The sequence below is a fragment of the Acinonyx jubatus genome, chromosome F2 (genome assembly GCF_027475565.1).
Source record: "Acinonyx jubatus isolate Ajub_Pintada_27869175 chromosome F2, VMU_Ajub_asm_v1.0, whole genome shotgun sequence".
Lineage (NCBI taxonomy): Eukaryota > Metazoa > Chordata > Mammalia > Carnivora > Felidae > Acinonyx > Acinonyx jubatus.
Genome location: NC_069394.1, coordinates 48,930,290 through 49,074,468, shown reverse-complemented (window position 1 = coordinate 49,074,468; position 144,179 = coordinate 48,930,290). Strand labels below are relative to the sequence as shown.

The 144,179-nt window shown below is 38.6% G+C and overlaps 2 protein-coding genes across 2 annotated transcripts; one reads left to right on the top strand and one right to left on the bottom strand.

The window, feature by feature from the left end:
* Positions 1-38,500: 38,500 nt before the first annotated feature.
* Positions 38,501-56,930, bottom strand: PSKH2 (protein serine kinase H2). Its single transcript, XM_015074729.2, has 3 exons — positions 56,746-56,930; positions 51,718-52,384; positions 38,501-38,944 (listed from the first exon to the last, which is right to left on the bottom strand). Exons 1-3 carry the CDS (start codon positions 56,928-56,930, stop codon positions 38,639-38,641), a joined length of 1,158 nt encoding a protein of 385 aa, XP_014930215.1. The 3' UTR covers positions 38,501-38,638.
* Positions 56,931-83,742: 26,812 nt separating this feature from the next.
* On the top strand, positions 83,743-133,406 carry ATP6V0D2 (ATPase H+ transporting V0 subunit d2). Its single transcript, XM_015074735.3, has 9 exons — positions 83,743-84,123; positions 96,609-96,780; positions 114,774-114,952; positions 116,372-116,451; positions 118,206-118,283; positions 124,336-124,512; positions 125,671-125,748; positions 127,437-127,635; positions 132,193-133,406. The coding sequence occupies exons 1-8, from the start codon at positions 83,994-83,996 to the stop codon at positions 127,596-127,598; spliced, it is 1,056 nt and encodes a 351-aa protein (XP_014930221.1). The 5' UTR covers positions 83,743-83,993; the 3' UTR covers positions 127,599-127,635; positions 132,193-133,406.
* The last annotated feature ends 10,773 nt before the right edge of the window (positions 133,407-144,179 follow it).

The following is a 144,179-nucleotide window of genomic DNA, read 5'->3' as shown; positions in this document are numbered from 1 at the left end:
TGCTCTTTTCATGTAGAAGCAACACCATCCATTTTCCACTGTGGTGCCCTTCCGAAAAGAAAAGTAAAACTTCAACTCACAGTGTTGGCATTGTATTGTATTGTATTGTGTATTACATTATCTTTTTTTTTCATTTTCCCAAAATTGGTCCTTTTGTAGTTCTGCTATATTCTGTAAATATTAACTGTCTCCCCAAGGGAAGAAAACTACTGTCTTCATTTGATGAGAAAAGAAAGAGGCTCCACTAAGTGATATTGGGACCCCAGCCGGGTCTCAGAAGGAGTCTTGCAGAGATTCACCAGCTCAACAAAGAAGATGAGGCCATCTTGCAAACAACACTGGAAGTCAGAATAAGTTACCATATTTTGTTCTCAGTTGAATAAGAATTACATGAGGAAAAAGAGATATTTCCTGGACTTGTATGCACTTTTGTTTCACAACCTTTGTAAGTCGATATACCCCAGTGGCCTTCTAGCAAAAAGACCAGTCTTCCTGTGAGCTCTTGGATCTGAGGCAGATGGCACCTGGTCCACTCTGACAAGACTGTGTAGGGATAGGAACAGAAAACAAAGATGAGAAACAAAAATCTCCTCAGAACGTCTTTCAGAGTTTTATCCTGTCAGCCACCTACAGGAGAGAGGGGAAAAAACAAACAAACAAATAAACAAAAGCCCTGCGATTTCTATGGACGGTATTTTTACCCAGAGAGTGTGACCAGCAATTTTATTGCTGATATTCCGACATTTACTATTTTTCAGGCTCAGCGGTCAGCACCCATGTCCTCTGTCCAACCCAGAGTCTCATATTTTGTTACTGATTCAAAGTGTACTCATAAGTTTTTGCCATATGTGCAAGCTATACACACAGACTCAAGTCTCCAAAATCATAATAGTGTTTTGATGGAGTCAAGTTGCCTCTGGACGGAATCTGGTTGGTGATTTGGCTTCAATACTTGTAATTACTCGAGTGATGTAAGACTTGAAATAGAGACACCACAATTGCCATAAATAATACTGTAAGGAATCACAGCTGCATTTTTCCTTTCTCTTCCCAGCAGTATTTATGACTCAGCATTGATATCTGTTTATTGCTTATTGGCTTATCTGACTGATTCTTTTAGAAGCCTATGAATTCCTTGAAGATAGGAACCACATCCTGTTTTTCTCTTTATCCCAAGCATAGAATAGTACCTGACACAAATTAAGTGTTTAAGAAATATTGGTCAAGTTATCTAATGAATGAGTAAACAGTGAATTGCATGAATGAAAGAACGAACAAGCACTGGATTTCTCAGTAGGTCTTTATCTGTCATAAATAAGGTCCCAGAGCCCACGTTTTGCTACTGTTAGATACCAGAGAATGCGACGAGGGAGGAGTCCCTGAAACATCAGAAAACTTTCTCAGGGACTGAAAGCCAAGCAGCTTCTGAACAATTTACTCAGAACTCTGAATAAAGACATCAGCTTTCTAGGCCGTGTTGACTATGCACTAGTTCACTGGAATGTTAAACTACTGAAGAAGATACGCTCACCATTCCGAACCTCAACGGGATCTAAGAGGAGCCAATATTGTTCAGGCACCAGGAGCTGTGTGTCTTTTACCTCCCAAAGGTTAAAAACTTGTACATTTGGTGGCAATGAGCTGGATGAACACCATGATTCCACTAAGCTCAAACATTCTGTCTCTACCAGGGCAAATGATAAGAGAACTCTAAAGATAACAATTCTAAAATACTCTTAACATCAGCATGTCCGTTCTATTCAGTTCAAAGCCTCTGCATGATAAGTGGTAAGCTGTTTGGTTTCCTAGTCTCAATGTTCTCATCTGAAAAATGGAGATTCACAAATAAGTGGACTCATAGCATTTGCCAGCGAAGTAGACAACACTAAACAAACATTGACTGATAGGGTTTAAAATACAGTCCCTGATGCTAAAGACTCAAAAAACTGTGACTATGATGTGCTAAGTACAATGAGAGCTGTAAGTTCACAATGTTACAGAAACACAAAGAAATACCCGACCTCAGCATGGTACAGAGCTGAGGTTCTCCTGAAGATGTCCCCTCATCTGAGACTTTGAGGATAATTAAGAGTTTAGGTATCATCAAGTGGGGAGATGGCATTTCAGGCATCAGGAATAGTATGAACAAAGACATAGAGATTAGAAACCCCGTGGTAGGGGCACCTGGTTGGCTCAGTCCTCAGTCAATAGAGCATGTGACTCGATCTCAAGGTCATGAGTTCAAGCTCCATGGTGGCATTAGAGCCTACTTAAATAAATAAATAAATAAATACATACATAAATACATAAATAAATAAATAAAACCATGTGGCATACTGGAAACCACTGCTGTCTGGTGTTCCTGGAGTCCAAAGCTGAAGATATGGCAGAAGAGGTATGCCAGGGCCATCAAGATGAGAGCCATTGAACTATGTTAAGCAAGAAGCCATTTGGCCATATCTGTCATTCAGAAAGTAAATCCATGTAGCTGAGGAGAAAATGGTGACAATGTGGCCTGAGCCCCGCACTGCTGGAAAATGGTGAAGCTTTAGAAGTTCTTTTGTGTTCTGAAAATACTGACAAAGAAGTCCCCAAAGCCTTAGGTAAGATTCATGGAGGCTCCTCTTGCTTACCTATGACAAGGCCAGAAACAGACACTCCAAATTTCCATTCTTTGCTTTGTAAATGATTAGCTAAAGGATTTTGTCCCCACTGATGAATGAGAACAAAATGCTTGTCAATCAAGTTTTGAAAAGGTGAACTTTGGCCCTTAGCAACCTGAGCCAGGCTGCAGCCCCTCCTTGACAAGCCATCCTGAGAACGGAGGGGCCTCAGAGGGATTTCTTGTATCCTGTCCAATCATGCCTCTCCCTTTCGTCCCACTTGCCCATATCCAGTTCTCTCTTGCCTTATTTACTCCTCCCCTAAAAGAAAAACCTTTGTGATGTTTGCAGATCTCTTGATCAGAACATTCTCCCTATTGCAATAATCCACTTCATAACCCCTCACCTTGTAATAATTGTTTTAAATAAAGTCTCTCCTTACTGAGTCCAGATTTGTGTTTTATTTCTCAATGGACTGGACAGGAACAAGCCTGGAGACCACAAGGGACCATTGCAACAGTCCAGACCAGAGTTGGAGCATCTGAACTAGCACACTGAAGTGATTTGGAGCAGCAAGAAATGTTTACAAGGTGAACTTAGTGGAAACTGGTCGTGCTCTAGACAAGCTAAAGGCAAGATGCTTCTAGAGAGAAGGAAGAGTCTGCATCTTGCCTGGTCACCCTCACTATGTGTGTGACCTCTTCCTGGGAGGATGCTCAGAGCTCCCGGTGCCTTCTCTGTGCTCCCTCTGCACTTGCTGCGTCCTTGCACTGTTGCACAGGTACCATGCAATCACTTGTTCCTATAACTGCCTCCCGATGAGCTGTGAGCTTCCTGAGAACAGGGTTCATGATTCCAGTCACCTTTGTACTCCCAGCACCAAGTGGAGCACCTGGTGTTCTAGAAAAAGCCACCAATCAGTGCACCCATCAGTGCACTGATTCACATTAGAGACAAATTCACAAAGCCATTTTATGATTTCTCGATATATCCATATGTGTGCAAGTTCTCAGTAAATAATAAGTGACTGGGAAAATAATATTAGGTAACATTTATTCTAGATTTACTATGTGCCAGGCACTGTGCTAAGCCGTTTGAGTGCACGTTCTCCTTTAATAGCCACTAAACCACCTAAAAATTAAGTATAATAACTGTCATTCTTATTTTACTGATGAGTAAAGTAAGACTAGAAGAAGTAATTTTCCATAAGGAAACAGAAGTGAGATTCTGACCTTTTGTCTGACCCAAGTTCACACACTTAATTCCTACATACTGTTACTTTCCTTCAATCTCAGAAATGGCTGTGACCACCTCATCACGGGAGAACTGCTCATCTTTTCATACAATGGAAAATCTGAATAATCGTATGTCAAAGAGAAAGACAGATGATTAAAATGAGCAATGGAGCTTACTCTTTCAGGCAAATGCCAGAAAGACAAAAATCATTTGGGAATGTGTATGCCATATTTATAGTTCAATAGAAACACTGACTCGAGGAGGAGATGAGACCGTGAGAGCCTTGCTGTTCTGTGCTAACCGTCAGTCAGAATAAAGATTACCTTCCAAAGCATTGCAGCCAGGGACACACACACACACACACACACACACACACACACAAAACCTGAAAAGCATCATTTTTGCAACATGTGTGCTTTTCTAAAACACTTTGTGCATTTCCTTGGCACATTCCTGCATTAAGCAGCTAGAAGATGCAGAGATTTAGAACAGCCAGCATGGTGCATTCTAGAGCTGACTGGCTACAAATGTGACCCTCACTTACCAAGAAAGCTGATATTTCATTTGCTGTTCATTAATCTAAAGCCATGTGACTGCAGATAAGTTTGTATTAGGGTAAAAATACTATGAACCAGAGAGTTTGATTTCTAGTTTGTTATAACCTGCAAGGGAACATCCTTGCAGAACTATGGTATGGGACTCTGAAAGTGATCAGCCCTCTAATTGCACCTGAGATATGTTTTAAATTGTTTTATCTAAGACACACTCCAGAGTGACGGTCATGTGGTGGGCTTAAACATACAGAAAGCATAATCAGCATGAGCTTTCAGCCTAGCCAGCTGCCGGAAGAGAAGAGAGACATTTAAGAATGAGGATATCCTAAGACCACTTCAGACTGAATTGGTTCCCTCTGAGAGGCCGTAAGCAGGGCACCAACCTCGCTGACCCTGTTTTCTAACCTCTGGGAATGCTGAGGATCAAAGGGAAGGGGGAAGGGACTGAGGTCGGTGATGTATGACATCGCTCAACTGATGTCCTGTAGTTCTTCTTGTTGTTATGCAGGTTTTTAAACTGAATTTCAAATAGTCAAGCTCATGCTTAGAAAATATAAGCAATCAAAATTAGATAGATATCCTTTAATAAATAAGATGAAAACATATAACAAGGGTGATGTGATGGGGAAAATTGTTGATCAATGACGTTTTTTCTGAGGGGAGAGTGTTGAGAGGCCCAAGGACAAGCAGGTTCTACTTCATGTGGTTGGAGGTAGAGGCAGGGAGCCCAGCAAGAGGCTATTGGAGTAGTTGAGACCGGACCTGCACCAGACAATGAATTGGGCAAGGGGTCCGGAGCCCAGCTTTCAAGGTGTGCCCTGTCCCGTAACTTCAGAAATTACTTCATGCACTTCTGCCTCCTCCTTAATCCTTAGTAAGATGTTTGAACTGCTTTACTCATTTATGCTCAAACATTTATATTACTCTCCTATACACACGCTCCTTCAACTTTGGACAACATTGCAACTTGGTTCTAACTTCACTGAGATCCCAAAAAGTAAAAATAAAAGAGAGAGAGAGAGAGAGAGAAAGAGAGGGAGGGAGGAAGGGAGCAATGTGGGTGGGACTCATCCAATCAGTTGAAGGCCTTTTGAGCAAAATCTGAGATTTCCCAGAAAGGAAGAAATTCTCCCTCAAGACTGTAACAGAGAGATCCCACCTGATCTTCCAGCCTGCCAGCCAGCCCCACACACTTGTAATTCAAAACTGCATCAACTTTTGCCTCAGCTTCCAGCCATGGCCTGCCCTGAAGATTTAGGATTTGCCAGCCTCCACAATTGCATGAAACAACTTCTCAAAATAAATTTATATCTATAGTTTTTTAAATCCCAAAAAGTATTCTTCTTGTTGGATTCCCTCTGTAGTATTTTTCTTAGAAAACTATCTTTCCTTTTGATTGAACAAACAAATGAACCAAAAAAATCTCAAACAAAAGAGCAAAAGCCTTCAAGTTCATGTTCATCTCCCTCATCTGTACCAGGCTGTGTCCACAATACTATTTACCCTATTTCTAGATTGTTTGCTTTGTGATTGCATTCTGTAATGTTGCAACAGAACCAGGAATGAAAGCAGTCATCATTGGTTCAAGATTAAAATCATCACGGTATGTGTAAATACGTGTAAGTTATGCAATCACTTACAAAAAAAGCTGATATTCATTTGCTATTCATTAATCTAAAGCCATGTGACTGCAGATAAGTTTGTATTACAGTAAGAATACTATAAACCAGAAAGTTTGATTTCCAGTTTAGTCAATTTAAGCAAACTCCCCTTTCACACAGTTCATTTGATTGTGAACTAACTAATGATCTTATATAGTCATAGTTGTCATAAACATAAAATGAAGGAGTATGATGAGTTGAATTGTGTCCCCACAAAATATGTTCAAATCCTAACCCCTGAGAATGTGACCTTACTTTAAAATAGGATCACTGGATATATAATTAGTTGAGTCGACTTCATGCTGGTATAGGGTGGACCCTTAATGCAATAAGGCTGGTATCCTTGTCACAGGATGACAGACAGACACACAAGGAGAACACCAGGTGATGATGGAGGCAGAGATTGAGGGGCTGCAGCTACAGGCCAAAGACTGATGGAAAACCACCGGAAGCTAAGAAAAGGCAAGAGAGAATTCTGTTCTATGAGTTTCACAGGGATTGTGACCCTGCCAACACCTTGATGTTGGACTTCCAGCCTCTAGAACTGTGAGACAATAAATCTCGGTTTTAAGCCACCAATTAGTGGTGCTTTGTTGCACAAGCTTTAGAAGGAGAATGATAAATGGGTGCCTGCGTGGCTCAGTCTGTTGAGTGTCTAACTTCAGCTCAGGTCATGATCTCGAGATTCATGGGTTCGAGCCCCATGTCAGACTCTGCACTGACAGCCCAGAGCCTGGAGCCTGCTTTGGATTCTTTGTCTCCCTCTCTCTCTGCCCCACCCCAGCTTGCGTTTTCACTCTCTCTCTCTCTCTCTCTCTCAAATAAATGAATAAATAAATGAACAAACATTTAAAAAAATTTTAAGTAGAATGATAATTTGGAGAGATTTAGCACTCTGCATGAAGGGTTTAGTGGCACATTTAGAAACAGTGAGCAATATATTAGCAAATGTGGCACAAGTGTCGGACACTGTGATATACACTTTATTTGTATCATTTCATTATATTATCACAACAACCAAATGAGGTAGGAACTACTATTATCCATATTCCACAGCTAATGAAATCATGCGCGGGCAGCTTACAGCCAAGGTCACATTACCAGTAAATATAGGGTGTTATGAGGACACCAGGATATTTCTTGCCCTTATCAACTTTAAAATCTACTAGGTAAAAGCTAAAATATATGCATGCTAGCTTCGTCATTCATTGGCTTTGTTTTTCCCCTTGAAATATTAACTCAAATAATTCAACAGAGGATTGAGAGAGAGAAAAAGAGAGGGAGAACATGTAGAGGGGCAATGCAATCCTCAACAGACCTAAGAAATACAAATACAAGCCTATCAGATTCCTCATGTAATCGTCACATATGGGAAGAACTGGTTTTCAAAATCCCCAGAGTTCTGGCTTCAGGTGATTTTCTAAATTAGCATCCATCCTTTTTCTTGAAATTCCTCAATTCTTTGCAGACTCCGCACGTAATTGCCTCCCTCCCATTTTCTGTATTCACTCTGGCAGTGAATAGAGATGCGTTATGTGACAAAGATTCTTTCCTTCACGATATAATGTGAGGAAATGCTCTCACTCTTTTTGCCAAAAATCTTTTCTGCAGATTTTGTTTTGTTTTCTCTCCTTTGTTAAGCATTCAGAATGTCTAGGAACATTTTCCTAGAGTTATCATTGTCTTTGGCTCTGCTAAACCAGCCTCTTAACCAGTTTCTCCCCACTCTGTCTCACCCTCCGCAACTTGCAAGGGAGGAGGAGACAGATTAAAATCTGTTCTTATGAGCCATTTCTTTTAAAGCTCTTCTATTGTGGACTGTCTTCTCCATGGCCTTTTCCTTGCCTAACTATAACATTTCCTTGAATTTTCTAAGACACGTTGTAAAAGGATTTGCATATGATTCTCAACTTGTAGGTCTTAGCTCATTTTATTCTTTCAGATGACAAGACTAATGATGGCTCCAAAGTGACTCCAATTTTTCTGCTTCACAGTGACCAGAAATGTTATTTTCAAAGCTCTTAATTGTCCCCCAAAATAAGTAAGACAAAACTATGTGTATTCAGATTCATGGTCTTAATGAATTCGAGGTCTCAGGGTGACAGATGTGCAGAATCGCTGTTGTTCATCAGCCGTTTGGATTTCACGTAGACCCTGGGAAGGACTATTTAATAAGTCCTTCCCAGGACTTATTCCTAACTTTAGTAAATTTCTAATGAGGTAACTCTGGAGCTGAACAATGACTAATTCAGCCTCCATGGATAAGGGACTGGATTCTGATGTGTACTGAATATATTTTAAATAGCTGGATATTTTGTTAGGAAATATTTATTATTTCCCTGCTTTACAAGCATTATCTTAATCCTTATGCAGCTCCATGGGGTAGGTAATATTATTTTTATATCCATTTCACAGATGAAAAAACTGAGGTTTTTAAGAGTTAGCAGCTTACTCAAGGTGGAGCCAGGACTCAAACCCAGACAATTTTAAGCCAAACTTTTTGCTCTGAGCCACTATCTTCTACTGCTACCTGCCTCTTCCTAGAAGAACTCCACTGAGGGCCCTCTTTTAAGACACTTTTAATTGCCAAAGCAGCAAATGCACTCACATTTACACTGAATGGTTTTTTTACTGTATTTTCTAGTGTGAGAACCTCAGAAGGGAAAATTCCACCAGAGATATGCCAACCAAGAAATGTATCTTCCAGGAAGTCATTAATTGCCATGCTAGTTTTATTTTTGAGGGAGAGAGAGAGACAGAGCATCAGCGGCAAAAGGGCAGAGAGAGAAGAACACACAGATTCTGTAGCAGGCTCCAGGCTCTGAGGTGTTAGCACAGAGCCCATGGGGCTCGCACCCACTCCATGAGATCGTGACCTGAACTGAAGTCAGACACTTAACCAACTGAGCCACCCAGGTGCCCCTTGCCATGCTAAATGCACAAAGTAAACTTTTTTTTCCCCATTGCCATTCATTAAAGATAGCTCACACATTACTTACTATTGCATACAGAATTCTTCACAATTCAACCATAGCGTTACCTCCCCACTCACCTCTCATACCCACCAGCTGCCTCTACTCCATCCACATGCCTTGTCTCTTTAATGTTCAGGTAAGTTGCGATCCCTAACACCTTCATGCCATTATGTGTACCTTTCTCCTTCCTGGAATTCCCTTCCTTTTTTTGCAAGGGTGCAAGTGCCCTATTCATCATTCAGGACATGAAATTTTATCACCTCCTCTGTACAACCTTCCTTGACTCTCCAGTGCAGAATTAATCACTCTTTTTACTATCATACATTTCTATGAATATCACAATCATTGCTCTTCTTTGTTTTATTATAACTATCATTTCAGTTATCTATTGTCCCAAAATGAGAGTACTGTAAGCCCCACAACAGCAAACCATGTTTGCAATTATTAGGCACTGCATTTCAATTTCCCTCTTGCCAACATGTGCCTTTCTGTTTTTTTATACGTGTAAAACATTAGTCTTATATCCACAAGATAACAGATGCCTTTTTTTCCTATCCCAGTTTCAACCAGTTTATTACCTTATAAGATCAATTTATTTTTCACATTCAAGTTCCTCACCAATCTCCTATGTCTGGACACGTTCACTTACAGCTTAATAATTAGAACTCAGAAAGTCAAATTTTTAAATACACCTTGAGGGAGGAGCCAAGATGGCAGAACAGCATGGAAGCTTTCTGTGTGTCTCGCGTCCATGAAATACAGCCAGACCAACACTACACCATCCTACACACCTAGAAAACTGATTGGAGGATTAACACAACAATCTGCACAACCTGAACCACAGGATTCAGCATGTATGCAGCACAGAGAACCGAACGTGGGGAGCAAGAAGCCGCGAAAGGTAGAGAACCGCTTTTGAGGGCTGAGAGAGGACAGAGACTGGGGAGAGGGGGGAGATTACGGGAAAAGCACCCCTCCCAAAAGCAGCTGGAGAGAAAGTGGAAAATTGTAAACAGCCGCAGGGACTAAACTAAAAAGGGAGAAAGGAGAAAGGAGAAAGGAGAGGGTTTAAATTCCATTAAGACTGTAAACAAGGGGAGCGCAGTCTGCAACTCCACAGCTCGATACCTGGTGGTGCTCTGGTGGGAAGGGTGAATCCCCAGGAACAGAGTGGGGTCCGGGAGGTTATCAGGCCACACAGGGAAAAGCAGTTCCACTTCTGGAAGGATATTTGGTAGAGACTGTTGAAGCCACCTGGTCCCAGCAGACCCCAGAAAACGGCCACATTTGCTGGTACTGGGGCAAGGTCGTTAAGGGTGAAGCCTGGTGCCAGATGTGTGTTGTGATTTTCCATAATCCCTGAAATGCTGCTGCTACACTCTCTCGCGAAGTTTTTCTGGTGTGGGCTGGCACCAGGCCACAGTCTCGGGGGCACCGGCAACGACAGAGTCCAGCGGGCGTACCTGGGTACAGCCGATATTCGTCCATTCCTCGGTTAGACCCTCCTGCAGAGGCACGGAACCGGTCAAAGCTGCAGTCCTTCGGAAGTAAGGGGCCGGGGAAAACAGCCACATCCGAGACAAAACTTGGGAGAGAGGTACTGCCTGGGGTCTGGTCACGGAGAGTGAAGAAGCAGGGAGCGGATGAGAGCTGAAAACCGAGGATGGGTATACGATTGCTGATCCAGAAGAATAAACTGAGTAGTTGGCTGGCGCCATTTTCACCAATCCCGCGCATGTGCATACGCACCTATGAGCCCCACAACAATCCACCCCAGTAGGCTAGCAGCGCCATCTACTGGAGAGCAGAGCTATTACACTGAGCCCTGCCCAACTGGGCCAACTTCGCTCTTCAAGAACACAAGTCTCACTGTCCGCTTAATTTATGGACTATAAAGAGCTACATAGACTGACTTCTAGGGGAAAACGAAGTAATTTCAGTCTTCCGTCAATCTGTTAGCATGTTCATCTATTCAATTTTCTTTCTTTTTTTCTTTTTCCTTTTTCTCTTTTACAATTCTTTTCTTTTTCTTGAATACAGAAAAAGAAAAAATTCATTTTATTTTCAATATTCATTAAAAATATCTTTCTTTAATTTTTATTACTAAATTTTAAAATTTTGTGTAAATTTTTTCAAATTCTACTTTGCTTCCATCATTTTATTTTAGTCTACTTCAGTGTATTCACCTTTTCAAATTTTCAAACAATTTCCTTTTCTTTTCTTTCTTTTTCTTCTTTTTTCTTTTTCATTTCTTTTCTTTTTCTTGAATGAAGAAAGAGAAAAATTCATTTTTACTTTCAATTTCTATTAATAATATTTATATTTAATTTTTTTACTATATTTTTGTCTTTTATGTAAATTTTTTCAAATTCTATTTTACTTCCATCATTTTATTTTAGTCTACTACAGTGTATTTCATTTTTTCAAATTTTCAAATGATTTCTTTTTTTCTTTTCTTTTTTCATCTTTTTTTCTCTTTTTTTTTCTTTTCCTTTTTCTTAAATACAGAAAATAAAAAAATTCATACTTATTTCTAATTTCTATTAAAAATATTTTTCTTTAATTTTTCTCTACTATATTCTTTACTTTTGTGTATATTTTCTAAAATTCTGTTTTACCCTCATCATCTCATTTTAGTCTACTTCAGGGTATTCATTTTTTCAAATTCTCAAACGATTTTTTTTTCTCTCCCCCCACTTTTTTTTTCTCTAATCTGTCAAACCGCTTTTAACACCCAGACCAAAACACACCTAGGATCTAGCATCATCTATTTGATTTGTGTGTGTGTGTTTTTAATTTTAATTTTTTTAATTTCAATTTTTCTAGCTCATTAACTCCTTTCCTCCCTTCAAAATGACAAAATGAAGGAATTCACCCCAAAAGAAAGAGCACGAAGAAACGACAGCCAGGGATTTAACCAACACAGATACAAGCAAGATGTCTGAACCAGAATTTAGAATCACGATAATAAGAATACTAGCTGGAGTCCAAAATAGATTAGAGATAGGTTAGAGATTTATGCAGAGATAAAAGAAGTAAAAAATAGCCAGAATGAAATTAAAAATGCTATAACTGAGCTGCAATCACAGATGGATGCAGCCGCGGCAAGGATGGACGAGGCAGAACAGACAATCAGCCATTTAGAGGGCAAACTTATAGAGAATAATGAAGCAGAAAAAAAGAGAGAGATTAAGGCAAAAGAGCACAATTTAAGAATTAGAGAAATCAATGACTCATTAAAAAGGAACAGCATCAGAATCATAGGGGTCCCAGAAGAGGAAGAGAGAGAAATAGGGGTAGAAGGGTTATGTGAGCAAATCATAGCAGAAAACTTTCCTAACCTGGGGAAAGACACACACATCAAAATCCAGGAAACACAGAGGACCCCCATTAGATTCAATAAAAACCAACCATCAACAAGGCATATCATAGTTAAATGCACAAAATACTCAGGCAAGGAGAGAATCATGAAAGCAGCAAGGGAAAAAAAGTCCCTAACATACAAGGGAAGACAGACCAAGTTTGCAGCACACCTATCCACGGAAACTTGGCAGGCCAGAAGGGAGTGGTGGGATATATTCAGTGTGCTGAATCAGAAAAATATGCAGCCAAAAATTCTTTGTCCAGGAAGGCTGTCATTCAAAATAGAAGGAGAGATAAAAAATTTCCCAGACAAACAAAAATTAAAGGAGTTTGTGACCACTAAACCAGCCCTGCAAGAAATTTAAGGGGGACTTTCTGAGGGGAGACAAGATGAAAAATTATATATATATATATATATATACCAAAAGCAGCAAAAGATTAGAAAAGACCAGAGAACATCACCAGAAACTCCAACTCTACAAGCATCATAATGACAATAAATTCATACCTTTCACTACTCACTCTAAATGTCAATGGACTCAATGCTCCAATCAAATGACATAGGGTAACAGAATGGAAAAGGAAACAAGATCCATCTATACGCTGTTTACAAGAGACCCACTTTAGACCTAAAGACACTTAAAGATTGAAAATAATGGGATGGAGAACCATCAATCATGCTAATGGTCAACAAAAGAAAGCGGAGTAGCCATACTTATATCAGACAATCTACACTTTAAAATAAAGACTGCATCAAGGGATGCAGAAGGGCATTATATCATAATTAAGGGGTCTATAGACCAAGAACACCTAACAACTGTAAACATTTATGTGCCAAATGTGAGAGCACCCAAATATATAGATCAGTTAATCACAAACATAAAGAAACTCATCGATAGTAATACCATAATAGTAGGAGACTTCAACACCCCACTCATAGCAATGGACAGATCATCTAATCAAAAAATCAACAAGGAAATAATGGCTTTGATTGACACACTGGACCAGATGGACTTAACAGATATATTCAGAACATTCATCCTAAAGCAGCAGAGTATACATTCTTCTCCAGTGCACCTGGAACGTTCTCCAGAATAGACCATATACTGGGACACAAATCAGCCCTAAGTAAGTACAAAAAGATCAAGATCATGCCGTGCATATCTTCAGACCACAACACTATGAAACTCGAAATCAACCACAAGAAAAAATTTGGAAAGGTAACAAACACTTGGAGACTAAAGAATATCCTACTAAAGAATGAATGGGCTAACCAAGCAGTTAAAGAGGAAATTAAAAAGTATATGGAAGTCAATGAAAATGATAACACCACAACCCAAAACCTCTGGGATGCAGCAAAGGCAATCATAAGAGGAAAGTATACAGCAATCCAGGCCTTCCTAAAGAAGGAAGAAAGATCTCAGATACACAACCTAACCTTATGCCTTAAAGAGCTGGAAAAAGAACAGCAAATTAACCCCAAAACGAGCAAAAGACAGGAAATAATAAAGATTAGAGCAGAAATTAATGTTATTGAAACTGAAAAAACAGTAGAGCAGATCAAGGAAACCAGAAGCTGGTTCTTTGAAAGAATTAAAAAAATTGTTAAACCACTAGCCAGTTTGATCAAAAAGAAAAAGGAAAAGACCCAAATAAATAAAATCAAGAATGAAAGTGGAAAGATCACAACCAACACAACAGAAATAAAAACAATAATAAGAGAATTATATGAGCAATTATATGCCAATAAAATGGGTAATCTGAAAGAAATGGACAAATTCCTAGAAACATACACACTACCAAACTGAAACAGGAAGAAATAGAAAATTTGAACAGACCCATAACCAGTAAGAAAATCAAATTAGTAATCAAAAATCTCCCAAAAAACAAGAGTCCAGGGCCAGATGGCTTTCCAGAGGAATTCTACCAAACATTTAAGGAAGAGTTAACACCTATTCTCTTGAAGCTGTTCCAAAAAAGAGAAATGGAAGGAAAACTTCCAAACTCTTTCTATGAGGTCAGCATTACCTTGATTCCAAAACCAGACAGAGACCCCACTAAAAAGGAGAACTATAGACTAAATTCCCTGATGCACATGGATGCAAAAATCCTCAACAAGATATTAGCCAACCGGATCCAACAATACATTAAAAAAATTATTCACCACAACCAAGCGGGATTTATACCTGGGATGCAGGGCTGGTTCAATATCTGCAAAACAATTAACGTGATTCATCACATCAATAAAAGGACAAGAACCATATGATCCTCTCAATAGATGCAGAGAAAGCATTTGACAAAATACAACATCCTTTCGTGATAAAAAACCTTCAAGAAAGTAGGGATAGAAGGAGCATACCTCGAGATCATAAAAGCCATATATGAACGACCCAACACTAATATCATCCTCAATGGGGAAACACTGAAAGCTTTCCCCCTAAGGTCAGGAATGAGACAGGGATGTCCATTCTCGCCACTGTTATTCAACATAGTATTGGAAGTCTTAGCCTCTGCAATCAGAAAACACAAAGAAATAAAAGGAATCCAAATCGGCCAGGAGGAAGTCAAACTTTCACTCTTCACAGATGACATGATACTCTATATGGAAAACCCAAAAGATTCCACCAAAAAACTGCTAGAATTGATTCGTGAATTCAGCAAAGTTGCAGGATATAAAATCAATGCACAGAAATCGGTTGTACTCCTATACACCAACAATGAAGCGACAGAAAGAGAAATCAAGGAATCGATCCCATTTACAGTTGCACCAAAAACCATAAAATACCTAGGAATAAATCTAACCAAAGAGGTGGAAATTCTATATGCTGAAAACTATAGAAAGCTTATGAAAGAAATTGAAGAAGACACAAATAAATGGAAAAAGATTCCATGCTCCTGGATAGGAAGAACAAATATTGTTAAAATGTCGATACTACCCAAAGCAATCTACATATTCAATGCAATACCTATCAAAATAACCGCAACATTCTTCACAGAGCTAGAACAAATAATCCTAAAATTTGTATGGAACAAGAAAAGACCCCAAATAGCCAAAGCAATCTTGAAAAAGAAAACCAAAGCAGGGGGCATCACAATCCCAGACTTCAAGCTATACTATAAAGCTGTAATCATCAAGACAGTATGGTACTGGCACAAGAACAGACATTCAGATCAATGGAACAGAATAGAGAACCCAGAAATGGACCCACAAACGTATGGCCAACTAATCTTTGACAAAGCAGGAAAGAATATCCAATGGAATAAAGACAGTCTCTTCAGCAAGTGGTGCTGGGAAAAATGGACAGCAAAATGCAGAAGAATGAACCTGGACCACTTTCTTATACCATACACAAAAATAAACTCAAAATGGATGAAAGACCTCAATGTAAGACAGGAAGCCATCAAAATCCTTGAGGAGAAAGCAGGCAAAAACCTCTTTGATCTTGGCCACAGCAATTTCTTACTCAACCCGTCTCTGGAGGCAAGAGAAACAAAAGCAAAAATGAACTACTGGGACCTCATCAAAATAAAAAGCTTCTGCACAGTGAAGGAAACAATTAGCAAAACTAAAAGGCAACCGACAGAATGGGAGAAGCTATTTGCAAATGACATATCAGATAAAGGGTTAGTATCCAAAATCTATAAAGAACTTATCAAACTCAACACCCAAAAAACAAATAATCCTGTGAAGAAATGGGCAAAAGATATGAATAGACACTTCTCCAAGGAAGACATCCAGATGGCCAACCGACACATGAAAAAATGCTCAACATCACTCACCATCAGGGAAATACAAATCAAAACTACAATGAGATACCACCTTACACCTGTCAGAATGGCTAACATTACCAACTCAGGCAACAACAGATGTTGGCGAGGATGTGAAGAAAGAGGACCTCTTTTGCATTGTTGGTGGCAATGCAAGCTTTGCAGCCACTCTGGAAAATATGGAGGTTCCTCAAAATACTAAAAATAGAAGTACCCTACGACCCAGCAAGTGCACTACTAGGCATTTATCCACAGGATACAGGTGTGCTGTTTCGAAGGGATACATCACCCCCATGTTTATAGCAGCACTGTCAATAATAGCCAAAGTATGGAAAGAGCCCAAAGTATGGAAAGAGTCCATTGATGGATGAATGGATAAATAAGATGTGGTGTGTGTGTATATATATATATATACACACACACATACACAAACACACACACACACAATGGAGTATTACTGGGCAATCAAAAAGAATGAAATCTTGCCATTTGAAACTACATGGATGGAACTGAAGGGTCTTATGCTAAGTGAAATTAGTCAGTCAGAGAAAGACAAAAATCATATGACTTCACTCATATGACGACTTTAAGAGAGAAAACAGATGAACATAAGGGAAGGGAAACAAAAATAATATAAAAACAGGGAGGGGGCAAAACAGAAAAGACTCATAAATATGGAGAACAAACTGAGGGTTGCTGGAGGGGTTGTGGGATGGGGGATGGGCTAAATGGATAAGGGTCATTAAGGAATCTACTCTTGAAATCATTGCCTCACTATATGCTAACTAATTTGGATGTAAATTTTAAAAAATAAAAAATTAAATTAAAAAAATTTTTTCAATGGAAAAAAAAACAAAACTCAGAAAGTCATTGTCTTGGCCAATAAGGAAATTTTCCCTGAGCTATGTGGGTTTCAGTGGAGCCAAATAAATATTTTCAAATATTCCCCTCGTGCCAAATAACCATTTCTTTTTTAATATAACCACAGCTGTTAGCTAGCAGAACAATTTCTTTAAAGGAGTAAGATTCTGGGGCATCTGGCAGGCTCAGTTGGTAGAGCATGAAGCTCTTGATCCTGGGGTTGTGAATTCAAGCTTCATGCTGGTGTAGAGATTACTTAAAAAAAGTATTTTAAAAATTAAAAAAAAATAAAGGAGCAAGATTCATTAATGCCTTCACATAATAAATGTTTAGAGTACTTGCTATGTGCCAAGCACTGTGTGAGATCCTGGAAAACAATAGCTTCATAGTTTACAGTCTAGAGTAAAAGACATGTTTAATAAACAATCACTCAAATAAGTGTACATTTCCAATTGTGGAAGCACAATAATGAATAATATAGGTTCTCTGAAAAAGAACAGTAGAGATTCTCATCAAGTGTCTCTCAGAAAAGGACATTTAAATTGAGGCAGGAAAAGTGAGCAGCAGCTAACCAGTCAAAAGGTGGAAGAATGCCCCAGGATAAGGGGCCAGCAGTAGCTCAAAGATGCTAACTGTACACGGCTCACATACATATTTAGCTCTATGTATAGACACGGCCACTAAAATGCCAAGAAGTATTTCAAAGATACTGAACATAACTCATTTTTAAAAAATTTTTATTTAAAGAAAATGTTTGCTACATTTAATTACTCCTTGGTTAGGTGATTATTATTCAAGGTAAAAGATAGTTACACATAAAAGGAATGTGAGAAAGAAACGTGGGAAAAGTGACTGCAGAGGTGATAAAGTAAAGGAAATTTTCAACTTTTCATGTCTGTGGGCCCTATTCCTGGGCTCTCAGGGAAGTTATACTTTACCATTTACCAAGGTCAAAATGACTTGCCAAAACCTCAAAGCATGGGCTCTATTTCTGCCCTGAGCCTACACTGTACATTTGCTTCATTAAAAAAATAATAATAATAACCAAATAGGAGAATTCCAAACATAAAAAAAGAAAAAGAAGAAAACCTCCCTGGCTCCCATAAGATTTAAATGATACAGCCTTGCACATACTATAATAAACATAAGATAAAGTCTATAACTTTCTGGAATGTCCTTTGCTATGACAATGTGTAACCCTTTATATTAAAAAAAAAAAAAAAAGTATATAATCCTGCACCAAATCTTCCTTCCCTGGAGCAGTCTCTTCTTTGTGAAGGTTGTGTATCCTGGGCAGCTGTCCTAACTTGGACTCAAATAAAACTCTTTTTCATTTTCTTTGAAAATTTCTAAAAGCTTTATTCATTTTGTATCAACATTTCCCAACAGACTAAGACTAGTGATTCTAATCAGGTCTTGGCTGTATGAAATCTGGCAGAATCAAACAGAATCTCAGTTTCTCAGAATACCAGTGGCTAATAAATATACAGAAGACTGGTTAGTGAAGCCAAGGAGATAGGGAACCAAGAAGTTGAAGGAGAGACAGGAGCTCTCAGCAGAGAACAGCAAGAGCCAATGCACAGAGAGGAACAGCCACCAAAGCGGAAGGCATGTGAAAGGAAGTGGCTCCTCCGAGGTTTTTTTAAAAATCCCCCACAAAACAGAAATAAAAATAGAACTCCTAGCTTCCCACCTGAGGAACCATCAGACTCAATCCCCCACCACCCCAGCCTCTTTGCTTATCAGTTCTCATCTTTTCTGTTTCCTCTGGCTCTACATGTTGGCTGTTCTCCTTGTCTGTTTAAACTGAGGACCCAACTTTGGTCCATGTGGCTCTGACCCAGTCTGTTGGGGATGTTCTAACAATTGCCCCTCAGCTGCATGCTTTGCAGTTGAGATGAGAAACCTGAGCCCTGCCCATCTCCCTGGAACAACGCCTGGTCAGACCTACAGAACTGGCCATTAGGAAAGGGCACAGATGGGCTGCTATGGGACTAGAAGGGCCTTCTCACATGCAAAGCAGGTTAGCCTTGAGCCTTTAGGTTTGGTGCCACCATCACTTCAGAGGAAGACTGCTATCAGATCTGTGCTTTAGAAAGTTGTCTGGAACTAAGCGTGAAAAATGGATTTGGGGCACCTGGGTGGCTCAGTTGGTTGAGCGTCCGACTCTTGGTTTCAGTTCATGTCATGATCTCACAGTTTGTGAGTTCGAGCCCCGCTTGGACTCTTCTCCAACAGCACAGAGCCTGCTTGGGATTCTGTCTCCTCTCTCTGCCCTTCCCCTGCTTGCTCTCTCTCTTTCAAAATAAATACAAATAAGCTTAAAAAAAGAAAGAAAGGAAAATGGATTTGAGGGGGCAAAGCTGAAACCACGGAGACTAGTTAGGGGGTACTAAGTAACCCAAGTGAGACTGAGAAAGCCTGAGCCAAAGGAAAAGCAATACAACAGGAAGATACATTCGAGAAGCATTTTGGAGTTGGTGGCATGCCTTAGTGAGCCCTTAAAAATGTACAGGACAATAAGGAAAATACGGCAGATGACTCTGAGGTTCCTAGCTTGGAAAACTAGAGGACAGGGTGATATTCACAAAGCAAGAAGTACAAAGCATAATGTAAAGAGTTATCCAATTACTGTGTTGTACACCTGAAACTGCTACATTGTACATCAATTATACTTCAATTAAAAAAAAAGCAAGTTCAATACAAAAACAGATGCCATATATATGAGCAGAATGGTTCTACAACTAATTATCTCCAGTACATTCTCTCAGCAGCTTTAATGAAAGCTTTGTTTTGGTTAATCTGACACTGCTTATAGCATCCTGTGGAATTTCTACATGAATTGGGAGGGGGAAGAATATTTCTGAGGGATAGTTTTAAAATACAAATTTATGTCATTGAATTAAAGATACCTTCATTAAAATGATTCTCCTACTAGTAAATTCCCAAAGAATATACTCTTTTTTATTGAGGTTATCATTGACATGGGAAAGAAGCTGTCCACATTTAATGTATACATCTTGATGAGTTGAAGCATAAGTATACACCTGTGAAATCACCACCATAAACAATACCATAAACATAACCATCACCTCTAAAAGTTTCCTTTCCTCTATCTTTCTTTGTAAGACAATTTCTATCTTAGATTCATAACTTTTGGAGACCAGGAGGTCAGGCTATAGGGAATCAGAGCACTGTGAGGAGACTGGGGTTGGGGAGCAGACTGTTGAAAAGAAGATGTAGGTGGCCCCTTCTGCCAGGGGTCCCTGAGTGAGTGGCAATAATGGAGACCATGTTGACATTATCTGAAACAAACGCATTCTTTGTAAGCCTCTTGCAGGCTTGGCAGCCACAAAGAACACACTCTGGGGACTCACAAATAAGACTTTGCCTAAACTAAGTGGTCATATCACTAAGGATGGGAGGCAGAATCATAGGAGGAGAATGTTTGAGGGAGACAAATCCTGCATTTTCCACCAACGTGTATCCATAGATAGGGTGGGAATTTCAGGGTAATTGCTTCACGTGGAAGGAGAAAAAACTGCAAAGTAGCTGTCAGAGCCAACCCTCACACCTGACAACTCCGATTGTGATAGACCAGGCTGCAGAGGCCCTGGAAACCAAAGTTCACACCACCTCCTTCTCATTTATCTTTCTCAATGGAGAGTTTCATTTTCAAATGGTAAGAACGGACTTCCAGTCTCAATGGTAGACTAAGATAGTGGGGGAAAAAAATCACTCTTCTGAAAATATGAAAATTCTGGATATCGTATAAGAATGGAGTGTTTGGAACACATGCCTGAATGCAAAGGGTGTGCATCACTCCTCAGGCACATTTTGATCAAAGCCAGAAGAGGGTGCCAGAGCAGTGAGCAGAAGCAAAGCCAGAGAGGCCATTGAGTCTTTGAGCTAAAGCGCCAGGATGGATGGAAGCTTTGAGTTTCTGTGAGATGATGGTCTCCTCAGTACGGAGGGGATGGTGTGTTGGACCCGGTAAATCCAGGAGCCGTGCAAAGCCACCCAGTCCCAAGAGCTAAGACTAGAAACTGACCCACCCACCTTTTTTGGGCTCAGAGACATGTGTGAAAGGACTTTGGGTGGAAGGAGACTCACTCCTAAGGAATCAACCTCCACCCTGCATGAGTGTGGGATCAGAGGTAGCACAGACCTGCACAGCAAATGTGCACCCATCCCATAAGGATACTTTCCACAGCCCAGTGCCTTGGTGGGACACCTAAAATGCCTATCTAACATGTATATCTATAATCCATTTAGTTTTTGAAGAATATATTAAGTCTTTATGAAAGTAAAAAAAAAAGTTTGACTTTATAAACTGTGTCTTTTTCTTAATAAATGTTTGCAACCTCAAGCTGGAGTTGGAATTAGTTTCACTCCGGAGAGCCAAAATACTAACATATGAATATCTTATGGCGCCATCTAGTGTCCAAGGGTTGTATATCCACACTGCTTTACTATGAATAAGCATCTCTATCATAGGCGTCTAAAGATTTCATGAACCATTGTTTGGAAGGGCCATGAATGCCTGCAGTGTTAGGTTAGCAGTTCTTTATCTCTGTTAAAATAATGTTCTGTACATATCACTTGTGGAGTCCGTGTGTTTTTGCTCCACACATGCCCATTTCCACGGTCTGGACATGTAGGAATCCATTCCCATTCATGTCTGGGACTGCCATGCTGTACACAGGACCTGGAACAAGCGAGGTGCTGAGTAAATCTGGATGGATGAGAATAGAAATATCAACAATTTGGTAGAACTACACTGTCATTTAAAAGGAAAAATTTTGATGCCCAAAGTGATTGCCTTATAAGAAAAAGGTGTATCTTCACAAAAAATGGCAATAGTCTCTTGTAGTAAAACTATATACAACCATTTCTTCTGTAAATTGCTTTGAGACTCAGCATTTGGAGCTTAATGGCCTGCTTGTGTTGTCAAGGGTCCTCGCTCACAGAAAATGCTTCCCATTTGTGTGGCACTCTAAAGGGATGAACTGAGGTCCATGATAGCATTTGCCTAATCAGAAGTACATGCAGGGGTCAGCTCTCTCGATCTGCATCCTTAGGGATGGCACCCCCAGCTTCGGTGAAGAATAAACACATTCCGTTTGTTTGCCTGTGTTTTTGCTGGTTTGTTTTTCAGGGGTAGGAACTGGTTTCCTAACTGTAAATTCAACTGTCTCATATATTTCAACAAAATAGAGTAAAAAATTGGTATTTTCACCTCTTGCCAGCTACTGGTAATAAGGGTTTTTATATTTTCCACTTCTTTGATAAGCAAGTGCCTGTTAGAGATGGACAATTTCCCCAAACTGGGTAAAGCCCCTTGACTGGAGCTTGCCTGAAAGCATAAACAAAATGTCAGAGCCACAAAATTTAGTGAGAAGAGTTGCAAACACTCTAGAGTAACAATAAGGGCAAGTTCCTTCCAGCTCACAGAAATGAACAGTCTAATCCTGTCCTTACCTCAAACTGAAGGTCATAAACCATCACTGCTAATGTTCCTTCAGGCCTCACTTTAGACAGGCCTCAACCTTGACTAGAAAGTGCCTCCTGTGGCCCTCTCCAGGCTCTGATGTGGGCAGGACAAGGGGGTCACCAAGAATACTTCATGAAAATAAACTATGTTATGTTATTTGTCAGTAAATTATAGAATAAGTTGTTTCAGCTCTGGATTTGTCTTATTCCTGGTAGGTTAAAAGGGGTGGGGGTTGAATTTAAAAAGCTTGTCAAAGGGAGCCTGGGTGGCTCAGTTGGTTGAGCATCCAACTTCTGATTTTGGCTCAGATCATGATCCCAGGATCATGGGATTGAGTCCCATGTCAGGCTCCGTGCTGAGCATGGAGCCTGTTTAAGATTTTCTCTCTCTCTCTCTGTCCTTTTCTCCCACTTGCACTCTCTCTCTCTAAAAAATAAAGATAAAAAGCTTGTCAAAATAACATAACATACTATCCTTGCATACGTGTTTTAGTTCTGTTCTCTACCTTCTAATTCATCTTTGAGATCATTTGCAACTGGAAAGCAAAGGAATCCAAATTAAATCAAGATATTATTTTTCATCTATTTGAGTAGGATTCTTTTTAAACTACCAATGCCCAATATTTTGGCAAGGGTGTGGGAGGCACAAATTTATACACACTTTCTAGAGAGTAAAAAGTGCATGCCCTTTGACTCAGAAATTCCATTATGGGGTTTATCCCAAACACAAATGTAGAAAGAACACTGCAAGAATTTTTAATATACCACTTATTCACAACAGAAAAGCTTGGTAAATAATCTGAATCCTCAAAAGTAGGATAATGGTTAACTAAGTTATGATATTTCCACATGATTAAGCATCATGTAATCATTTAAAAAGTATATGGAAGATTATTTGAAGAGAGAAAAATTCACAATATAAAAATGGAAGGAAAAAAACCTACTACCAAGCAGTGTGTACATATTTATAAACTATGGTAATGTGAGAAATAGATATCTCTAGGTGTTGTTATGGGTAATTTGATTTTTCTCTTTGGGGTTTACAGATTTGCACAATGAGCATGATTACCTACACTAACCTCAAAAATAAACAATACATTATATACAAAAAATTCAAAAGAAGAAGAGTCATGTGTTGGATAGAGTCACAAGCCTGAATGAGGAAACAAAAATAGCCATTGTTCCTCCAAAATAATCATGACTCTGTAACTGCAACTCAGCAGTCATCACAGGGGCCAGCCAAGTGTCACTGCTTTTCATCATTGATGTGATGAGATTACATGAATCTACCTCAGATTTTATTTTCATAAATTATACTAGTATGGTCCTGTAGCAGGACTCTATTCTGCACATGTATAAGATATACGCTGAGACAATAAGGGGGCTCACACATTTGCGGCAAGACTTCACAACTGGAGTGGATGGAAGAAGATGGCAGCACACACAGGTGTCTCCATAACCAGGAAGTTTTAGCACGACCACGACACGTGGGAGGAAGTGCAAGCTGGGAAGAGGAAGGAGACTGGAAAGAGGTAGTTAAATGTCTTGGAAGACTAGAAAGATGCTGTGCAGGGACTTTAGAGTTTGGGTATGTTCAGTAGGTTAGTGGCAGAACTTTTTCCCAAGCATCTTAAGCACACTGATGTCCCAATTAAGACCTGTGTTTTAGAAGTGTGTGTGTGTGTGTGTGTGTGTGTGTGTGTGAGAGAGAGAGAGAGAGAGAGAGAGAGATGGAAGATGAATTGAAAGCAAAGAAGCCAGAGGCAAAGCTACCAGTACAAAAGCTGTTAGAGAGGCATTGTGGTGGTCTAGGGACCAGGGCTTGGTGATCAAATGGAAGGAGGAAGTGACTGAGGAGACATTTAGAAGGTGGCTGTGATGGTGTCATCAGTACAAACCGTGGATGTTTTGCGCAATACTGTCTATATTACTGTCTATATGAATAGACAGCTTTCTACAGACCCCTAGCCTGTTTCTCCTTTAACAAGTGATAATGTACCACTCCACTTCTAGTTTATTACAGCAATAAAGAGCCCCTCTGCACCTTAGATGACATGAAGTTTGTAACATTATGGTATGATATATGTTACCATATTTGTTACAGACACATGTGTTACTATATATATATATATATATATATATATATATATATATATATATATCATGTGGTCCAGCTACCTCTTCATTAAGCACAAGGTTAGAAGAGCAGTAGTATAGATAACTTAAAACTGGATCTTTTTAAAATACAATTTTAGAAAATAGGAAATAGGTATGTTCATTAAAAAAGCAAATTTTGACCTGGACAAAACAAAAAGTTTGTTACATTTATATTTATAGCTTTTGTTGTTGTTGCTACTGCTGGGGCTGTTTTACCGTTAAGTGATATATGTGTGAAGCAGACATTTTCAGCTCTTCCTTGAGCCTCACATCATCTCCCATTGAGGTGCAGACCCCGGATAGGCCAGACAGAAGGGAGCTGATAGACAGGGGTGCTGGGTAGTCATCACCCAGCAGATAAGCCAAGTGGCCAGAGGTCATATGTCTGCCTCACTGGCTCCTCATAGAAAGGACAATCAATCCTCTAAGCAAAGTGTGTATTTTCTGGCCATTAATTTTTATAGGCTGCATCTCACTTCTCATGTTCCTCTTGTATGTTTACAGTGGAAATGTTCATTGGCTGAAACAAATTTCAGAATTGGCGTATCTTTCAGAGCACAGATTTGTAGTTGCCAGAAGCAGGGGGTAGGGGATGTGTGAAAAGGATGTAGGTGGTCAAAAGGTACAAACTTTCAGTTTGTAGATGTTATCTTTATAACATCTACAAATTTGTCCCCCATGTCTGCAACGAGAGGTGGTCTTTCCCATTTTTAAGAAAGCAATCTGTTTCCTAAGCAGAGAACGATTAGCTTATTAGATGGTGCAAAGAAAATAGCCATTTTCCATGTTCTCTTCTTGATAAATGTTAACAAAGCTGTGTTCGTAGGTTTCTGCCTTCTTTGAGGGCTTAAATGGGTAGAAATTTTGAGGACTCAGGTCTCGACAAACTTTTGTCTATTTGTCTTTCTTTTTCCACACGGCAACCACAAAGTAGTTTTTAAAGACCTCAAAGAAAGCCCTTGTTTCAGAATCACCCATATTTGAACATAGAAGGCAGTTGCTTCTATCATACTGTCTCTCATGAAAAAAAAGCTCCCACTGGGGCAACCCACTTTCCACTAAGAAGACTGTTCTCTGCACGGTCTCTGGTGTTTGGGTGCACAGCACGTCACAGCCGGCACTTGTGCACAGTCACATTTCCAAACTGCCACCTTCCTCCCTGGCTTTCCTGTCGAAAAGCAGTGAACATGGCCCCCCACTGTTAGTGCCTCCTGCTTTGTCTGGGAACACCAATGAGATGGGCCATCCTCTGGAGAGATGCCAGTCCCGGGCCCTTTGTCTTGGCAGGAGCCTGGATTAGTGAAAACCTCCAACCCAAGCCGGAATTCACAAATCACTCTAGGACAGTTTCCCCACTTCGGAGGGAGGCTTTGCTTCAGCTTGACTCTGGCTGGGGAAGGAGAGTCCCTTGGTTTCCTTAACAACACTGGAGTGTATGCTAAGAAGGGACCCCATCCTTGCCTCCCTCCTCTTTTACTTTCTGTTTCCATTCTGAGCGTCAATCTCTCCTAAAAGGCCATGATACTCTCTCACACACACCATCCACACCCTTCTCACTGTTCTCCTTGTCCCCAACCCACACTGGCAGGTGTGGGTAGGTGGTATTTATTGTGGCAGGGAATGTTCTTAGCACCCCAGGGATGCTAATGCAGGGCGTCTAGCACTGAGCTTCACTAATCACTTTTAAACTGAGGCCAGCTCTGGCACAAGAGTGAAGCAGAGTTCTTCTGAAGTTACTCAAAACTGTGGCCAGAGCCGCCACTCAAAGCTCATACCATGAGAACTGCCTGGGGCATGAATCTAACTTTAGACGGTTTATGAGAACAAACAGAACTCAGCCTCTAGATCCAGAGGAGAAATACCCAACTGGACCCTCCATTGATCCCTGGACAGCTCTGCAACCATGGGACAGAATCTACACCCCCCAGACCCAGGCTCTCTGCCCCATTTTTTTCTAATGCTAGAGGTACTGGTTTTGAAGGGGGCAGAAGATGAGTGTGGTCGAGGACCCAACATAAAAGTCTACGATCCTTCCACCCATCCCAAACCTTTGGAGCATCATGGCAAGCAAACGGAATTGGCTTTTCTGTGCACCTGCTGTGACATAAAGCATCCCAAGAAAAAGGTTCTTGCTCTTTTGCTAAAACAAGGATTTTCACTTGTCAATGAGGCATTATTTTCTATCTATAGTTAAATTGCTTATTTTATCCAGAAAATGAGTTAATAAGTGGTAAGGCCTCCAATAGAGAATAAAATCAGGGGTACCTGGCTGGCTCAGTGGCTGGACCACACACCCTCTTGATATCAGGGCTGTGAGTTTGAGCCCCACGTTGAGTGTGGAGATCACTTAAAAATAAAATATTAAAAATAAAGAAATAAAGTCATAGGTAGTCACTTTTTAAAATGTAGCTTAAAAGGCTCTATTGTCACAAACTAGATATGATTTTAGTAGATAAATGACTGATATCTGCTGGGGGGAAAAAGCTAGTGATCTTTTAAAACCAAAGCCGTCCCTTTTGTCAGATGATCCTCAACTTTAGCATAATGATATTAATTCTATACAACATGCTAATTAATTCAGTTGCCTTACAAATAGTTCTTGATGCCATTTTATTTCAGAAGAGGGGACACTAAGAAGTGATTCTACTGTCCCTTCTCAGTAGAGAGACTAAGTAAAGGTTCTATGAAACATGCTTTTTTTTTTTTTACATCTGAGGTAAATATCTTTCCATAGACATTAAAAGATTTTTTTAAATAGAAAATTACCCACACCATTCGGGTGGAGTTTCGGGGACTTGTGGCCCTCTCCTCAGAGTAGTGTAGCAGGCTCCAGTCTCCGAAGAAACTCCCGGTGGCCTCCAAAGATGTGCCTTCACCCTGTCTCCGTGTAGGAGGCAGGTCCTCTCTGGCATGTGTGCAGCATAGCCTGTCTGCCCAGCCCCACAGGCTGTCAGCCGGAGCATATGACTGTGCCCAGAGCTGGCACCACAGGACAGTCACCCCCCAGGCTCTTGTCATCGGTACAGCCTGGAATCACTGCTGTGTGATACAAATCAAATCCGTGTTGGGTAACAATATTTTGGTATACCCATTCCTTTAGGTTTTCTAAAAATCCCTCCCTCTGGCAATTCAGACCAACAAGCTTTACATGGCTTTTGAGCTCCCTGGAGCTTTTTTCACAAATTACTCATTGGCCTCCATTGAGGGACATTATGAACAAGAAACTTGTTGAATCTCACAGTGTGTTTACCATAAAGAACTTGCTAATTGCATTGCACTTGCTAATTACATTGCACATCCTCTCCAGGAGATCCCACAAGAAATTTTACTTTGAGTCTCAGAGTCAGGAATGAATATGCTTCCTCTACATAACTAATTAAAATTAATTTGTTATAATTTTATTGTCACTTTGAAGCCTGTTACCTGCTTTCTTTGAATACATTGCTGAAAAGCTGAGAGTCCAATTTGAAGCTTATCCTTAGCAAACCATCATCTACAATATACGGTTTAAATTTTTTTAATATTTTCTGCACAGTGAAGAAAATATCAACAAAACTAAAAGCCTGAATGGGAGAAGATATTTGCAAATGGCATATCCGATAAAGGGTTAGAATAAAAAATATATTAAAGCGCTGATACAACTCAACACCCAAAAAGCAATTAACCCAATTAAAAAATGGGCAGAAGAGGGGCACCTAGGTGGCTCAGATGGTTAAGCATCCAACTTCAGCTCAGGTCATGATCTCATGGTCCGTGAGTTCAAGCCCCGCATTGGGCTCTGTGCTGACAACTCAGAGCTTGGAGCCTGCTTTGAATTCTGTGTCTCCCTCTCTCTCTGCCCTTCCTTACTCCCACTCTGTCTCTCTCTGTCTCTCAAAAATGAATAAATGTTAAAAAAAAATTTTAATGGGCAAAAGACACAAAGTCATTTCTCCAAAGAAGACATACAGATGGCCAATAGACACATGAAAACATGCTCAACATCACTCAACATCAGGGAAATATAAATCAAAACTACAATTAAAAAAAACTGAAATATCACCTCACATCTGTCAGAATGGCTAAACTCAAAAACACAAGAAACAAGTGTTGGCAAGGATGTGGAGAAAAGGAAACCCCTTTCTTGCACTGTTGGTGGGAATGCAAACTGGTGCAGCCATTCTGGAAAACAGTATGGAGTTTCCTCAAAAGATTAAAAATAGAACTACTCTATTCTCCAGTAATCACACTACTGGATATTTACCCAAAAATACAAAATACTCATTCAAAGGGATACATGCAGGTCTGTGTTTATTGCAACATTATTTACTATAGCCAAACTGTGGAAGCAGCCCAAGTGTCCATCGATATATGAATGGATCAAGAAGAGGTGTATATATATAATAAAATATTGCTTAGCCACAAAAAAGAATAAAATCTTGCCATTTGCAACAACACGAATAGAGCTATAGAGTATAATGCTAAGCAAAATAAGTCAGTCAGAGAAGGACAAATACCATATGATTTCTCTCATATGTGGAATTTAAGAAACAAAACACGTGAACAAAGGGAAAAAGAAAGAGAGAGAAACCAAGAAACAGACTCTTAACTACAGAGAACAAACAGAGGGGAGGTGGGTGGGGGTGATGGGTGAATTAAGTGATGGGGATTAGAGTGCACTTATTACAGTAAAACATAAAATAATAGAAATTTTAATATTTTTGCATTTTATTTATAATTTAATATAATAATCTTACCTTCTAGTTTTTTCCTATTCCTTCTACTTTCATTTTAATTTTTTCCTGCTTTTCTCTTGCAATCAATTCAAATTAATTTTTACCTCAGTTATATCTATTTGTATTAGATAACTAAAAACCTTTGAAACAGAGAAAAGAATAAATAAAGACTGGAATATCCAGGACTTTGATTTAGTTATTTCCTAGAGGCAAATAAAATATCTCTCTCCAGGAAATAGAATGCAGAAAATATCTCTCCAGGAAATAGAATGCAATTATAGAGAAGTGCCTGGGTGGCTCAATTGGTTAAGCATCCAACTCTTGATTTTGGTTCAAGTCATGATCTCATGGTGTGAGTTCGAGCCCAGTGTTGGCTTCTGGGCTTCATGCTAAACAGGCAGAGCCTGCTTGGAATCACCTCTCTCTCTCTTTCTCTCTCTCTCTCTCTCTATTGCTCTGTCCCTCTCCTGCACTCATTCACTCACTCTCTTTTGCTCTCTCAAAAGAAATAAACTTTAAAAAAACTTTAGAATTCAATATAGAAATGTAGAGTTAGAATAATAATTTATAGAATATTGTTGCAAACAAATCTACTAGTTAATACTCAAAGCACCACCTTAGAAAGGATTGAAAGTGGACCCAAAACTGGAACAAATGCAACAGAAAGAGGAAGACAATGGTTTGTGAAGCCAGATCTGAGGTAAGACACCCAATGTTACCTCCAGAGTCACAAACCATATGTGGGTTTTTTTTAAGATTTATTTATTTTGTTATATTTTAAGTAAGCTCTATGCCGAACACAAAGTTTGAACTCATGACCCCAAGATCGAGAGTCACGTGCTCTACCGATTAAGCCAGCCAGGGGCCCCAAACCAAACGTGTTCATTTCAATCTGTACTGGATTGAATAGTGACCCGTAAAAGATATGTCGAGGCAGAACCTCAGAATGTGACTTTATTTATGTTCAAATCAAATGCAGAGACCAGACCTGAAAATTCCCTGAGCAGATCAAACCAGTTGAGTCATACAAGCAAAGCTTAATTTCACTTATGTTGCAAAACCAGCGAGGCTAACTTGACCTGTGTCCCTTCTTGCCTGTGCCTGTGAAAATCATAAGTGAAACTTAAGTTGTTCCCCAAAATTGATCTGAAGTAACCACTAAGCAAATCCCTTCCATTTAAGAAAATTCTAATATTGTAACCAGTCACTGTGAAGAAAAACAGCGACTGCTTCTGCGTTGTGTCAACTGCTTTGTAACAATATACCTCTGAGCATCCTTCCATGTTTCGGTTTGGGTGCTTCTGGTGTGCAAACTGTCTTTTTGGTGTATTACACAATAAACTTGTACTAATTACTACTTCAATGATTTATTTGTTTTATTTCTGGGTTTTTTCCCCTGAATATTTGAAATAAGCATCTTTTAAAATGTAATGAAGGAAAGGATCTAGCAAAGAGATCATCCTAAATTAACATGGGGCCTAAATCCAGTAGAAATGGAAGGAGAAGACTCAGCGGGGAAAGCCATATGAAGACTAAAGCAGCGACTGGAGGGCAGCCAGCAGCTAAGGAAAGCCAAGGATTGCCAGCAACCACCAGAAGCTGGAAGAGAGGCACAAAGCACATTGTCACTCACATCCTCCAGAAGGAATCAAACCTGTCCTTACATCCACTTTGGATGTCTGGCCTCCAGAACCATGAGAGAATGAATTTCTGTTGTTTTTAAGCCACCCTGACTATGATAGTTTATTACAATAACGCTGGGAAACTAATACACCATCTTAAGTCTCCAGATTCAAATTCACACTAATTCATGTTCTAGGTTTTAGAACCTATTATCTGTGAATTAAAGTCTTGGTTAAAGTAATTTTTTCAAAGTGTAGAGGCTTAAATATTTGGAAAAAACATTCCAAATACAAATCAGTAATTATTTGTCATATTAAGTTGAAGATGTTTAAACTTTAGCCTAAGTATTTTAAGTTTCCAGGAGTTTATACACTTAAAGACCATTCACCGTCACATTTGTATACAACATATTTTAATAGACATAGTAAGATATGCAATAGAATGAAAAGAATACAACTCATATGTGCACATCTTGTCAATCGAACATAAATTCCTCAAAATATAGTTATCAGTCTTGTGCTTATGTCATGGAACGTAGATCTTCTTGACAAACATTTTTTAAATATGCAAGCAAAGAAAATAGTAAGCTGTTACATAACTACCAGGAGACAGAGAGAAAGGGTAAGAGAGAATTTATTAAGACAAGAAAACCCAGGACATATAATAATACAGGACAAAATCAAAATGGATATTAGACAGTGATGAAAGATATTATTGGGGCACCTGGATGGCTCAGTCAGTTAAGTATCTGAGTTCGGTTCAGGTCATGGTCTCATGGTTCACAAGTTCGAGCTCTTCGTCAGGCTCTCTGCCTAGACAGCTCAGAGCCTGGAACCTGCTTTGGATTCTGTCTTCCTCTCTCTCTGCCCCTCCCCCGCTTGCACTCTGTCTCTTTCTCTCTCTCAAAAATAAATAAAACATCAAAAAAATTTTTTAAGATATTATTATTGTTAAGTATAAATCTGTTTTTCCTATTTTAGAAAAAAATAAGGGTGCCTGGGTAGCTCAGTGGGTTAAACATCCGACTCTTGGTTTTGGCTCAGGTCTTGATCTCACGGTTTGTGACTCTGAGTGCCCTAGAGGGCTCTTGATGGCAGTGTGTAGTCTGCTTGGGATCCTCTCTCTCTCCCTCTCTCTGCTCCTCCGTGCTTGTGTTCTCTCTCTCTCAGAAATAAATAAACTTAAAAAGAAAAATAGAAATGATTTCATGAAAGTTGTAAGAAGGAAAAAGAAATTTGTGAGATTTATTGTACATTTTTACAAAAAAAAAATCTGGGTGTTCTATTTACTCAGTTCATATTGAACTTGGTGAAGTAAAGAATATCCAAATATTTAGAAATTAGTTTGCAGTACCTAATTTCACCAGAGGATGGTAGAATAGGGTCAAAACATATGAAAAAGTCTTTGCTACTTTATATTTTTCTCTCATGAATTCATACAACAAAGTCATCTGATATATCTAACTGGTAGAATTATCAAAACCTTTTTATTCAAAAACAAAAATTAGCAGGGCACCTGCCTGGCTCAGTCGGTAGAGCGTGCAACTCTTGATCTTGGGATTGTGAGTTCAAGCCCCAGATTGGATGTAGAGACTACTTTTAAAAAAATTAAATTTTTACAATTAAAAAAATTTTAAGAAGGTGATACATACTGTTGGTTGTTAGTAGGGAGAGAAAGTTGGGAAAAACTCCACCCTGGGACATCAAAATGTGACCTACAAGTTCTTTGTCACATCAAATCAGCATAACAAGAAATTAAGTCTGTGAAAGAACATCTTTCAGAGAGACAGTTAAAAACAAAATGAGTTGATTTGTAAGAACTTTACAAAAGTTGAAGAGAAGGGAACCTATTACCCAACCACAATCTTCCATTCAAAACCCATAAAGAGAGGCACCTGGGTGGCTCAGTCTGTTAAGCATCCAACTTCAGCTCAGGTCATGATCTCACAGTTTGTGAGTTTGAGCCCCATATCAGACTCTGTGCTGACAGCTTGGAGCCTGGACCTGCTTTGGATTCCATGTCTCCATCTCTCTCTGGTTCTACCCCACTCACACTCTGTCTCTCTCTCTCTCAAAAATAAAATAAACAGTAAAAAAAAATCATAAAGTGTTTAGGGACACATTGGGAGGGTCCAGCAGTAGCCAGCAAGAAAGAGAAGGCTGTTTTTTCCTACTCATGAAAATTCCTAGTGTGCACCTCGCTAACCATCTTACACTCTTCCCATCACATCCACCCAACTTCTACAAAAAGATCAAGATATTTTGATCTTCAACAGGAACTTGAGCTGCTCAGTGAGGGAAAACTTGGGGGCAAGTGTAGGCAGTGAATAGTCCACATTTTATTTTTAAACAGTAACTGAGTTCCTGCTAAGTACAAACTACCAGGTTCTGGGGATTTCCGAGATAAATACGATCTGGTTCCTGACCCTGACACCTTAAAAATGTTGAGAGTTAAGTGCTATTGCCTGTCATTGGTCCTTCCATCCTGCAAATTCTCTCACTCCTGGTTTACAGTTCCCATGGAAACAAGCACTCCGACCCTGAGAAACCATGGGCTCAGTGCCAAGCTCCTCTCTGGGGACTCTGAGTCCTTATTGTCACCTTCTATCTGGATTCCTGACCTTTCTTGTCTGGTCCCTGCTGCCCCAGACAGCCTCCCTGAATAACTCCCAGCCTTTACTCATCTCTGAGACTTAACGCATCTTCCTAGCCCAGCCCTACCTCTCCTATACCTGGTAGACAGTATCCTCTGTTGGCCTGCAATAACCTAGTCCTGACTCGACTACAGGATGCATGCAGGTGGGCTTTTAAAGTTTGGCATTGATAGAAAACACCTGAGGGTAACTTGCATAAGCATAGAACGTGAAAGTAAATTACTATGGAAATGACAAATATTTACATCATAACTTCAGACAATATTTTATCTCACTATTTCTTTGTGTCAATATGGACAGAATTGAAGGCATCAGAACCTGCTTTTTGAATTCTTATCCCCTGGAATTGTTCCAACATAGAGACTGAAGGAGGAGTTCTGAGTTTCTAATTCCAGATCTGCTATTTACCTGCTGTGTGACCATGCAAAAGTTACCACACATCTCTGAGCCTAAATTTCCTCAACTGTAAAATCAAACTAAGAATAATACTTACCTCACAGGTTGGTCATGAGGAGTAAATGAGATAATATATGTTAAAGGTATTAGGCATAGCACATGGAACAATGAGTATTCAATAAATGTAAGGAGAGAATAACATTGCTACATGTTAAAGCTATTTTCCAGCTATTTAAGAAATCTGAAAGCATTAGCATTAGAATTTTTATTGCTTGCATTTTTATTCTGAAAGTTTCAAGTGGAAAATACATAAAATATCCAATTATATAAAGAACCAATTTTCACATCTGATTAGTCAGTCCCCAATTTCCCTAGGGTACATATTCAGGCTTCTCCCTTTTTTATTCTTTCCCTCCTGCCACTTGCATTTTTAACTTGACTTTCTTTTTACTATAGATTTATTGTTTTTAAGGATTTCTTTTTTTTTAATGTTTATTTATTTATTTTGAGAGAGAGAGAGCAGGGGAGGGGCAGAGAGAGAGGGAGAGAGAGAGAATCCCAGGCAGGCTCTCCACTATCAGCAGAGCCCAACACGGGGTCCATTGTCACAAACACTGAGATGATGACCTGAGCCAAAATCAAGAGTTGGGTGCTCGGGGTGCCTGGGTGGCTCAGTCAGCTGAGCATCTGAGTTTGGTTCAGGTCATGATGTTGCAATTCATGAATTGGAGCCCCACGTCAGGCTGCATGCTGACAGAGCCTGGAGCCTGCTTTGGATTCTGTGTCTCCTTCTCTCTCTCTCTATGCCTCCCTCACTCACACTCTGTCTCCCTCTCTCTCTCTCAAAAATAAAGAAACATTCAAAAAAATTTTTTGTAAAGAGTCAGACGCTCAACCAACTGAGGCACCCAGGTGCCCATGTTTTTTTTTGTTTGTTTGTTTCTTTGTTTGTTTTTTTAAACTATAGATTCAAAGAAAATACATCAGTTTTAAAACTTTTAAGGTAGAAATAGATATAAAATGAAAAACCTTTCCCTCCCACCATGGACTTCCTATTCTTTTTTTTTCCCCTCAGATAATCACTATCTCTATCAAATTCTTACAAATCTTCAAGCTTCTGAATAGATTTTTCACACAAATAAGACCATACTAGAACACAATAGCATATCATATACAAAAGACACAGACCTGCCATGTCATTTTTTATATAAAGTAGCACCTTGCTTAAATGTAACATGTTTTATTTGAGTTCCCTCTTGATGGACATTTATTTGTGATTCCTGTTTATATAAATAACAATGTTTTCTATGCTTTTGCACACGTCTTTGCATACTTTGGTAAGAATATGGGTAGGACAAATTTCGAGAAATGCTGCTATTAGGCCAAAGGATCAATGAATTTTTAATTTGAATAGATGTCACTGCCACACTGTTCCCTTACCAGGTAGAACCAGATTGAACTCCTCAGTGGAGCATACAGTATCTGCTTTCCTGTCACCTTTCACCAAATGTATTATCCAGGTTTTAAGATGCATTAATCTGATAGATGAAAAATTATTATCTCTTTGTTGTTTTAATTTTCTTCTTTTTAATTAGTGAAATTGAGCATTTTCCACATACTTATTAGCCATTTGTAATTTTGTAAACTACCTGCCAAAATAATTGCCCATTTTCCTATTTTTTTAATGACTCTGTAAGTTCTTTCTATAGAAAAGGAACTAATCCATTGTTTGCCATATGTGATGCAACATTACAATTTATAGTGAAAATACTTCTGGCACTAATTGTATATTCATATTTATATCTCACATTCAATTGCTGCACTTATGAAACCTAAAAAAGAAAAATAAAACAAAAAACTAACACTGATTTTATAATTAAAGGAAATGTCACTTTAGCATTTTATTATTGTACTTCATTAAACAAATTAAATGATGTCAAACGACGAATCATTATTTACTATATCCATTCATACAAGTGTCCTACAGATATACTTAAAAGTAATATTTCAGTCTTTGTATAACTTTACAAAAATTTACTGTACTAAGGATCAGACCATATGTGCCTTTCTTAGAGAACTGAGTTTTAGAGCTCGATTCTTTTAATATGCTATTTATAAATATTCCATGGTAGTTAGGGCCATCAAGATATTTAATTAAATGATTCTAAAAAAGGGGCATCTGGGTGGCTCAGATGGTTAATAGTCCAATTTTTTTTTAACGTTTATTTATTTTTGAGACAGAGAGAGACAGAGCATGAACGGGGGAGGGTCAGAGAGAGAGAGGGAGACACAGAATCTGAAACAGGCTCCAGGTTCTGAGCCGTCAGCACAGAGCCCAACGCGGGGCTTGAAATCACGAACCGCAAGATCATGACCTGAGCTGAAGCCGGACTCTTAACCGACTGAGCCACCCAGGCGCCCCAATAGTCCAATTTTTTATCTCAGCTCAGGTCTTGATCTCAGGGTCGTGAGTTCAAGTCCTATGTTGGACTCCAACGTAGGCTGGACATGAAGCCTACTTAAAATTAAAAAGTGATTCTGGAAGAAACCTGTGCTAACCAGACGAGTTGACAGTAGAAGAATGAAGCAAGATGATCACACCCTGCTTTGTGAGCTCTGGTGGGTGATAAATGCTAACGCTAGAGGAAAATCACTACTGTCCGATTCTGCAAAACTCCCATATTCCAGTGAACAATGCCCAGATTAAACTGTGAGTCTCTTATGGGTAGAAAATGTATCTTTAGAGTCTTTTTAAAAATTTTTTTTATTGTCATGAAACCTACCTTCTAACAAAACTTAGGTGTGCAATACATCATCATTGACTCTGAGTACAAGGTTGTATGGCAGATCTTTAGAGCTTATTCAACGAGCTTGATGAAAACGTTATGCTTGTTAACTAGTAACTCCCCATTTCCTCTTCCCTCAGCCCCTGGCAACCACCATTCCACTCTTTGATTCTGAGTTTGACTATTTTAGATACCTCATGTTAAGTAGAATCACATGGTGTTTGTCTTTCTGTGACTGGCTTATTAACCTTAGCATAATACCCTCCAGTTGATCCATGCTGTCATATATGGAAAAATTTCCTTATGTTTTAAGGCTGAGTAGTATTCTGTCACATGTAGATGCCACATATTCTTGATTCATCTGTCAGTAGACAGTTATCATATTTGCACATATTGGCTTTTGTGAATAGTGCTGCCATAAACATAGCCTTGCTAATATCTCTTCCAAATCATGATTTAAATTCTTTTGGACAAATACTCAGAAGTGGGATTTCTAGATCATGTGGTATTCCTATTCTTAATTTTTTGGTTTTTTGAATATGCTACATATTGTCTTCCACAGTGGCTGCACCATTTTGTACTCCCACTCACAGTGGACAAGTGTTCCCTTTTACCCATCTTCTCGCCAACATTTGTTGTCTTGTTTTTTTTGATAATAGCCACCCTGATACGTGCAAAAAAAGATCTCATTATGGTTTTGATTTGCATTTCCCTGATGTTTAGTGATGTTGAGCATCTTTTCCTGTACCTGTTGGCCATTTGATCTCTTCTTTGGAAAAATTTTTGTTCAAGTCCTTAGTACATTTTTTAAATTGGGTTATTAGGGGTTTTTTTACTAATGAGTCTTAGGAGTTTTGTTTTATATTTTGAAGATTAACTTCTTATCAGATATGTGGTTTACAAATATTTTCTCCCATAGCATAGATTGCCTTTTCGTTCTGTTAATTGTTTTCTTTGCTGTGCAGAAGAATTCTAGTTTGAGATAAGTTTCACTGTTTTGTTTTTGGTTTTGTTGCCAACCAAGTTTCTTTATATACCCCCAAATTAACAATTTCCATTAATATTTGCAGATCAATATGAACTTACCAGATGTTTGTAATTGTTTTGAGTTTTACCTAATGGTTATTAACACCATACAATAGTCTTAAATATAAATCAGTAATTTCAGTATAAATATACTTGTCCCCCATTTCTAACTATGCCTGCTATGTCTCTGAGTCATCATTTCTTCACCTACATATCCCTTATTCCTATTATCTCACATTTTATTTAATCTATCGATGCTTGAGGGATTTTCTTCATCTATTTCTTTTTTTTTAAGTTGTTATTTATTTATTTTGAAAGACAGAGAGAGAGCAAGGGAGAGTCAGAGTGAGAGGGACAGAGAGAATCCCAAGTAGGCTCCATGCTGTCAGCACAGAGGCCTCAAACTTACAAACTGTGAGATCATGACTTGAGCCAAAATCAAGAGTCAGATGGTCAACCGATGAGCCACCTGGGCTTCCCTTCTTCATCTATTTCCAATTATATAAATATATTTAGTATTTATTATACTACTTATCTTTTACAGAAGTATATTTTGGGGAATAAATGTAGACAAAGAAACAAATTACAGACCAAAAAATGTTTAAAGCGAAGGTCAACATTACCCAACGATAACCATTTGCTCCCATTCCTGTGGAGCATTTTTAGGTGCTTTAATCATGATGAAATGGTCCCTATTAACCTAATGCATTTAGTGAAGTTAATAGATCTGCCTTAAAGTTGTTTAAAGTCGTTTTGAAAGTTATCTGCTTACAAAAATGCAGACAGTGATGATTCTTCGACCTTTAAGTTTCTCATGCTCCACATCTGCTTTGATTTGTGATAAGACTGTGACTTAGAAGACTGTGCAGACTCAGGACTCTGAGAGTGGGGAGATGCCTTCCGCATGAGGTTCCTGGATATGACCCTCTGAAGATTCTTCATGGAACACCCTGCAGCCCTGGTGATCACCCAGGGGTGATCCAGGGCCTGCCCGGCTGACATGCGCTGACTAGCCTCCAAAATAAGTAGTTTGTCTATAAAGTCCTTCGCCAAGTGGGAAATATTTGGCCAAGGCTAGAAAGGAAAAAGAAATAAGATAGAATTAAATAAATAAAATAAAAACACACAAACACACATAGAGAATAATCTTCTTAATGACATAAATCAATGCATATCAAATCCATAAGACTTTTTCAAATAAGCAAATTAAATACTATATTGTTAAATATATAGTGAACCTGAAAATCCACTTTTGAGAAAGGCAAAATAAAAAAAAATCTATTTGGCAAAAGGAAAAAACAAACACAAATTCTGTTCCAAACTTTCTGTTCAGTGAACGAGAATTCCTTTCTAGAAATCTGTCCAGCGTGCTGCGATTAGCAATGTGAGTTTCCACATCACATTTATGTAAGCTGGGCAAGGAAGACCAGCTGTTGTACATGAAGTACACCAGTATCGGATTAGTATTTACCACATTCTGGTCATCTCGTAGAGTCCCCATGACTCCAAGAATGAGCCAGAGTGGGAAGTGGGATGGATTGAGAAATCATCAACTTTTCTCTCCCTTTGAAAACTTATTCCAGACTTAGGATGCCTTCATCTCCACAGCCTCAAGAGAGAAGGAGAACAAAGAAGGCACTTCAGTGAAGACTCTGGCTTCACTGCATTTCCTCAACACACACAGGGCCCTCACTGTTCCAGTCAGGGCTCCAAGTGGGATCCAGCATGTAGCAGAGATATGGCAGGGCGCAGTATGTACAACCAGCTATTTGATGGTTCAGGGATTTATTCTGGCAAAATTACAGCTTTGGCACACACTTTAAATAGAATAGCAGCAACTCATAGTGACTTCTGTGAGGGTAAAGAGAGCTGTTGCTTTACATGTGTTTTCTGCATTACCTACCAATACATAGCATATATCTAGGAAAAAACTATAGTTTTGTATCCCTTGTCATCTACAAAGGAGAAACATTGAGAAAATTGCCAGTACATTTGCTGTATCTTTAGCAGCAATTTCTGATTGACATGTATTTTTTAAAAAATTGTATCTCCTGGGGCGCGTCAGTGGCTCACTGACTCTTAATCGCCTGACTCTTGACCTTGGCTCAGGTCATCATCTCACGGTTTGTGAAATCCAGCCCCGCACTGGGCTCTGCACTTACAGTGGGGAGCCTGCTTAGGATTCTCTCTCTTCCTCTCTCTCTCTGCTCCTCCCCAGCTTGCGCATGCACATGCGCACGAGCTCTCTCTCTCTCTCTCTCTCTCTCTCTCTCAAAATAAATTTTAAAAAATTATCTCCCAAGAAAGATAAGTAAATCCTTACAACCTATTGTCTTTGTCCTCATGTAAGGAAAAATCAGAATCTAATCAGATATCACAGTCTCCAATCTCTTAACACTCTATTAACCTAGAATTTGAATCAAAAGAAACCAGTAGGGGAGCCTGGGTGGCTCAGTTGGTTAAGCGTCTGACTTCAGCTCAGGTCATGTCAGTGAGTTCGGCCCCCGCGTCGGGCTCTGTGCTGACAGCTCAGAGCCTGAAGCCTGCTTCAGATTCTGTATCTCCCTCTCTGCCCCTCTCCCACTTGCACTCTGTCTCTCTGTCTCTGAAAAGTGAATAAACCTTAAAAAAAAAATTATAAAAAAAAAAGAAACCAGTAAAAAGGAATTGCTCTTTTTTTTCCTCCAGTTTACTTAGGTAAATGAGATGCAAGAGATATTTATGTCCAAAATAAAATGCATGAAATAAATGAATACATTTGCCAAATACTCAAACACAGGAAAAATAAAATGTAAACACTGCATGTCTAGACAAAGTACGTCAGGGGCTGACACTCATCCTCTGCTTTGGCTAGACATCTATTTGGCTCTGGATCCAGACACATTTATCTAGGCTCAAGGTTAAATTAGATGTCTCCAATGGAACATTATAAGACAAGCAACTGAATCTTTCTGGAAAATGTAAAATACGGGTAGTGAGATTTATGAGGTCATTAAGATGACCTCAAATGAATATACACTTAAAATGCAGTTGCAGAAAATAAGGTAACATGGAAAAAAAGTTCTTCAGCCAAAGTGCATTATTCAAACACGGGCTATAAACTACAGGACTCCTGAGCCATAAAGAACAACTGGAGAGTACCTAGGAGTGAATTACATATTACACATTAGAAAATGACAGGTATAGAAAAAATGTCAGAACTATTTTATTCTTATCTTTTTAATATAAAATTTATTGTTGTCTCTGTTGTATAAAGTATAAAATAAATACACACATATATATATTCTATAAATGAATAAGAACTGAGTGTGCATGCTCACATTTCTTTAACAAATAGTGTTATCTGACCAAAAATGATTTAGAGGGGCACCTGACTGGCTCAGTCAGTAGAGCAAGCAACTCTTGACCTTCGAGCCCCACACTGGACATAGAGATGACTTTTTAAAAATAAAGATTTGGAGACCACACATTGAACCACATTCATATCCTGGATGAACTCTCAATGCCATTATTGGGTCCCTTCACCAGGCTGGACAGCCACTTTGCCATTTCCACTCTTTGCCTTGAAAATTCTTCTGTTCGGCTTTTCTCAGCAGTCTCAAGGAGACACTGTCATCAGTCAGCCTGTTAACCTATCTCAATATGGAAAAAGCCTGGGATTGAGGTAAGTGAGTCTGGACTAGACAGGCTGTTCTGCCCTCTATAGCTCTAAACAAAGGATCTCAGTCTTCTCATCAAAAAAATGGGAATCATCATATCTCTTTCATAAGAGTGCCATTCGAACCAAATTAGATCAAATATGTGAAAAATGGTTTTCAAAATATAAAATGTCATATATATTTGTTGTTCTTGTTCTTGTTCTTGTTACTATTAAACCACAATGTAACTCCTTCCTCAGTTCTTTTGTGGACACATCCACTGACTATATTCAGAGAACTAGAAGATGAAAATTATCTAAAACTTCTCATACCGGTTCCACTTACTATCATCATGATGAATGTGTGTCCTCAAAACACTGCTCTATGTTAAGAGGTAACGAACCAAATACAAAGAAAGGTAGCAAGACATCCAGATGGTTAACAGACACATGAAAAGATGCTCAACATCACTCATCATCAGGGAAATGCAAATCAAAACTGTAATGAGATATCACTTCACACCTGTCAGAATGGCTAAAATGAACAACATAGGAAACAACAGATATTAGCAAGGATACAAAGAGGCACCCTCTTTCACTGTTGGTGGGAATGCAAACTGGTGCAGCCACTCTGGAAAAGAGCATGGAGGTTCCCCAAAATGTTTAAAGTAGAACTACCCTCTGATCCAGCAATTGCACTACTAGGTACTTACCAAAAGGTACAAAAATACGGATCCAAAGGGATACGTGCACCCTAATGTTTATAGCAGCATTATCAACAATAGCCAAATATGGAAACAGCCCAAATGTATATCGACTGATGAATGGATTAAGAAGTTGTGGTATATCTATACAATGGAATAAAGCTTAACCAAAAAAAATAATGAAATCTTCCCCTTTGCAATGACATGGATGGAGCTAGCGTGTATTATGCTAAGTGAAATAAGTCAAAGAAAGACAAATACCATATGATTTTACTCATATGTGGAATTTAAGAAATGAAACAGATGAACACAGGGGGGGAAAGAGAGAGGCAAACCATAAAACAGACTCTTAACTATAGAGAAACACTAAGGGTTGCTGGGGGTGGGAGGATGGGTTAAATAGGTGATGGGTATTAAGGAGGGCACTTGTTGGGATGAGCACTGGGTGTTATATGTAGGTGATGAATCACTACATTCTACTCCTGAAACCAATATTACCCTATGTGTTAACTAACTAGAATTTAAATAAAAACTTGAAACTACAAAAAAGAAAATGGTAGCACTTTGTTTTATCCCAAGGTCATTCAATTAATTTAGTTACAAATAAATTGTAAAATTTGTGAGCAATTCAGTCTTTTTTTTCCCCTTTGTTCTTTTTTCCTTTCCTTATCTGGTTCTTTGCCTATTTGTCCTCCTGAATAGAAATTGGCAGAACTGTGTAAATCAACACTAACAAAAAGAAGGTATAAAACCAAAATTTAATACTAACAATTGCACTACTTACTCATTTTGGAAGAATAAAGGGAATTTAGAGAGATGGTAGCTTATAATCTATTAATGTCTTGATTCTTTCACCTTTAAACAGAGAACTAAGGAATGATTTTAGTTTTGTGCTTTCCAATTTCTTGATGAATAATTACTCCTAATGTGGTTCCTTTGCAGAAATGCCCATAGAGAATCACTAGTAAAAGTCATCATTAAGAAGCTAGACCCTACAAACATACACACACACACAAACACACACATAATATATGCAGTTCCTAAAATTCTAGATTCAACATCTTAAATTTTAAGGATTGTAACTGATGCTAAAATTTGATAAATATAGAGCTTACTGAAACAGAGTAATAACTATTCACAGATTTAATTACAGAGTTTTTAGAAAACTATAAATATATATTTTTAAGTATATAGATAAGTTGCCATTCAAATCTTTGAGCTAAGAGCACTCAACAGCAGCAGGTTTTAGAGGCACCTGGCTGGCTCAGTCAGAAGAACATGCAACTTTTCATCTCAGGGTTGTAAGTTCAAGTCCTACACTGGGTACAGAGATTACTAAAAAAAAATAAAAACTTAAAAAAAAATTTTTAAATAGTTTTTATTGGAAACATCTACTTATGACAATTCTCTGACTAGCATTTCTCTTCCTTTGAACTTTAGTGTATGGCCTTGGTAGGATTTCATTTAAGCTCTGCAATTAAATTTTACGTAAAGGTGTCCGAAAGTAGCAATGAACTCTCCATGACCTTATTAGTTGTAGACCGGTAAAATCACTCTTCTTCAGCTCAGCAAGCAGGAGATTTTATATATCATCCTTATGCTATAAATATTTAAAATTGAAACATTTTTCCTCTCAATCTACAAAGCAGACTTTAAATTGTGTTTTATCTTTGCCAAGACTAAAACTGCTCAGAGACAAAGCTAATTATGTCAGAATGCTTTAGCTATTAGGGCATTTGTAAATCCTGGAAAAAGTCAAAAGATATACCCAAGTTTATTACAGGAAGCATCTAATAAAAAATAAAAGTGGAGAAAGAGCCAATCAATCTTACACCAGGCTCATAAAGTGAATATTTTTGTGAGTTAAGGGGTTCTTGACATGAGACAAGCGATGCTTCTGGTTCTTCTTATAAGGAAAACACTGAAATTTAAAGAGGATTGAATAGAGCCTAATTTGTTTGAGCACTTATCACATTTCAAAGCACTCAAGGACATAAGAGTGACAAAAAATTGAATTGGCCTTTGAACTCTGAGTCAATGGTTGACTTATTCTTCCACATATAATATATATTTAGAACTAGTTCCTATTGTAAACCTCATAAACCAGAACATAAACAATATAACTATAACATTAAAACCAAGTATTTCTAAGTTTCAGAAGCTTTATGTTAATAGTTATTTTCTCCTCAACTCAATGAATTCCGCTGATGATATCAAGGTCAAGAAGTGCAACATAATCAAAGAAACAGATAACTACTTTCCATTCTAATCACTATCCCTTATACCAAAGGTAACAACTACACAGTCAAAAAGGTAATGCACATGGTTTTGATTCCAAGAAACACTCACTGTGATTGAGTTTCTTTTTTTAATGTTTATTTATTTTTGAGAGAGAGAGAGAGAGAAGGAGAGGGGGATAACAAGTGGCGAGAGGGACAGAGAGAGAGGGAGACACAAAATCTGAAGCAGTCTCCAAGCTCAGCTGTTAGCACAGAGCCTGACATGGGGCTTGAATCCACGAGCCCTGAGATCATGACCTGAGCCAAAGTCAGACGCCCAACCAACTGAGCCACCTAGGTATCCCTCACTGTGATTGAGTTTAAGGGAAGAATATATATACCTGTCCAATTTAAGTCAAAGAAGAGATGAAGAAAGGGATAAGTAGAAAATGAAGTACATTATGACAGGTTTTACAACTATTGAAAGTATTTTCCATAAAACTACTTTTAAAGTAAAAATGTCATCTAAAAAGTTGAACACATTTTTGTGAACATAAGTTTTTAAGAACTAAACCACAGGAATGGGAACCAAATTACAGGAATTATGACCTAACTGAACTGTGGTTCATTTCATCATTGAAATTCTAGTCATAATGGAAAGAGAATGAAAAGGAATTAAAGAGCCAAATCTTTTGCTCTCCTTTCACTTTTTCCTACTTAATAACCTGCATGGAAAAGAAATATAGCAAAGAAAAAATAAGAGAAATAAATGGAGATGAGGATACAGAAAAAAAATTGGGGTCATGGCTGGTGACCAAAATCCATCAGATATGTTACCTCTCAGGGAGTGCATCAGTAAACTTTTTCCCTACCAGTATGGCAATCATAGGTGAATCTAAGTATACGGGGACCATTTTTTATCACTATCCATGTGGGATTTTTTTTAACATGTTTTTAATACCAATGTTTATCTTTGTCAGATGGCTAACTAACATGGTTGTAAGACTCATTTTATTATCAACTTATTTCACACCGAAAAAGACTGCTGTGATATAGTTATAATATAATTACACAATAATATATGATACCCAACTCATTGGCAAGAATGTGTAATTTACCATTAGCATTAAAATGTTAACACCACACTTTTCTCACTCTTCCATTTAAAAAATGAAATGGTGTACTTGGTAAGTACAGTGTGCACTGTAAGATATATACGTAACTAGTAGCTTATTTAAGCAAAATTCAAACTTGTAGTCCCTCTGTTTCCCATATTAATAGTAATAGTAACAGAAATAGCTAACACAAATATAGCACTATGTACTAATATGTTAAACTACTCCAAGCACTTGACATCTTTTAGCTCATCTGATCTTCACAACCACCTTCTTAGGTAAACACTATCATTATTACTGTTTTTACAAATTAAGAAACTGAGATACAGAGAAATGAAGAAATATGCCCTAAGTTACATGCTTAGTAAATGGCAGCGCTGGGAGTAGAACCAGGCAGGATTGTTCTGGATTGTGTCCTTAACCACTACACTACACTGCTTTACAAAATACCCACATAAATATACATTCACCTGCACACAAATGCTCTCAAATTCTTATTTTTTACTATACAACATACTCCTTTTTATGTACTTTTCTATATGTTGTTCTGTCTACTTGGAACATACCAATCTCCCTTTCAGAAACTCCTACCCTTCCTCTAAGACACAGCACACATGTCCTCTCCTTTGTGAAATCTGACCCAAATATCCTAAGTAGTAAGAGGCTGTCTTCCCTTCTTCCATGGACTCTGAGCCTTTGCTCCTACATGTATCAGAGCACTTAAATTTGAAGAGATATAAAAGAATACTTGGTCTCTCAGACAAGATCACCTGATTTCAAAGAGCAGGGTCACTGAGTATTTTCATATGGGTATTCCCGGAGCTGAGCATGATTCCCTGGCCTGAGGAAGGCCTGACAAGGAGGGTGGAGACCACACAAGGATGCTTTCCAACTATCTCTGGGAGAAATGGTGGGTGAGTCTTTTACTTACTATCTCCAGCATGAGCCCTGCCACCAAGCTGAAAGCCATCATGATGGTACTGGTAATAAAGTAGGTAAGTGAAGGCCTCCCTCACACAATAGATAAGAAGTTTTTTTGTTTTTTGTTTTTTTTCTTTTTGACCTGTGCTGTATTTTTCCAACCTGGTTGCTCTTTGAACATTGCAGGAAGTGACTGGAAAGGAGAACTACCCCTACTCTGCAAAGCCCAGTGAGTAGAGTAAATGTACCCTTCCAAACAACACTAATGTTCCAAAATGAATCTAATGAATTCAGCAACTGAAGGTACTAGTTATCTAAAGTCCACCTTGCTATAAATTAAAATTTGTATTTTATGTTCAATGCAGTTACAGTTAAGATGCATTTACTCATGTTGTTATAAATCAGAATCTCTTTATAATTTTTAAAAACGATTATTTTTTGTTAAATGTTTCTCTATACTTAACTCTTCATGATATTTTATTGGGTATAAAGTGGAAAATATGGTAGAATCCCAGCCTTCAAAGAGCCAACAATGTCTTGGAAAGATGACATATAGATTAAATGTCAAAACAAAAGACATTTCTCATAATCCTAAACACTACTCAGAGAAGGGAAAGAATAACACAGGTGGAATGGTCATCAAAGTTTCATGAAAAGGAATATATTTCACACCAAAATCAAGAAGAATTAAACATTAATATCGGAGCTAGTTTTTTGCTTATACATGGGTGGAGTCAGAGTATATATCTGCCAAATATCTAGCAAAATATTTGCTATATATATATATATATATATACACATATTTTTTAAGTTTTATTTTATTTATTTTGAGAGGGGGAAGACAGAGGGAGAGAGAGAATCTTAAGCACTATCAGTGCAGAGACTGATGCAAGGCTTGAACCCAAGAACCATGACATCATGACCTGAGCCAAAATCAAGAGTTGGACACTTAACTAACTGAGCCATGTAGGCAACCTTGCTATATATATATTAAACACATCACTCCTCTTCATTATAAGAGATACAGCACTTAAATCTTTGGAAGTTTTGTCCTATTTATTGCACTTCTCCACCGGACTTCTAGAGAAAAGAAATGATTCACACTATGTGTCATACATGGAATTTTAGTTATAGACAAAGGGACTTGAAAAAACAACACACATTTATTATCTTACAGTTCTGCAGGTTAACATGGGTTTTACAAGCTAAAATGGTCAGCAAAGCTGTGTTCCTTCTAGAGGTTTCAGGAGAGAATTCTTTCCTGGCCTTTTTCGGTTTCCAGAGACTGTCCATATTCCTTGGTTCATGACCCCTTCCTCAATTTCCAAAGCACATCACTCCAATCTATGTTCCTTTCATCAAATCTCGTCCATCTTTGACCATCCTGCCTTCCTACTGTAAGGACCCTGGTGATCACATTGGGTTCACCGAGATAATCCAGGATAATATCCCCATCTCAAGGTCTTTAATTTAGTCACATCTGCAAATTCTCTTTTGCCATGTAAGATAATACACCTACAGATTCTGGATATTAGAATAGGGACACCTTTGGAGGGCTAGAATTCTGTCTACCATACCTATTCTTCCAGAATCAATGGTCACCCTGGTATTTAAATAAAATCGGTGCATTTAGAAATTACTAGGCTTGTTGTAAGTGGTAGGTATACAATGATATGATGACAGAGAAAATGTGATGATATGCCTTTCTACGTCTATCAACATGTGTTTCCTAGATGTCATGGACTGAATGTTTGCGTTTCTCCAAAATTCACGTGTTGAAGCCCTAGCCTCTTGTATCACTGTATTTAGAGACGAGGTCTCCAAGGAAGTAATTAAATGAGGTCATAAGGGTGGGGCCCTGATCTGATAGGATTAGTGGCCTTTTAAGAAGAGACACCGCAGAGTTGCCCCCCCTCCCTCTCCCTATCCCCATCTCTCTCTCTCCACACACACAAAGAAGAGGTCATGTGAGTACACCATATGGCAGCTGCCTACAAGCCAAGAGAAGAGGCTTCATAATGAAACCTACCTTGTTTGAATCTTGCTCTTGAACTTCTCAGCTCCTAGAGCTGTGAGAAATAAGTTTCTATTGTTTAAGCCATCCAGTCTGTGGTATTTTGTTATAGCAGATTGAAATGACTAAGACACTTGGTAATATTGTAAGAAAATGTTAATATGATGGACACGGGTGCCTAACAAACACGGAAAAGAAAACCAAGGGAATATAAATCCACTAACATTTTGCAAGCAGCCACAATCTTACTCTGTGTTGTATGTTATCTGGGGCTACCAACAGGTATTTCCTCAAGAAATAGAGCATGCACCATGGAGATAATGTCAGTGCTCCAAACGGAGCTTGAGCCCCTCTTTTCTGTATGTACCCACACCCCCTTCCTTTGGAGTGCTTTGCTTCTTTTGTTTTTAATGTTTACTTATTTTTGAGAAAAAGAAAGAGTGTGAGTGGGGGAAGGGTAGAGAGAGAAGGAATCACAGAATCTGAAGCAGGCTCCAGGCTCTGAGCTGTCAGCACAGAGCCCAACGAGGGGCCTGAACTCACAAACGGTGAGATCAGGACCTGAGCCGAAGTCGGATGCTTAACTGACTGAGCCACCCAAGTACATCTGAAGTGCTTTACTTCTAAAACCCAATACCTTGCTTTTTTCAGTGACCACCCTGGGGCACTTGGAGCTACTTGCCTTTGATCCCCAGAGAATATAAAAATTTACCACCAGCTCCCCACCACCATCACCCCCATTGACTAGCAGAGAGGGGTAGATGTGAAAGCCCAGCTCTCCTACCTCAGGTTGAAAGAATGCTGAAGAATTCTTCCCTGCAAAATGAGGCTGACCTTTATGGCCTTGGCCTCTTCACCTTCCTCGTCCTGATTTCCAGACTCCCTTACCTATCTCCTGGGAGTCTACCCTTAATAAGTCACTTGAACCTGAATCTTCTTCTCGGGTTTCTTGGCCTTTAGGGGAACCCAACCCTAGAAACCCTCTGAATTAAACCTGATAAAAGGACTTCTTAAAAAATATTTGCTTATTATTCTCACACATTAAAAAAGCAACGGTGATATCTAGTCCGAACATGGCCTAATAAACCACACTCCCAATAGTCATACTGTGTGCAGTCTCCCTCCACATTGAATCTGGGTTAGCCTAAGGCCCACAGAACTCACAATAGGATGAGGCAGAAGTAATGTGGTGCCATTTCCAAGCTCAGCCTTCAAGAGGACTGGCAATTTCCACTGTCTCCCTCTTGAATACTCCTTTTTGGAAAGCCTAAACTAACCTGTAAAAAGTCTGACTATTCTGCTGGAGAGACTCCATGGAGAAGCCCCCAAGAAGAGAAGGCCCTATGAAGCATAGAGAGTGGAGGGGGGAATAAGGGTTCCGGTGACCTAGATGACCCCAAATTTCCAGCCATCCCCATCAAGATGTCAGACATTAGAAGAACCATCATAGATATAATGTCGCAGTCAGGCCACAATGATGGCAACTCCACCCAACAGTACATAGAACAGAAGAGTCACGGAGCCATAGCCAAAACAGAAAGACATATCCTTTATAAACAAAAGAACAACAGAAACACAAAGATATTCAAATTATAAAGAAAAAAACCAAAATGATCCATAATCCCCAAACCAGGAAATGAGCTCTGTTAACATTTTACTGTATTTCTTTTAAGCCTTTTTCCTATGCATACATTTTCCCACATGATTGTGATTATACTCTATACATAGTTTGTATTTTGCATTTTTATTTTCACTTGGTAGTATACTGTGCACATTTTTCCAATATCTGTACAATTTTTAAGCATACATAATTTAGAAACTATCATACTCTATCATATGGATGTCTCATAATATGCAAACATTTTTTTAGGGTTTTTTTTCCAATTATCCACTTTTGTAACTATAGCTCCGATGACCATCTTTATACTGAAACCTTTGCTGCATCCGGGATTATTTCCTTAGATTGTTAGAAGTGGAATTACCAGATCAAAATATATAAACTTTTAAAAGTTCCAGATGCATATTTTCAATCTACTTTCCAAGAAATCTGTAAAATTTTCCCTCCACCAGCAGCGAATGAGATGGTTGATCTCTTAATAATCTTAGCAATGAATCAAGTTGAAGGTTTTTTTTTAATCTTTATTGATTTAAAAAAATTTTTTTAAAGACTTTGTTTTCATTTGCATTTTTGGGATATTAGTGAGGGTGAACATTTTTCAAACTTTTAATAATCAATGGTACTGAACTGTGTGTGAATTCCCCCCATCCTTTCCTACCTTTCTATGTAAGTCTTAGTTCTCAATTACCAATTTCGATGAGTTTTTTACAATGCATACGTCTACAGTAAGATATTAAAGCTCTGTCAAAGTACAGAAAATATTATATTTAAATTTCTTCTTTAGCTTTTGATTTTGTGTAAGATGTTATACACACAGATACTATACCTTAAGTAGATATAATCAAACTACCAATATTTTTCTTTATGAGACAAAGAACCCTTTCATACTTAAAAAGATAATGTATTTGGTCACTTGCTGAACATGAAATGAATTTCCCTTTTTGTCAGGCATCCTACACACAAGCATTGACAACTTTCCTTCTCTACTCAAAACAATAAGAAGTGAACACTTTCACGAACACTGGGAGCTCCAAGTTTAAACAATGGATAAATACTTTACATAAGCTGTAAGGCTAAACGTTTCACTGAGGAAACATTATATTACAAAAAAGGCTTGGATTATCTAGATTCAAGGCAGAGAATCTCTCACCAAACACCCAAGCATCACGCTGAGCTTCTGGTACACATTAGTCTACTCAGCTGATGGAAGAAAACCTACACACAAACTAACTTGTCTACTTAATTATTAATGTCATGTACTGACCACAGACAACTCAGTAATCGAGGCCCTTGCCACTTTCAGATCAATGGCTCTCATCCAGAGGTGGTTTTGCCCCAGAGGGGACATTTAACAATGTCTGGAGACAATTTTTGTTGTCACAATTTGGGGAAAGTGTTGAATCTAGTGTATTTACTAGATATTAATATCTACCAGTAGTGTATAGAGGGTGGAGTGAAGGCCAAGGATGCTTCTAAATATTCTGCAATGCACAAGAAAGCCCCACTCCCATCCCCTACGCTACCCCCCTGTAAAGAATCATCCAGCTCTAAATGTTAATAGTGCTGAGGTTGAGAAATTGCACTAAGCTGAATTAATAAGAATTAAAATTATTTCTTACCTCTCCTGTATAATTATATTTGCCTTTCAGAATCTTCCTGTAAAGTCTTGTATGGTTTTCATCATCGAAAGGCAGGACTCCACTAAGTAAAACATAGGTGATTACACCAAGAGCCCACATGTCCACGGCACTAGTATAAGGTTTCCTTAGCAAAATCTCGGGGGCTAAGTACTCTGGGGTCCCACAGAGTGTCCTCATTGTCCAGTCTCCACTTTTGTTCCCAGAGTGTGCCAAACCAAAATCTGTGATTAAAATTTTCGACTCGGCACCTGGATGATAATATAAGAGATTTTCAGGCTTTAGGTCCCTGTGGGTTATTCGCAATGCATGCAGATACCGGATGCCATCTGCAACCATCTGGAGAATTCTGACAGCGTCCTGCTCTGTAAAGGATCCCTGAGTAATGAGTCGGTCAAAGAGCTCTCCTCCCGTAGCCAACTCCATCACCATGTAAACTCGATCCTGAGCCTCAAAGATCTCCACGAGCTGAACAATATAACGGTGGCTAACCCGCCTCAGGATGGTGAGCTCTGATTCACATGCTTCTCGGCCTTCTCTCACTCTGGTTTCCATCACTTTTATTGCAAAAGGTTTCTTGGTGGTCTTCTGCTCCACCCTGAGAACCTTGCTGAAATTGCCTGTCCCAATAAGAGCCTTGATGTCATATCTATTGGGAAGAAAAGCCAAATCTGTTATCCTCTGAATTGATGATTCTTAAAATTATTTAAGTTGGTGCTCTGTATCATCTTTTTATCTATCTTTATATCCCCTCATCCAATTCCCTTGCTCTTTACAGCTTAATTGTATTTATTACTTTTGAAGTCCTCTCCAGATTCTTCTTTGGAATGTAGGTAAGTGATATGAAAATAATTAGTTGGTGGAAAGAGAACTATTAAAACAACAGTCTTTATAACAACAGTTACCATTTATTATACACTTATTGTATGCAAGAAAATTTATTTAAAAAAACCTTCTCACAATACTCATTGACTAATATGATACTATCCCCCTTTTATAGGTAAGAAAATTAAGAATAAAGAAAGTTAAGTAATTTCCCAAGGCCACACAGATTGTAGTTGAAATGGATGGGAATTAAATCTAACCCCTTCAAATGTATTTCACCAAAATTTCATTGAAGAACTTTAGGATCGCCTTCTACCATTTTCTTTCTTCCCCACAACCTTTGTTTTTATTATTCTGCAACAACAACCACCAAACCAAGTGGAGGAAATAAAAAAAAGAAACTTAGTCCTGTTTATAACTTCTCATAAGAAGGAGGAAATCATATCACAAGACAGGGTCTTCTTCAGGTTACTTGACTGTGAGCTCTCAGTCCGAGCAAGGCACATGCCCTATCTCATCCACAGTAGCGCTTTAATAGATAACCACTGATTAGGTAAATATGTCCGGTGGGGGTGGTGTTAGAACCACAGTTTCCTCCCACCTGACCCTCAGCTCTTGCAATTTCTGCACTGGAAACAGAATTTTAACGTGGGATATATGTTAATGTGTAAAGTAATTATCTCTCAGAAAGGCCAGGAAGTCAGCTAGGATTTCAAAGGTTGGTGACCTTGAACTTGAATTATCTGTGTAAATGTCTATGTCCATCTAAGAGTTCTATCAAATTTATAACTCTCATTTAAGAAATGTTGATGGGGTACCTGAGTGGCTCAGTTGGTTAAGTGTCTGACTTCAGCTCAGGTCATGATCTCATGGTCTGTGAGTTCGAGCCCCGCGTCAGGCTCTGTGCTGACAGCGCAGAGCCTGGAGCCTGCTTTGGAGTCTGTGTCTCCCTCTCTCTCTACTCCTCCCCTGCCTGTGCTCTGTCTCTCAAAAATAAAACATTAAAAAAATTTTTTTTAAAAAGAAAGAAATGTTGAGAAAGTGCTAAACTTAGAATTATGATTTTACATCTGGAAAGAATATCAGAGAATGATTTAATCCAACCCCTCATTTTACAAATGAGAAAATTGAAGATCAGGCTAGCCAACTGGTTGTTTAAGTTCTAGAGTGAGGATGAGAACCCAGGTCGTCTTACTTGAATCGTAATTTGGTGCTCTTCCACTTTATTAGAACTTCTCCCAGGAAAGGATGCCAGCAAATGGAAATGTGCCCTGGGAGTATGCAGGGAAAAGGTAATTCTTTAAGTTGCATACTCAATACCAGAGATTCAAATGCAAATCTCAATCTGTGCTTTAAATAGCCTTATTTCTTTTTGCGGAGTTTATTCTTCCAGTAATTTTCCCCCCACCTATGTTCCTTATATTCCTGTGCTTACTGAATAAAAATGGCATTTGGCTGTACCAGCTTACTGAAAACAGCTTTGTTCTATGCAGTGCATTTAATTTTCTGGCCAATTACTTTATCAAAACAGATAGCAATTTACTCATCTTAAACGGATTCTGTCACCTCTTCTCTTTCCAACTTTGCTTTTATATTCACATGCACTTTCAGGTTGATTTTGAAGATAATCACAGGCATTTCAAATTCTATTGCTTTGCAAACCAACCAAGTTTTACATTTACCTCTAATGTGGATGAAAGCACTTTGCAGATACTAATTTATCATTATGCGCTCAAAACTGCAGGCGAATTCATTTGCTCATGGAATTAATCATCAGCTATCAGACCAATTACCATCTCTGAGGAACTACACTCTTTTGCTTAAATAAAAGGAGCTTTATTCAATACTGTTAAGGGGCCTTCATCCCAAATATTTGAAAAACTGCTAGTAATTTGGCACTGAGGGAAACATAGGCTTTAAGCCAAAATATAGAGCAGTGGAAATAAATGATTGCAGATTGAATAACCAATGTCCCATAACAAATTCCAGTAACTGCAGCCTTGCTTGTGAGCCCTTGATGGCATGGATGGTGACGATTTTTATGACTTGAGTGGCTAGATCTTATGCAGTGCCTGGCACAGAGGGAACAGCAATAAGTGTTGAATGAAAGAATCGTTCACTGAATACCTATTATTTCCAAATTATTACATACACTTTGAAAACATTAACAATCAAATCAAGCATCAGAGAAGGCATTTATGAGCCCATTCCATCCCTTCCACTCCTCCACTCTTACCCATCACCCAACAAAACAGCCTCAAAGTTAATTTTGTAGGTGGTGCAATTGTACATTAGCCTAGAAATTACAGAAATTGAAATTATTCCTGTAACTTCAGCTGTTACAAACTGGGGATCTTTTGAACATGTATTTAAAAAAATGACACATGGAAACAATAGTAATATCACAACCTATTTGATAGAAGTAATTGTAATGAACTCCCAAGAAGAAAGTGAATATCCTCAGATTTAAATTCTATCAGCTATATTCTGCAAGAGTTCTAAGTGGAATGACAAAGGAGAAGAAAGACAACTGTATTCTAGACTCAGTTCTGCCTCTAACTTCTACAAGTCAGTTAATCTTCTGGGGCTCAACTCTCCATCAGGTAAAGAAGAGCCTTGAGTTAGTCGCTAGAGCCCTTACAGCTACAGCCCTTAGAATGTCGTGACCCTCCACCTCTATGACCCTTTCACACCTACAGGACTGGGGACTTACCCTGCCGATGGAGGTTATGAGAGCGGAAAAGCCGCGATTCTCTGGCTACAGATGACCAGAGATACCATCTAGCCAATTTAGTCATGATAAGATCCCATGTCCATTCTGATTCAAGTTCAGTTGGATCAGCCAACTTTGTCTCTAAGCTTTGCAGCTACTGGACTCATCCACAAGGTACCTTTGTATTTGAAGTTGCCAAGTAGGCCAGGAAATGGCTCAGCATAGACTCTGTTCACAGCACTGTGATGAAGTAAGCACACAATTCTAGGGCCAGAAGTGTCCCTGAGAAGCCAATGGAGCCAGCCACCACTGTGTCCCACCAAGCCCTGCAGAGTGGAAGAGGATGTCACGATTTTCTTTCTCTACATGTCCAACATGGTACTCACTGAGGAAGTTATTTTTCAGGCCAACCAACCCGCGATCCTTGCTCATTTCTTGCAGAGTCAGCTAGGTCCTATGTGTGCCATATGAAGACAAGAGTAAGTACTGCACCAATACCTAAATAAAGATTTGTGCCCTGCACTGTGCAGCATAATTTCCATATATTATTTTAATTATCCTCACAACACTCCTATGGAGTAGATACTATTATTATTCCCACTTTACAGAGGCAAAAACTGAGGGAGGAGAAAGGTTAAGGAACATTCTCAATTAGACATGCAAGAAGAGACAGGAGTGGATGTCGAGTCTGGCTGATTCAAAGACTTGTTTCTATCCTGTGAATTATAGGGTAGAATGTGGTAAAGATCCTTTCTCAGAATGCGGTAAAGATCCTTCGCAAACCAGGCCTGTCTGGACCCTGCCTCAGCATATCTGTGGCAAGGCTCTCATCCATCAGCCCTATAGGGGTTGAGAGGCCTTCCGCTTTCCCCCGGCTCAGAGGCCCGGGACCCCTCCCTTTCCTCACTGCTGTTCCTCCTCCACTTTCAGTCTGGAATCTTCCACATCCTCTGCCCTCTCTGCTTAGAGGTGTCAAAGAGAATTTGTCCCTGACTCTTATTAAAACCACTGAAGAAGACTTTATTCCAGACTATTACAAATGAAGTCAAAACTATTGCAGTAGGAGAGAGAGACTGACTTTAACTCTGTTTAAACAAAAGGCAAGAGAGTTTCAGCACTGAGAGAGCTAGTAGAGAGATAGTAGGGCACATTAGCTTGGTGGGGAAGGTGGTCAACATGAGTAGGCCATCCGTGCTAATTGGGGCTCAGGCAAATTAGGCTCCCCCCTTCCCACAAAGACTGGGAGAAAGTGGCCCCATGATTACATTTCAAAGGGAATGACATTCCTTGAGAAAGACATTCCTGGTTGTGGAAGACTTACCTCTCAAAGGGGCAGAGAAAGAATTTAGTGACATCAGGGGCCTAGCAGCAGAAAGCAGCTGGTCTAAAGCCATCTTGATCCGTCTTTAATCTACCTTCCTCCACCCAGCCCCAGGCCAGCCCCTTTGCCAGTGCTTAACCCGCCGCTTTACCTGGCAAGGACACGCGGATCGAACCTGGCGCGGAATCGGGCCACCTGCATCCTGCGAGCCGCCTCGGCCGCCGCCTCGGGCCCGGGTCCTACGCCTCTGGAGTTAGCGCAGCCTTGACCCTCCTGCTTGACCCGGGGCAGCAGGGGCGGCCCCGGGACCACCTTCGTGCTGACGCCGCAACCCATGCCCACCGCACTCCCGAGAGGGGCCTGGAGCACAAGGCGCCACCGCGCGTTTATCCGCAGACCAGCAGAGCAGAGGCGGGACACAGCGACCCGCCCCCAGAGCCGACCTGGGAAGAAACCCCACTGTGGGTCTTTGTTGGGAAAATTACTTTCAGAAGGTCCCGCTGCCATTAGGTCGCCTTCATCGTCACTGACCACCTATCTGTGCGTGGAGTTTGACGTGGTAAAAGCAAAGTGGACGGACGAAAAGGCAGGAGCCTTAATTCTCTGGGCCTCAGTTTTCTCATCTGTAAAGTGAAGATGTGAACATAAAAAATTATATAAATCTATGAAACATATAGTCTTTGTAAAGGACTTTGTCTCCAAGACTGAGCTCATATCCAGATGACATGAACATTAAATATATATACTTTTGTATGTACTTTAAACTGTAAGAGCTTATAATATTTAAAGTATATAATAGTACTGTACTCTATGCATTAAATAAACACACTAGTCTGTTTCTGGTACACTGCTAACTCTCCTATAGCTGGAAAAGCCTCCCCTCTGGATGATCCATCCGAAATAGAAAGACTGGGAGCAAAACCAGATATCTAGAATCCAGTCCAACTCACTGTACAACTACAAGAATAAACTATATAAAAATAAGAAGATTATATAATCCCTCTATATACTATGTAGAGATTGTGTAATCTTAATATATTAATTATATAATGTAACTATTATATGATTAATTATAATTATTATACAACATATAATCTTATATATGAATGCTATATATAATATACACATTATATATAGCATTATATATAGCATTATATATTATATATAGCATTATATATATAATATATATGCTATATTCACATATATATGAATACTATATATAATCTTATATATGAATGCTGTATATAATATATACTTTATATATAGCATTATATATATATAATATATATAGCATTATATATTATATATAGCATTATATATAGCATTATATATATATAACATGTATTATATATATATAATGCTATATATAATCATATATGAATGCTCTTTGCACTCATAATTATCCATATATGTATGAATATGGATATTTTATATATTTGACAAATATTTCTTTTGATAAACGATATTTTATGTATGGATTTGATATCAGTATATTGATTATATATAATTCACATTGCTAAATGTGGTAAGTGGTAGGTAAGTGGTGTGTGGGAAGTGAAATTCAGTCAAGACCAAGGAGTCAATATCAGGCACCTGTAGCAAGTTGTAGAACCAGAACTGGAGGCCTCGTCTCCAAACTTCCAGTCAGGTGCTCTTTCATTTGTGCCGTTGCCTTTACAATTTCATTTAATTTTTAGTTTGGCTTAACAGAATATCTGTGATGAGTCAATTAGTCATGGATTTGCCCAGAAGAACTGTATTTTGAAGGAAATTTTGAAATATGACTTGAGGGTAGTTGAGAGAAAAATGAACCTATCCTATGGAGAGAGCTTAGCTACCAAATAATGAACTTTTCTTGATAAAGAACCCTCAGAATTCTCCAAATCCAAAGAGATGCAGCAGTGAAGGCATCAGGCAGTCAGTTATGAGGAATTCCTTCTGTGTGTCTGGGTGCTCCGGGCTGCACTAACTGCAGAAAGTTCTGGTGTCCCAGCCATGGCTGGCTGCACAGCAGGAAGAGCTTTGTCAAGAGCCTTTCCCTAAACCTGAACCACATTCCTTGAAAATTGGCTAATACAGTTACTGATTTGAAAGCCTTGAAAAATGAAACAGTAATGGAAACTACTGATTAGTTCCTTTTTGGAAAGCACCAACTATTAACTGGAAGTATTATTGGTTAAATAAATTCTGTGCCTGGAGAAAAAATTGAACTACTTAATGCATTCAAAACTTCTACTTTGAAGGCTTTCATCAAGATTTGAAATGTTGCAATGCTAAACTCACATCATAAGCATGTTCTTTTAACCTAAGTGACCCTTGAGAAAGGGTGATACCTAAAAGTAACATGTAGAATAACATCTTACTACACAGAGTTTCCTATGTGTACTTTTCTTTATTGTGCATTAATTGCTTCATTATTTGGGAAGCCTCTCAAACTTTGTTTGGGACACATACTATTTACACATTAATTAACTAGTTATAGTTAGTTAAATTATGTATTTATCTGAGTTGAAGTAATAAAATTGTTCAAATGAGCTTTACACTTAAAAGCCAATTTTAAATCAATTTTTATGTTTACATCAATATGTGTTTAGTGCCCATAAGTTGCTTCCTATAACACTCACAATAGCTGAATAAATGGAAATGGTGTTTAGCATCGGTTCTGGGCTGAACTTAACTCCAGTGACATTTTCTGAAGAGTATTAAATAAATTGAACCTCCCTCCAGCTTCTGAAGAAAAAAACCTTACATCATTCTCAACTCCCACTCATTGCCTAAAAGTCACAAGTTCTTATGAAATGGTCAGCCATAACATCCATAACAATATGCAATATATTTGCTCCAATCCCTCAGCACCGGGTTCTATCCTACACCTAGTTTTTAAAAAGCAGAGTTAGAAGTTGAATCCTGAAAATTGAGGATAAATCCTAAACATTGTTCTGGGCAATAGAGATTCTGAACCCATAGAAACTTCCTCAAATAACGTTCTGGCTTATACTTCATAGATTGATGTAACTTGATTTGTGAGAGCTGCATTCCCCCATGTTACAATCCGACCCTTAAAGAGTATTCCACTGAGAGCACGTAAGGAGTTATGCCAAATCAAAACCCATTAAAGACTTAGACTATCATTTAGAGAAAATTCATTTAACTCTTACATGAACAATATTGGTGGAAAACATGAAAAAATTATAAACACTTTGTATTCTGGTCTACTGTCAATCTTTAGGACACTTCAGTAAAAGAGAGCAACACAAGAAATTAGGGATATCACAGGGAGTGATATACTGGGAAGACCTTCAATTTTATGCCCTCCTGTATCTTAAAAGCAATGTGTGTGTGTATATATATATACGTATATATATATGTATATACGTATATATATATATACACACACATATATGTGTATGTATATGTGTGTGTATATATATATACGTATATATACGTATACGTATATACATATATGTGTATGTATATGTGTGTGTATATATATATACGTGTATATATATATACGTATATATGTATACGTATATACATATATGTGTATGTATATGTGTGTGTATATATATATACATATATATATACACACACATATACGTATATATATATATATGTATATACGTATACATATATACGTATATGTGTGTGTGTATATACATGTATATACATATATATATACATATACACACACATATATATGTGTGTATATATATATCCAAAAGACATTTTTAACACATAACATAAAGAATTTGCTTCATTTAGAATTGGATCCTCTAGAATTGTGATTTTGTTGTGGAGGTTTTTCAAGTCTTACTTCTTTTTAAAGCCTCCCTGTTGGGATTCAGTTTCCCTAAAGTGATCTCACGCCTGAAACATCAGCTTGAAGGTGTTCATCTGACTGACTTCCTTTTACCCAAGGTGTGGGATTTGTGTTTGTAATGACAACTCCCATGGGGCTCTTTTAAGCCCATTTCACATACACAGGGAAGTGACTGCATGCAAGCAACAGCACAAAGCTGCTCTCTGAGCTTTGTTCCCGTGAACAAATAAGAAGACTCTCTAAGTGGGATGCCTTTGTGTGAAAGTCAGAGATGGGAGAAACTTCCCTGCAGACTATTTCTCACTCTCGTGACACCTTACAAAAAAAAAAGAAAGAAGAAAGACCATAATCCAGGCAAGGCAGGAAAAAATTTTCAATGACTGAAACTGTTTTTCCTTCACTCAGTAATGAATTATTCATGTTAACTTGCATACCTCTAGATTTGGCACTAAGAGTACTTAGCTTGTATAGAACTTCAAGTTTTAAAAATTCTTTATCTTATAATTACAAAATAGAAGACAATATTAGTATACAGTACGAGGGAAGAGCTCTGTTGTCAAGTAAAAACACAAATTTCACTTTTTGTATAGAGGTGAATCAAAGAGGCTGACAATCATCACAGTGAATGAAGTTTCTCTTTGTGCCTAAATTAAAGTGGGACAGTATTTCACTTTTTTAGCTGATTCACCTAAAGAAATTCTGTCTTGTCAAGGTAGCAATTTGTATCCAAAGCCTTTAGAAAATGATAGTTAGAAATGTTTAGTTACATGGGAAAATCTTTACAATATGTTGGAGTGTGGAAAAAAAGAAAGCCCTATATAGTGTGATCTTATTTTTAAAGTCACTAATGAGATAAATTCCTGTGGTGAGGAAGGAAGCCTCTGGCTAATCAACAGTAAGGAATTAGGCCTGCTGACAACTATGTGAGTGAACTTGGGAACAGATTCTCCGACCCCCCCTGAGCCTTGAGATGGCTCCAGCCCCAGCCTACAGCCTGATGCAACCTCCCGAAAGCTTGGCTCTGAAAGGAGAACTCCCACATTCGAGTCCCAGTAACACTATTTACCAGCTCTGTGACCTTAGGAAGGTTACTTAAACTTCTGGGCACCCCCCAAAACTTTTCTTGTCTGAGAACCTGAAATAAAAACCTAAATGTCATAGGGTTGTTGTGAATAACTTAACACATGTAAGCACTTAGAACAATACTTGAAAGATTATAGATGCTCAAAAAATGTCATTATTGTTATGTATTATATGTAATTATTGCACATTATATTAAAAAATTACATAAGTAAATGACTTTAAGGAGTTGTGTTAGTTATCTATTATTATGTAACAAATTTTCCCCAAAGTTAGCAGCTTTCAAACAACAAGTGTTGATTTTTCCCCAGTTCTGAAGATCAAAGATCTAGGAGGGGTGCATCCTAGCTGGGTGCATCTGGCTCAGGGTCTCAGGAAGTTATAGTCAAGCTGTCTGATGAGGCTGCAGGCATCTCAAGGCATGTCTGAGACTGAATGCCCTTCCAGTTTTATGTCTGTAATTATAGCAAGTCTCAGTTCCCTACTGGCTGTCAGACAGCCTCATCACTGGCACTTCTCCATGGGCTCCCTGAATGTCCTCTCTCTACAGCAGACAGCTTCCCCCATGACTGGCAAGGAGAACAAATGAGCATGCACTAGCGAATGAGTAGGAGAGCACCCCAAACAGAAGCAGCAGTCTTTTATAGCTTCATCTCAGATGTGACATCCCATCACCTTTGCCATTTGTTCTTGGTCACACAGCATCTCTGGTACAATGTGGGCAGGAACCACACCAGGGTGTAACTACCAGGAGATAGGGATTTGAGAGGCCATCTTGAAAACTGGCTTCCTCAGGGGTAGAACTAAGACCAGAGAGTGAAATTTCATTATAAAGAGGAATTTTGAAAGTCAAAGACATCATGGGGGAGAGGGGAAAGTGGGTGATGGGCATTGAGGAGGGCACCTGTTGGGATGAGCACTGGGTGTTGTATGTAAACTAATTTGACAGTAAATTATATGTAATATTTTTTTAAAAAGTCAAAGATATCTAGAGATGGAATTGCAGGCTCTTTTTCGTACTGGAGTTAAGTAGTTTTGCAAACAGTTGGCCTTGCTGGGGAAGAGAACATTCAAGCACAAAGGTGATTGGACTTGATGACGATTCAAATCTCTTCCAAGCCTGGGCTTCTAGGACTTCTTCTCTTGTGTGGTCAAGTCTAATCATAACTGGATAGTAGGCCTCTTGAGGATCCAGACCATCGTGTCCATCCAACTCTTGAAAACAAAGGAAGATCTCTATAAATGCTTGTTCATTCAGTCTGTAGCCAACAAACATCAAATTATCAGACTGAATCAATATGAATTTATCTGTTGTTTGTATATTTTAAATATATTTGTATCCATCCCTTTGTAATTAAATTCTTGGATTTTACTGTAGTAAGTCCGTCATATTTACTTTTGTTGAATTTCTCTAGGGACTTCTCCATTTTATAAACTTTTTGAAGGTCTAAGATAGCTACAGAAATAATTTAAAAATTGAGATAACTACAAACTCATATGATTTCAAATAAAACCTCTTGTAGGGAAAATGTGCAGTTGCTAGGAGGTAGAGAAATAAAAATTTCAAAAAGGATCCAAGATATTTAAGAGGAGAAGGGAAATACAAATGGAATCAATGAGTACCAGTGGCACCTCAGCAGAGTAGAACATTTTCTAATATTCCGCCACTGCAGTTAGATTCTAGCTCCATATTCTTCCTGTTTGGGGAAAAAAAAAAAAAAGTGCATCTCTACTGCACTTCAAATTCAACCACTTTAACCTCCCATCAGAACACAATTCTGAGATACTACCAGAGATACTGTGTTATTCCAGGCCTTGCAAGAAGCAGATTCCAAGATAGCACTAAATGTGCAAGGATTTCTCTCAGCGAAATGCCTTTGGGAAAGGAAACAGGGAGGGAGCCAAAAAACAAAAAACAAAAAAACAAAAAACCTAAAAGAGCCATTAAAAAAGGTTGAGTCCTAAAGGGTCATGCAGAAAGTCATCAGGAAATCCTTGAGCCAAAGTCATCCGAGAAGAGTCCGGTGTCTCACGAAGAGGTCTGCCTTAGAATCCCCACCACATCAATGTATGGGGAGAAGGTGGCCTCTGTGCAAAGGCAGCAGTGGATTTCAAAGCAAAGAGGCTGGACCACAGTCAGTCAAGTTCCTGGAAGTAAGGGTTCTCAAGGTGCAATTTTCATGGCCGCCATAGATACCAAGTATCAACCCAATTATTATGAAAAGAAAGCAATACTTGAATAGCTAGACAAACTAGTTAATTTTTTCTTAATGTTTATTTTTATTTTGAGAGAGAGAGAGAGCACGAGCAGGGGAGGGGCAGAGAGAGAGAGGGAGACAGAAAGTCCCAAGCAGGCTCAGCACTGTCACTGCAAAGCCCTGGGGGTGGGCTTGATCCCATGGCCCATGAGATCATGACCTGAGCTGAAATCAAGAGTAGGATGCCTAATCACCTGAGCCACCCAAGCGCCCCTAGACAATCTGTTTTCAAATGAGTGTTCTAATAAACAAAAATCAAAACATTTATTCAAAGAATTTTTGCAAAATTTTCATAAATATTTCAAACCCCAGTGGCTTAGAGACTGACTAAATGAAGAGACTTAAATAAATCAACATTTTATAACTATTTACTGAAACGTGCCCTGGATTTCCTCACTGCAATATGTAAGCCACACAAAACTCTTCAAAAAAGGTTAACCGGGAAAAGGACCTTGGTTCTTGACTGCCTTGTGGTTTCGAGGCATCTGCACATTGTACAAGATACTGCTCATATACCTATGGTTCTCACACAAGCCTTTCTCTCCAAAGAAGTAGCTTTCTCTTCCGAGAGCGCCGTCCACTGCATTCTTGGCAATACTTTTCTCTCCAACTGTTAGTCTGTGACCGATGTTCTCGCTCCAACATTTAGGAGAAACCTGCTGTGGATTGAAATTGGAGGTCACAGTTGCCTTCCAAACATTAGTCTCAGAATGTAGGACAAAGCCCCTCTGCCCAAGAGGAGCCCGTGGTCAAGCTGAAGCCAGCTGTGAAAGCTTTCAAGACTAATTTTCTTCACTCTATTATCAACTCTTCTGGTGTCCAAATGTGTCAGGTGCTGTTTGGCTTTAGGACTAGCAGAGAACGTTTAAATCCAGATTTTATTCCTCTATTACATAATGTTTTATTTCTGAAACACTGTTTGGTTTTGTTTTTCAAGACATTGCGTCTTGGTTTATTCACTTCAATTTCCAAATACATGCTGGAATATGCTTCCAAATACAATACTTTAATGAAGTAGTAAATTTCTGGGGTGGGTAGTGGGAAGATCTCAGTTTATTTAAAATTACATCACTGGTTTGTCCCGATATGTTTGTGCCTTTAAAAATGTTGAGTTGGGCTCCTGGGTGGTGCAATCGGTTAAGCATCCGACTTCAGCCAGGTCACGATCTCGCGGTCCGTGAGTTCGAGCCCCGCGTCAGGCTCTGGGCTGATGGCTCCGAGCCTGGAGCCTGTTTCCGATTCTGTGTCTCCCTCTCTCTCTGCCCCTCCCCCGTTCATGCTCTGTCTCTCTCTGTCCCAAAAATTAAAAAAAAAAAAAAAATGTTGAGTATAACCATCTACCAGAAAAAGAGTTCAGAGAAGAAGACTAATAAATAAAATACAGTGCTTAAAATCATTCACTAGTTCAAATATTTTTATTCTCATTTTTCTCACCTTTGATCCCAGCCATTACCAATCAGTCTTAAACTTTAAGATGCATAAAAATGACTCAGGGAGGGGTGGGAACCTGGGTGGCTCAGTCAGTTAAATGTCCAACTCTCGGTCTCAGCTCAGGTCATGATCTCGGGGTTCATACGTTTGAGTCCCAGGCTGGGCTCCACACTCACCATACGGAGCTTGCTTGGGATTCTCTCTCTTTCCCTCTCTCTCTGCTCATGCTCTCTCTCTTAAAATAAATAAACTTAAAATAACAAAAGGAGCTAGTTAAAATGCAAATTCCAGAACACCATTCGCCAAATTTTAGATTTACCGAGCCTGAGGAAGAGCCCAAGAATCTGCATTTTGTTTGTTTGCTTATTTACTTTGAAAGAGACAGAGAGAGAGAGAGAGGAGGGGAGCAGAGAGAAACAGTGAGAGAGAGATTGAGAGAGAGAGAATCCCAAGCAGGCTCTGTGCTACAGCAGGGCTCAAACTCACAAACTGAACCGTGAGATCATGACCTGAGCCAAAATCCAGTCAGCTGCTTAACCTATGGAGCCACCCAGGCACCCCAAGAATCTACATTTTTAACAAGCACCCGATGGAAATGGTCTACAAACCACAATGTGAAAATCCTGTTTTAGACGTTCAAATTTAAAAGTTATTAAAATGTGAACTAAAGATTCACAGGTATTTTCAGTGCTATAAATCATAAATGGCAAAACTGACCACCTAAACAGCCAATTCATGGACCCCAAATGCCTCACTTCCAGGGAAACAGGAATATGAGGTAGTCACAGGGAGAAAAAGAGAGAGAGAGATTTGTGTCTGGCAAGCTCTGAAAGGTTTAGACAGGCAGACAAATATCGTGTAGTTATCACTGCAAAGGAGTTGCTTTACCGATCTTTTCATGTTACGTTTACTTTTGCTGTTTTTTATTATTTTTTTAATATTTATTTTTGAGAGACAGAAAGAGACAGAGCATGAGCAGGGGAGGGGCAGACAGAGAGGGAGACACAGAATCCGAAGCAGGCTCCAGGCTCTGAGATGTCAGCACAGAGCTTGATGTGGGGCTCGAACCCATAAACCCAGAGATCATGACCTGAGCTTGAAGTTGGACACTTAACCAACTGAGCCACCCAGACGCCCCTGTTTACTTTTGTTGTTTTTCAATTTCAGAAGTAATACACGCTTAGTGCAAAATTTTTGAAAACAACAAAAATGCTGATTATTAAGAAACTTTATAGATGTATATAAATGCCATTCATTTCCATGTTTATATCCTCTTAGTTATTAAAAATATCATTGTGTATGTAATGCAATGTAACATTTTTCTGCCTGCCAGTATCCTTATTTTCCCATGTCAAAAAAATATACTTATCTAAGAGATAATTTTAAATAGCTGACCAGCATTCCATCATCTACATACTCCACAATGTAAGTAAACATTCCTTTGTTATTGAATATTTAGTTCCACTGTGTGGAGACACTGGAATGTGCCACCATCATCTGCTTCAACACACAAGGTTGGGGTTTTTTTGTTTGTTTTGTTGTTTTGTTTTAAGTAAGTGCTAAGCCTGAGATCAAGAGTCACCTGCTCTGTGGACTGAGCCAGCCAGGTGCCCAATTACATAGGTATTTTAAATATTTGTGTAGAAGACTCTCAGTTTTTTCCTGTATTGTTTCTGTCTTTTACATTGCACGCAGAAAGACCTTCTACTTTGGAAATATTCTGATGTTCAAATGCACTAACCAGGCTCAGTATTTTTCGTTAATCACCTTCTCATTTTCTACCCACCACACAGATGTGAGATCACCAAAACAAATTATATCTCAGTTCAAGAGTCATTAGAATTGACTCTCACTGCTTTAGAAGTAAAGTGAAGAGGGGAAATGATGACCTCACTCTTAAGTAAATCCCACTCCCCTGAATAGTTACAACTTCCTATCTTTTGTGACTTTGCAATTCACCACTCTTCACTGAACGTAATTACCACTCCAGACCTGTAGGAGGTCCCATATTGTGTGTTATTTGGTCACCTGCTGTCTAGTGGTGTAAATAGAGAAGTATAGTGTATTTTGCCCCAGAAGAATAACTCAATTTCAGAATATAGCTCTAAGGTCAATTGGATAATAACCTCACATTTGTGTAAAATTATGAATAAGTTCATAAATTAGTTTTAAAATAGTGGGAAGAATTATAAACCTGAAGTCAGAATATCTTTGCTTTATCCCCAGTTCTGCCAGTCTTGATTTTTCATGTCTGTTTTAAATAAAAAATCCTAAACCCCTTTGAAGCTGAGTTTCCTTTTCTTTAAGAAGGCTTTTTTTTAATGTTCCTAAGTTCTGTCATTTCACTCTTTTTTAAAATTCTATTCCATGAAGCACTCTCACATCAAGAGGTTTCTTTTACAGAAAAAAAAAAGTCATTTTGAGTGTTTTTAAAAGCCATTTTGTAATAATTTTTAAGAGAATTTGGTGAACTGAACAATCTTAAAAACAAAACCAAACAAAACCTAGGGGCACCTAGGTGGCTCAGTGGGTTAAGCGTCCGACTTTGGCTCAGGTCATGGTCTCATAGTTCTTGAGTTTGAACCCTGCATCAGGTTCACTGTTGTCAGTACGGAGCTTACTACAGATCCTTTGTCCTTGCTCCCCACTCATGCTCTCTCTCTCTCAAAAATAAACAAGTATTTTTTTTTTAAATCTTGGGAATGCAAACTGGTGCAGCCACTCTGGAAAACAGTAGGGAGTTTCCTCAAAAAGTTAAAAATAGAACTACCCTACAACTCAGCAATTGCACTGCTAGATATTTATCCAAAGGATACAGGAGTGCTGATTGAAAGGGGCACATACACCCCAATGTTTATAGCAGCACTATCAACAATAGCCAAATATGGAAAGAGCCCAAATGTCCATCAATGGATGAATGGATAAGGAAGATGTGGTATGTATACACACACACACACACACACACACACACACACACACACACACACTGGACTATCACTCAGTGATCAAAAAGAATGGAACCTTGCCATTTGCAACAACATGGATGGAACTAGAGTGTATTATGTTAAGTGAACTAAGTCAGTCAGAGAAAGACAAATATCAGATGATTTCACTCATATGAGGAATTTAAGACACAAAACAGATGAACATAAGGAAAGGGAAGCAAAACTGATATAAAAACAGGGAGGGGGACAAAACATAAGAGATTCTTAAATACAGAGAATAAACTGAGGGTTGCTGGTGGGGTGTTGGGGGGTGGGAAATGGGCTAAATGGACATTAAAGAGGGCACTTGATGGGTTGAGCACTGGATGTTATATGTAAGTGATGAATCACTAAATTCTATTCCTAAAATCATTATTACACTATATGTTAACTAACTTGGATTTAAATTTTTTTTTTTAATTTAATTAAAAAACCCCTATTAGGGTGCCTGGGTGGCTCCATTGGTTAAGCATCTGACTCTTAGATTCAGCTTAAGTCATGATCCCATGACTTGTAAGTTCAAGCCCCACATCAGGCTCCATGCTGACAGTGTGGAGCCTGCTTAGGATTCTCTCTCTCCCTCTCTCTCTGCCCCTACCCTACTCACTCTGTCTCTCTATCTCAAAAATAAATAAATTTTTAAAAATAAAAAAAAAAACTATCTTGCTGAAATAGAACTAGTGGGTTTGAGTTCTATGGAAGAATCTTTTTCTTTACTAAGAAATAGATATTTTTAATACTTGGAAATATCTGAAAATTTAATGATTAGCCTCCAAAAGCCATGAGTTCCTCCCTTTTCTGCAGTTGATGTGACACCTAAGGTCCCATCCTAATCTAACATTGTAAGGTTTGTTAGTATAAAACCTTTTCTGATTGCAATCTTTCTTCTGTGACTTTTTTCTAGCCTCATAATAATGTAAAATAATAACCTTTCTATCTATAATAATTTACTTTTCTTAGTTCATACTTTCTCATAGAAATAGTATTCTTGTCATAATAATGCCATTTATTATTCCCAGTGGTGAATTTGCCATCATTAATTCATGTAATTACCATACAAGCTTACTGCTGTAGCAAGACAGGTCCTGGGATCTCTGCCATCAAGTTAGAAAAAAATAAAAATGGGAAGTACTTGTAGGAGAGAAGAAAACATTGTAAGGTTGTTACATTTTAGAATACATGTGAATTCAAATATATATATAATTTCTTCAAGTTAGAGATAAATCATTTATTTAATAGTGCAATATAAGTTTTATAACATTTTAAAATAATGAATGTTATAAATCAGAATTTCCCAAATGTTCCAAATACTACTACTCCAGGTTGTTAAAAGCATGAATTACCCAAGGAAATGCAGCCATTGCCCGATCAATTGTTTGAAAAATGCTGTTTTAAAGTTAATCAGCTTTGGGGTGCCTGGGTGGCTCAGTTGGTTAAGCGTCTGACTTTGGATCAGGTCATGATCTCACGGTTCATGGATTCAAGCCCCAAGTCGGACTCTGTGCTGACAGTTCGGACGGAGCCTGGAGCCAGCTTCAGATTCTGTCTCCCTCTCTCTCTCTTTCTCTCTGCTCATGCTCTCTCTCTCTCTCAAAATAAATAAACATTAAAAATTTTTCAAAAAAAATAAAATAAAGTTAATCAACTTTAATCACCAAAGTACCTGTCAGAGACTTTTTATGTTAAATATGTATTTGTCCAAAATGGGATATACTTATCTCTTGCATTTCTCAAACCCATTTGTACGCAGAGATTTTCTTCCCCTCCTTCCCCTAGAACATCTCTTAGGGATGCTGAAAACACAATGAAACCAGTTTGTGAAATAACAGATGAAAAGGTTAAAAAAGTAATTTGTAGTCTAGAAAGAAGAAAAGGGCTTGCATTTATGAAGCCCAAAGATGGTTTAGGGAATGGAGTAAAAGATAGATCATGGCAAGACTCCCTGAACTTAGGGAGGTGTCTAAAAGGAATCTTTTAACATAAGCAACTGGAAGTCACTTGTTTAAGCTTTGATGTGACATTTTTCAAATGAAAAATTTACAGGCCAGGTGAAGCAAAACAAATCAAAGGAAGCTTACTATAATGTTATGGTGCCCTCTTGTGGTTCAAAACCAAAATGACCCTCCCTTTGCAAAATTAATTCTGGCACCATAGTAGCAAATATTTTGGAGCTTAAATAACCTTTTTCATTGTTCACCCAAACTGTTATCAGTGGTTATCTCTTTAGAGTAGTATTAGGGGCAATTTAATCTCATGTATTTCTGTAATGGTTGAAGTTTTGCAAAAAGTATGCATTGCTTTGGTGAGCAGAAAACAGTAAGAACAAAATATAAAAATGTAAGAGGAAATGATCATCTTTCTCAGGTAATTTTTCAGAATATAGAATTTAAATTAAAGTACTAGTTAATGTCCTTAAGCTTTTGAAACAAATAGCCATCCCAAGATTTTGAAGTTTTTAATTTGCAGAGTTACACCTATGTAAATATTGTATCTGGAATTATGAGTGATGATTGATTTTTGTTCTTTTCTAATCCAGCTAAAAACTTTTGCCACAGAACAGATTTTGTGATGAGAAATCAAATATGGTCACTGAAGAACAATGAGATGTTATGAAGGAAGACACGTACTATATTAGATCCAGGTTAAATTAGTATATGAAAGCAAAAATATTATTTTGTTAAAGTACAAAAGGTGAACCATTAGGGCAAATAGCACATTGCAAATCACTGACAGAAAAGGTTTCATAGCCATCCAATACCTGAAATACTTTTGGTTTTCTCCCCAGGAAGAAGAAAATATTAAAATACCCTTGAAACTTTGAATTCTACAAAATCAACATAGTATAGACAGTCTCACGTCTAATCTCAAACATAAAGGATCCTTCTCGCTGAAGTAGCCCAGAAAGTCAGTGATTCTGATGACAGTTAACAAATTCTCCTGTTTCTAAGAAGCAAGTTAAACCAAAAGTGTACTTTGGCTAGGTAACCTGATAGCTGTTCTGAATCAATGTCAAGGGAGCAATCTTGGTTTGCCTGCAGCCTGTCTGTTCTGAATTCAGTCACATGCTTTCTGTTTTTTCTCAGTGTAATCCACTCTAATCAAGTTGAGATGCTTGAAGAACATACACAGGAGTTCAGTTCGTGTGGCTTTAAAACTCATTTTTTTCAGGATAATGTTTTTCTTGGAATGACATGGGAGGTTTGTTTTGTTTTGACAGGCTCTAATTAGAAACGCTGAGGTACTGGAAGGGAATGTTAAGGAAAGGTAATGGCAAACCCATCTACAAAAGTACTGCCTCTACTGAGCACATCTGCTCTTAGAAATCCCCCAACCCCTGGGTATTGACCTTAGCTTCCAGTGAACAGCGTGAGGCCTTCACATCACCTGCCGCACTGCCCACTACACTGAAGAAATTTTGCCTTTTTCTGAACACACGTTAAGAACTGCAATGTTAAACCAAAGCTTTTGGGAGAGATGGCTGATTGCAGGTCCGGGCAAAAATTGTACAAAATTGAGCATGGACTATCCTGTCATTACAGAAGGCAAGGAAACTATCAAAGACTGCCAGAGTTATATCAAAAGAACATGCTGACTATGTTTAGATCCATAAATTGATAATAATATTTTTTATAACAATAAAACTCTTATTGGTCACTTTTGAAGGATGCTAGGGAACAAACACATTATTTGGAAAATTGTTAAGTAGTAATTAAGCATTTATCCTGCCTTTCCATGTAAGAACTGTAAGTTAGGGTAACCAATAGCTGATATTAAAAGTTTCTTTTTTATAGATATATTCTAGCTAATAAATGAAGAAGGAATTGATAAACTAAAAAATAATCATTTTGTTACTCCAAATGAAATAGTAGACCTAGGTGGTAATACAAATGGCTGCTGACTTCTTTAAAAGGTGAGAGACAGATGCATCTGGGGGGCTGGAAGAAGATGGCGGCGTAGGAGGACGCTGGGCTCACCGCGCGTCCTGCTGATCACTTAGATTCCACCTACACCTGCCTAAATAACCCAGAAAACCGCCAGAGGATTAGCAGAACGGAGTCGCCAGAGCCAAGCGCAGACGAGAGGCCCACGGAAGAGGGTAGGAAGGGTGGCGAGGCGGTGCGCGCTCCACGGACTGGCGGGAGGGAGCCGGGGCGGAGGGGCGGCCCCCCGGCCAAGCAGAGCCCCCGAGTCTGGCTGGCAAAAACGGAGGGGCCTGACGGACTGTGTTCCGACCGCAAGCGCGACTTAGCGTCTGGGAGGTCATAAGTTAACAGCTCTGCTCGGAAAGCGGGAAGGCTGGAGGACAAAGGGAGGGAGAGCTGCTGAGCCCCCGGACGACAGAGCTCAGTTTGGTGGGGAACAAAGGCGCTCGCCAGCGCCATCTCCCCCGCCCATCCCCCAGCCAAAATCCCAAAGGGAACCAGTTCCTGCCAGGGAACTTGCTCGCTCCGCGCAAACACCCAACTCTGTGCTTCTGCGGAGCCAAACCTCCGGCAGCGGATCTGACTCCCTCCCGCTGCCACAGGGCCCCTCCTGAGGTGGATCACCTAAGGAGAAGCGACCTAAGCCTGCCCCTCCTGCCCCCGTGCACCTTGCCTACCCACTCCAGCTAATATGCCAGATCCCCAGCACCACAAGCGTGGCAGTGTGCAAGTAGCCTAGACGGGCCACGCCACCCCACAGTGAATCCCGCCCCTAGGAGAGGGGAAGAGAAGGCACACACCAGTCTGACCGTGGCCCCAGCGGTGGGCTGGGGGTAGACATCAGGACTGACTGCGGCCCCGCCCACCAACTCCAGTTATACACCACAGCACAGGGGAAGTGCCCTGCAGGTCCTCACCACTCCAGGGACTACCCAAAATGACCAAACGGAAGAATTCCCCTCAGAAGAATCTCCAGGAAATAACAACAGCTAATGAACTGATCAAAAAGGATTTAAATAATATAACAGAAAGTGAATTTAGAATAATAGTCATAAAATTAATCTCTGGGCTTGAAAACAGTATAGAGGACAGCAGAGAATCTCTTGCTACAGAGATCAAGGGACTAAGGAACAGTCACGAGGAGCTGAAAAGCGCTTTAAACGAAATGCAAAACAAAATGGAAACAACGACAGCTCGGCTTGAAGAGGCAGAGGAGAGAATAGGTGAACTAAAAGATAAAGTTATGGAAAAAGAGGAAGCTGAGAGAAAGAGAGATAAAAAAATCCAGGAGTATGAGGGGAAAACTAGAGAACTAAGTGATACACTAAAAAGAAATAATATACGCATAATTGGTATCCCAGAGGAGGAAGAGAGAGGGAAAGGTGCTGAAGGGGTACTTGAAGAAATTATAGCTGAGAACTTCCCTGATCTGGGGAAGGAAAAAGGCATTGAAATCCAAGAGGCACAGAGAACTCCCTTCAGACGTAACTTGAATCGATCTTCTGCACGACATATCATAGTGAAACTGGCAAAATACAAGGATAAAGAGAAAATTCTGAAAGCAGCAAGGGATAAACGTGCCCTCACATATAAAGGGAGACCTATAAGACTCATGACTGATCCCTCTTTTGAAACTTGGCAGGCCAGAAAGGATTGGCACGATATTTTCAGTGTGCTAAACAGGAAAAATGTGCAGCCGAGAATCCTTTATCCAGCAAGTCTGTCATTTAGAATAGAAGGAGAGATAAAGGTCTTCCCAAACAAACAAAAACTGAAGGAATTTGTCACCACTAAACCAGCCCTACAAGAGATCCTAAGGGGGATCCTGTGAGACAAAGTACAAGAGACATCACTACAAGCATAAAACATACAGACATCACAATGACTCTAAACCTGTATCTTTCTATAATAACACTGAATGTAAATGGATTAAATGCGCCAACCAAAAGACTAAGGGTATCAGAATGGATAAAAAAACAAGACCCATCTATTTGCTGTCTACAAGAGACTCATTTTAGATCTGAGGACACCTTTAGATTGAGAGTGAGGGGATGGAGAACTATTTATCATGCTACTGGAAGCCGAAAGAAAGCTGGAGTAGCCATACTTATATCAGACAAACTAGACTTTAAATTAAAGGCTGTAACAAGAGATGAAGAAGGGCATTATATAATAATTACAGGTTCTATCCATCAGGAAGAGCTAACAATTATAAATGTCTATGCGCCGAATACCGGAGCCCCCAAATATATAAAACAATTACTCATAAACATAAGCAACCTTATTGATAAGAATGTGGTAATTGCAGGGGACTTTAACACCCCACTTACAGAAATGGATAGATCATCTAGACACATGGTCAATAAAGAAACAAGGGCCCTGAATGATACATTGGATCAGATGGACTTGACAGACATATTTAGAACTCTGCATCCCAAAGCAACAGAATATACTTTCTTCTCGAGTGCACATGGAACATTCTCCAAGATAGATCATATACTGGGTCACAAAACAGCCCTTCATACGTTTACAAGAATTGAAATTATACCATGCATACTTTCAGACCACAATGCTATGAAGCTTGAAATCAACCACAGGAAAAAGTCTGGAAAACCTCCAAAAGCATGGAGGTTAAAGAACACCCTACTAATGAATGAGTGGGTCAACCAGGCAATTAGAGAAGAAATTAAAAAATATATGGAAACAAACGAAAATGAAAATACAATCCAAACGCTTTGGGACCCAGCGAAGGCAGTCCTAAGAGGAAAATACATTGCAATCCAGGCCTATCTCAAGAAACAAGAAAAATCCCAAATACAAAATCTAACAGCACACCTAAAGGAAATAGAAGCAGAACAGCAAAGGCAGCCTAAACCCAGCAGAAGAAGAGAAATAATAAAGATCAGAGCAGAAATATACAATATAGAATCTAAAAAAACTGTAGAGCAGATCAACGAAAGCAAGAGTTGGTTTTTTGAAAAAATAAACAAAATTGACAAACCTCTAGCCAGGCTTCTCAAAAAGAAAAGGGAGAGGACCCAAATAGATAAAATCATGAATGAAAATGGAATTATTACAACCAATCCCTCAGAGATACAAACAATTATCAGGGAATACTATGAAAAAGTATATGCCAACAAATTGGACAACCTGGAAGAAATGGACAAATTCCTAAACACCCACACTCTTCCAAAACTCAATCAGGAGGCAATAGAAAGCTTGAACAGACCCATAACCAGCGAAGAAATTGAATTGGTTATCAAAAATCTCCCAACAAATAAGAGTCCAGGACCAGATGGCTTCCCAGGGGAGTTCTACCAGACATTTAAAGCAGAGATAATACCTATCCTTCTCAAGCTATTCCAAGAAATAGAAAGGGAAGGAAAACTTCCAGACTCATTCTATGAAGCCAGTATTACTTTGATTCCTAAACCAGACAGAGACCCAGTAAAAAAAGAGAACTACAGGCCAATATCCCTGATGAATATGGATGCAAAAATTCTCAATAAGATACTAGCAAATCGAATTCAACGGCATATAAAAAGAATTATTCACCATGATCAAGTGGGATTCATTCCTGGGATGCAGGGCTGGTTCAACATTCGCAAATCAATCAACGTGATACATCACATTAACAAAAAAAAAGAGAAGAACCATATGATCCTGTCAATCGATGCAGAAAAGGTCTTTGACAAAATCCAGCACCCTTTCTTAATAAAAACCCTTGAGAAAGTCGGGATAGAAGGAATATACTTAAAGATCATAAAAGTCATTTATGAAAAGCCCACAGCTAACATCATCCTCAACGGGGAAAAACTGAGAGCTTTTTCCCTGAGATCAGGAACACGACAGGGATGCCCACTCTCACCGCTGTTGTTTAACATAGTGCTGGAAGTTCTAGCATCAGCAATCAGACAACAAAAGGAAATCAAAGGCATCAAAATCGGCAAAGATGAAGTCAAGCTTTCGCTTTTTGCAGATGACATGATATTATACATGGAAAATCCGATAGACTCCACCAAAAGTCTGCTAGAACTGATACATGAATTCAGCAAAGTTGCAGGATACAAAATCAATGTACAGAAATCAGTTGCATTCTTATACACTAACAATGAAGCAACAGAAAGACAAATAAAGAAACTGATCCCATTCACAATTGCACTAAGAAGCATAAAATACCTAGGAATAAATCTAACCAAAGATGTAAAAGATCTATATGCTGAAAACTATAGAAAGCTTATGAAGGTAATTGAAGAAGATATAAAGAAATGGAAAGACATTCCCTGCTCATGGATTGGAAGAATAAATATTGTCAAAATGTCAATACTACCCAAAGCTATATACACATTCAATGCAATCCCAATCAAAATTGCACCAGCATTCTTCTTGAAACTAGAACAAGCAATCCTAAAATTCATATGGAACCACAAAAGGCCCCGAATAGCCAAAGGAATTTTGAAGAAGAAGACCAAAGCAGGAGGCATCACAATCCCAGACTTTAGCCTCTTCTACAAAGCTGTAATCATCAAGACAGCATGGTATTAGCACAAAACAGACACATAGACCAATGGAATAGAATAGAAACCCCAGAACTAGACCCACAAACATATGGCCAACTAGTCTTTGACAAAGCAGGCAAGAACATCCAATGGAAAAAAGACAGTCTCTTTAACAAATGGTGCTGGGAGAACTGGACAGCAACATGCAGAAGGTTGAAACTAGACCACTTTCTCACACCATTCACAAAAATAAACTCAAAATGGATAAAGGACCTGAATGTGAGACAGGAAACCATCAAAACCTTAGAGGAGAAAGCAGGAAAAGACCTCTCTGACTTCAGCCGTAGCAATCTCTTACTCGACACATCCCCAAAGGCAAGGGAATTAAAAGCAAAAGTGAATTACTGGGACCTTATGAAGATAAAAAGCTTCTGCACAGAAAAGTAAACAACCAACAAAACTAAAAGGCAACCAACGGAATGGGAAAAGATATTTGCAAATGACATATCGGACAAAGGGCTAGTATCCAAAATCTATAAAGAGCTCACCAAACTCCACACCCAAAAAACAAATAACCCAGTGAAGAAATGGGCAGAAAACATGAAAAGACACTTCTCTAAAGAAGACATCCGGATGGCCAATAGGCACATGAAAAGATGTTCAATGTCGCTCCTTATCAGGGAAATACAAATCAAAACCACACTCAGATATCACCTCACGCCAGTCAGAGTGGCCAAAATGAACAAATCAGGAGACTATAGATGCTGGAGAGGATGTGGAGAAACGGGAACCCTCTTGTACTGTTGGTGGGAATGCAAATTGGTGCAGCCGCTCTGGAAAGCAGTGTGGAGGTTCCTCAGAAAATTAAAAATAGACCTACCCTATGACCCAGCAATAGCACTGCTAGGAATTTTTCCAAGGGATACAGGAGTACTGATGCATAGGGGCACTTGTACCCCAATGTTTATAGCAGCACTTTCAACAATAGCCAAATTATGGAAAGAGCCTAAATGTCCATCAACTGATGAATGGATAAAGAAATTGTGGTTTATATACACAATGGAATACTACGTGGCAATGAGAAAAAATGAAATAGGGCTTTTGTAGCAACATGGATGGAACTGGAGAGTGTGATGCTAAGTGAAATAAGCCATACAGAGAAAGACAGATACCATATGGTTTCACTCTTATGTGGATCCTAAGAAACTTAACAGAAACCCATGGGGGAAGGGAAGGAAAAAAAAAAAAAAAAGAGGTTAGAGTGGGAGAAAGCCAAAACATAAGAGACTGTTAAAAACTGAGAACAAACTGAGGGTTGATGGGGGGTGGGAGGGAGGGGAGGGTGGGTGATGGGTATTGAGGAGGGCACCTTTTGGGATGAGCACTGGGTGTTGTATGGAAACCAATTTGACAATAAATTTCATATATTAAAATAAATAAATAAATAAAATAAAATAAATAAATAAATAAATAAATAAATAAACTTAAAACAAAAAAAAATAAAACTTATGCATCTGGATTAAATTAAAAAAAAAAAAGGTGAGAGACAGGGGGTGCCTCGGTGGCTCAGTCGGTTGGGCCTCTGACTTCGGCTCAGGTCATGATCTCATGGTCCGTGAGTTCGAGCCCATCGTCGGGCTCTGTGCTGACAGCTCAAAGCCTGGAGCCTGCTTCGGATTCTGTGTCTGCCTCTCTCTCTGCCCCTCCCCTGCTTGCACTTTATCTCTCTCTCTCTCTCAAAAATACGTAAGCATTCAAAAAAAAAAAAGTGAGAGACACGTTACATGCATCCTGATGGAAATACTCCATATTGTTGTGAGTGTTCTTACAAAAATATCTAACATAAAAGTGATCTAGCTTCCAGATCTAACTGCCAATTTATAGAAATTACAGGAGACAGAGCAACAAGTTAAATGACACCTCAGAGGCAATCACCAAATTCCTAACTGTGGAAAACTCTACAAAACATGCGACCCAGTCTCTTGTTTTCTTCTTTTTTCCAATGTTTATTCATTTCTTTGAGAAAGAGAGACACAGAGCACCAGTGGGGGAGGAGCAGAGAGAGGTGGAGACACAGAATCCAAAACAGGCTCCAGCTCTGAGCCCCACAGAGCCCGATGTGGGGCTTCAACACATGAACCATGAGATCATGACCTGAGCCGAAGTCGGATGTTTAACCGACTGAGCCACCAGAGCACCACATGACCCAGTTTCTTAAAGACAAAATAGCACTAGTGGGAGTGAAGGTATACCTAGAAGAAAGTTGAGAGACATATAAACCAATTGTAATGTCTTCCCATTCAAACGAACCAAATGTTAAAAAAAAAAATACTGAGAAAATTTTAACAGTGATATTTTTTTTTATAAATTTTTTTTAAATTTTTTTTTCAACGTTTATTTATTTTTGGGACAGAGAGAGACAGAGCATGAACGGGGGAGGGGAAGAGAGAGAGGGAGACACAGAATTGGAAACAGGCTCCAGGCTCTGAGCCATCAGCCCAGAGCCTGACGCGGGGCTTGAACTCACGGACCGCGAGATCGTGACCTGGTTGAAGTCGGATGCTTAACCAACTGCGCCACCCAGGCACCCCTTAACAGTGATATTTAATATTAAAATAACTTCAGTATTATAATAGAATTATAATTATATTGTAAAAGGGTCCTTATCTTTTAGAGATACTAAAATTTGTGAATAAAATAATATGATATTTGGGGTTTACTTAAAAATAATCCAGGGTTAGAAGGAAGTGGACAAGGTTATAGATCAAGGAGTGATAAACTATAGCCCAGAGGCCAAATCTGGCCCACCACTTGTTTTTGTAAATGAAGTTTTTTTTTGTTTTTGTTTTTTAACATTCAAAGTGCATCGTCTTCTATTTTTCAGTGTTTATTCGTTTTTTTTGAAAGAGGGAGAGTGTTCACGTGAGTAGGGTAGGGGCAGAGAGTGAGGGAGATAGAGGAGCTGAAGCAGGCTCCAGGCTCTGAGCTGTCAACCCAGAACCCGAAGCAGGGCTCAGGCTCACAAACTGTGAGATCAAGACCTGAAACGAAGTTGGATGCTTAACTGACTGAGCCACCCAGGCACCCCTGTAAATGAAGTCTTATTAGAATACAGTCATGCTCATTTATTTATGTGTAGTCTATGGTTGCTTTTCAGCAACAATGGCAGAGTTGAGAATTTGTGACAGAACAGTTTGGCCCTCAATGCCTAAAATATTTACTTTCTTGCCCTGTACAGCAAAAGCTTTCTGATAACTGGTATAGTAAATCAAAATTGGCTATAAGTAAGTGGATTATTACTGAAACTGGGTGATGGATACATAGAGGTTATACATCATATCATGGGACATGTAATGTTTTAAAATTTAAACAAACAAACCAGTATATTGTGGTTGGTTTTAGGAAAAAGTTTTGACTTGGCCTTTGACTTTATCATTGAGGATGGCATCCTGGTTCCACTACAGGGTGCATCTTACCCAACACTCTGCCTCTAAAGACACTCCCAGGGACTGTTCAGAAGTGGGTATGGCTGTCTACCTTGAGAACTACCTCAGAGGCCTTAACAAGGCCTTGACCTGCCTCAGTCAGCTTTATCAAAACATCCAGAAGACTGTCCATGGGAAGCAGCCTGGATGGATCTCCTTTGCTTACTCACTATCCTTTGAAGAGCTTACTACATCTAAAAAGAAACTTTTTGTTTTCAGGATAACAGACACTGTACCTCTCCAAGAAGTATCTCTATTTCTTAGAAAAACAAGTTGCTCTTTCAATGCTATGAAGATAATGACACTTGGAGGCTCTTAAAATTGACAGAAAGTCACAATAAATCCTAAATACCTTATAGATAAGCATACACACATGTATGTATCATGCTGCAAAACCCACAAAATAAACTCATTCCTCAAATACACTTACCAAATACAGGTTTTCCTAGAGAAACACACAGTTAACGACTTTCAGAGCAAGCTTGGTCATTTTAGAAGTCCAATTCTGGTTCCTCCAGCAAACACTTATTGAAAATCTGCTCCCCTCATGGTGTGTTGCTAAGCAGTTGAGAGACAGAAAGATGCATGAAACATTGTTCCTGGTCTGAAGGATCTAGTGTTAAGGGATTAGGATTATAGTGGTTTGTAGTATAGGAGAGAGAGGAGAAGCCATTGCAATAGTTTCTTTTATTACATACTTAGCACACATGCCTACATGTGTTAAGCATTCTAAGGATTTTATATCTTTAATCTTTACAATAAACTATGAAGTAAGTGTTACTGTCCTCATTCTACACACTGGTACTTAGAGAGGAAATAACTTAAACCCACACTCTGTCATACTCCAAGCTGCTCTCCTAAACATCATTGGTAGTTTAAACGCTGAAATGAACATTTTTATTTTGTTTGCACCATAGAGACGCATTTATAAAGAAGCTCCAACTACATGTCACTGTACTGGGTTTCCTCTCATCTCTCATGAGTTGGATCTCATCTTTGACCACCTTGAGCAGGAATGAGACATTTTTGTTTATGCCAAGTTTGAAGGACAATGTGAAAATTCTGCGAATTTTATAATCGCAGAAGAAGTTGGTATCTATCATTTTTTAAATTGTTTTGTGGTCTTTTAACAATTTTTTAAAAGCACCTCTATACCCAACATGGGGCTAACTCACCACCGCAAGATCAAGAGTCCCAAGCTCTACAGACTAAGCGAGCCAGAAGCCCTGGTATCTATCATTTTAAAGAAACACTGGGCCCTCCTCCGTTCATGCTCTGTCTCTCTCTGTCTCAAAAATAAATAAACATTAAAAAATTTTTAAAAAATGGGTGCCTGGGTGGCTCAGTCAGTTAAGCATCCGATTTCGGCTCAGGTCATGATCTCATGGTCAGTGAGTTCAAGCCCCGTGTCCGGCTCTGTGCTGACAGCTCAGAGCCTGGAGCCTGTTTCAGATTCTGTGTCTCCCTCTCTCTCTGACCCTACCCTGTTCATGCTCTGTCTCTCTCTGTCTCAAAAATAAATAAACGTTAAAAAAAAAAATAAAGAAACACTGGAACTTGGCTCTACATATAAATATAAAAGATAACAAATTAAAAAGTCTTTTTGCACTCACACACACAATATTCTTTTTTGAGCACGTTGACATCAAGGCTAGCTCTGGGCAAAACTCTGAGGATTGTGAGTTTTACTTCGAATGTTTAATAACAGCTTTCCCCCCAAAATGTGTGTATATGTTTATTATAAATTTTATAGTATTAAGGATATGTACCACCCAATTTACAAATAACAATAAAATAATACTCCAAACTGTAAATTCCATATAGTCCATTGATTTTCACAAAATGATTTCATTGATCTTTGTTCAATTCTACTCTCTGTAGCCAAACTTTGGTTGCAATTGACAAATAAATGTAGTTCCAACATTAATGGTGGTTGACATTTTTATTTACATTAAAGATTAGGATGAAACAAGAAAACCGTACATCAGAACTTCACTTGTTCCTCATTACGTGAGTGCCATCTTCGCTACATTGGATAATAGTTTTTGAATAATGAAAAACTATTTCTTCAAATTTTGCAGTTCACATTGTAATGGCTATAGATACCACATACTTTTAAGTTTAATTTGCATTGTTAACATTTTCTCCATCATTTTCTCAAGTCTGGACAAACAACCAACAATAATAAATAAAGCCCTGATTTGTACCATTTGCCTATTTCCATAGTATAAACACTCTCACCATGGTCAAATTCAAGCTACAATTATGACATCATTAAACCTTTACTTGAAAAGATAAGCATAGGAGCACACGATTATACAGAATATCTACCACATATATACAATAGACATAACCTCAAGTGCATTAATAGTAGTAATATGCTAACATGTCTAGGGAATGATGAGTTTGTTTTATAATTTATTTAATTGTAAGTTTGTATTGAATTGAACTGTATAAAATTACTGATATGCAACCATATATATATTTTTGATCTACACAAGTTGTAAGTTCAAATGATTCAACCTAAAATGTACTCAGGTAGTTTGGGGATGGTGGAATTATTGGGGGAGGGTTGGATAATGATGATGGTGATAAAAAGAACCTCTATTTACTAAATACTGTGCTAACTCAAGTTTGGCTCTCTGATTTTCAATAACTAAAGCGGAATTTCTTGTGATTCAATCTTATCTAGCTTCTCCCAGTTTGAACATACTGAGACAGAGATCAGGAAATTTCTGGCACTTTAAATTCAATTAAGAATTTGACACAATATATATATGAAAGTGAAATACTATCTATGTAAAATAGTGTTCAGGATATTTGACACAATTTTTGAGCTAAGTATAGGAGAGAACAAGCACTCTTTTTTGGAGCATGAAACTCAATAATTAAGTCCTGGCTTAATTAACTACTTACTGTATTATGAACTGTACATTTTGAACTGCCTCATGGATTCTGAGATCTGGTTTCTTATCTGTGATTTGGGTAATAATACTATCTGCCTAATTTATATGTTCTAGTAATCATGAGATTTAAATGGGAAAAAGAAAATAAAGAGCACCTTATAAACGGTCCAATTTTATAAAGGTAGTGGCTTATTATAGAATCACAGCTCTGTGTATTTGCCTCCAGGATTGTTTTCTGGGCTCGGATCCCAGACAAGGGGCTAGGGGAAGGGGGGAGGTGGGGTGGGGGAAAACAGCTATCAGGCTTTGCTATGCGAAGACATTACTAAACATTTGTTTTACAGTAAACAACTGCATTGCTGAATTAGCTTCTCAGGATCCTTCAGACTGCCTGCTCACACCTGATCTATTTACAAAACTTAATTTTTAAAAGAGAAAAAAAGCCCTCTCCTCTTTCTGCCCCTTACTCGTGTTCTTTCTTTCTCTCTCTCAAGAAAGAAAGAAAGAAAGAAAGAAAGAAAGAAAGAAAGAAAGAAAGAAAGAAGAAAAACAAGAAAAAAACCCCTCTCTTTCTTCATATTAATAATCTTCAAGAAATTGAGGACAAATGTAATTTACAATTGAAAGCTCACAGGCTCCGAGGGAGGGAGGAATGTTTACCAAACATTCAGGTGTTTCAGGCCTTCCAGCGGCACAGCTGGGAGGGGGACCCTCCCTTTGAGAGGGATAGAGCAGAGCCCTGACCCTCCCTGTCTCCTACTCTCCATGGTTTGCTTCCAGGGTTTACTCGAGTTATCCAGCTGATTCACTGTTGCTGTGAAAACAGGGCTGAGCAGGCTATTGAAAGCCACAGAAACCAGAAGAAACTAGTCATGAAAACCCTGACTATCAGCTGACAGATTTCTTCCTGAGAACTCATAATTGAGCATTTTTTTCCAGACTAGAGCAAATCTTCAGGAGCTGACCAGGATCCGGAGCTGTTTCAGCCCAACTTGGCTCTGATCTCTTTGGTCATGCTGGAGGGTGCCGAGTTCTACTTTAACGTGGACCATGGCTACCTGGAAGGCCTGGTGCGAGGGTGCAAGGCCAGCCTGTTGACCCAGCAGGACTACATCAACCTGGTCCAGTGCGAGACCCTGGAAGGTAAGAGCTGCTCTTCTCACCATGTAAAAAGGGGAAAAGGGAATGACACCTCCCATTGGGAGCTTAAAGAACCGACTGTGTTCCCATGGCCTGAGAGTCCAGAATAGGTTTTTATTCCCAGGGTCCAGACTTCAGGGGTCCATGAACTTGGAGGAGGAAAAAAAAAAAAAACAACTCCATCTTTATTTCCAATTTTCTGTAAGTGAAATTTAGCATTTCCTTTCATTATGAATGTAGGCAACAATCAGTGGTTAGTGCTTTGTCACCAATAGAAAGTCAATATTTTCATATCCCTATACAATTCTTGCAGATACTTTGAAATATTTATATTTTCACAATTTTGCACTTATACTAGGTATTACACTTACTCTTTAATCTTGATATTTAATGTCTTAGTAAGTATGTTTTACACATTTTAAAACATCTTGATAACTGTATTTTAACATCTTTTGTTCACTCGTAATCTTACGTATTTTCATCCTACATATTTATCAATAATATTTAGAGAAGGACTCAGCAAACTGCCCAGGGACAAATGCCCTCCCCACCCCCCAACAAAATGCTAAGAAACTTGGTTTAGAGAATTTTATTCTATACCTAGTTTATTAGTATAAATTGGTATGAGAGTTTATTTCAGGTTTTTACCTTTAACTGAAGCTTAAGAAAAAAGTCAAGAGATGAGCAAGTGGTGAGGCTAACCCTGGATTCAAAAGTACTGACTTTGACCCCTCCCGGGGCTAGGTAGGTGGCCTAAGGCTCAAAACCTGAGCCTCAGTGTCCTCATTTGTAAAATATGATGGTAAAGCCTGCTTTGCCTGCTTTGTTTGGAGAAATAAATGAGATAATACATGAGAAATGTGTTAGAAACTGAAGCACTAGGTAAATGAAAATGATCTTGTTTTAAGCACTTTATTGAGGTGTGATTGACATGCAAGAAACTGTACATATTTAATGTATACAACCTGATGAGATTAGCGGTAGGTATACATCCATGAAATCACCACAATCTATGCCATAAATCAACCATTACCTCCAAAACTTTCTTCCTGCCTGTTATTATTTGTGTGTGTGTGTGTGTGTGTGTGTGTGTGTGTGTGTGTGTGTGTACTACAAGGCTCTGTGCTATACAGATTTCTAGGACTTACTTATCTTGTGTTTCTAAAACTTTGCACCCTTTGACTAATACCTCCCCATTTCCCCTTTTCTCTGGAAATTATCTTTAAGCTACAATACTTTCAAAACTTTTCCAAAGATTTTCATCTATAAAACATTATTTTTATTATAAAAACAACTACACTAGTTCATTTTGAAATGTACTTATAAAATCAACACACGTCAATAATAAGGTGCTTTAAAACTTCCAGATTTTTCTAGAAAAAGCAAGAAAGCAATAAGGATCAAAACTGCTAGGAAGGGTATTGAAAGCAAAAACAAAACAAAAAACCTGAAGGTGACTTTGCTGAGTCTGAGGGTCCTGAGTCACTTGTTTGTAATTCTGACCAGTTAAAGCCAGAGTTAAGGCGGAGCTGCCCAAGTTGAGATTAACCTACTCCTTTCATTAGCAATGGAGACAGCTAGAAAAATCTTTCAGATGATAAATAATTCTGTAGGCTATGTATAATTACAATATAATCGCAAACCATAAATCACTTCAGCATATTAGGAGTTTGGTGACTGAAGAATGTTAATCATGTACAGAAACTCTGCATAAATATTGTGATAATTTTGTGTAGTGACTGACAGTCACCATACACTTATCGCGGTGAGCATTTTGTAATGTATATCATTGGGTTGTTTTGTTTTGTTTTTTAAAGTTTATTTATTTTTGAGAGAGAAAGAGACCAGGAGCAGGGGCAGAGAGAGAGAGGGAGAGACAGAATCCCAAGCTGGCTCTACACTGTCAGTGCAGAGTCCAACACGAGTCTTGAACCCACAAACTGTGAGATCATGACCTGAGCCGAAATCAAGAGTCAGATGCTTAACCAACTGAGCCACCCAGGTACCCCGATAATTGTCGAATCACTGTGTTGTACACCTGAAATTAATATAATGTATGTCAACTATACTTGAATAAAAAAAGAAAATGTGCTTAAGTTGAAGTAGAAAAAGTGAATGAACACAAGGCAGAATGAGTGTTTCTAACAGAAGCCACTTCAATGAATTCTTTTTAGTTTTCAGTCAAGCTTTTACTTTTTTAAGATTATTTATTTACCTATTTTAAGTAATCTCTACACCCAAAGTGGGGCCCAAACTCATGACCCCAAGATCAAGAGTCACACGCTCCTCTGACTGAGCCAGCCAAATGCCCCAGTCCAACTTTTAAATAAGCTAAAAAATGCAAATTTTAACACAAACAATACAAAAAATACCTAAAATATGATACAAAACCAGATTTAGCCAGTTCACTAAAGAATTCAGAAAGAAATCACCATCAGCTTCAATTTGGGAGGAAAAAATGGGTTTCGGATCCTTTCAAAGATCTAGAGAATGACTCTTAGAAAAACACACCCAGGTAAATGCACACAGAATTTTCCATGTAATATCAGGGGTCCTGGGCCACCCAAAGCCATCCTTACACCCTGGTTAAGAGATCCTGTCACATTTGGGGCGCCTGGGTGGCGCAGTCGGTTAAGCGTCCGACTTCAGCCGGGTCACGATCTCGCTGCCCGTGAGTTCGAGCCCCGCGTCAGGCTCTGGGCTGATGGCTCGGAGACTGGAGCCTGTTTCCGATTCTGTGTCTCCCTCTCTCTCTGCTCCTCCCCCGTTCATGCTCTGTCTCTCTCTGTCCCAAAAATAAAAAAAAAAAAAATTAAAAAAAAAAAAAGAGATCCTGTCACATCCATCAACACTTTGTTGTTCTTTTACCTCAGGTTTCTTTCTTTCCTCCTAATATATTTTTTTCAACCACTCATTTCATAACTATGTTTGAATCTGTGTGCCAATCTGTTTGGAGACCCCCAGGAGTGTCAAGTGTGGGTCATTAAACTACGGGTTATACTGGCTGCTGAGGAAATAAATCTAAATAAGGATTTCATGTCTGCAGTTAACAGTTGAGGATGCTGAGGCTTAGAATGGCTCTGTCTAACCTGACACTCTTGTCAGGGATGGAGTATAGACATATCCACAACTCTTTTTCCACTAAAATGTCTGTGCCTCCTGAGCACGAATTAAAGATAAATGATTATGCCTATGTTGATGTCAGCTCCTTTTTGATATGGATAATAATAAGGTCTGCCCTACCTGATTATTTCATAGGATGTTGGGAAATAAATAACTTGGGGAAAGCAATGCAGCTGTTGTATCTGCAAATACACTGAGAGAAACCGAACCATCTTCTGAGTTGATGAAGAGTTGAAGAGAAGGGTGCCTGGTGGGCTCAGTCAGTAGAGCACGTAACTCTTGATCTTGGAGTTGTAAGTTCGAGCCCTGCAATGGATGTAGAGATCACTTAAAAATAAAATCTTAAAAAAAAAAAAAGAGCTGAAGAAAAAAAAATCAAGGGCATTTATCAGGATCAATGTTAAGGACTTAAGGATTTCTGTTTACATTTGCACAAAATCTGCACTGTACCAATACAGGGAAAGAAGAGTGGATAAAACTGTCATTGTGGTACTATGTGCTGACACAGACACTTTCTGTAAAAGAAGAGCTAATTTGGCAGAGATTAAATTTGCCTTTAGTGTTATCAAGTCCTCTAGACGTCAAGAGTGTTCTGACATCAACAAATTGTTTTACACTTACTTAGAAAGAATATAAGGTTTCAGGTAAATTTAGAAGAGAAAATGAACATTGTCTAGAAAAACTTTAAAAAGTCCTAGAATTCATAATTGTGCTTAACTGCATATATAATTGTGCTAGTGTGACCAGAAATACTCATCTGTTCCAAGGTTTGCCCCTGACTAACAGTGACCTGAATCAGTTGCTAGGACACTCTGTGACTCTGCCGTTCCCAGAGATAGAAGGGGGAAGCTAGTTCACATGGCCTATCCCACTGGTAGTGCTGGAAGGCTGTACTACGTGGAAACTTTAAAGTCTTTAAAAGTGACTTTGCAGCAAAATAATAAAGTCAAAGTGGCATAAAATGTTCTTTTAAAGAATTAAAATTTTGGGGGGGCATCTGGGTGGCTCAATCAGTTAAGCTTCTGACTTTGGCTCAGGTCATGATCTCCTGGTCTGTGAGTTCAAGCCCCATGTCAGTCTCTGTGCTGACAGCTCAGGGACTAGAGCCTGCTTCAGATTCAGTGTCTCCTTCTCTCTCTGCCCCTCCCTGTCTCACACTCTGTCTCTCTTTCAAAAATAAATAAACACTTTAGGGGCGCCTGGGTGGCGCAGTCGGTTGGGCGTCCGACTTCAGCCAGGTCACGATCTCACGGTCCGGGAGTTCGAGCCCCGCGTCGGGCTCTGGGCTGATGGCCCAGAGCCTGGAGCCTGTTTCCGATTCTGTGTCTCCCTCCCCCGTTCATGCTCTGTCTCTCTCTGTTCCAAAAATAAATAAACGTTGAAAAAAAAATTTAAAAAAATAAATAAATAAATAAACACTTTAAAAAATTTAAAGAATTAACACTTTTTAAAAAATTAAGACTTTTTTTAGAGCAGCTTTTAAGTTAATAGCAAAATTGAGAGGAAATTTTAAAGATTTCCCATATGCCTCTTGCCCGCATCCACTCACAGCTTCATCCGTTGTCCACATTCCCTACCGTAGCCTGTTATAATTGATGTTTCATCCGTTGTCCACATTCCCTACCGTAGCCTGTTATAATTGATGTTATAATTGATGAACCTACAACGACACATCATAATCACGGAGAGTCCATAGTTTGCATCAGGGTTCACTCTTGTTGTTATACATTCTATGGGTTTGGACAAATATATTGACATGTATCCATCATTATAGTATACAAAGTATTTTCATTGCCCTAAGAATCCTCTGCTCCACCTGTTCATTCCTCTCCCCCATCCCACTTCTGGCAACTGCGAATCTTTTTTGCTCTCTTGTAGTTTTCCCTTTTCCAGAATGTGATATAGTTAGAATTATACAGTAAGTAGCCTTTTCAGATTGGCTTCTTTCACTTAGTAACATGAATTTAAGTTTTCTCCATGTCTTATCATGGCAACACTGCTATTTTCGTCAGAATTTTTTATTTTATTTTTTTTTTAATTTTTTTTTCAAAGTTTATTTATTTTTGGGACAGAGAGAGACAGAGCATGAACGGGGGAGGGGCAGAGAGAGAGGGAGACACAGAATCGGAAACAGGCTCCAGGCTCTGAGCCATCAGCCCAGAGCCCGACGCGGGGCTCGAACTCACTGACCGCGAGATCGTGACCTGGCTGAAGTCGGACGCTTAACCGACTGCGCCACCCAGCCGCCCCCCCAAGAATTTTTTATTTTTTTAATTTTTTAACTTTATTTATTTTGAGAGAGCGCAAGTGGGGGAGGGGCAGAGAGACAAAGGGAGAGACAGATCCCAAGCAGGCTCCGCACCCCCACTGCAGAGCTCAATGTGGAGCTCAAACTCACGAGCTGTGAGATCATGACCCGAGCTGAAGTTGCACACCTAACCAACTGAGCCACCCGGGTGTCTCTCATTAGAATTTTTTAAATTACAAGTAAGACTTTTGCAAATATTCTTTCCTCTTCAAAAATGACAAGTTGGTAAAATTAATATTTTAGATCTCTAGAATTTAGTAATTCATATTTTCTAAAATTTTTGGTGAAAAGTGTCCACTGGCTCTCTGAATTAAACTTTTTCCTTTTTTGAAAAGTAATTTTTTGAAAGGGAATGAGGAAAGTTGATTATATCTCACCATTTAGAGGACATGACCTTCATTCCTTTCCAATAAAAATTAATTTAACAACAACATATTAAACATTTCTGGCTAGAGTCAAGGAAGTAAAATTAAACAAGATACAGTCCCTTCCCTAAAAGGGCTTCCACTCTGGTGAATAAAAATACTGAAAAAAAAGATCTTTAAGGGGGCCATTGGGCAGTACCTATCATAATTCCAAGTGCATATACACTTGGCCTGAGATTTCATATCGCATTGTTTAGAATAGCAAAAGATGGAAACAAATCAAATGTCCATCTGCAGGGAACTAATTAAACAAATTATGTAACATTCACATCACAGAATATTCTGCAGCTATTAAAAAAAAAAGCATGAGGACACTCTCTTAAGAGAACTGATACAAAAAGATCACCAAGATCTATTAAGGGAGGAAAGCAAGGGGAAGAATTATGTGTGGCATAGTACTCTTTAGTAAAAAGGCAGACAAATTTAAAAATATTTTTTCTATATGATGGTCTAGATACAAAGAAACTGAAAGGATATAACAGAAACTAAGAATAGTTTCTGGGAATGAGTGGGTGGGGTGGTGGATGACAAGTATGGGTGACCTTTTACTTTTTACCTGTATTTATACCTATCTATTTTTAAACATATATATATATATGTATATATATATATATATATGACTTAGTTCAAAAGGCTTTCTTCATGCTCCCTTAAATATTATTTGTGCCTCTAATTATAGCACTTTTTTCACCTTGTATTAAAAGTGCATATCCAATACCTTCACTTTCCTGTTCAAAAATAGTTCAATGGTTTTCACCATACAGGATAAACTTCACCCTTGGCTCAAAAGACTGGAGCAGTCTTGCTGATCTCTACCTTGTAAGCATTTCCTCAAAATCCTTCTACCTTTTGTAAAGCTATTCCTTCAGTCACAGATTCCATTCTCTATCCTGTTTGCCTGGAGAACAGTTATTCCTCTTTAAAGTCTCCACTCTGAGTTACTTCCTCTGTAAATTTTTTCCTCCTGTACCCCTATTGGAGTACAATTGACAAGCCTTAACTTTGTACTCTATTATGCCTTGTAACAGTCCTAATTCTGTGACACTTGCATAGATGCGTCATGCTGAGGGAGGACATTTGTCGCACTTGACTATCTCCTAGCTCCCTGAATTACCACAGTTAAGGGCTTAACTCGTAATTGAATAATGAATCCATCTCCTCCTATATTCTAAGCTTCTTAAGGGCAGAGCCTAACAATATGTGAGGCCACTGAGGTGTCAGTTAAATAGGTGGGGGGGGGGGGGGAATCCTTTCACAATGTATATGTGCATCAGATGTACACTTTATTGTTTTTTAAAGTTTATTCATTTTGACACAGAGACAGTGTGAGTGGGGGAGGGGCAGAGAGAGAGGGAGGGAGAATTCCATGCTGCCAGTGCAGAGCCCCACACAGGGCTGAAACTCACGAAACCATGAGATCATGATCTGAGCTGAAACCAAGAGTGGGACACTTAACCGACTGAGCCACTCAGGTGCCCCATCAAATGTACATTTTAAATACCTTAAAGTTTGCGGGACGCCTGGGTGGCTCAGTCGGTTGAGCTTCCGATTTTTGATTTCAGCTCAGGTCATGATCCCAGGGTCATGGGATTGAGCCCTGAGTGTGGAGATTTCTTATAATCCCCGCCCCCCCCCTCTCCCTTTGCTCTCTCCCGCTTACACACACACTCTCTCTAAAATAAATATCTTACAGTTTTATTTGTCAATTGTACTTCAATAAAGCTGAAATTTAAAAAAGAAATATCCATTTTTTTTTAAAAAAAGGGACAGCCTAAGGCTGTGTTTTGTATTGTAAGAATCTGAAAATTCACATTAGAAATATCTACGTGTTTGGGTTCAAGTCCTAGCACTTCCACTTTCTGGTTCTAGGATATTAAGCCAGCTGCTTAACTTTTAGCATGGTGTTTTCTTATCTGATACTTAGATGGTATCTCCCTGGCCTAATCCTAAATCATCAGGAGCATCAGAAATTCCTGAAAATGTTTTGTAAACTGCATATCATAAGAATTCCTGGGAAATCATAAGCACCTCCCTGAACTGTAGTGTATACACAACAAGAATCAGTTTCCCCTCTTTTGCTAGACTTTTGAATTCCTGAAATAATTCTTCCCATCTCATGGTTATGATTAATGGTATTTAGTATATGGTTCTATGTAGCTGATTCTGTTCTTCAGAGAGCACCAGTTTGTTTGGAAACATTCATTCTGGTGAATAAGAATCAAAATGTGGAGTTTCAACCTTGATAACATGGAATTGTATAATGAAGTGCTATATTGGTCTTGAGTTTGTTTGTTTTTTAGTTTTTAATTTTTTTTTAACTTACATCCAAATTAGTTAGCATATAGTGCAACAATGATTTCAGGAGTAGATTCCTTAATGCCCCTTACCCATTGAGCCCATCCCCCCTCCCACACCGCCTCCAGTAACCCTCTGTTTGGTCTCCATATTTATGAGTCTCTTATGTTTTATGCCCCTCCCTGTTTTTATATTATTTTTGTTTCCCTTCCTTTATGTTCATCTGTTTTGTCTCTTAAAGTTCTCATATGAGTGAAGTAATATGACATTTTTCTTTCTCTGACTGACTAATTTCATTTAGCATAATACCCTCCAGTTCTATCCACATAGTTGCAAATGGCAAGATTTCATTCTGTTTGATTGCCAAATAATACTCCATTGTATATATACATACCATATCTTCTTTATCCATTCATCCATCGATGGACATTTGGGCTCTTTCCATATTTGGCTATTGTTGATAGTGCTGCTATAAACATGGGGGTGCATGTGTCCTTTCGAAACAGCATACCTGTATCCCTAGGATAAATACCTAGTAGTGCAATTGCTGGGTCGTAGGGTAGTTCTATTTTTAGTTTTTTGAGGAACCTCCATACTGTTTTCCAGAGTGGCTGCACCAGCCTGAATTCCCATGGTCCTAAGTTTTTAATCACAATTTAAATCTACTAATATTTGAAGTTCATCTATGCAATAAAAATTGCATTAGGTGATGTGGAGAAATGATATACAATAAGATATTATTCATTCCCTAAACACTATCTAGCTGAAAGGATATCATAAATAAGTAAAAACAATTAAAATTTAAAGATACAAAAACAGTTGAAACCTATAAATAGCAGATATACTCAAAAGTGAAACAGATCTTCATGGCTATAGGCTAGGAAAATGCCAATGAGATGCAGGGAAGCAGTTTTGAGATGGTTGGGCACTGGGCTCCAGCAGGGAAAATTAATAAAATACAGATTCCTGTATTTAATAAAAGCATATAGGTGAGGAGTAAACCAGTTTGGCTGCAATACTAGAATACCTAGAGAAAAGGCTAGAATTTAGACTGGGAAAAATTTTGAAGGACCTTGGAGGTCTGATTATGGAGCTTTAGAAAAACTAATGAGGACAAGAGACATGTCTGAATCTTCAGTCAAATACTTGCAAGCATAGAAAACATGAACATGTTATTTCTCTGAGCCTCAGTTTCTTAATCTATGAAATGGGAAATTTTGGTAAGGCTGAGAGTTGATGTCCATTAAAACCATTCTGTCAGTGGCAAAACACTACAAATATTATGAAGGTCATTCTTAATCTCCCTACAACTTTCAGTGACTCCAAGATTCATATAGGAGCATTACAAAATCAAAATAATTATTAGTAAAGATTAAATTTGAGTCAGGGAGTACATGAGGAGGAAATGAACTTGGGAGAATCAATTTAAGAGCTCACCACAGTAATCTTGATGTCATGTGGCCATTCTAAACCAGGGGCACACAGAGTGGAAACCAGAGAGGACATTAAGGAACAATAAAGGGGAATTGGAGTAAGAAAGTACCAGAGAGGATTTGAAGTTTTATCACCGGGAGAATGGAAGTATATTAACAAAAATGGAGGGAGAAGTTCTGGTTTTATAGATACTGGTATATACAAATTAAAATCTGAGTAATTATAAGATGTGATGGCTGATGCCAATATATTGGCTGAGAATAGTCTGATTTAGAGAATAAAAACCAAAGTCTTTAGCGAAATGAATCAAATTATTTTTGAAATAGGTGGTAAAAGTGAGAAGAAAAAAGATAATATTAAGTAGTAGTTCCTATATGCTGGCTCTTCACCTACATCATCTTGTCTAATCCCCACAACAAACTAAAAGCACGAATTCTATATCCATTTTGCAGATGAAGAAACAATTCAAAAAGGTCAGATAACTTTTGTAAGTTCAGCTTCAGCAGGGTGCAGGGAAAAGGCAGGGGACTGCTCAAGGATAGCACCTTTTCCAGGTACCTCTTGAAGGTGCTTCCTTGGCATAAAACCTACCTGGCGGGGGGCCTGAGTGGCTCAGTTGGTTAAGCCTCCGACTTCGGCTCAGGTTGTGATCTCACGGCTTGAGTTGGAGCCCCGCGTTGGGCTTTGTGCTGACAGCTCAGAACCTGGATTCTGTCTCCCTCTCTCTCTGCCCCTCTGTCACTTGCTCTCTCTCTCTCTCTCTCTCTCTCTCTGATATAAATATATAAATAGAAATAAACATTAAACAATTTTAGAATGAATGAATAAATAAACAAATAAATAAATAAAACCTACCTGCAGTGTGAAAGGTCTGGGCATTCACTTTTATAGAGAGCCCCAAATGGGAAACTGCACAGGAAAAAAAAAATTACCCTTCTCTAAAAATGATCTGCTCACAAGCTAATAGAAGATAATCATAATGTCCCAGATCATTATCCTGTCTCAGTAGCCAAGTGACCTCAGATAATTCCCTGAACCCAGTGACTACAACCCACAGAAGACCCATTTTTACACTACAACCTGTACGCACATATATGTATATGCTACTCGGTGTTATATACTCTGATATTTGTTACAACAGCCTAATCGAATCCTTTTATTCTTTGCTGTTTGGGACCTATTAAACTGATTTAGTTGGTAGTGACCCCAGTTTGGAAAACATTCCATTGCCTCATTTGAATAAAAAGAGAAATGTCACTTGCCACATTACTTCTCTGGATAAAAAAGCAGTGTAATTTTCCAGTCTGCTCTGTGGGTGGTTCCATTGTTTTCTAGTGGCTTGGGAGGTTCGGCGCCATACTCTTCAAAAAGCACTCAAATTAATGTGTTAAATGCTTTCAGTTCCTGCAGCTAAGAAGCCTGTTTATTCCAAATTTATTTGACCACAAAGTCCTTTTTATCACAAACCTATTTAAATAAGCACTTGGGGAAATGCAGAGAAAAAATTATGTTGAACCCATTTTGAAAACTATAAAACTACATGCATTGTTGACCTTATTGGCAGTCAATCATCATCTCAGAGCAAACGGTTCAGATCCTGAGATTTTCTTAGAATCTGAATGCAAGTGTCCCTTGGATTGTTTTCATGCTGGGAAAAAAAGGTTCCTTCTATTTCATTTGCCTCTCCACTGACCACAATATTACAAGATTCCTATGGGGTCTGAAACACTTGAGACGTTGAATTTCAGGATCTCACTGGCAGCTGAAAGGTTTGGAAGTTATTTTGCTTAGAAGAAACATATGCCACATGAGCAAAATATCATGGTTTTGAAAGAAATAACATTTGTGTTTCTTCTGTTGGCAAATATTCCTCAGTGCTGAGAATACAAACTGTCAAATTGTATAAAAATCTGAACTGCTAGAATAAAAGCCAAATAAGACATGGCAAAAAAAGGGGGGGGGGTATAATTTTTTAAAATTAAGTTAATTAAATAGGTAATTGAGCAAATGAATTCTGCTGTCAGGTAAAGAATATTTCCAGTGCATAATATACTCCAGATACTAAGGAAGAGTGCCTGCCCTCTGAATCTCAGGTACGTTAAGAATCACTTGAGTGCCTAATTGCAAACCCACCGTCTCATCAGCTCCCAGAGCAATCAATTCATAGCCCACCGTGGCTGCCTCTTATCCTCAGGATGAAGGATGCCATTCAAGCCTTTCTTGGGACATCCCCTGCTTACTTCTCTGGCTTCATTTCTTACCTCTCCTCTCCCACTTAAGGCTTCAGCAATCACCTGGCATTCAAACACATGGCCATTTACAGGACGCCTAGTATGGTCTTCTGGAAATGATGTTGGATTTTAAGATAAGTAGATCCATCTCCTAATTCAAGCCTTACTACTATCTGACTCCACCATTTAGCCCCAATGAGACTAAATTTCTTCATCTATAATAAAAGGGTATTATTGATGACTGCCCATTCCACCTTCCATAGCCATGGTAAACATCACTAATAAAGTTCTCTTTTCCATCAAGCTGAGATGGAGTCTTAGTATCCTTCTCTACAGTTTTCTGAGCAGCTATTTCCAAATGACTACAACCGGCTAAGGTAAACTTAGAAGTAGGTGGTTGTTAATGTTCTTTTCAGCTGTGTTAAATAATTCTAGATTTTTTAGATAACTGAAATTCTTCTGTTGTATCAGAATATCTGTATTAACATTGAATTTTGTATTGCTGTAGAGAGTAACACTCAAGGCTATATCATATAAATACCTTATGTTAAGGTCTAATAAGATAATTTAATATACATTTATCATAAAGTCACAATAAACTCAATTAACATTGTAAAAGCTAGATATGCATATTCAAATTTTAATCTGATTTGAGGTTTCATTTAATTTCAGATGTGAAAATTCATCTCCAGACCACTGATTATGGCAACTTCTTGGCTAATCAAACAAATCCTCTTACTGTTTCCAAAATTGACACGGAGATGAGGAAAAAGCTGTGCAGAGAATTTGAATATTTCCGGAATCATTCCCTGGAACCTCTGAGCACATTTTTTACATACATGACGTAAGTGGTAGCAGGAAGCCTTATTTTTTTTTTTTAACGTTTATTTATTTTTGAGATGGGAGAGACAGCATGAACGGGGGAGGGTCAGAGAGAGAGGGAGGCACAGAATCTGAAACAGGCTCCAGGCTCTGAGCTGTCAGTACAGAGCCTGACGTGGGGCTCAAACTCACGGACCGCGAGATCATGACCTGAGCCACCCAGGCGCCCCAGGAAGCCCTATTAATCCCCATTGTGATTGTGCAAATGACCCTCAACAGTTATAGGTGGGGAACTAGGCTGGCATGAGGCTTAAAACCTTTTCTCCTTTGTAAGTTTGAAAAAATTCAAATTTTAGCAACTGATAAGCTCACAGAGCCACATATTCACTGTTAGAAAACAGATTTATTTATAAACATGATGATGTAAATGGTGGTGGCCCCCACATGAAGCAGTATTTTCAGGGGCACCTGTCTGGCTCGGCCAGTAGAGCATGTGACTCCTGATCTGAGGGTCATGAGTTCAAGCCCCACGTTGGGTGTAAAGCTTAGTTTAAAAAAAAAAAAAAAAAAAAGGCAGTGTTTTCAGTTTTCATTTTAAAAAATGATAAGTGGTGCTGATGTTGAAGGATTGTGGCTGCTGGCACTGAAGGTAAATATATATGACATTTTTGGATCACTTGTCAGGGTGGAGCTGAAATATCACAAATTGATGTTAAGGCCACATCTACCCTTTTTCTGATTCCCCTTGCAACAGCAAAAGTAGCTCCCATCATAGTTATATGTATTTTATTTCTATCATTTTCCATCACCAGTAGCTCCAATCTTTCATTGTGAAGGCCTTTCATTCTAAAAAAAAGTCTGAATTTCACACAATAATAAATTGTACTCTTATTAACCAGTTAATAAATTATAGACAGTGCTCCAAACTTTGGGCCTCTCCAGTTTTTCTAACTGACAAGCTGGGAACAAACATCCACAATAGATGAGCTGTTTATCATGTGTATACAATTTCATTGTAATATACAAAATTGTGAATACTAGACTGGGCCCTAGACTGGTTTATAAATGTATAAAATAAAAATGTTCCTCTATTTCACATCTCCCCTTCTTCCCTTCTCAGTTCCTTTCCCCCAAAGTAGACACTTCTCTATTTCTTACGTATTTTCTAGAAAAATATTTACATCTGAGTATGTTTATTGGTACACACTCAACCCACCCCACTTCCACATTTCAAATTTATGCAAACGAATCACATTCCTTCTGCACTTTGTTTCCCACCTAATATTTCTCAGAAATACCCTTGTCAACACCATTCTCTTTAAATAACTGCCTAGAAATTCACGTTTGGTATGTATCATGACCCAATTTACATATATTAACAGAGAATAATTTTTTTTCCATTGTAAAAAGTTTTGTGACTAGCTTATTACTGTGTCAGTCTGGAATTTATTTTTAAGCTAAATTTTTAGCAGTGGAAGTAGTGAATCAAAGAAATGTTCTTTTTTTTTAATTTTGGTAAATTTTGCTAAGTTGTGCTCAACAAAAGTAGCACCAATTTGCACTCCCAAAACAGTGCATGAGAAGACCTGTGGACTGACACCATTACCAACATCGAATATTATCTTTTCAGTTTTTGCCCATCCAATAGGTTACAAATTATATTTTCTGTTTTTGTTTTAATTTGTGTTTATTAGCAAAATTGAAGATCATTTTGTATTTATCAATCATATGGGTTTTCTACCTGACCAAATCCTTTGTCCATTTTTTTTTTATTGGCGTATCCAGCAGTTTTTGTTGATATGTAAGGGCTCTTTATAAATTAAGAAAGTTAGCACTTCATAATATATGTTGCAAAATTATTTTCTCGGGGTGAAGTAATTTTAACTTGTATAGCTTTCTTCCCTGTAGAAACACTGAAAATTTTTAATTAGCTATAATCATCAATCCTTTGATTTGTTGACTTCTGATTGTTGTATCCTACTTAGAAAGTCTTTCTCCACTCCAGATTCATAGGTAAATTTACCTGTCTTTCATTTCATTCATTCATTGTTGTTGATGTTTCTTTTTTTTTCTTTTTAGATATTTCATTTTTTTACATTTAAATCCTTGGTTCAGGGGCGCCTGGGTGGCTCAGTCGGTTAAGCATCTGACTTCAGCTCAGGTCATCATCTTGCAGTGTGTGAGTTCAAGCCCCACATCCAGCTCTGTGCTGACAGCTCAGAGCCTGGAGCCTGCTTCAGATTCTGTGTCTCCTTCTCTCTCTGCTTCTCCCCTGTTTGCACTCTGTCTCTCCTTCTCTTCCAAAAATAAATAAACATAATAAATAAATAAATAAATAAATAAATAAATAACCTTGGTTCATGTAGAATTTACTTTATTGTAGGGAACGAGACGAGGGATCCAGCTCAAATTGTTTTTAACCCAATAGCTGTCCAGCTGTTCCTATACCATGTCTATAAATAAGCAAGTAGAAGAAATGAGCATGGTTTGAGGCAAGAAGTAATTTCTGATATACCTGAGACTTGTGGTTAGTGCCAATACACCTTGTTTGTGCAATTAGACTTCCTATCACCGCTGTAGGTTAGGATTTTATTTATAGGCAAGACCCCAAATGCTGATTTTTTTAAGGATCCACAAACACACAGCTAGTCAGAGATGACTATTAGGTGTGAACTTGGATCTGACTCAGTGCAAAGCCCAAGCACTTTCTTTGGGCAGGGTTCTCGGAAGCCTTCCCAGAGGGTCTGACATTGCTGCTGAACCTGGAAATGGGGTAGAATTTGGGGATGAGGGAGAAGGCTGAGCATCTTGGGTTGAAGCATGTAGATGGGAGGGGCACTGCATGTATGTTGAATCACAGGTCAGTTTGGGCAGGAGTAGGCTGTGCCAAAAGGGGAGGAAAGAATGGGGAAGGGAGGTTAGAAAAGTAAGTTCCAGACAGAGTATGCACACTCTTCAGTGGCAGAGGAGAGTATTTTCAATCTGCAAGATTGAAAGAGAGTATTCTTTTAACTGCAAGATTCTTCCTTAAAAAAAAAGGAAGCACCTGGCTGGCTCAGCCGGTAGAGCATGTGACTCTCCATCACGGGGACTTGAGTTTGAGACCCACGTTGGGTGTGGAGCCTACTTAAGAAAAAAATAAAATAAAATATTTTTTAAATAAGAAAAATATGAAGCAGAAAATCAAAATGTAAAAGAGACAAAAGAAGAAGCCAAGTTTGTTCATAGGATTCTTACCTCCTTGCAAGGGTTGAGGTGAAGTACAAAGTGCATGGGCTTGGACTGAATCAGGTCCAGGTTCATATCTAATCTTCAGTGGCTGCCTGATAGAGAAGATTTTTTCCAAGCAGTGATGCCTCCTGCAAAAATGTCTGGCAAGGGTAGTTATGGAGACACCATCAAAGATTGCTCGGCACAAAGACAAGATGGCCCTATCTGTGTGGAAGTAGAAATGGCAGTCAAAATACTAGACAATATTTATGGAATGTTACATATGCCAGGGCTCTGCTAAATGCTTTATAAACATTGTCTCCTTTAAACCTGACAAATCTTAGTTCTTATCATCACCATTTTAAGGATGAGGAAACTAAAATTTAAGTGCAGTAGCTTGCCTGGGTCACAGATCAAGTGGCGGAGTTATACTTTAAAATAAATGTTGGCAGTAGGCTTTGCAAACGTATTTTGCTCAGATTTTAGATGAATCGAGAAAATCTGACCCATGATAATGACAGAGGACAGTCCAATTTTAATGGAGTCAGAAAGCTGCCAGGTTGAGAGACAGAGCTCACGTGACAGAAACTTGCTCAAAATATATTAGAAAGTGCTCTAGCCCTAAGAGTGACTCTGAGTCACTTGGTCAATGTTTCCTCTTATGTGATGACTCCATGATTTAGTGCTTCCTAATTATAGAATCTTAAACCTGGACAAGGCCTTAACGTTAATTAAGCAAGCATGTTTATTTCACAACAAACATGTTGATCTAGTTAAAATGTACTCTGTTTCTAATACAAAATTACTTAAAATTCCAAGTATTTCTAGTCATTAACAATGTTTAAAAACTATATATAAGAATATAGGTGGTCACAAAGCCCTGCATAGACTATTAATGCAAACTGAAAGTGGAGAGGTAGTTTGGGTACTATCAGTATTGTTAGTGGTGTTAGTAATGGACATGTTTTAATTTATCTACTCTCTCGGCTATAAGTTCTTTTTTTTTAAAGTTTTTATTTATTTATTTTGAGAGAGAGATACGGAGAGAGGGGGGGGGGGGGAAGGGCAGAGAGAGAAGGAGAGAGAGAATCCCAAGCAGGCTGTCCGCGCGGAGCCTGAAGCAGGGCTCGAACCTACAAATCACAAGATAATGACCAGAGCCGAAATCCAGAGTCAGATGCTCAATGGATTGAACCCCTTGGCTATAAATTCATTAAATTAGTTCTTTTCGTATCTCTATCTGTACTTCCTAGTATGTAATGGGCACTGAATATTTGTGGAATCAATATATAATTCCGTATTTAGCAGCACCTTACACAGAGCTATAAAATACTTCTAGACAACTCAGGATTTTATATTTTATATAGCACTTGAATATTGGTTATTTGCTGGCCAATATGTTAGGGATAAAAACCAGGTGTCATGCCTGAAGATACATTTTTGTATGACCAGGTGAGTGTTTAAAGTACTTTTTAAAAATATATTTAGTCGAGGCTTGCATTCTTTAATTAGCCACAGTCTCTAATACTCCCCTATCGCCTTATCCTCTGATCTGTCTTGTGTCTTCTCAATCTCATTCCATGATTCATCCCACCGCATCATGTGAGTTGCCAGGCTAGGCAGCATCCAACTGCTCTGTGCAGAATCTAGAGATGTGTTACCATAACAAGAGGTGTACATACGAAAAAGAGTACTAAAAAAAGAGAGAGAGAGAGAGAGTCCTAAAACTACTTTTCTTATTTCTCTTCTAGAATGTTTTGTGAAGTCAGGTGTCTAACTAGCACCCATGAACTTCCATAAGATAATTACTTCCTATTCTATCAGGAAATGTCCAGGCCATCCTTATGGAAATATTAAGTCAACCCTAATAGAGACAGTCTAAATTTAAGTTGTTTTAATAAATACAATCCAAGCACGGCACATTTGTGTGATATAATTACTGTATATGTGAAACTTACTTTGAAAATCTGGAATGGATATTTTTAAATACTTAATAGCAGGAAGATCTGGGGGTTTTGTATACTATAATTATACACAGTTTTGTGAAACAAAAGAATGAATCCATAGGGTTTTAATGAAGAGACTATTTAATATAGGACTGGATTGTTTTATTTTTCTTCCCTCCTACTCAACGCTTTCTGGCAGCATTTCAACTTCTCATCCCTTTTGAGATTAGCCATCTCTTAAAAATAATCTTTCTGTATTCAAAATATTCCACCTCAGGGGATATAAATTTTCTGAATATAGGATGACCAAGGAAATATGGTCTTAAGTACTTGGACTCATATTAGCCAAGAACTATAAGTTAAGGACCACACACTGATGAAATCTTTAAGGATTTCTTTATAAAGGCAATTCAAAGTTCTTAACTATCCTGATGATGTATTATAAATCTTTTACAGGCTTTGCCCTGCACTATACATTAGGAGGCTGTATACCTTGGTTTGCCCCGAGCGGTTTCTCAGGATGCAGATCTTTTACTGCTAAAACCAGGAAAGTCCTCAGCCAACCAGATGAATTGGTTGCACCATCACTCGTTAGTCACAAAATCAGTAACATAATTCTGGGTCACTTACATTTTCACATTCTAATGGAGCAAGCTGATGTGTTCACAAATGGTGAAAAAATAAGACAGAATTAAGCAACAGCTGTAATAGAGGCTTATGCATTCAACTGGAGGAGGCTAAAGGATGGAATAACTAACTTTGATTTTAAAAGATTTTGCAGCGAAAATAGAATTTGAACAAAATTTTAAAAGGGCATTAAGTTGAAAAAATAACTAGTGAGGCATTAGAAGATTTTGTATGTGGAAATAACTAGTCATCTCAGATGTGGCTGGAGTCTAGATAAGGGCTGGGAAAAGAGAGTAAAGAGCCTGGCCAGATTAAGGGCTTCGACCCTAAGTCTCTATGAGTAAAAGTCAATAAAGGAAGGCTTTTCAGAAAGGGTTCCACTATTGGCATGCTTCCTACATGCTGCTGACTGTACCCCTCACCAAATGGTCACCACCTTGTAAGGTGGGGCGTATTCTGCTGAGAAGCCATGTGGAAGACCAGTTGAACACTTACGGCTTCTCTGCCTAAGGCAATGTGACGTGGCTTTAGTTTCTCCTCTAACCAATGGTAAAGTATCTGTTCTTACTGTGTGTGCAGTGTTTGTTCAATAATGGCAAACATTATTGTTATAATAGTGTTATAATAGTGTTATAATAACACTCCTGTTATTATGCCTATTTCCTGGGGCATCCTTAAAGGATCTTGTAACTAGCTAGTAAATACAGAAGCTAAGGTATGAAATCAGGTCACTCTCGATAGCATTCCAAAGATGTTATTTTCTCTTTTTTGTTTGTTTGTTTTTACTTTTCAGCTCTTAAACTGCCCTGAAAAGTGAGGGGACTGATCTGATGTATACTTTAGGAAGATGATTCTGTTGGTATTGTGAAAGGTGCATTGAAGGGCTAGGACTTGAAACAGAGAAAACAGACATATTTTAAAAGTTTATGCTGGAAATAGAGATAGTGAGGAGGGAACAGGGGTTGAACACATTTGGGAGCTAGACGTAACAGAATTTAGCATCTTGATTTATGATAAGAAAGAGAAATTCCTGGAAATTGTAAGCTAAGGAAAAAAGAATTTGCAAGTAAGATAAAGGATTTCGGTTTTACTTTTAATCAAAAAGAACAGGAAGCCCACTGTAAATTAGAGAAAATTATATAAATAAAACACCCTTAATCTCATCATCATTTGGCATTATTTTCATATTCTTTTTTCTATACATTTTAAAAGAACTAGAATCACTCTGTAGATATAATTTTGAATCTTAATTTTTCTATGTATAGTATCAGCATTTTTTTTCCTATGTCAAAAAATTTTCTTAGCATTTTTAAATGACTAAATAGCTTTCCATCTGGTCATAAACATTTTAGAAGTGCTGAGTTTTGTGTCTTCCTTACATCAAAGTCCACAAAGTATTTAATTTGTTAAATCTTGATTTCAGTAATCACCTTCCCAATAATATCATGAGATTGACCTTTTGACACCACTATGCATTTGTGATTCTGAATCTCTGGCCAGAAAAGTCCTTCTGAAATCTTAAGAACTGCAACAACTTAACGGTTTTATATCCAGGGATTCCATGTGGATGTTCAATGGCAAGCAAGTATGTGGCAAAAATGTCTCAACTGTAGCTGCTGATAAGGCTTCCAGCATTTAAACTCTCAAGCACTTTGAGAATTGAAAAACCCTGGTGCTATTCTGCAATAGCAATGCTGGATCTGTCTATAACTGAATGACACTCACTTAGTCAGCATAACATGTACTAAGTGACTGCTGTGAGTGAAGGCCTATGCTAGGTTCTAAAATTAGAGATGAATTGAATATAATCTTGTTCTCTAAACCAGTGGAAGAGTTGCTTAAGGTGCAGATTCCAAGACCCTACTTATAAAAATTATGTTTTATTAGGCCCTGGAATGTGGTCTGTGAATCTGCACTTTTAATAAGCCCTCCAGGTGACCCTGATGCAGGTGAGAAATTCTTGTAACTAGTCGGTAGACTCTAACCTGAGTCTACAATAGAGCAGTTATGGAACCTTGAAAAGAAGTTACTCATTCAAAGACTTGGTTTCCTCATCTAGAATAGTAATAATTACATACAATATAGAACTGCGAGTGTAATTTGAAAATAGGACCAGCTATGTATTTTGCAAGGCCTAGTGCAAATGAAAATACAGGGCCCTTGTTAAAAAAATGTTTAGTAATTTCAAGAGAGCAGCAGCAGAGAATTAAACCAAGCGTGGCCCTGTATGACTATATAGGTCCCACGCCCATGAAACTGGATGAATGAAAAAATATATACATATTCAATATAAACATATACACGTACCCAAAAAATGCAGCTAATTTTTTGCATTAGGGTGTAATATTCACCGGTGAAAGCGAGAAAAGACTGCATAATGAAGGTGATGCCAAAGCTGAAGACTTGAAGGACGAGAGCGTGTTTGTACACGGATGTGGCTGGGAGGAGGCAAAGCGCAGCCGCAGAAACACAATACATAAAACCACTACTAATGTTGGGCCGCCGATGGCAAGTGACGTCAGCAAAATTAGTGTCTGAGGTTTAAGGATGTTAAGATATTGGATGTAAAAGAGCTTAGGATGCCATCCCTAACGACACTTCTCTTTGAGTGGGAAACAAATCAGGGCCAAAAGAGACGTGTTTTTTCCTTCGCTCTTCGTCGACATTCTGGGTAGGGTAGCAACCAACCACCAGGGGCCATGACTGATCCCAGTAACCTGCTTTCCAAAGTCTTGCTCTTTCCCCAACATTTGTTGAGTAGCAGAGGTTTGAGCCTGTCTCATGACCTGGAAAGACTGAAATCCACCCTGGTACTGATCCAGATATCCATTGCCGTCCTTGTATTTTACTTTTTCGTGTTTATTTTATTTTTTTAATTGAAAAAGAAGCCTGTGCCTATGTTTTTTTTAAAGAATTTTTTATTACATTTTATTTAGTGCTCACTACAAGGCAGCACTTTTATAATTACTTTACATGTATTAAATTCATTTAATTCTCATGACAACTGTATGGGTGGCACTAATATTATCCATGTTTTAGAAATAAGGAAACCAAGATTAAGTAGAGACTATATTTCTGAATATATTTCCCAAAGCCCAGAGGTTTTGGTTTATTTTTTTTTTTTACTTTAAAAAAAAAAATTTATTATTTGTTTTAGATTTTACTTTTAGATCTCTACACCCAATGTGAGGCTCAAACTTTCAACCCTAAAATCAAGAGTTGTATGCTCTACCAACTGAGCCAGCCAGCCAGGCACGCCAACCTTCATAAGTTTGATGCATAATTTCTTCTATATGAAAAAGTTTTTTATATATACATGTTTATATGTAAGCAAACAAATATAGATATACATAGTTGGTTTTATTGTTTGCTTTAGAACAGTGAAATTATATATATTACCTATAAGTTATCTTTTACATAACCAAGTCAGAATTTTCTTTTTTTCAAAATTTTTTTCATTTTTTAGTTTATTTTAGAGAGAGAATGAGTGGAGTAGAGGGGCAGAGAGAGAGAGACAGAATCTTATGCAGGCTCCATGCTCAGCTCTAGCACTGGGCTTGATCCCACAACCCTGGGATCATGGCCTGAGGTGAAACCAAGACTCAGATGCTTGACCAGCTGAGCCACTCATGTGCCCTGAGAATTTTCTGCATAAGCACATAAGATCTATCTTATTTAAAAAATATTTTGTATCTCACTGTGTTACATCTACCATTATTTATTTAACTATTCCCCTTTCATCCATCTACGTTGTTTCATTTCTTTGCTTTCTCAAATAATGTCTCAACAGGCATCATTGTACATATATCTTTGCTTTCCCATGCCAGAATTTCTTTAGCATGAATTCCTAGAAGTGAAATTACTTTTTCAATAAATATGCAGGTCCTAGATTTTGATAGATATTAGCAGATTACTCTCATACTCCAATAGCATATGAAAGTTTTGTTCCTTTCCTAGTCTCTCAGATCTTTTTTTTTTTTCTTTTCTCATCAGAAGATATAAGATGCTCCAACATCTTCTGTGACTGGTTTGTTGAATATAAGAAAGATGAGATCCACCTGTTAACTGTTCTTGACCAAATGTACAGGCTATGATAGATACAACTTGTTTAACCTCTCTAACTGACAAGAAGAATCACTCCACTGGTGTTTTCCTGTGAATTACCATAGTATTTACATGCATGGCTAAAGAAGGGGTGACATAGAATAATCTCTCTAATATTATAAATCTCCTCAATGGAAAAGTATTGAAAAAGCAAGGAATAGGCAGCTATGACCCTAGAAAGGCAGCTCAGGGGGCGCCTGGGTGGCGCAGTCAGTTGAGCATCCGACTTCAGCCAGGTCACGATCTCGCGGTCCGTGGGTTCGAGCCCCGCGTCGGGCTCTGGCCTGATGGCTCAGAGCCTGGAGCCTGTTTCCAATTCTGTGTCTCCCTCTCTCTCTGCCCCTCCCCCATTCATGCTCTGTCTCTCTCTGTCCCAAAAATAAATAAAAAACGTTGAAAAAAAAAGTTTTAAGAAAGGCAGCTCAGGGTAAGATACCAGGTAGTCAATTAAGTCCTTCACCTTTGTTTACCCAGTGACTGACAGAGTTAATGTGCTTGAATGAACATAAAGAAAAACTTATTCATTGATTGAAAAAAATCATCATTGTGTCTGTATTCTGTACAAATATGGTTCAGGCTTCTTGGAGGCCACAAAAAATGTACTGAACAAACTCCTATAACTAATAAAGATTGGTAAGAATTATCTGTAAATAGCTGTATTTGAAATAAATATGTAAAATGGCTTATCCAAAAGCACACAATTGAACAGGGGCAGAATTAGCACTGGAATCCAGTTCTTATGTCCTCAGATATGCAACAAATATTTGTGAATGAATGAGCTAACTATTCTTTATGTTCACCATTGATACTGCCAATATATATTGAAAATTAATTTCACCCCAAGATAAATATAAATACAAACATTTAGAGAGAGAATCAAAATAGCTAGAGAATGGAGAATAATAGGAACATGGGCACTGATGTAGAAAAGGACAAATAAGTTTGAAGAATTTTTAAATCCTCACAGATGGGTTAGACCAAGATTATAGAGAAGTACCAGAGAAAAGAGTCTTCTAAAGATTCCAGAGCTACCAAGAGTTTGGGAAACGTGTAGTGATCAGCAGTCTTGTTCTAAAATACGCTATTATAGGCAGTGCTGACTTCTGAGCAATTTTTTACTATTTTATTTTGCTAGAAGGAAAAAATAGTGTGACAGCAAAATTAATTGCTTTTTAAAATTATTTTAATTTTCACTTCTTCTATTTAAAAAAGGGAAACTTTAGGGGAAGTAAGATTATGTTACCCAAAAGAAGTCAAATTTCAAGTCAAATTTTAGATGTTTATGGGGATATTCTAAATCTCAACATTCTCTTTAGCGAGTCAGACTAAATAGCAGAACTGCCCTATGTGAGGATATGGAGTTAGCACTGGATTAAATGAATCTGGAGTAAAAGAGATGTTTCCCAATGTGATCAAGGAAAACTTCCATTTGAAAATTAATACACTGGGGGGCGCCTGGGGGGCTCAGTTGGTTGAGCGTCCGACTTCGGCTCAGGTCATGATCTCACGGTTCATGAGTTCCAACCCCACGTCAGGCTCTGTGCTGACAGCTCAGAGCCTGGAGCCTGCTTCAGATTCTGTATCTCCCACTCTCTCTCTGCCCCTCCCCTGCTCGTGCTCTGTCTCTCTGTCTCTCAAAAATAAATAAACATTTAAAAAAATTAATACATTGGAAAATACTTCCAATAAGGCCCTATTGTCCATGTCACAATAAATATTGTCAGGCCTCTTAGCGGTGGATCAGCACATTTCATTGAGGAATTGCACTGAGGAATGAAATAACTTACAGTACACCAAGTGTATTTCAGACATCACCCAATCCTGTCTATGGACAATTACTCTTGATTATGCATTTCATGTCTCTGTCCCTGTATTCTTTGTACCAGTGTGACCTAGCAAACATCACAGTTCTGGTCACCTAAGCAGAACTGTCATCAAGAATGCTGTATCAAGTGTTGCAGATGGAAAGATACTGATTCAACCTCTTGGTAGAAAGGAACGTATGGCAATCAAGTCCTGATATCAGGATGTGGCTCTTACGCTCAAGTCACAATGCTTTTAGATAATGAAACTGTTGTAATCACCACGTGCACCAAGTTACTTACTATCCAAATGCACCCAAATGGAGAAGTTCAGACAGAGCCCTGAAGATCCTCCAGCTAACAAAGGGATTCAGGCCTTTTTATATATAAAAGCAGTTGTCATTCATGACAGCTAGTTAATCAGAATTGTTTTCAGATTAATGATTACATTCCCAAAGAGATAAACATTAAACTGTTTGAAGTTCCAGTATCTTATAGGAAACATTGTGAAATAATGACCATGCAAGGATCATTCTAGGGTTACAATATGCAGAACAGGATGGTAACAAGTTTTATAAAACAGGTATAAATCAGATTTAATGTTTAATAAATATCCCAGCAAATAACATAATTTATGGTCTTGTGGATGTTCCAGTCTTCTAAATGACTACCTCTCAGTTGTTGTCTTTACACCGTAAAGGGTTAATAAAGTCTGAGAAAATTTTGACAAGGTTCTATTGGCTAGAACTCAATGTGAAACTACAGAAATGTAGAAATCTCAGACCATAAAAGAGTTTAAACATTGCAAATTTTTATACCAAAGATGATGTGGCTTATAATTTTCTGCTCCCCTTCCTCCAAAGTCTGGTTTATAGGAAATTATCTTCCTCTAAGAGTGTATGACTTTGCCTTCCTTTATCTGAGGCACTCTGCTAGTGCTTTCATTTGTGTTACTAATACTAATGCCAACCATTCAAAGTTGAATAAATATTTCCATTTTAAGACTGAGAAAATGGAGCTCTTGTTAAACTGGTTTTTAAGTGACAGAGTTAGGTTCAGAATTAGGTTTCTTTGTTTCAAAGCCCGGGCTCTTCTACTGGGACAATTTAAGATTTACAAAATGTCATATGGATGATTTGATTAGTTTACACAGTGACTATTTGAAGACAGTGATATTCTACCTTTCCCACACCTTGATGCTAAGCTTCTTAAAAAGGATAGTCTAGAGTCCTCTATTTTCTCACTTGTTTACTCAAACCACTTCAGTCTTGTTGTCTATGCCACAGGGCCACCCAAACCACTCTAGCTGCTAGGTCCAGTAGGATATATTTTCAGCCTTTCATAACTTGCCCTGGTATTCAGTTGTTGATGTCCATGTCCCCTGCATTCTGTGATGACACTTTCTCTTCGTGCTCCTTTTCCCATTTTGTCCCTTCCTCAGTCTTCCTTGCAAAGTTTTCTTACTGCCCCTTAAGAGTTTTCTTTTGCAGGGTGGGGGAGGGCGGGGTTCTGTTCTATTCACTTTTCTAAAATGCACACTTTCTTTTTAATAATATTATTCACATTCATAGCTGGAGAAGTAATCAGAAGCCAAGTAATAAAGAGCCTTGTGTACAATAATGAGAAATTTGTTCTTTATTCTAAAGGCAAAAGGAAGCCATTGACAGATTTTTAGGAATGAAAGTAGTGATGTTGCTGATAGCAATTACAGAAGAAAGAGAAACATTAGGGGCATTCAGGTTTTGAGATAATATGACTGTGGTGTCTATGAGAAGACCAGTCAGTCATAGCCACAAAAAGGAAGTGAAAGAATATAGATCTGAGGCTGAGCAGAGGTTTTGACTAGAGCTGAAGAATAATTCCTCTAACTCGCCAAATTATGGCTCTACATTATCTGACCATTCAGCAACTGTTAGGACAGCCCAGAATTTGGTAGTTAGCATATAAGAAATATATTTTAATTAGCTTCAAGACCCTTAAATAAGTTTGGGAACAAAAAGAGGAAAAATAAGGGTGCTTTGCTGGATCAGTCAGAGAAGCATGCAATTCTTGATCTCAGGGTCATGAGTTCTAGCCCCACCTCAGGCATAGAGATTACTAAAAAAAAAAAAAAAAAAAAAAAAAGAGAGAGAGAGAGAGAGAGAGATAAACTTTAAAGAGAGAGAGAAAAAATAGCACTAAGACCAAAAGGAAATGTGAAAATATCATTTGCCTTTAGCTATTTTTTCTGAATCTAATACAGGGTCAGAGGTTTGGTTTTGGGGTACCAACTCTGCCTCTTTCTAGCAGTGTGATCTTGGACAAGATATTTAAATAAAGTGGTGGTAGTGATGTTCCTTTCAGCATTGACTCGTTGACTAGTGTGGCTTGAGTGAGAACATGCATGCACCGTCTGACACACAGTAAAAGCCTCCAAGGGGGCTGGTATTTTAAAAATTATAATTTTTACAACCTAAAATTTTTGAAATTAAGTCGTTCACTCTATCACAATTTTCAGTGACATCATGGTTTTCGTAGGGGCCAATATCAGAGTTATAGAATAAAATATTTAGGAGGGGGCTAAAATGAGGATGTTTGTCTGGACTACTAGTAGAAGAAAAGTTAACCCAACTCATCCTGGCTCTGTCACTACTTATGAACACAACTATCTAAAACATGAGAACATTGAACTAGGTGAACATCCAAGTGTCTTTAAGCTCAGAAATTACTCAAGCAATATCAGCAGTGATTTTATTCCCTACCACTATATCACTGTATGCATGGCCCTGAAGGTCTATAAAGATTAGAGTCTGGAGAATATAAACTATTTCTAGGCATGCCATTCCCCCTGCCACCCCAGAGAGCCAATGATAGTTATATACCAGCATATGTGTGATGGGGATGAGGGAGGGGACAGGAAAGAAGTCCTCTCCCTTCTGCCCCCTGCCATGGACCAAGTACTGTGTTCTGTCTTCATTTCCTGAACAACTAGGAAAACTGTGCTACTGTTCCATCTTAGAAACAAGACCATTTAAATAATGAGTTGAAATAAAACCAATCTCTATAGCCCTGCTCTTTGCAATATAGGGCTTAGACTATTAGCAAAAAAAAAAAAAAAATTAAATTAAATTTTTAGATTTTTTTTTTTTAAGCAAACTCTACCCCCAATGTGAGGCTTCAATTCATGACTCTGATACTACAGTCATGCTCTACCAACTAAGCCAACCAGACATCCCTAAAAGCAAGTAAGTTTAACTCAATACACACATGAGCACACCTACTGCACAAGCAAAAGCTTGAGTGTTACATGTCGCCTAAATCCTTACAGCACTGACATTGGTTGTCAACGTTGGTCTAATAGTCCTCTGCAAGTTGGGAATGTTAGCAGCTCCTATGCTTTTACATTACAAAGGTGCTGTGGGGAACAATTAAATGTCTGGAGCCTGCTAAGGGTTATTAAGTGCTAGCAATTCCCCTCTCAGGTAATAGTTTTTGAGCCATAAAAGGACAGTTAAATAAGCACTTCCATTTTAATATCATTTTCAAGAGATAAAAAGGAGTCTAAAATTCTATAATGTCTAAATTTAGTACTGCTGTTTGGGAGGCGAAGAAACTTTAGAGTCATGTGCCTTTTATAAAGGGATAATTGCCTGCTTCTAAACTTCTTCAGATAGAATTTTTATTGGGGTAAACTGTCAAAGCTTCACAATGAAGGAGATTCTCTTCCAGCGGGAAATGCACTCTTGCACAGGAAGTCTTGTGACCACTGCAGCCACGTTCCAGGGACAGTGCTTCTAAGAGACTTGGCTAATTTTTATTCATTTACTTTTCAAGCCTGAATTGTGGCAGGGGTTAGTCCCGTCACTGTCAAACCTGGAGAACCTCAGCTCCTCAGTTGGCTGCCCCTTCGCTCTCCTGATTCAAAACCTCACCCTCTCGGCTCCCTTCTTCCTCTCACCACTGGACCATGTTCTTTTCTCTCCCATCTTAAAAAAACAAAAACCAAAATCCAAAGCCCCTTGGCCCCTGGGTTTCCATTGAACTGTCTTCCCCTTTTAAGATCAATTTGTTGTTTGAAATCTTTTCTTTTTAAACCTTTTTACTTCCCACTCACTTTAAACACACGTGATCACATTTCTGCCACCTTCTCCCGTGTCCCTTCCACCAATAAACTCCACTGGAAGTTTTTTCACTGTGTTGCCAGATAACTACTTAGTTGCTGCATCTTATGGACACTTCAATGTCTACCTTGACTTTCTTGTGGCCTTTGATGCTTTGACCACTTCTTCCTAGGACTTGTAGAATTCTCTTTACTGGTTTCCCCCCTCCTATTTGGTCATTCTTTCTGAGATTCCATCGAGGTCCTCAAATGTTGAGTTTCTCCAGGGTTCTCAGGGCAGAACACTATATGCACTCTAGGATGTGATCCCAACCATACCCAAGACTTATGTTTCCACTGTTAAACTACCCTCCACCCCCACAAACCCCCCTCAAATGTCTGCTCCCAGCTGTCTTCAGGACTCATATTCCTGAAGCTTACTTAGCATCTCCTCTTGGATATCTCCCGGGCATCTAAACTCATTCTGTCCAAAGCATCTGCTCCCACAACAACCTACTCTTCCTCCAATGTTCTCATCTCAATAAATGACTCCATGATCTTGTAAACCTAGAAACCTATGTGTCATTCTTGACTATCCTTGACTGCTAAACACAGCATAATATAAAGGCTAAAAGAAAGATCCCAGAAACAGACTGCTTTTGAGTTTCTCAGCTCTTTCATTTGTTAGCTGTGTCATCATGAGTGAGATTTTTACCTTCCTTGGCCCCTCTGGCTCCTCATCTGTAAAATGGAGATAATCACAGTACACCTTGTTATCATGACAGTGTTGTTATCATGATTAAATGATGTAACTTTTGTAAAGCACCTCACTATCTGTTTGTTTACCCTTCTCTGTTTTAATCATTATTCTACATAAATCATAACACCCCCTTCTGCTTGAAGGCATTCAGTATCTTCCATCGCCCCCCACACCCAGATTCTTCATTTTGTCTGTCAAAACCTTGCTTGTTCAGCCACAGCCCCACCTCCAGTGCCCAGCTCCAGGCAGAGAACTCCTTGTATTCTCTTCTCTGGGGCTTTTCACATACACTTCCTTCTGCTTTGAAGTGCTCTTTTCCTTAATTCCTAGCCACTGTTGCCTGGATAGCTCCCATTCGTTTTGCAAGTTCCAGCTTGAATAGCATTCCCTAGAAGTCCCATCCCAGGCTGTTTTGGTGCCCAGCTCTGAATCCCCTCACTACACTATAATTTGCCTAGCATCTGTGCTTGGTTACAATTTACTGTAATGGATTCTTTGTCCAGTTCCTCCCTCCAACTATATTCTCTGTGAAGTAAGGGACTGTGTTTCTTTTACTTCTCAACCTCATTGCTTGGAATATCTTGGGTGCTGAGCACATGATTGAACAAGCATATGCATCCAGAATATCCTGGGCAGAGCTTATATTTAGCCATGTAACCATATAAAATATGAACCTATGGGCTCTTGGGGATCTAGGGAGAAAATGGCTAGAAAGTTCACTACCTGGTCTCATAGGAGGAAAAGAATACAGAATATTTTAATTTTTAAATAAATAAACAAACATTAAATATTTTAATATTAAATTTAATAAAAAATTTTTAATTTTGGATCAATGATGGGTTTTTTTTTAAACAGGCAGGAAATTGACTTTTTTTGAGAGAGAGAGAGAGAGAGAGAGAGAGAGAGAGGATCTTAAGCAAGCTCCACACCCAACATGGATCCCAAGGTGGGGCTCAGTCTCTTGCCTGTGATATCATGACCTGAGCCAAAATCAAGACCACTGGCCACTTAACTGACTGAGCCACCCAGGCACCCCTCAATGATGGGCTTTACTACAGATTTAAATAGTCAGTTTTTAAGATAGAGTGAAATGCTCCAGGTCTGTGTTCCTCAACTTTTTAAGACCATAGCCCACTCTGAGAAACCACACAATTTCACACTCACCCTCATACCACGTTCACCAATTACAATGTAGGGGTCATTTTCTGCAAATTTCCACCAGCCTAGGTTTTATTTAGCTTTAGTTAGTTATTACAACATTGATTTTCAAACTATGATATCCCAGAGAGTCAGATATTTTACCCCATTCACATCTCTCAAACCCCAAAGTTCAAAATAAGAAGAGACTCCTATATTTCCTTAATGAAAAAGTATATGCCTGAACTATATTTTTGTTTATTTATTTATTATTATTTTTTATATATATATATTTTTTACTGGTGGTATGCTGCTTATTCTCATGCAATTGATTTCTTTCTTCTAAACCAGGTGCAGTTACATGATAGACAATGTGATTCTATTGATGAACGGTGCATTGCAAAAAAAATCTGTGAAAGAAATTCTGGTGAAGTGCCACCCACTGGGCCGTTTCACAGAAATGGAAGCAGTCAACATTGCTGAGACACCTTCGGACCTCTTCAATGCTGTTCTGGTTGAAACACCATTAGGTACAAATGCATAAGCAGTTGTATAGCTGCGTGTGCACATCATCATAGTCAGTAAAAAATGCACATTCAATTCATCGTTTTCTCCATGAATATAATATCATACTATACAGATTCATAGACATGGAAGGGACATTAAGGAATCATCTAGTTCAGCTCCCTCATTTTTCAGATGGCAACAAATGAAAGTAACCTTCCTAGAGTCACATAAGATCCATTTGTAGCCCAGTAGGAGCTGGGGCTACCTCTCGACCTCCACATCTTTGTACTTTGTACCAGATCATAGTAAATAAATGATAGAACTTGTCATTTTTCAAAAAATTAATTTTCTAACTGGGTTCTATATGATTAATTCCTTATCCTTTCCTTTTAAATTTCTGTCTAAATAAGGCTGTGTACATTTTGTTTAGAAAGTTTAGGAATGCCATTTTTCTGAGAAGCTCAGGGGTGCCTGTCAAATGACCTGAAGCAATGAGGAAACAAATGCTAATTTCATTATAATGTAGCACTGATAATAGTTCTAGCATTCAAAATGCTAATGGGATAATTTTATATACATTATTGTCAGGAAACCTGGATAGTAGCAGTTCATAGCAATTCACTGTAGATCATTTGTCAAAATAGTTGCTGTTGAAAACAGAAATTTTAAAAAGAAAAAAAAATGGTGTCATTAAATGTGTGGTGCTAAGGGAGTGTGAAAGAAAGAGGGTAAGCCTATAATCATGGATGTTTGATTCCAGGCTCTGTCTGGTCCCAACATGGTGACTTGGGGCAATTCAGTGCATCTCAGTTTCCTCATTTTAAAAACAATAATGGGGCGCCTGGGTGGCTCAGTCGGTTAAGCGTCCGACTTCGGCTCAGGTCATGATCTCACGGTTCGTGAGTTCGAGCCCCGTGTCAGGCTCTGTGCTGACAGCTCAGAGCCTGGAGCCCATTTCAGATTCTGTGTCTTCCTCTCTCTCTGCCCCTCCCCTGTTCATGCTCTGTCTCTCTGTCTCAAAAATAAATAAACGTTAAAAAAAATTAAAAAAAAATAAAAATAAAAACAATAGTATCTTAGTATAACAGAGTTTTGAAAACTAAATATGACACAGTTTTAGCACAGCTCAATCCTTAGCATATAGTGAGGTTGGAAGTGATAAATATTATGATTAGATGAGGGGTAGGGGCACTTCAAAAAGTAAGGCATAAAGTGAGGATCAAATACATGCAACGTTTAGTGAACAGCTTGCACAGAGTAAATGCTAAATAACTAATCACTCTCACTGTCACCATTACTGGTAGCTTTATCCAGTCTGTGGATTGCCACTCCACAGTGTCCTGGTCAGGAATGAGCACAGGATGGTATGTGCAGGAAATCTTTCCATAGTTGATAATCATGCTTTTGATGAATTTATTTTGTGTGATCATTTCCACTTTCAGCTCCATTCTTTCAAGACTGCATGTCTGAAAATACCCTAGATGAACTGAATATTGAATTACTGCGCAATAAACTGTACAAGGTAAGTGTCTCCCAAAATATTATGGTTTTCTTTTTTACATAATACATCTTAACCAGAGTTCTTTATCGAAAGTTACTTTGCCCATTAGCCAACTTCTGCAATTATGAAGCTATACATGGTTGGAATACAGCTTTTACAGTCTTGGTCTTTTGGTTAAATACATACACGTCAGCTTCCCCTGAAGCAGCAAGATTGTTGAGAGGAAGTAATGCGCCCATCTTTCTCTGTATTCCTAGCTCCTTGCCTGGTGTGCCTAGAGCATAAAAGGTAGCTGCTGGATGGGTGAATGGTAGGTGGGTGGATAGATGAGCAAGATGAACCATATCCATTTTAAAACAACCAGCATATAGGGGTGCTTGGCTGGCTCAGTCAACAGAGCATGCAACTCTTGATCTCAGGGTTGTAGGTTCGAGCCCCGTGTTGGATGTAGAGACTACTTAAAAATAAAATCTTTAGCGGTGCCTCGGTGGCTCAGTCAGTTAAGTGACCGACTTCGGGGTCATGATCTCACAGTTCGTGAGTTCAAACCTCACGTCGGACTCTGTGCTGACAGCTCTGAGCCTGGAAACTACTTTGGATTCTGTGTCTCCCTCTCTCTGTACCCCACCCCCACTCATGCTCTCTCTGTCAAAAATAAATAAAGATTAAGAAAAACTTAAAAAAATAAAATCTTTTAAAAAATTTTAAGAGAAAAACACAAAACCCAGCATACACAGTGAGCCTTGTGTCATGTAGCATCCATCTCTATCCTTAATCCTATTATAGAGTCTTTGAGTTTCACAGTTAACCTGTCCATTTACTGACAGTGTGCAGCATACGAAGATGACCAACTCGTGGACACTACAACATAGGTACCACCTTGCATGATCTGGCCAGCTATCTGCCTATGCTGCCACCATTTGAGTAGCTCTATGTCATATGCACTGAGCAAACTCTGTCCATTTACACTCATACAACAATAGCATCTTTGGACAGACACTCTCACAGAGTAACTGAAGGAATATATACTGTCATGCCATTTACATAACTGGTTATGCTAAAACATAAGGTCCTTTCAAAAAGCATTGTGTTGCAGGCAATTTTCCTCTTTATAAGGAAACTTATGGACTTAGAGCAGCCATCTTTGAGATATAGCTAACAGAAGGCACTGTTTTAAGTAAATTATAGGCATTAATTCACTTAATCCACACAGCAAAACTATGTGCTATCCCCATTCCTTGGATGAGAAAACTGAGACATGGAGAGGTAAGATTTACTTGGCAGAAGTCAGTTAAATGGTAAGTGATTGAGTTGGGATTCAAACACAGTCAGTCTAACTGTACAGCCCAGACTCTGCCTTTCCAACGTGTCTTCCATGTTCAAAGCCATCCCAAATGTGTCTCCTGAGCACCAAGAGAGATTAAATGTCGGCACAGGACCAAATCTAGAATTATTTGTCGAGCTCATAAAAGAGTTTGGCACTCTTATTAGAGTACCAAACATTAATCATGTGAAATAAACCCAAGAACCATGCAAAAAAAAAAGTGCTTGTTAAGGAATCATAAGGTATGATAAGTACAATTTTGTTCTTTTTTAAAGCTGTGCAACATACTTCATTGTGAAAGTTTGTACCAAATTTTTAATAAAATATCGCCCTATGGGACAAGTAATTCAACCTCCATTAAAGTATTTAATAAGCCATGAAAAGCTGATCTACAAATTTCCAAAGGAAAATATCTTCATTTTATTGTTTTATGATCTTTCTTCTTTTTAAGTCTTACCTCGAGGCATTCTATAAATTCTGTAAGAATCATGGTGATGTCACAGCAGAAATCATGTGTCCCATTCTTGAGGTAAGAAAGTCCTTGAATTTCTTTATGCCAAATAATATGCTTACACACTTTTCACTTGCATAGTCCTACTTATCTTTCTTTATCTTAGAAGCTCCTTTATATAAAAATAAGATAAACAACATATTTTATCATATATATCATTTGATGCTTTCAGTTAAGAATGGTATTTTGCAAGTTTTCTACATTGAAAAGTTATTTTGAAATTAGAAAAGAAAAATGCTTACAAAATTTGGTCATGATTCATTTTTATGTGGTATGAATAGATTATAATTAGTTAAAAATTTGGTATACTATTAACAATTGGTGAAATACGAGTACTTGTAATAATCACTCAACTTCCCTCCAATGAGGGAACACTGGGCATCTGGGAATTCTCACAACTTGGAACCAAAGTCCACTCTGGGCCTTGTTCCTTATATAAATCCTAAAATAAAGGAAACTCAAACAACCCTCGGGCATTCCAGCTCTGGTTAGGAAGACTTTTGGGGTTAGGTGATTCACAGTTGGCATGCTCACTTAATTATCTGTCAAATGCCACCATTGCTTTCTACCTCTCTAATTGATGCTATAAACTTCTTAATTTCCCTTTCTCATCACAGATTTCATCTGTGCTCAGAGATCCTCCTGTTCGCACATGTTGATCTCAGAGATCAGAAGGATCTGGGAACATGCTGGGCATATTTTGTACTGTGTTTCCTATAGATCTCTTTTTCTGGCTTCACATGAATAACAAAATGGTGGAGGAGGGAGGCGGGTACAATTCTAGACTTAGAAAAGCCCTTTGCTTTGTCCTGTGAAACTAAGTTTTGTCTAAAGAATATCTTTAATCATTAGATTATCTGTCACAGTGACTTCGTTGGTAGGTAGATTAAATAGTTCAATAACCTGATTTCAAGAAAAGCCTGGTAATGGGGCACCTGGGTGGCTCAGTTAGTTGGGCGTCCAACTTCGGGTCAGGTCATGATCTTGCAGTTCATCAGTTTGAACCATGCATTGGGCTCTGTGCTGACAGCTCAGAGCCTGGAGCCTGCTTTGAATTCTGTGTCTTCCTCTTTTTCTGCTCCTCCCCCACTCCTGCTCTCTGTCTCTCTCTCTCTCTTTCTCAAAAATAAGCATTAAATTTTTTTAAAAAAACATTAAAAGAAAAGAAAGAAAGGAAGAAAGAAAGAAAGAAAGAAAGAAAGAAAGAAAGAAAGAAAGAAAGAAAGACCTGGTAAGAACTGCCCTATAGCAAAAAAAGGAAAAAAAAAACCTTGAATAACTTCATCCGCATGTATTTTAACCTAATGTTCTGAAACTGCATATGATAAAATTAGTTCCCCTCAAAACATTTAATCTTTAAAATTTTACAGTTGAAGATACTTTGCTATCCCCTGTTGAAACTCTTCAAGCAAAAGCAGTCCTTGAAGTAAAAATTTATCACTGGAGAACTCCAAAAATTCTTTTTTGCCTTTATCTATATTACACAGGAAGTGGGCACTGATAAATAAATAACATTTTTTTATGGCATACTAAATGTCCGAAAGTGAGCTAGTCTCTTTTAGACATTCTGAACATAAGTAATCTGCTGGCCCTAAGAAGCACTCCCCTTTCTTGTCATAAATTTTTAACTACTAGCCACACTATAAGAATCCACATTATCCATGGCTCAAAAGTGTAATTTCAACATGGCATAATTCCTGTGGTTTAGAAATGGCTTGTGTGCTTTATACCCACAAACTATGTGCAATAAGAGCTATGGCAAAACTCAGAACATTTCAAGAGGTATACAATGACATTATCAATAGTTAACATGTATTATGTGCCAGATGCTATCCTAAGTGCTTAATGTACATGAATTCACTTGGACTTCAAAACAGCACAACAACAACAAGATGGGAGTTTAGCATCTATTTTTCAGAAGGGGAAACTGAGGCACAAAGAAGCTAGTAACTTGCCTGATGACACACACCTAAGAAGTGGAAATGTCAGAATTTGAACTCAGGCAGCCTCTCTCTGGTTCCTCTATGTTCATCCACTATTTTACTTATACATTAAAGTTAGCATTCACAATTCTTGTATAAAAGTAAGTACTAATTCATAAGCAAGATCATACTGCATGTGGTATAAAAATCAAAAATAGATAAGAATTATGTCTCTGTAATCCTCAGTAATGCAGAAAGGATAGCATAGTAGTAGAAGAATCCTTGTCACTGGAAGGGTTTGATCAAAATACTAGATAATACCCAGTGTTCTCATTATCCCTTTCCTATACCCATGATACTACCATATTAGATTAGGTTCTTTTTTAAGCTGCGTTAAGAATAAAAGTCCGCTTGAGCCACCTGGGTGGTTTAGTGGGTTAAGTGTCTGACTTCAGCTCAGGGTGTGATCTCGCGGTTCGTGAGTTCGAGCCCCACGTTGGGCTCTGTGCTGACAGCTCAGAGCCTAGAGTCTGCTTCAGATTCTGTGTCTCCCTCTCTCTCTGCCTTCCCCCTGCTCACACTTTGTCTCTCTCTCTGTCTCTCAAAAATAAATAAACATTAAAGAAATTTTTTAATTAAAAATAAAAAAATAAAAATCCACTCAACTACCTTTATACATTACACTGAAGTATTAGTTACACAGAGCATGCAATTATAATGTGTCTAATGATATGATCAGAAGAGATTTTTCAGATTTATATAAATATATCAGATCATGTAATTACCTCTCATTTTATTTGTGCAACATTAGAGCACCTCAGTTATCACATTCTTCCATCTATGTTCTTATTTAATCTGGGTTGACAGGAGACTGAAAAAGACTTAATATGGTGAAAGAGAGCATTAACCTGGACTTGCATGCAAACATTTGACCTAATTACAAGCTTGTGAGTTCCTATGGGGAAAAAAAAAAAAAAAAGAAATTGACTTATGGTCAAGGGAAATACACTGCAATGTACTGTTTGCCTTTATGCCTTTTATTATTTGTCTTTGCTCTCCTGACAATCTATATGTTTAATGAAACAGTGAAAAACAAGCACAGATGAATAAGTTTGTTTCATCTTCCCTGGTTGGTACACATGCTAATGAGGCCGGGCTTGATTCCAGTTCACGCTTCCATTGTCGTTGACTCTTCCACCCACTGCCCCCACAAGGTATTCCTTTCCTCGAATGATGAACCGGCAAAAATGTGTGATCAGCCCAACTCCATCATGTGCAAGTGATAATGACTTTGAATAAGTCAACAGTACACTTAGTTTTTGCAACAACAACAAAAAATAAGTTATGGTTTTAAAATGAATGAGCATAAGGAAGGGTGAAAGGACATAGGACATCTGGCATCCTCTATGCCACACAGGATGCCAGCCCTCTAAAAATGACAGAGAGGGCTTAAGTGAAATCTAATACCACCCCATTTACTCTTCCATAATCAGATGTTGTGTCAAACTGTCTGCTTAGGGATGGTCAAACACAGGATAGCCCTTTTACAATTTCAAGATTATAGTCCTTTTCACTAAGAAAACACACCCTCACACACAAAGAACCTCTAGATTAGAAAAGGGTGCTGAGGTAAATATACAGACTGTTATAATAAAAGGGAAACTGAAGTATAATAAGGAGTCAAAGGAAATCATACCCAATTGGGAAGGAAATAGAAGGACTTCTTGTAAAATAAAAAAAATAAAATAAAATAAAAGCCATTTAATGGGACCCTTCAATGTAGGTAAGATTTCAACATGGAGAGTTCTGGAATGAAGTACACACCTTGTAGGCAGAGGGAAGAAGTATTTACAAGAACAAGAAGTTGGAATGTGTGTGGTGTTTCAGATAACCAATTGTATCAACCAAAGTCCTCTCCTGGCATGGCACGCAAAGCCTTTCCTGTTCTCTTCCTAGCTACCTGTCCAGCCTTCTTCTTCGTCTTCAACTGCTTTCCCAGTGCCTGAGCCATGACCATTCCTCCACAATGTCATGCTTTAACTTCACGCGGCGTCCTCCTCCAGAACGGCCTCTGCTGCCGGGCCGTCTGCAGTTCCGCTGCCCCACCCTACTTCTCTCTGGAAAATCCCAACATCTTACACAGCAATGCATGTCAATCATTTCTCAATAAAAGTGGGGGGAAACAGGAATAAAAACCAACATCTTAGAGCTAGGAAGCACCTTGAAGGGCATGTGGGACAATTGGCTCTATTGTTGCTCCTCCTGCTCTAATTTTTATTTCAAAGTTTCTTATTGCCATGAAATCTCCCTCTTACATTTCTTCTCCTGTCCCTGGAAGGTCTAAACTTACTGCTAGGACTGGTGACATTCAGAGGCCAGAGGCAGCTGCCTTTGCTTCCAAATGAGGCCACTCCCTGCTTCTGGGTCACCCACGCTTTCCATGAGATCAATCAAAAGGATCAGAAGGAACTAAAGCTCACCCTCTTGATAGGAAACACCTGTTCTAACAGAAGAGTTCCAGCAAAATCTGTTGCAAGTCTAGATTCGTTAATTAGTCAAAAGTACGCTGATCAAAGGCTATTGCGGAGCAATTTATTTCAGCTATTGTGTTCGTTCAAATAACCTTGGGATACTGTTAAAATGTAAGCCCTGGATCAGGAGGGCTGGACTATGGCCTGAGACTCTGCATTTCTAACAAGCTTCCAAGTGACATCAAAGCTACTGAACCATGAAACACACCTTGAGTAGCAACATTGTAGAGAATATTATAGAAATTTGAAAATAAGAGACTCACAGACCATCCTGTTGGATTCAATGAAGATTCATTGAAGATTCAATGATCTTCTTATGCACTTCCAGGCACTGGATATTAAAAATAAAAAATAAAAAGAGTGACATGATTTCCCTCAAAGATTTTACAGTGGAGTAGGAGAGAAAGAATTTCCAGATTTTAAAAGAATGCAAGTGCAGGGTGTTTCAGGAATGTAGAGTTTTGTAGCTCAAGGACACTATAATAAACTCCCATGATAAGCAGAGAGGATCCCAGAAAGGACAGACTGAGATGGAATGGTCAGAAGAGGTAGGAAAAGAACCAAGAGATAGAAGAAACATGGAGACCAAAGGAATAGTAAGAAATTTCAAGAAAAACAGAGTGGTTACAGGAAATAGGCTTGACTTGGAGCTGTTTGCTCAGTTGCCTAGTGGTGCTGAGCACAAAGGCAGGCCATGAGCATACGTGACCCACCTGAAAGATCATGGGGTCAAACCCTATCATCTTACAAGTGAGAAAACTGAGGCCAGAGAGAAAGGTAACTTTTCCTGGGCCATGTAATTCTTAGCTACTGAGTTAGATTTATTGATGTCCAACCTAGGAACTTTAAAGAAGAAAACCAAAACTATTAAAGAGCAAACAAATGGTGGGGTGCCTGAGTGGCTCATCGGTTAAGCATCTGACTCTTGATTTCGGCTCAGGTCATGATCTCACTGTGTATGAGATCGAGCCCCTATCTGGCTCTGCACTGACAGCACAGAGCCTGCTTGGGATTGTCTCTCCCTCCTTCTCTCTCTGCCCCTTCCCCGCTCACATTCTCCCTCTCTCTCTCTCTTTCTCTCTCTTTCAAAATAAATAAAACATTTTTAAAAAGTATAAACAAATGGCATATAGCATAAAGTTTCATTATGTAAAAAATCCTACTGACATCAATAACCAGAAAGAGATGTTAATATTTATTTCATGCACTTTTTGCTCCAAATACCCCCCAGGCACTTCCATTTACATTATCTTGTCCTATTCTTGAACAGACCCCAACAAGTAGGTTTATTCCCATTTTCATGGAAGAGATATTTTAGACTCTAGTGGCCTATGTGACAGAGACACATGAGTAACTAATTGCAGAGTTCCTGGGAACTAAAGTTTAGTGGGGTTTCAAGAGTCCTAACCTATTATCACTAGGTGATTCTTTTCTGGGAAGCAAAATTACTCCATTGAGACTAAGGGAATATTAATAACACATATTTGTATTAAAATTAGACATAAATCCAGAAAAGAGAGCAAATCACTCTGGACATAAATTTGCCTACTTAGGGTTCTGTTTATAGCAGTTAGTACATGGTTAGATTTTGCTGATACTATGTCTTTGCAAATTCAGTTTGAGGCTGACAGACGTGCTTTTATCATCACTCTTAACTCCTTTGGCACTGAACTGAGCAAAGACGACCGGGAGACCCTCTACCCGACCTGTGGCAAGCTGTACCCTGAGGGGCTGCGCCTGTTGGCTCAAGCAGAAGACTTCGATCAGATGAGGAGAGTAGCAGACCATTATGGAGTACGTGACCACACTGGGGACCCTGAAAGCCTCATGCTATTTCATCACGTGTACTTTAGAAGTTCACACATCAAAATTACACATCTTATCTAGAGCAGTTATAATGTTTGTAAGGTAGAAAGCAATGTCATTCTGTAACTGTGTCTCCCAAAGAAATACTTGAAGTTTCTAACCCATACTAGTATTTTGTTTTGTTTTGTTTTGTTTTTTTGAGGTTCCTGCCAAGCAAGTATTTGTTTAAATCTCCAAGGAGCAGTCATTTGAGCACTTTATTTGAAGTGCTTGATAAAGCAAGTTCCCCAAGGGACTGGTGTAGTGTTCTGGATATGTGAGCTCATGTCAAAGTTATATAAAATAGCCTGACCCAGTAGTCCTTTCAAGTGCCCATTGGGGAAACAGGCTCAGGTACAGAATGTCTACCAAAAATACAAGGGAGAATATGGACATATTGGTTTATACCTTTTCAGTGGCCAGAAATAGGCACTGGAATGAAGGCTGCTATGTCCTGCTCTTAATCCACATCCAGGTTCTACACCTCATCCCCAGATCCCATTCTTTCTAATTTACAGAAACATGATTTCCTCTAGGTAACTTTTCCAGAACTGGAATGACACTCTTATCTTTTCCTATGGGTTTCTGAAGACTTCCAGAAAAGAGAAGCCAGTAAACTGCATAAAACTTTGTAGTATCTCATGTCATTGCAAGAAGCTTTTGAGCATAATATTAAATTTTGAACGTTTCCCCAATCTCCACCCCTTCCACACCTGAAATTCCATGTGAAGTTTATCAACTGCCATGCCAAAGAACCCATGAACCTGTGATGGTTAAACCTCAAGCATTCATTTAGCCTCTATAATGTGCCCAACTAGCCCTAAGAACTGAATGTAGAAAATAGCTCATCTAATGTACATTGAGAGTACAATTGCTTTTGCTGCTTCTTCTAAAGACCTGAATAAGCCAATGGCTAGAATTCCATCCATACTTTTTTATCTGGATTTTTGGGGTATTTTTTCAGGAGGCCAAAATCCTACAAAAAACCATTCAGCTCTTCTGGATAGATTTTTTAGAACAGACAGATACATCATTTTCTATATAGCCAGGAAAATATCCTCATATATAAGAAATGAGAATTCGTTTAAAATAATTTTTGTTTTTTAGGTATATAAGCCTTTGTTTGAGGCTGTAGGTGATGGCAGTGGAGGAAAGACGTTGGAGGATGTGTTTTATGAGCGTGAGGTATGATATAAATGGAAATGCTATTAGTTTATGTTCTCTTTTTCTCTTGCTCTGGGATTTAGATGTTTTCTTACTTCGGATTTTCTTTTTGTGTGTGGCGGGTCTTTTTACAGTTGATCAGTTCACTTGATTAAACACATTCACAATTTGATGGCCAAATGAGTATTAGCATCCCTGGAAGGCCAATGGTTTTCATATGATGGCTTCCTGTGCAATTGTCCTACCCAGAAACACATAGTGTGCGTAGTGATGCTCTGCAAGGAAAGCAGCAATTCCATAATTCACCAGAGAATCAGAGCTAGGACATTCCCATGATCATATATTGACTATCCTCATGCTGTACACTCTGTTAAGTGCATCTTACTCTCTGATCCATTCCTTCTTCAAGAAGGATTTGTCTACAGTTATAATATAGCTTATGAACACAATTGCAACACTTACTAATTATTTGTATAGAAATCCATCCAGAGAGTATAGATGATTCTCTTTCCTAAAAAGCAGAACACTTAATCCATTCATAGTCAATTCCTGGGCTACTAAACCATTCAACAAAAAGGCCTTTTTTTGAGGGGGATAATAAGGTCTCCCAAATTTAGAGTTTTTCTGGTATATTTTATTCATTTCTCTAAAACCACTGGCTCTTCCCTTTTAATTGATTGACAGAGAACCCTGAAATCTATCCAAATTTTAGGGTAAGACTGGCTCCACAAAGCAGTACGGGACCCTTCCTGTAAGTCCTACTGTACACATTTTCCAACAGCTCTCTAATGCCTGTCACAGAAAAAAGTAAAAACAATGCAAGTTATCCCATATCTTAGGGATATTTTTAAAATTCCACACTATTGCACAAGTGCTTCAAAGAAAGCTGTTAAGAAAGCTGCCCTTGGCAGGAAAATTAAGTGTCTGTTCCTGCAAGCAAGGACGTCCACTTCCTGAATACTTGGCTTGAGGTTTTCAGAGCTGCACGAGGGACTCAGTACCTCTCATCCTTTTTTTCAAAATGGAAAAGAATAAAAGAATTATTCCATTTCAGACTTCACCCCAGTTAAACAAATTTTCTTTGAAAATTTTCTTTTACTGATCTACCTTCTACAGAAACAAAACAAAACAATTCAACCATATGTCTTGTTGCTGCAGAGCATCTTAAGAAAGCTCATAATGTCACTCATTCCAAATCCCAGGGGCCTGTGACATTGACATGGAGGAGAGTTAGATAGCCTACAAACCTTTTTAAAATGTTCAAAGTTGTGGCCAAGGAAAAGTAGTTTACCTAAGTGAAACAAGCCTCTGGCTAAAAGCCAACTATATTACTACAAAGTTCCACACAAACACCAAGATTTTCGTTATCTTTTGTGGTAGCAGTGCTGCTCAGATTTGGAGTTCGTCTTGCGATTCTAGAAACCTACTTTGTATTTATTTATTTATATTTATTTATATTTATTTATTTATATAAACTTGCCTTTGTAAAACTACTATTGTCTATCTTCATCTATAAAGTGACATTAATGCTCCCTTTAGAACTTGATGGGTTGTTACTGTTTTCTTCTATTTGACCCATTTTGGACATTGCCTATTTAAATACAAATAAGCACCGCACAAACACAAGTTAGTCTATAGCTTAATGTTACTTCATAAATGTAGTATGCTCCCAAGAAGTGATGGTCCGTATTTTTTTTTTCTTTCCTCAGGTACAAATGAATGTGCTGGCATTCAACAGGCAATTCCACTATGGTGTGTTTTATGCATACACAAAGCTGAAGGAACAAGAAATGAGAAATATCGTGTGGATAGCAGAATGCATTTCACAAAGACATCGAACTAAAATTAACAGTTACATTCCAATTTTATAACCCAGTGAGGGACCTCACATGTGGAAAATCTTACATAGTAAGAAGAGGTTCTGAGGAGAAAAAAAAGAATTGTGTTATATTATCTGGGTTATATAAAAATAATCCACACCATTGCGGACCCACTAGAAACATAGTAAATCAGCCCTGAAATAGTATTTCTTTTTTTTTCCAGCGGCCTTAAATTTTGTTTCCCCATTTATGTCTCACTTTTTACCAGATCTTAGACATTAATCCTAATTAACCTATAGTACTTTTCCTATTCTTGTTTGGTTGTATTAACAATCAGATCTAACTAAAGTGTTTTACTCTTGCTTTCCTATGCTTCTCCACAGGCCCAAGTACTGTCTGCTTTTCTTTTTCCTCCCCTATGTCCACAAAAATCCAGGGCTATATGAGGCCAACATGGACCACATGTGATGAAAATATTGTATTTTTTTCCTAATACACTTTTACTGGTTGTCTTGGGAAAGCTACACAATTCTGAATCATATTCCTTAGATGCAAGTAGTATTAAATTTGTTATTAAGGCTCCTGTTTAAACTTTCCTCACAATTCCCTTTAAATCTCTTGCAGTTCCTTCATGCTTTGCCTGAGAAGAAAGTAACCCTGCTAATTGTATTTCATTCATTCAGAAGAATAAATCCCACATTTAGTTTACAAGATATGGACTTTTTATAGAATTTCTTTAGAATTTCTACCCAGGAAAGGAAAAATCAACAAACACTGGTCAAGTTCTTTCTTTAAAAATAACAGATTCCTAAGTAGAAAATCTGTATTTACTATATTTTAAAATATAAACATATAGGGACGCCTGGGTGGCTCAGTCAGTTAAGTGTCCAACTTCGGCTCAGGTCATGATCTTGCAGGTTGTGGGTTTGAGCCCCAGATCAGGCCCTATGCTGACATCTCAGAGCCTGGAGTCTGCTTCAGATTCTGTGTCTCCCTCTCTCTCTGCCCCTCCCCCACTTGCACACGCTCTCTCTCTCTCTCAAAAATAAATAAACATTAAAAAAATTATATATATATATATATATATATATATATATATATATATATATATATATGAAACTCTTTGAGTGTATGTACAGAGAATCTACATATACTTGTATCTAAAATTAGGCACCTGGACCAAGGAGTAAATTTATTTTTCTGCCAAATCCAACTTTTTCATAGAATATTTTGGTAATTTTATTAATAGAGATTTTTAAGCATAAGGAAAAGCAGTGGCTCAGATTCCTGAAAGGAAAGTCAAATACCTAGATTTCCCAGTGCAAAAAGCCTAGCTCATACCCATGTCATGGTGGCTAAAGTCCAGTGCCTTGTAAAGGGCTCCACTGCAGACTTGTCAGCTGGCCCCAAAGAGCCTGGTTCCCACATGTGGCCTCTGGTCTGGGAAGCATCCTCCCTGACTTGCTCCTGGCCGTGCATGAGTTTCCTGGACCAGGAAACGCCTATATTTTACATTTTAATCTATGGTATCTGCAGTGGGAAGGTCTAAGGTTTCAAGCTGAGAGCAAAGATAATAGGAAAGAGGCAGCTTAGAGAAAGTTACTGTGAGAGGATTCTCAGCCCAACCCTTGCCCACTCACCTCTGCATGGTATGTATGGGGGGCCCTAAAATGGGCCATAATGCAACAGGCTGAAGTTATCCAAAGGGCCGCAAGTCCCTTTCCTTCTACACAAATGAATGGCTCCAATTCCCCAAGCCCCTTCCCCAGTCAAGTGTAACCATTGTGTGACTATACGAGCAAGGAACTTCCCTACAACCCTGTGAGGCAAATGGAACATGCCCCCATTAGGAAGATACACACGCTGCAATGAAGAACTTGCCTTGAAACAAAGCAAAACAAAACCAAAACTATGAAGAACTTGCCTTGGATTTTAATAGCTTTCAGGTGTCTGAGCTGGGATCTGACTTCTCTGTCATGCCCTAGGAAACTGGTCTACAGTGGAGATCATGGACCTTTGAAAAGCATTTTATCTTATGTAAAATGAGGCCAAAAGTCAATTATATATGCAGTGTAGAAAACAATGAGGCTAAAAGCCTTTTTCTAAGCAATTGAGACTCCTTACCATCCCTTTCCCACATTCTTCCCAGCAGTATTTCATCAACTGCTCTGATTTCTACCTCTATAGTCTGCTGCATGGCTGGTCTTGGAACACTATTCTAATGAATTCTATACCCAGAACTGCATGCAGTCTATAGCAGTCCTGCCTATACCCTAGTGTAGACTTCTGTCCATTCCTTACCCTTTTGTGTCACCCCTCCCTCTAGCCTTGCTCCCGTTTCCTTTTGTATCAGTTCACATGCCCTTCTTTATCAGTCTACCCATGGACAGGAACTAAGTCTCTAATGAGGTTTTGAAGTTGGGAGAATTTGCGGTGCTCTATGGGATTCAAAATAGCAGTTGCAATTCTCAGGATATTTAGAGAACATCTAAGAAGAAATGCAGTCATTTTATCTGTTCCAGATGCCTTAAGAAAGAGCATGGACTGAGGGCAAATGGAAATGACCATCCTGGATCTCCTAGATCTGGAAGAGTTTGGCCCAAGGCTAAGTAAACTATTGCTGGACAATGAAGGAATTCATGTAACCATTCTGACGTGTCCACCTCCACCTCCATCTCAACCCCCCAGCATGGCAGCAATGTAGTAAGACATTGAGAAGGTGAAATAAAAGAAAACTAGAGTGAAGGAAGACTTGATGATGATCAGATCTGAGGATTTCATTAGTAGTAACTCTTATGTTTACCACTATTTAAAAAATGCTGTTAATAATGTCAGATCTCACAGATAGGATGTAGGTATGGGAAGGATACAATTACAGTTTCTGTTGTGTCTTAGTTTCAGGAGCAGATAAAAGTCTCCTTATTGTTTGACTCATTTCAGCTCCTTTGAGTCATTTTCTCTTCATGTCAGCAAATGGAAGCATTAATACATGTATGTATAGAATAGTATTGGGAGGAATATATGTGACATTATCAGAGGATGTCATTCTTGGTGATTTCATCTGACTTGTCACAAATAGCTGATGCCAGGATTCTTGGTGTCATTTTGCTATGTTGTCATAAAATGTCTAAGCTTTATACATATGAAAATAGGATCTAGGAGCTATAATAAGGTCCAAACCACCTGCCTTAAGCAACCTCCTATGTTCTTTCTTCTCATTTACATCTTCATTAGTCTATCCAGCCCCCCATTGATCACTTTTCTACCCCTTTCCCCTTCTCCTCAGTTACCCCATGCTGTAGGTTTTGGCTTCCACTGACTGAAGACTTGATCACTGAGTCCAACTCAGCAGAGCCATCCTCAACATGGACACCTGGCTGTTTAGGCACAGGAAGGCAAGTTGGGATTATCTTTGGAAAGAAGAGAGAATAAGAAGATGCATGTAGAGACTAGTGTAAATCAATATATTAGAAAGGAATTGTCCCCAAATAATTATGACTCTGACCCGATCCACAAATGCCATTTAAAAGTTAAGATCATTGGAGCACCTGGGTGGTTCAGTCGGTTAAGCATCCTACTTTAGTTCAGGTTATGATCTCAGCAGTTCGTGAGTTCGAGCCCTGGGTCAGGCTCTGGAGCCTGTTTCAAATTCTGTGTCTTCCTCTCTCTGCCCCTTCCCCACTCACACTGTCTGTCTGGCTGGCTGGCTGGCTGTCTCTCTCTCTCTCTCTCTCTCTCTCTCTCTCTCTCATAAATAAATAAACATTAAAAAAATTTTTTTAAGTTAGGATCATTGACAAACTATAAAAGTATATCAGTAGCTCTATGACAATGGTGACTTCTGGAACCCCTGAGACTATTTTTATTTGCTAGATGGTGTGGATCTCTTATTGACAAAGTTGGAAATAAACTTAAAAATGTAAATGAGAAAGTATGAGGTCTCAATTGCAGTTAGCAAGGAATAGGCATCCAATCACTAGAGAGGATTGCAGTGGTTTAGCATGTGTCTGCTCATTCTTTGACATGCCCCTCACCAAGAGATGGAGCCTTTGTCCTTTTTCCTAGAATTTGAGCTGGCTTTAGTGACTTGCTCATAACCAGCAAAATCCAGACAAAGTGGTGCTGTATGACTTCTTAGACAATGCAGTTTCCTTTACCTGCTAGTTTGCAGTCCTGAGCTACAGGTAGATAGTCCACCTCTTTTGAGGTTCCCATACTGTGAGGAAGCCAAATCAAGTGTGGACACTCAAGTCACATGGAGAAGCCAAATATAAGTAAATATGGCAGCCCCAGTGGAGCGCCAACAATAGCATCAACGACCAGCCATGTGAAGAGAGTCATGTTGGAAGTGTGTCCCAGTCAAATCATCAGACACGAAATTAAAGGCCAAGCCTAACACCAGACCACAACTATATGAGAGGCCCCAGCTGAAAACCTCCTAGACAAGTCCTTCCTAAATTTCTGACTTGAATCCTTGAGCACAATAAAATGGTTGTTGTTTTAAATCGCTAAATTTAGAGTACTTTTGTGCAATACTACCAAGTAGGACAATGATGCTTAGTGACCATCATTGGATGTGTCCAACAGGTTTTTCCGGCTACTCTGAAGTCCTTTCTAAGTCCTATATAAGCCTCTCCCTCTCCAGTCATCTCTGCAGGTGGTCCAGACAAACATTGTTTCTGCACATGTCACCTACAAGTGAGTCTTGGACCTGGAAGGACTACCACTATACCGTTAGAAGACAGAAATGCCATTCCCAGAGCCAGATATGAATAAGCAACTCCAGTTGACAATGTACCCATCTTGTTTTCCAAGAAGACTTGGCAGCACCAGATTCATTGATATTGAATCTAGCTCTCCGGAGGTAAAAGCCATTATCACTTTGGTCATTTTTTGAACAAACAGCAATTCTAGAATTTAAATAATTTATACATTTTCATATCCTATTTTTGTTGGTTTTTAAAATGAACTATTCTCTTATTCGTGCTGAGATATACATTTTTTTGTATAAGATGCTTGCAGCTTTTCATTTTTGGTTTGTTTCAATGCGGGATTTCTTTTTAATTTTCTGTTTTTACTTAAATATAAGAGTGGAATACTAATATATTTCAGTTTATTTCTGCAACATCAGGAATTTTTAAAAATTAAAGATTTTTTTTCAGCTTTTGTTGAAGTATAATTGACAAATAAAATTGTAAGATATTTAAAGGGTACAATGTGGTGATTCCATATATATGTACATTGTGAAAGAAGTCCCCCATTGAGTTATTTATGCATCCATCACTTCACATAGTTATCTTTTTCCCCCATGAGAACATTTAAGTTCTGCTGTCTTAGCAAATTTCAGTTATACAATACAATGTTATCAACAATAGTCACCATGTTATTCATTAGATCCTCAAATCTTATTCATTTTAGAACTGAATGTTTGTCTCCTTTTACTAACCTCTCTATATCTTCCCATATTCCAGCCTCTAGCATCTACTTTTCTACTCATTATTTCTAGGGGTTAATTTTTTTCTTTTTTTAGATTTCACGTGTAAGTGAAAATTAAAAGGAAACATATGGCTAAGATTTTAATAATCTTCACGATTAGATTTTTTAATTCAATAATATTTTACTTAAGATTTTCAGAGCCCATGGGGCATCGGTGGCTCAGTCGGTTAAGCATCCGACTTCGGCTCAGGTCATGATCTCGCAGTCCGTGAGTTCGAGCCCCGCGACGGGCTCTGTGCTGACAGCTCAGAGCCTGGAGCCTGTTTCGGATTCTGTGTCTCCCTCTCTCTGACCCTCCCCGTTCATGCTCTGTCTCTCTCTGTCTCAAAAATAAATAAACGTTTAAAAAAAAAAAAAAAAGAATCTGATGAGCACTATGGACACCTTCCCTCAGAATAATAAACATCTGCACATTGACCCAAAATTTTGCATAGTTTTTGAAAAAAATTACAGACCCTTTAAAATCTATTCACATGCAACCTAGAGTTCCATAGACTCCAGGTTAAAAACCTCCATTGATTAGGCCAAGGAATGAAAGGAAACAACAGGTTATAAAGTAATGGGTGGGAAAGAATTTAATTTAGAGAAATAAAATATAAATATCATATACCCTTCCATCTTTTGGAAGGGCATCCTGTTTAGCTGAGCAAGATGTTCAGAATGGAGAAACATGCTTTCATAGGAAGGGCTCCTCACCTGGCCAGCAAGGTCAGTCATGTCAATCATGGAGACGATTGAGGAACAGAGGTCACAATCAGTTTGCTCTCATTCTAAATTAAAGTTATAGTCCAAAGCATCCAACTCTACTTTTTGAAACTATTGATGTTCATATCCATCCAATGCATTAACCAATGCTACTTTTTTGCAAGAAGAATAGATGAAAACTTTGTGGACTGGTTAAAAATAAATGCTGATCTATAAATATAGTCAACTGATCTTTGACAAAGACAAAGGCAATACAATAGAACAAAGATAGTACTTTCAACAAATGGTGCTGGAACATCTATATGCAAAAAGAAAAAAAAAGACACTAGAAACAGACCTTATACCCTTCACAAAAATAACTCAAATGGATTATGATCTAAATATATGGCCTATATAATGACCTAAATATAAAACAGGAAACTATAAAGTTCCTAGAAGATAACTAGGAGAAAAGCTATATAACCTTGGGTTTGGTGATATCTTTTTCAGTACAACACCAGAGACACCATCCAGGAAAGAAATAATTGATAATCTGTACTTCATTAAAATTAAAGTTTTCTGCTCTGCAAAAGACAATATCAAGAGAATTATAAGACAAGCTATAAACTAGGAGAAAATATTTGCAAAAAACACATCTGGTGAAGTGCTGTTACCCAAAATATATTAAAAACTCTTTAAACTCAACCATAAGAAAGCAAACAACCTGATTAATAAATGAGTCAAAGACCCTAACAGACACCTCAATAATGAAGATATACAGGTAACAAGTAAATGTATCAAAAAATGTTCCATGTCATATATTATCAGGGAAATACAAATTAAAAACCATAAGGTTCTATTACATACCTATTAGAATGGCCAAAGTCCAGAACATGGGCAACTCCCAAAGCTGGCCAGGACACAGAGCAACGGGAACTCTCATTCATTGCTGATGGTAATGCAAAATAGTACAGCCACTTTGGAAGACAGTTTGGCGATCTCCTCAGAAGTTAGACATACTCTTACCATACAATCCAGCAATCACACCCCTTGGCATTTTCCCAAAGGAGTTGAAATTTATGCCCACAAAAACCTGTACATAAATCTTTATAGCAGCTTTATTCATTATTGCTAAAACTTGGAAGCAACTAAATGCCCTTTAGTAGGTAAATGGATAAACTGTGGTACAAGTAGACAAGGAATATTATTCAGCACTAAAAGGCAATGAGCTATCAAGCCATGAAAAGACATAGAGAAACCTTAAATGCATATTGCTAAGTGAAATAAGATAATCTGAAAAGGCTGCATATTGTCTGATTCCAACTCTATGACATTCTGAAAGAAGCCAAACTATGGAGACAATAAAAAATTTATGGTTACCAGGGGTGGAGGGAAGTGGAGGAGGAGATGAACAGGCAAAACAGAACTTTCAGGGCAGTGGAAATATTCTACATGCTATTATAATGGTGAGTATATGTCCTTATTCATTTGTCCAAACCCCTGTAATAATCGACACAAAGAATAAATTTTAAGGTGAACTATGGGCTTTGGGTGATTATGATGTGTTAGTATAGATTCACCCTTTGTTAAAAAGAAAAAAAATGTTCCACTCTGGTGAGTTATGTTGATAATGGGGGAGGTCATCTATGCATGAGTGGAAGCAGGGGTAAGTTGGAAATCCCTATACCTCCTTTTCAATTTTGTTGTAAACCTAAAACTGCTCTAAAAAAAAAAAAGACTTAAATTCTGACCAGCTGATATTTCCTGAAGCTTATCTTCAGGATTGAATGATCAAATGGGAAAAATTACTTTTAAGGCTTCATCTTTGGTGAAATAGAAGAAAACTGTGCTCTCACATTTCCTCATGGCACCTAGAAATGAATCATTTCTATCTCCTTAGTCACCTTTTATTGCTTAAAGCCAAATAAAAGTAAGTCAAGTGGAATAGCAAAGAGTGGGCAGGACAGATGCATAAGCTCCTTGGTAAATATTATAAATCCAGGAAGAGCAGGTGGAAATTTAAATCGGTATATTTCCTAGAAGTAAACATACAACTTTATGTTCAGGAAGTAGCCTCTGCTATCCTGCCTTGATGAGGCCATTTTCAGGCAAGACTTTGGAGAGAAGAGTTGTATGTAAATCAAAAACAGCTGGGCCTGGGCTAACCCCCTCCTGGGCCACATGGAAAGCATAAATTGACTTAAGACAGGAGTTATTGTAAAATATGGAGGGCAACAGCAAGGAGAAAAGGGATGCCTCTGTAAAAATTAAGCAGACCTCAGCACTCAGTTCAGAGAAAATGACTTGTTTCAAAATTAGCTCTCCATTGAAGCTATAAGAATAGCCTCCTTTGAGAGATAACTTACCTGAGGAAAAATAAGTAAAAACAAATGTCGTGAATGTTGAATGAGGAACATACTCTTCTTAAGTCAAATTAATGCTCTAACCTTTTCTCCCTTAGTCCTTTTAGGTTTTCTCTACGTATTTTCCCAGCAGGGTATAACTATTAGAAAGCAGTAAATTAATTAGGAAAGAATAGGCTCAGAACAAAAAAAAATAAAAGCCAATTTCAAATATAACTCATAGGCACTATGGAAACAACAGGGTTTATTTAACCTCTCAGAGACCAACATAAGGCAGCACCACTGCTTTTGTTGAGCATCAAAAGGACCCAACCTAATAGCTACACACAGGTTAAGAGGCTCATCTCAAAATCAGCAAGCAGTTCATGGAAAGTGACCCCCAACCTCTGACATTCTATGAATGTGGTTGCAGATACAAAGGAAAAGCTCTCTTTTTATTAAATAAACATTATAAAAGAGACTGATTTTTGTACAAAGCTGATGTAAACTGAGGGTCTTTCTTTTCAAGATTGTGAAGTGCTAATATCCCTATTAAACTATTTTAGGGATCCTTGATTCCATGCCTGATGTAAGCCCACAGCAAGAATTTAAGAGGTTTTGGAACATTTATTAAGAAAAGTAATAATAGGGGCTCCTGTGTGGCTCAGTCAGTTAAACGTCTCACTCTTGATTTCAGCTCAGGTCATGATCTCACGGTTTGTGAAATCGGGCCTCTCATGGGGCTCTACACTGACAACGCAGAGCTTGCTTGAGATTTGCTCTCTATCCTTCTCTCTCTCTGCCCCTTCCCTGCTCTCTTGCTCTCTCTCAAAACAAATAAACATTAAAAAAAAGAAAAGTAATAATAATGGGGACACAGAAGTTACATATGTTTTTTTTTAAACCAGAGTTTCTCAGCCAGTATGTCAAAGCACATAGCTATACCTCGCATGGGTGATGGGGTAGAGATGATTCCAATAGCCTTGGGGTACCCATGGTCCCCAGTCTCCACTGACCCTTGGCAGTCTCTCCTTCTTGCTTTCAGATGCCAAACAAATGCTATCATTTTATATGTACACAGGGATATGGAAAGAAACCAAACAAGGCAACAGATGAGTAACTCATGGTTCCTCCAAGAGATATAAGCAAGAGTAGAAGAGCCCATTTTCATATTTTTATGATACCCTTTATGGGTCTTAGAACCCCTGATCAGCACAATTTGGTTTCTATGTTCCCAAAAGATTAGAATTCTCCACATTCTCAGCAGCTACGTCTATGTCTTACAGCACAAATTCAAACTAAATATCAACACGTCTCCAAAAAATATTAACTTGTATGGATGATCCATTAACTTTTTACAGTAAATCTCTTTACTTTAATGATCATGTCTTGATCTGACAACTTTAGTAATTAGGCTGAATATTCCTTTGTTTCCTTATTCAATATGGCCATCTGAGAAACATGTTTCTATTTTGTCACTGGTGTATCTATCCTAGAAACACCAAGAAATAAGATAGATGATTTAAGCTGGGTACTGAAACACTAAAATGGGTACCATGAAAAAGAATTTTTTCTAATTATTTTATTTATTTGTTTGTTTATTTGTTTGTTTGATTAGAGTAGGCTCCACACCCAGGGTGGAGCCCAATGTGAGGCTTGCACTCATATCCCTGAGATCAATACCTGAGCTGAGATCAAGAGTAGGACACTTAAGCAACTGAGCCACTCAGGCATCCCAGAGCACAGAATTTCAGAACCAGAATGGACACTAGTTCAAATAAGGGAACTATAGTCAGAAGAGCTAAGAGTAGATGAATCAAAACTAGATCTCACCCAGCACAGCCCAGTAACCATCTGCAACTATTTTCCGATGGCTCTTTTAACATCATAGCTCTTTCCTGGTTTGCACCACCCCCTCCCCTACCAACCCATTTAAAAAGTTTCTGAACATTGCTCAATGAAATGAGATAGAGCAAGTAAAAGAATAGAACTGAACCACGCTGTTCACTGGGGGAATAAATCTTTTCTTCCGTGTCCAATAAGGACAGTGGTCCATTCTGGTGTCAGGGCCACCTCTGTCACCCTATATTTCCCTGCTAGATGCAGGCCAAACTTGTCAGCTATTTCCAGTCCATCTATGGCTTAGTGGTCTTTTGTGTACTTCTTCAAAGCCTGTGTGTACAGCCTTGGGGACCTGAATCCTTCTGCCTACTTGTGTTTGTGACAGAAGCTAGAATATTGCTCTGTATTCTCTTTTAATCCTCCTTTACTTTCAAAGGCTGCAACCACTCATTGCTGGGAGAAGGTTGTAATCTTTAGTTATCAAAATTTACTTGTTTAAAAAAAAATGTCAAATGCCCTGACTCTTCTATTTTGTACATGTGTGCATTCTACTTTCTTAGTGGTGGTTTCATTTTTTATTTTCTCCTTAAGTTATATTTGAGCCCCAGGTTGAGTGTAGGGATAAATAAATAAATAAATAAATAAATAAATAAACTTTTAAAAAATGGCAGAAATCTTATCAAACTACCTTAAAATCCAAAAAGGAAACATATTGCTTCATGTCATTGGGAATTTGAATTGCTCATGGAACTGGATCCAGAGCTTCAGAGATTTCATTAAGAATTGTCTTTCTAAGACAAATATCATATGACTTTACTCATATGAGGACTTTAAGAGACAAAACATGAACATAAGGGAAGGGAAACAAAAATAATATAAAAACAGGAAGGGGGAAAAAATGGAAGAGTCTCAAAAATATGGAGAACAAACTGAGGGTTACGGGAGGGGGTGTGGGAGGAGGGATGGGCTAAATGGGTAAGGGGCATTAAGGAATGATTGATGAGTTTATGTTTGTGATTAGTTGATTTATATATTTGGGTGCTCTCACATTTGGTACATAAATGTTTACAATTGTTAGGTGTTCTTGGTCTATAGACCCCTTGATTATGATATAATGCCCTTCTGCATCCCTTGATACAGTCTTTATTTTAAAGTCTAGATTGTCTGATATAAGTATGGCTACTCCAGCTTTCTTTTGTTGACCATTAGCATGATAGATGGTTCTCCATCCCCTTACTTTCAATCTGAAGGTGTCTTTAGGTCTAAAGTGGGTCTCTTATTAACAGCATATAGATGGTATTGTTTTCTTATTGATTCTGTTACCCTATATCGTTTGATTGGAGCATTGAGTCTATTGCTGTTTAGAGTGGTACTGAAAGATATGAATATATTGCCAGTATGTTGCTTGTAGAGTTGAAGTTTCTGGTGGTGTTCTCTGTTCCTTTCTAATCTTTGTTACTTTTGGTATGTATGTATGTGTGTGTGTGTGTATGTACGTATTTATATTTTCATCTTTTCTCCCCTCAAAAAGTCCTCCTTAAAATTTCTTACAGGGCTGGTTTAGTGGTCACAAACTCCTTTAATTTTTGTTTGTCTGGGAAACATTTTATCTCTCCTTCTATTTTCAATGACAGCCTTGCTGGGTAGGGAATTCTTGGCTGCATATTTTTCTGACTCAGCACATTGAATATATCCCGCCACTCCTTTCTGGCCTGCCAAGTTTCTGGGGATAGGTCTGCTGCAAACCTGATCTTCCCTTGTAAGTTAAGGATTTTTTTTTTCCCTTGCTGCTTTCATGATTCTCTCCATGCCTGAGTATTTTGTGAATTTGACTATGATATGCCTTGTTGATGGTCGGTTTTTGTTGAATCTAATGGGAATCCTCTGTGTTTCCTGAATTTTGACATCTGTGTCTTTCCCCAGGTTAGGAAAGTTTTCCACTATGATTTGCTCACATAACCCTTCTACCCCTATTTCTCTCTCTTCCTCTTCTGGGACCCCTATGATTCTGATGTTCCTTTTTAATGAGTCACTGAGTTCTCTAATTCTTAAATCGTGCCCTTTTGCCTTAATCTCCCTCTTTTTTTCTGCTTCATTATTCTCCATAAGTTTGTCCTCTGTATTGCTGATTCTCTGTTCTGCCTCATCCTTCCCTGTCACGGAGGCATCCATTCATGATTGCAGCTCAGTTATAGCATTTTTTATTTTATTCTGACTAGTTTTTACTTCTTTCATCTCAGCATAAAGGGATTCTAATCTATTTTCAACTCCAGCTAGCCCTCTTATTATCGTGATTCTAAATTCTGGCTCAGACATCTTGCTTGTATCTGTGTTGGTTAAGTCCTTGGCTGTCATTTCTTCCTGTTCTTTCTTTTGGGGTGAATTCCTTCGTTTCATCATTTTGAAGGGAGAAAAGGAATTAATGAGGTAGAAAAAATTAAAATTAAAATTAAAAAATTAAAAACACACACACACAAAATTGAATAAATGATGCTAGATCCTAGGTGTGTTTTTGTCTGGGTGTTGAAAGTGGCTTGATAGATTAGAGAAAAAAGGGGAAAGAAAAAAAAGGAAACCGTTTGAAAATTTGAAAAAAAATGAATACACTTTAGTAGACTAAAATAAAATGATGGAAGTAAAAAAGAATTCGAAAAAATTTACACAAAAGTAAAAAATATAGAAAAAAATTAAAGAAAAATATTTTTAATGAAAATTGAAAATAAAAATGAATTTTTCTGTATTCAAGAAAAAGAAAAGAAATGAAAAAGAGAAAAAAAGAAAAAAGAAAGAAAGGAAATTGAATAGATGGACCTAATAGACTGAAATACGACTGAAATTACTTTGTTTTTCCCCTAGAAGTCAGACTATGAAGTGCTTTGTAGTCCATAAACTAAGCAGGAGGTGAGACTTCTCTTCTTGAACAGGGAGGTTGGCCCAGTTGGGCGGGGCTTAGTGTAACAGCTCCGTTCTCCACTAGATGGCGCTGCTAGCCTATTGGGGTTGGTTGTTGTGGCACTTGTAGGTGTGTATGCGCATGCATGGGATTGGTGAAAATGGCGGCACCCAGTTACCCAGTCTCAAGTATCAAAATGTTCTCCCCGATCAGCAATCATGCACCTGTCCTTTGTCTTCAGCTTTCATCCACTCCCCGCTTTTACACTGTCCATGACCAAGCCCCACATAGTACCTCTCTCCTGAGTTTTCTCTCGGACGCGGCTGTTTTCCCCGGCTCCTTACGTCTGAGGGAATGTGGCTTTGACTCGTTCCGCCCCTCTACGGAGAGTCTCACGGAGCAATGGCCAAATGCCGGCCGCACCCAGGAAGGTTTGCGTTACTGTGCTGCTGCTGCTGCTGCTGCCCAGAGACTGCAGCCAGGTGCCACCCCACCCCAGAAAAAGTTTGCGACATAGTGTAGTAGCAGCTTTTCAGGAATTATGGAAAATCACAACACACCTCTAGCACCAGGCTTCACCCTTAAGGACCTTGTTCCAGCACCAGCGAATGTGGCCGTTCTCTGGGGTCTGCTGGGCCCAGGTTGCCTCACAGCCTCTACCAAATGTCCTTCCAGCAGTGGAACCGCTTCTTCCCGTGTGGCCCGAGAACCTCCTGGACCCCACTCTCCTCCTGGGGATTCGCCCTTCCCACCAGAGCACCGCCAGGTACTGAGCTGAGGAGTTGCAGACTTTGCGCTCCCCTTGTTTACAGTCTTAATGGAATTTGAACCCTCTTCTTTCTCCTTTCTCCCTTTTAGTTTAGTCCCTGCGGCTGTTTCCAATTTTCCACTTTCTCTCCAGCTGCTTTTAGGGAGGGGTGCTTTTCATATATTCTCACCACCATCTCCGTCCTCTCTCCACAAGCAAAAGCTCCTGCCTGTCCTCTGCAGCTTCTCTCTCCCCAAGTTCAGCTCTCTGCGCCGTGTACCTGCTGAATTCTGTGGTTCAGGTTGTGCAGATTGTTGTGTTAATCCTCAGATCAGTTTTCTAGGTGTGCAGGATGGTTTAGTGTTGGTCTGGCTGTATTTCATGGACATGAGATACACAAAAAACTTCCATGCTGTTCTGCCATCTTGGCTCCCTACCTCTCATTCTCAAGAGCACTTTAAAACCTAAGATCTTATCATTCTCTTATTTAAAACTCTTCCATTGCTTTGGAAATAAAAGCAAAATGTTACTATGACCCATTAGGCCCAGAATGGTCAGGTCTTTGCTACTTTTCTATTTTTTTTTTCCTATTGACTTCTCTCTGTCCAACTATTACACTCTCACTGGCCTTCTTTCAGATTTCCAATACCCCGTACTTGTTCCCATTTTGAAGCCATCATACCTGTTCTCTCTACGGAAAACTTTTCACTGGATTTTGACATGGTGGGCTCCTTTCCATCAGGTTTTAATGTCACCATGTTGCCCAACTCCAGTGGGCAATTTTCATAACTTTAGAATTGTGCAAACCACCAGTATACAATAATAATGCATATTCATCTCCTCAAAGAGGTCTTCCAATCTTAATGAGATACCTCACATTTCCTTTTTTTCCCCACCTCACAATTCTTACAACAATTATAACCATAAATGTATTTATTTGTTTGTTTTGTAATATTGGTCTTCCCCATCCAACTATGCTCTATGAGACTAAGAAATTTATCTTTTTATCACTACTGTATACTTAGTATTTGGCACAGAGGCTGACACATGGCAGCATTTAATATAAATTTCTTTAATAAATTAATGAGCAAATTCTTCCACCTGTAAAATTCTATGATTCAGATTATAGAACTGCTAAAAGATAAACTATTACAAATTTCAAGAGTTTATTTAAGGGGCACCTAGATGGCTCAGTCAGTTGAGCATCAGACTCTTGATTTCAGCTCAGGTCATAATCTCATGGTTCTTGGACAGTGCAGAGCCTGCTTGGGATCTCTCTCTCTCCCTCTCTGCCCCTCCCTAGTCACGTTTTTGCATGCACACACATGCACACTCTCTTAAAATAAATAAATAAACAGCACTATAGACAATAGCCAAAACATGGAAAGAACTCAAATGTCCATCGATGGATGAATGGATAAAAAAGATGTGGGGTGTATGTGTATGTATATATATGTATACACACACACACACACACACACACACACACATATATATATACATATATACATATATACAATGGAGTATTACTTGGTAATCAAAAAGAATGAAATCTTGCCATTTGCAACTACAGGGATGGAACTAGAAGGTATTATGCTAAGAGAAATTAGTCAGTCAGAGAAAGACAAATATATGACTTCACCTATATGAGGACTTTAAGAGAAAAACAGATGAACATAAGGGAAGGGAAACAAAAATAATATAAAAACAGGGAGGGGGATAAAACGTAAGAGACTCTTAAATATGAAGAACAAACAGAGGGTTACTGGAGGGGTTATGGGAGGGGGGATGGGCTAAATGGGTAAGAGGCATTAAGGAGTCTACTCCTGAAATCATTATTGCACTATATACTAACTAGCTTAGATGTAAATTAAAACAAATAAATTAAATTAAAACAAAAAGTCTTCCCAATTGTAACTTCAAATCTAAAGATTCAAGGCTACCACATACTCTCTTGATAAGCCCCACCTGATCTCAGAGAGGTAATAAAAATGGAAACATGTAATACTTTTTAAAAAAAAGTAGTATTTTTAGAATAGGAGAATAAATTTAATTCTTGGACAGAATTAAATACTGTTCATTTGAGAAAAAAAAACAACACATATATATGCAGCCCCCAAGAGGAGGGCTATGGTGTTTGCATTTGGGTTAATTCTGGTGTGGGGACTTGCCTGTAAGTGTAAAGCAAGAGTCTCAGGACACAGCAGGGCATACCTATGTAGTAGGGCACATTCAGGGTGCTAACTGCTCTGTGGGCACCTTCATCCCTCCTGGTGCTGAGAGGTGCCCCATGTCCCTGAGGACTAGGTCCTAAAGGAGCAGGACCTCTCTTTAACTCCATCTTTGTGGCCCTGCAGATACTTTCTAAAAAGGCAAATCATAAAAATATAAATTCTGAAAACAAACATAGAACAGGGTGATAGAGGAAAGTTTCTTGAACCATCAAGAAGGGTTTATATCCAGCGTGGAGGTTTCCATTTAAGCAGGTAGGAACATTATTTACCTAACTTTCCATTAGAATTTACTGTATGACTGAGTTGAGGCATGGGGAGGGGAGGAGACTGAAAAAAGAGGAATGATGAGTTCCTAGAAACAAAATAGGAGACATGACTGTGGGGAGCAGTGTA

What these genes read in the sequence shown, in the direction of transcription:
- PSKH2 (XM_015074729.2), bottom strand. Translation starts at nt 56,930, where the DNA reads ATGGGTTGCGGCGTCAGCACGAAGGTGGTCCCGGGGCCGCCCCTGCTG. An exon ending in GATCCGCGTGTCCTTGCCAG is followed by an intron (nt 52,385 to 56,745) that starts GTAAAGCGGCGG and finishes TCTTCCCAATAG; the next exon opens with ATATGACATCAAGGCTCTTA. An exon ending in AATATAATTATACAGGAGAG is followed by an intron (nt 38,945 to 51,717) that starts GTAAGAAATAAT and finishes TTTCCTTTCTAG; the next exon opens with CCTTGGCCAAATATTTCCCA.
- ATP6V0D2 (XM_015074735.3), top strand. Translation starts at nt 83,994, where the DNA reads ATGCTGGAGGGTGCCGAGTTCTACTTTAACGTGGACCATGGCTACCTG. An exon ending in TGCGCAATAAACTGTACAAG is followed by an intron (nt 116,452 to 118,205) that starts GTAAGTGTCTCC and finishes CTTCTTTTTAAG; the next exon opens with TCTTACCTCGAGGCATTCTA. An exon ending in TCATGTGTCCCATTCTTGAG is followed by an intron (nt 118,284 to 124,335) that starts GTAAGAAAGTCC and finishes TTGCAAATTCAG; the next exon opens with TTTGAGGCTGACAGACGTGC.